At 43.3% G+C, this 144179-nt stretch overlaps 3 protein-coding genes across 7 annotated transcripts in view; all 3 read left to right on the forward strand.

Annotated features, from left to right (window-relative positions):
• Nucleotides 1-46630: 46630 nt before the first annotated feature.
• Nucleotides 46631-78682, forward strand: PRPS2 (phosphoribosyl pyrophosphate synthetase 2). 4 transcript variants are annotated; one of them, XM_082375857.1, is made up of 8 exons: nt 46631-46878; nt 52145-52328; nt 60120-60218; nt 61228-61352; nt 67332-67505; nt 68430-68589; nt 70213-70319; nt 78516-78682. In XM_082375857.1, exons 1-7 carry the CDS (start codon nt 46757-46759, stop codon nt 70303-70305), a joined length of 957 nt encoding a protein of 318 aa, XP_082231983.1. In that variant the 5' UTR covers nt 46631-46756; the 3' UTR covers nt 70306-70319; nt 78516-78682. The 4 variants fall into 4 exon arrangements, with proteins under 4 accessions (XP_082231983.1, XP_082231982.1, XP_082231981.1 ...); XM_082375856.1 differs by lacking the exon at nt 78516-78682 and adding an exon at nt 72341-72816; XM_082375858.1 differs by lacking the exons at nt 46631-46878; nt 78516-78682 and adding exons at nt 47850-48013; nt 48577-48661 and having other exon boundaries at nt 70213-72816.
• Nucleotides 78683-87310: 8628 nt separating this feature from the next.
• Nucleotides 87311-111073, forward strand: TLR7 (toll like receptor 7). The gene is given in 3 exon segments (XM_082376826.1): nt 87311-89942; nt 89945-90010; nt 106870-111073. Coding segments are annotated over 3 exon segments (3246 nt in total). The 5' UTR covers nt 87311-89912; the 3' UTR covers nt 110020-111073.
• Nucleotides 111074-130076: 19003 nt separating this feature from the next.
• Nucleotides 130077-144179, forward strand: part of TLR8 (toll like receptor 8) — a 24197-nt gene continuing 10094 nt past the window's right edge. The window contains exons 1-2 of one of the 2 annotated variants that reach the window (XM_082377666.1): nt 130077-131403; nt 137202-137265. The gene's annotated coding sequence lies outside the window, so the exon portion shown is untranslated. The remainder of the gene's footprint in view (nt 131404-137201; nt 137266-144179) is intronic. The other variant, XM_082377667.1, reaches the window with a different exon arrangement.

Consider the following 144179-nt stretch of genomic DNA (forward strand, 5'->3'; position numbering starts at 1 on the left):
CCCTCCTGAAAACACACTCTGATGCCACACCAGCCCTCAGTCCAGAGCTGGAACTTTCCTCTGCTTTTCCCCATCTTTCCACCAGTTCTTGGGCCCAACTTCCTTCTTGGTTGGGTTCCAAGCCTCATCCCAAGGCCACTCAGATGTGGCCCAATCCATTCTGAGGTCTAAAATATATACAGAGTAGAAAGGAATAAAGGAAGATGTGAGCTCAGAGTTTGATGAAAGCCAATTTAAATTTAATCTCCACTATCTATTATTTCCTGCCTTTGTCCTCTTTGCCCTCTTTGTCTCCCCTGACACTCCCACTCCACCCTTCTGTATTAGTTTTCTATTGCTGTGTAACAAATTAACACAAACTTAGCAGCTTACAATAACACATATTTATTATCTCACAGTTTCTGGAGGTCAGGAGTCCGGGCACAGCTTAACTGGCCCTCTGCCCAGGCCCTCAAAAGGTTGCAAACAAGGTTGTGGCTGGGCTGCATCCTCATCTGAAGGCTTGGCTAGTGGTGACTCTGTTTCCAAGCTCATTCAGATTGTTAGAATAATTCATTTTCTTGTTTTGCTGGCTGGAGACCAGAGGCTGCCGTGAGGTCAGAGAGCCTGCCCACAGTCCCATGGCACAGGGCCAGCTCCAATATGGCTGCTTGTTTTATCAAGCCTGCAAAGCGAATCTCTGACCTCAGGGTTAAGTAAGGTCCCCCCAGGAGAAACTCCCATTTGATCAACTCAGAATTAATTGATTGGGGACCTTAAGTACATCTCCAAAATTACTTCACCACTGCCATATTCTATTGGTTAGAAGCATGTCCCAGGTCTTGCCCACACTCAACAGGAGAGGGCCGTATGGGGCACGAACAGCAGGGGGCAGGAATCATGGGGACCACCTTGGGGTCTGTCAGCCATGCCATCCAAGGCTTTTCCTTCAGCTACAAACTCAACAGATCACATATTCCTCTGAACAGAAGAAATATTGTAGACACTTGAAATACAAACTTGAAAGGCTTTCAGGACCCGGAGCTCTGACATAAGTCATCAGAGGCCACGTGGACAGCCTTTGGCCTTCTCTGTCCTGGCCCTGGCCCATTCTCTAGATATGGCCCATTCTCTAGTTTCCCTGTTAATATGCCAAATTTCTCTGGGGCTGGAAACTCCAATAATTATGATGTACTGACCTGTGCATCAGTGGTAGGTCCATAGGTGAACTTTCTATGGCAATATGACTTTTTTCATTGCACTCATTTTACAGTCAAATATGACTTTGAGGTCAGGTTACATCGAACAATTAAACTGGCAGATGAACTGTAAAACATGCTGAACTTTAACCGACATAACCATGGCTTTCTCAAGTATTTAGGGGAAGGGGGATGAATGGCCCCAGGTCACTTGCTCCTAAGCTATTCATCTGGAGGAGCCCACACATTGAAGTTCAACTGCCCTCCATGACCACTTGGAACTCGTGGCCAGAGTACCCTGAAAGGGTGCTGTTTCCTCCCTGTGGGCTTCGGCAGAGATGAATATGGAGCAGGGCTCATTTCTTTCTAGATTCTGTGACCCTTTATTCTCTCCCTTTATTTTCCAAAGCTATGTAAAGCTATATTGTTGCATCAGACTATACTGAAGTACTCCGTCATACTCCCTGGATTTCTGAGAAAGCTGTGACAAGGCAAACACACACACACACACACACACACCTGTGCACGTGCCTGTGATGTAAATAAATGTAGTGTCACATAACGCAGAAATACATGCATGGACCAGATTTGTCTTTTCTGCTTCCATTCTGCCTCTGTCCCTCACTACTGAAAATTTGGTTCCAGTCTCTTACCGGTACGATTATAATGACATTGATAATAACAACACCTAATATTTAATCAGGCAAATGTGCCAGGTACTATGCCAGATGACTTTCATGCATAATTATTGCATCTATTTCCTAGAACAACCTCTGAGAAATTACTATTATCATCCCTTTTTTATTTTTCTTTTTTTTTGCTACATTCCCCATGTGGTACAATATATCTTGTAGCTTATTTTACACCTAATGGTTTGTACCTCTCGAGGTGTCATCCTTTTTTTAAGAAAGAAAACTGAGGCTAGAGATTCCAAATATAGCTTGCCCCAAATCATGGATGTTAGTCAGAATCAAGATTTGAACTCAGGAATTGCAATTTTGTTCATCAGTTTTTGGCCAAGTAGATAGCTTGATTGTTTTTAATCAAATAAATACAGCATTATTTTTTAAAAGCTTAAATTCCACCAAAGAACTTAGGGAGAAAAAGCAAGCATCTCCTATCCCAAACTCTGCATCCTTGGTCCCAGTTCCAAGAGACAACCCATTTCACCAGTTTCTATTTTTAGTTCTTCTAGTGGTTTTCTCCTTAATTCTAAATAATATAATTTGTTGACTTACCAACTTTTTTTTTTTTTTGCCACGCCATGTGGATGACTTACCGACTTTGGACAATTTCTACCAATCACCTCTTGAAAGATAAGGAATTCACTTATTTATGTTACCCCTCACCTTTCCTTCTTCTCCCCTAACCAATGTCTAATAGGGATATTATTATTGTGTCTATTCTTCATTATCTATTTAACTTTAAATATTATAGTTACATCTCTGCTTCTTGTTCAATCATCTTTAGACAGTCTCTGTTGATTCCTTATCGACGTGGAATGGACCTAATTATTCCCGCAGTCGATCTTTCTTTCCACCTCCCCACTTCTGCACTCCTTCCTCCTATCTTAGGCCATCAGTACCATCACATTGACATCATTCACACTGTTATGAGAAGCAATGTTTGCCGCAGTGTTTAGGGATCAATATTTTGTCAACCACTGCAGCCTGGAAAAACAGCATGGTCAACTGCTTTTGCAAAAACCATGACGTTATCCAGAGCTCTTCTAGAAGGTGAAACAGAGAACCCTATACGTGGAAGGAAAGAAGAACTGTGAATTCATTACACCTTAAATCGGTGGTTCTCAAAGTGCGGCCCCTGAACCAGAGGCAGCAAGCAGTATCACCCACTGGAAACTTAGAGATGCAGATTCCTGCGCTCCACCCAGACCTGCTGACTCCCGCTCTGGGGGCAGCCCACCAATCTGATTGAACAAGCCGCCAGATAATTCTAATGCGTGTTCAAGTTTGAAAATCCCTGTATTAAATGATTACCAACAGATAGAATTTAAGAAGCACGACTCTTTTCTGCACTAAACCTTGTCCTGTGACTGAACCTGAAATGACTTAAAATGTGTTTAAATATTGAAATACAGAGAGGCTCTGATTAATATTTCCAAAAGAGATGACTACAGACTGCATACATATTTAAGAGAGCTCTCACGAGATTGGATTTTCAACATCAGGAGACGTCAAGGGAAGAAGTTTCATAAGACGAGAAAGTAGACAGAACACAATTTGAATTGCACTCAACCTGGAGAAGTTCTGTAGCAGCCAGAATATTCATAGATATGCCTAACAGAAGTTCAGTGTGATTCCTTCATGGAGTCCCTTTAACTAAAGCTGATCCCTCCTTCTTAGAAGGGCAAGTGTGTCTTACTGTTTCCTCCCAGTCAAGGTTGGTAACATTTTCATTTCTGTCATTAAAATGAAGTCATTCACGCTTTGACTTCGGTTGGATCTGCAATTTGCAAGCCAGTAACCAGCGTTTGTATTGTGATGATTATTGTGCTAAGAGGATTCCTTTTATCCACACTCAATATCGTGGCTCCCAAGTCATTTGAAAGAATGTTCAAAGCATCAAAATAAGATAGACTGTCCTTCCTTAAATAGCATTGATTTTTCAAAATCATGTCATATTTAGGTTCCTCTGTATTTACTTTCTAGGTTTTTAAAATACTTACCCTGAAGTTTCTATAGGTTTTCCTTTTTTCTTACTGATAAAATTAAAATGTGCTGTTCTGAATATCTAGCACTGCGTTAAAAAAACACCCCAAAATGTAGGAGCTTAAAGAACTATTAGCATCTCTCCTGGGTCTGGGGATAGGCTCAGCTGGGTGATTCTCACTTGCAATCTCTCATGCAGTTGCATTCAGGTGGTGACTGAGGCCAGAGTCACCTGAGGCTTGACAGGGCTTCAGGATGACTTCTTATGTGGCTAGCATCTGGCTGGGAGCTCACTGGAGGCTGTCAAACAGGGTCTTCATGGGGCCGCTCCATGAGGCTGGGGCTCCTCACAGCACAGCAATCTCGAGATAGCAGCACCTCTTACACGGTGGTTGGCTTCTAGGATGGAGCATCTCAAGAGCAAGGGTCCCAAGAGAACCGGGCAGAAGCTTCAATTCTTATGACCTAGTCTGGAATGTCACTCAGTAACTTACTATTGGTCAACTGAGTCACCAGACCAGACCAGAATCAAGAAGAGAATTAGACTGCACCTCTCAGATGGAGGAGTGACAAAGAGTCTGCCGCCATGTTTAATCTGTCCCGTGTGCTTCCACCAAAGCTTTAACACGGTCCGGCATCTCAATCGTGTTATCTGTTCCATGGAATAAGCTCTTCCTGGAGGCATCCCCCCTGCCAGAGCCATTTGACTTCCTTTTCTAGTATAAACCTGTTTTTATCTGAATAAATACCATCCTAGGACTTCCCTTCCCAGCTTTCTTAGAAGGGACTCCACAGTTTCCTGTATCCAGTATTGCCTAGAGGAATTTTCCCGTAAAGATTACATGGAATGTAACCTTTCCGAATCTTGCATGTCTGAAAATACCTTTACTTTGCCCTTTTGCTTAACTGATCATTTGGCTGCATACGGGATTCCAGGTTCAAAGTGACATCCCTTGGATTGATGTCATTGTCCCACTGTCTTTTAAAGTCAGTTTGCTAAATGTTCTCCTCGTTCCTTTAGCGAATCCCCCATCGCCTTGCAGATCCATTTCTTCTGTTTACTTGCAGTGCGAATTTCACAAGGTTGTGTCTAGGTCTGGAATTTTCTTTCATTCATTCTGTTTGGAATTTAGTGCCTCTTTTCCTGCTGAGAGTTCACGCCTTTCTTCAATTCTAGATTGTTTCCCTTCTATTATTTCTGTTTTTCCTCTCAGTTTTCTCTCTAGCCATTATCTAGTGTTCAGTGAACAGAGCAAACCATTCACAGATATTTGTTCAGAGATATCAGCTACATTGTTTTCATGAACTTCTTTATAATGCACTACAGAGCGCTGGTTTGACATTTTTCTGATTTGGTTACAATGTGGGCAATGGACTATGTGGAGGTCATGGGTGAATAGTTCATGACCTGGCCGTGATCTACGTGTGCACGACTACATGTGTGGGTAGCTTCATTTCTCTACTTTAGCGAACATCGATTTGTATTGTGATTTTTGTATGACACACCTGAAGCATACATTATTATCTAGAATGTTCTGCAGTCAATTCCTATGTACCTGCCACCCAGATTTGTCAGATCCTAGCAACTTACCATATGGCTTTGGATCTTTGTTGTAAAGAAATAAACATCAGAGACAGTTGGAATACTCTGAGTAACCTTCCCCAGTCTCATGTGTCTCTCTCCCTCCTCAGATATCATCAAGCCTGATTTTGCTTTTGTATCCGTCCGTCCCATGCAGTTCTTCATATATTTACCACATGATTACATGTCCTTAAAAATGTGTAATATTGTTTGACATGCTTTTAAACTTTATGTAAACGGTATCATACTGTACATACCCTTCCACACTTTGATTTTGTTATTCAACATCAGTTTCTAAAAGATCTATGCCTTTTAGAGAGAGAGCTTTCATTCATTTACCCTCATTGCTTTACAGTCATCTATTGCATATTAGAATTTAGATACTGCTGTTAATGGACATTTAGGTTGTTGACGATTTTTTGCTATTAAAAACACTGCTGCAATGAACATTCTTGTACCTGTCTCTTTGTGCATACGTGTTGTGATTTTTCTCAGGAGGTATGCTCAAGTGTGGAATTTGAGAAATGGATAGGTATTCTTCAACTTTGCCAGATATTGATTCCCTCCTAGGCAGGCCCAACGATCCATGGCGATTGCAAGAGCAAGATAAGCAATCGAGCGTCAGTCTGTGTAAGATGCTCCGCATCTGCTTTCTCCAGTTCTGCTCGGTTCCTGAGTGTCTGAGGTTTCCTTCTAAGCAGGCTACCAAAGCAGGCTGGCTGGTTTCTTAGGGAGAGAGAGATAAGCAGAGAGATACAGAGATAGAGATGAGAGAGATAGAAATGCGAGAGATAGAGATCAAAGAGAGAAAGAGAGATTGATTGCTCTCTCTGCAATAAATTATATATTCCCCAACACTAACCAAACCAAAGGACCCAGAAGTACTCTTGAGTAACTAGGCTCATGTTAAACCTTCTATAAGTTGTTCTGTTCCTCTTCATGACAGCATGACTACAGTGTAGAAAAATGTTGGTCGTGGGTGTTTACTGACAGTTACACACACAACCTGGATAAATCAAACAGACCAAGAGGTGGGAGGGGGAAGGGGAAGGAAGGGAATGGAAGAAATTAAATGATCAATTCAGGAGGCCCATCGTCTGAATAACACGTCTTCTGGTAAGTTCAAAGAAAAATGTAGTGTTGTTTTGTTTGCATGTATCATGACTTAATAAAAATGGTACTGTACTATAGATCTCATTCTAATTATCTTGATCTTTATTTTAATATTATTATTATTATTATTATTATTGAAAGATCTCTCCCATGTTGCTATGTGTACTCTTTGGTCAGATCCTGGTTTCTTTCTTTTCTTTTCTTTATTTATTTTTGGCTGCACTGGGTCTTCTTTGCTGCGCACGGGCTTTCTCTAGTTGAGGAGAGCAGGGGCTACTCTTCGTTGCGGTGTGCAGGCTTCTCATTGCAGTGGCTTCTCTTGTTGCGGAGCACAGGCTCTAAGCGTGCGGGCTTCAGTAGTTGCAGCACACAGGCTCAGTAGTTGTGGCTCTTGGGCTCTAGAGCGCAGGCTCAGTAGTTGTGGCGCACGGGCTTAGTTGCTCTGCAGCATGGGGGATCTTCCCGGACCAGGGCTCGAACCCATGTCCCCTGCATTGGCAGGTGGATTCTTAACCACTGTGCCACCAGGGAGGCCCCCCTGGTTTCTTATTGCTGTAAAATATTCCACAGCGTACATCCACCTTTACTTGTCCATTTCGCCAGGGGTGGACACCTAATGACCTTTGGCTCTCTCCTACAAACAAAGCTGAGACGAATATCATCATACATCCTCCTGTGTAACAACAACAGCAGCACACACCCACACAGAGAGACACAGAAATGCTGGATTATAAGGTATGTGTATACTTAATGTGACCAAGATGGTGGCACCTGTCTACACACCCACAAGACGTTGATTCATGTACCCCATCAACAATGTGTATTGTCCAGCTTTCTGACTTTGCCTTTTTTGTGGATTTATCTTTCTTTATTGTTTTAATTTGCATTCTCTGATTTCTAGAGTTTGAGTCTCTCTTAATAGCGTTGTTGACCATTTGGGTTCTTTTTCCTTTAATTTCCTTTTCATGTTTTTTGCCCAATTTTCAATCGAGTATTTTGGGGTTTTTTTTAATGCTGATTTGCAGATGTTTCTTATGCATTTAGATGTAAAGCCCTCATTGGTTTGGGACATTGCCAATATCTTCTCCCAATCCATCATTTGTAATCTTCGTCCATAGTTTCCTTTAAAAACAGAAAAGCTTAGTATGGAAATAACCAAGCCCACCAATCTTTAATCTTATGGTGTACGCCTTGAGGGTTTTGTTTAAAAGTCCTTCCTCAATTCTTCATGAGAAATGTATCCTCCCACATTCTCTTCTATTTGCTTTGTAGTTTCACCATTCATATTTAGTGTTTTTTTTTTACATTTGCTAACATATACTTTTATTTATTTATTTTTTAAATTGAAGTATAGTTGATTTACAATGTTGTGTTAGTTTCAGGGTACAGCAAAGTGATTCAGTGATATATATCTATATTTTATATTTATATATATATAAATATTATATATATTCTTTTTCAGATTCTTTCCCATTGTAGGTTATTGCAAGATATTGAATGTAGTTCCCTGTGCCATACAGTAGGTCCTTGTTGTTTATCTATTTTATATACAGTAGCATGTATCTGTTAATCCCAAACTCCTAATTTATCTCTCCCCTCCATATTTAGTTTTTAATCCACCTGAAATCTACTTTTTTTTTAATATGAAGTGAAGTAGGAAATCCGCTTTTATTTTTCTCCATGGGTGTAGACAATTTCCTCAGCATCAAATCTCTGATCAGACCCTGTGGAACAAGCAGCATATTTTGAGGCATAGAATGACAAAGGGTGGACAGACTGGGGATGGTGATTTGTATCACATCAAAGTTATATACATTCTGCCCCTGGTTCACTTGGGACTCCTCAGGGGGAACACCCTTGGCCATGACACAGATTCTATTGTGGTGATGTGGCATGGGGAAAGGCTGAGGTGCTCTCCACCAGCTCATAGGGAGCAGATCACAACAAGGCCAAACTGAGGCAGAAGAACGTGGCAGGTGTCACACATTCTGGGCAGACCTGTTGGTGAACTTCTATGAGGTACCATCAAGAACTCCCAGGAAAAACTGGATGAGACATTAACAGGAAAGAAAAATCTTACATTACTAGGTGGGCATAAGAGCAGCCAAGCCATGGTTAATTTCCATTAAGTTGATCCCTTTTATAACCACCCAGCTGATGGGGTCAGGGGAAATTGAGCAATATATGTAAATTGCATTCTCTAGTGTGTGATGGGGTGAAAGTACCATTTTATTTTCAGGTTCATTAAATAAGAATTACATTCCTGGGAGTAAATTGCAGTTTGAATGGAAAAAAATTTTATTTTTGAAACCTAGCCTGTATATGTCACCCATTCATGTTATAAGTAAAGGATTACTCTATATTTTAGAATTATTTTTCTATTATACAATATTCATACTGTTAAAGGCAAATGGATGTGAGATAAGACATTATAATTATAACACTTAATCATGTAAAAATATCACTAAATCACACTTGAACGTATCTTAAATGAAAAAGCATAATGGAAAGAATAACTAAATCCAGGAAGACATTTTTATCTGTCTTTGAGAATATAGAGCAGAAGACAGAGCAGTGGTCATAAGTGCCTGAGGCAACCCAGGAATAGGTACAGATTAAAAGTATAACAATGATTGATTTTTGAGAAATACTTCTTGAATTTGTAATTACAGTTTTAAGTGACCTTTTCCAAGGAAAATAGCTCTCCATCTTGAAGTCTTTCCTCTGCTTTGTCCGACTAATGAAGTCCTACTTGTTTTTCCAGTCACACCTCAGAGGTCACCTCCCCAGGCAGCCCTCCGTGATTGCACCTCCAACCCTACTCAAGAGCAACCCTTTCTTTTCTGAGCTCCCTGTGTCTTGTTAATGCTTCTCTTACTGCCTTACGCACACGGTATTAGTTTTTTGGTTTTGTTTTTCAATCTGTTCTGCTTAGTGAAGTACCTGCATCTTTTTCACATTTGTATTCCTGGTGCTTAGAAGAATACGTGACACACAGCAAGCACCAAATAAATGTCTTTTTAAAAAATGAACTGAAATGCCAAGGGCTTTTTTTTTTTTTTTTTTTTTTTTGTATTACCACAGTGATGAAACAGTTCCAGGGGGCAGGGGGAAAGTTGTATTTTTTTTTTTAAACTTTTAATACAATCTGATTTGTGACCACATTAAAACTCACAGAATTATACAACCTGAACTTTGGAAATGGATGTTATCTAGCCCAGCAGCTCTCCAACTTCAACGTGCATACGAATCACCTGGGCATTTTTTAAATACAGATCCTGATTTAGGAGGTCTGGGGCAGGCTGAGATGCTGCAGTTCTAACAAGCTCCCAGCTAGTGTGATGTTTTTCACCCACCAGCCATGCAAGCAGCAAGACCCTAGTCCCCGCTACTAACCAAATGCATGAAATATAGCTACAACATTTGGACAACTGATCAACAGGCAAACAAATGTGAAAGTAAGTGTTCCTAAACTTCTCTAAGATGGTGGTTCTCTAACTTTAGCTCCATCAGTATCACCTGTAGGACCCACCCCCCCAGTGTTCTCTATTCAGCCGGTCTGGGGTGGGGTTAGGGAATTTGCATTTCTACCAAGTTCCCAAATGGGGCTGACACCGCTAGTCCGGGGTCCACACTTTGGGAACCATTGCTCTAAGAGTCACCTTGAAACAATCATAATCAATGACCAATTCCCTCATGATTGCCAGAGTCCAAACGTTCCCCCAGGTGATATGAGAGGATCAAACCGGAGCACCTTGGAACCATCTGCCACATGAGAGTGAGTTGGTAGCCCATTATATTTGAGATTTGTCCTCACGTTGGTAAGGAGGAAGGAGCATTGGATCAGGCGTACGAAGACCTGGCTTCCAATTCTGCGTCTTGAAGCTGTGATTTACATCCCCTTGGGTCATTTCTGAACCTCTTCAAGCCTCAATTTCTCTGCCTGAACTTCGCAACTCAGATGAAGTAGGCCCAGCTCTCTGACCTTCCGGATCCCCCCCCCCAGGCAAGTCTGACCTCCCATCTCACTGGACCTTTGTCTTTTACTCATGCGCTGCAATGGTATGTCTTTATTGCATTAAGACTCTGAGTTCCTTGAGGCCAGAGATGAGTTATAGTTTCTCAAGCAACCAGAGATACCCCTGGCAAAGAGCAGATACTCATTAAATGTTTATTATTGAATGAATAAAAGTAATAAACCCTGGGCTCCAAATAGCCCTTTAGGCCCTGGCTTTCTGCTAATTCTCTAATTTTAGCTGCTTTGAAGTATCATTAGAATAGAATACCCTTCCAGGTAGCGCTGAGAACAGAGACGCATAATTCAATGCTTAATATGACTCTCCAGGGACAAATCCCTGGCTAGGCTGCTGAGCTATAAATGATTTTTTTTTTAATTTTCAGATTTAATGTTACGTAGAATTATTCTTGCAGGTAAGTGTTTTTACTGCTGCTCTTTATCACAAGCTTTATTAAGGAAAGTTTTCCTGTAGGGCCTTGCTTTTATAGATAAACCGGGTCTTTTATCACTGTAAAAGTTTTCATTAATAAAAGAAATCTTTTTGTACTTAGGTGTTTATTTTGTAGATTTTAGAAGTTATTTTTGAGTTAGAAACACTTTTCCAGTTAATAGAATAAAAAATCTGTATTTCCCTTTTTCCTAGCTCTGTCGCATCCCAGCCTTGACTTCAGGTGAGTCGCCTAATGTTTATGCGCCTCAGTTTTCTTATCTGTAAGATGGGGATAAAACAGCTGCTATCATATAGTTTTCATAAGAAATACATGAGTTCATAGATGTCTTTAGGAGACTGTCTGACCTATAATAAGCCCTAATAAACGTTAGCCGTTACTGGTTTTTTTTTTTTGCAGTTTTATTGAGATATAATTGACATACAGCGCTGTATAAGTTTAAGGCATAAAGCATAATGATTGACTTAAGTGCATCATGAAATGATGACCACAATAAGTTAAGTGAATATCTATCATCTCTTATAGATACAAAAATTAAAAAAAGGAAAAGTTTTTTTCTGTGTGGTGAAACTTTTAGGGTTTACTCTCTTAACAAATGTCATATACAACATAAAGCAATGTTAATTATATTAATCATGTTATATATTACATCCTTAGTACTTATTTATTTTATAACTGAAAGTTTGCACCCTTTGACCACCTTCCACTAATTCTCCTTCCCCCTGGCCCATGCCTCTGGTAACCACAAATCTAATCACTTTTTTTAAGAGTTTGTTTGTTTGTTTGTCTTTGAAGTATAATTGACCTATAACACTATATTAATTCCTGGTGCACAATATACTGACTTAGTACTTCTATACATTACAAAATGATCACCACTATACTCTAGTTACCATCTGTCACCATACAAAAATATTAGATTGTTATTGACTATATTTTCCATGCTGTACATTTTATGCCTGTGACTAATTTATTTTGTTTTTTGGGGTTTTTTTTTTTTACTGTTTATTTATTTATTTTTCCTTATTAGTCATCCATTTTATACACATCAGTGTATCCATGTCAATCCCAATCTCCCAATTCATCCCACCACCACCACCACCACCCCCCGCCGCTTTCCCCCCTTGCTGTCCATATGTTTGTTCTCTACACCTGTGTCTCTATTTCTGCTCTGAAAACCGGTTCATCTGTACCATTTTCTAGGTTCCACATATATGCGTTAATATACGATATTTGTTTTTCTCTTTCTGACTTACTTGACTCTGTATGACAGTCTCTAGATGCATCCACGTTGCTACAAATGACCCAGTTTCATTCCTTTTTATGGCTGAGTAATATTCCATTGTATATATGTACCACATCTTCTTTATCCATTCATCTGTCGATGGGCATTTGGGTTGCTTCCATGACCTGGCTATTGTAAATAGTGCTGCAATGAACATTGGGGTGCATGTGTATTTTTGAATTATGGTTTTCTCTGGGTATATGCCCAGTAGTGGGATTGCTGGGTCATATGGTAATTCTATTTTTAGTTCTTTAAGGAACCTCCATACTGTTCTCCATAGTGGCTGTATCCATTTACATTCCCACCAACAGTGCAAGAGGGTTCCCTTTTCTCCACACCCTCTCCAGCATTTGTTGTTTGTAGATTTTCTGGTGATGCCCATTCTAACTGGTGTGAGGTGATACCTCATTGTAGTTTTGATTTGCATTTCTCTAATAATTAGTGATGCTGAGCAGCTTTTCATGTGCTTCTTGGCCATCTGTATGTCTTCTTTGGAGGAATGTCTATTTAGGTCTTCTGCCCATTTTTGGATTGGGTTGTTTGTTTTTTTAATATTGAGCTGCATGAGCTGTTTATATATTTTGGAGATTAATCCTTTGTCCAATGATTCATTTGCAAATATTTTCTCCCATTCTGAGGGCTGTCTTTTCATCTTGTTTATGGTTTCCTTTGCTGTGCAAAAGCTTTTAAGTTTCATTAGGTCCCATTTGTTTATTTTTGTTTTTATTTCCATTACTCTAGGAGGTGGATCAAAAAATATCTTGCTGTGATTTATGTCAAAGAGTGTTCTTCCTATGTTTTCCTCTAAGAGTTTTATAGTGTCTGGTCTTACATTTAGGTCTCTAATCCATTTTGAGTTTATTTTTGTGTACGGTGTTAGGGAGTGTTCTAATTTCATTCTTTTACATGTAGCTGTCCAGTTTTCCCAGCACCACTTATTGAAGAGACTGTCTTTTCTCCATTGTATATCCTTGCCTCATTTGTCATAGATTAGTTGACCATAGGTGTGTGGGTTTATCTCTGGGCTTTCTATCTTGTTCCATTGATCTATGTTTCTGTTTTTGTGCCAGTACCATATTGTCTTGATTACTGTAGCTTTGTAGTTTAGTCTGAAGTCAGGGAGTCTGATTCCTCCAGCTCCATTTTTTTCCTTCAAGACTGATTTGGCTTTTCGGGGTCTTTTGTGTCTCCATACAAATTTTAAGATGATTTGTTCTGGTTCTGTAAAAAATGCCATTGGTAATTTGATAGGGATTGCATTGAATCTGTAGATTGCTTTCGGTAGTATAGTCATTTTCACAATGTTGATTCTTCCAGTCCAAGAACATGGTATGTCTCTCCATCTGTTGGTATCATCTTTAATTTCTTTCATCAGTGTCTTATAGTTTTCTGCATACAGGTCTTTTGTCTCCCTAGGTAGGTTTATTCCTAGGTATTTTATTCTTTTTGTTGCAGTGGTAAATGGGAGCGTTTCATTAATTTCTCTTTCAGATTTTTGATCATTAGGGTGTAAGAATGCAAGAGATTTCTGTGCATTAATTTTGTATCCTGCAACTTTACCAAATTCATTGATTAGCTCTAGTAGTTTTCTGGTGGCATCTTTAGGATTCTCTATGTATAGTATCATGTCATCTGCAAACAGTGACAGTTTTACTTCTTCTTTTCCAATTAGTATTCCTTTTATTTCTTTTTCTTCTCTGATTGCCATGGCTAGGACTTCCAAAACTATGTTGAATAATAGTGGTGAGAGTGGACCTCCTTGTCTTGTTCCTGATCTTAAAGGAAATGCTTTCAGTTTTTCACCATTGAGAATGATGTTTGCTGTGGGTTTGTCATATATGGCCTTTATTATGTTGAAGTAGGTTCCCGCTATGCCCACCCTCTGGAGAGTTTTTATCATAAATGGTGTTGAATTTTGTCAAAAGCTTTTTTCTGCATCTATTGAGATGATCATATGGTTTTTATTCTTCAATTTGTTAATATGGTGTATCACATTGATTGATTTGCATATATTGAAGAATCCTTGCATCTCTGGGATAAATCCCACTTGATCATGGTGTATGATCCTTTTAATGTGCTGTTGGATTCTGTTTGCTAGTATTTTGTTGAGGATTTTTGCATCTATATTCATCAGTGATATTGGCCAGTAATTTTCTTTTTTTGTAGTATCTTTGTCTGGTTTTGGTATCAGGGTGATGGTGGCCTCATAGAATGAGTTTGGGAGTGTTCCTTCCTCTGCAATTTTTTGGAAGAATTTGAGAAGGATGGGTGTTAGCTCTTCTCTAAATGTTTGATAGAATTCACCTGTGAAGCCATCTGGTCCTGGACTTTTGTTTGTTGGAAGATTTTTAATCACAGTTTCAATTTCATTACTTGTGATTGGTCTGTTCATATTTTCTATTTCTTCCTGGTTCAGTCTTGGAAGGTTATACCTTTCTAAGAATTTATCCATTTCTTCCAGGTTGTCCATTTTATTGGCATAGAGTTGCTTGTAGTAGTCTCTTAGGATGATTTGTATTTCTGTGGTGTCTTTTGTAACTTCTCCTTTCTCATTTCTAATTTTATTGATTTGAGTCCTCTCCCTCTTTTTCTTGATGAGTCTTGCTAATGGTTTATCAATTTTGTTTATCTTCTCAAAGAACCAGCTTTTAGTTTTATTGATCTTTGCTATTGTTTTCTTTGTTTCTATTTCATTTATTTCTGCTCTGATCTTTATGATTTCTTTCCTTCTGCTAACTTTGGGTTTTGTTTGTTATTCTTTCTCTAGTTCCTTTAGTTGTAAGGTTAGATTGTTTATTTGAGATTTTTCTTGTTTCTTGAGGTAGGCTTGTATAGCTATAAACTTCCCTCTTAGAACCGCTTTTGCTGCATCCCATAGATTTTGGGTCATCGTATTTTCATTGTCATTTTTCTCTAGGTATTTTTTGATTTCCTCTTTGATTTCTTCAGTGGTCTCTTGGTTATTTAGTAGCATATTGTTTAGCCTCCATGTGTTTGTGTTTTTTACATTTTTTTCCCTGTAATTGATTTCTAATCTCATAGCATTGTGGTCAGAAAAATGCTTGACATGATATCAATTTTCTTAAATTTACTGAGGCTTGATTTGTGACCCAGGATGTGATCTGTCCTGGAGAATGTTCCGTGCGCACTTGAGAAGAAAGTGTAATCTGCTGTTTTTGGATGGAATGTCCTATAAATATCAATTAAATCTATCTGGTCTATTGTGTCATTTAAAGCTTGTGTTTCCTTATTAATTTTCTGTTTGGATTATGTGTCCATTGGTGTAAGTGAGGTGTTAAAGTCCCCCGCTATTACTGTGTTACTGTCGATTTCCTCTTTTAGAGCTGTTAGCAGTTGCCTTATGTATTGAGGTGCTCCTATGTTGGGTGCATATATATTTATAATTGTTATATCTTCTTGGATTGATCCCTTAATCATTACGTAGTGTCCTTCCTTGTCTCTTGTAACATTCTTTATTTGAAAGTCTATTTTATCTGATATCTGAGTATTGCTACTCCAGCTTTCTTTTGATTTCCATTTGCATGGAATATCTTTCTCCATCCCCTCATTTTCAGTCTGTATGTGTCCCTAGGTCTGAAGTGGGTCTCCTGTAGACAGCATATATATGGTTCTTTTTTTTGTATCCATTCAGCAAGCCTGTATCTTTTGGTTGGAGCATTTAATCCCTTCACATTTAAGGTAATTATTGATATATATGTTCCTATGACTATCTTCTTAATTGTTTTGGGTTTGTTTTTGTAGGTCCTTTTCTTCTCCTGTGTTTCCCACTTAGAGAAGTTCCTTTAGCATTTGTTGTAGAGCTGGTTTGGTGGTGCTGAATTCTCTTAGCTTTTGCTTGTCTGTAAAGCTTTTGATTTCTTCCTTGAATGTGAATGAGATCCTTGCCAGGTAGAGTAATCTTGGTTGTAGGTTCTTCCCTTTCATCACTTTAAGTATATCATGCCACTCCCTTCTGGCTTGTAGAGTTTCTGCTGAGAAATCAGCTGTTAACCTTATGGGAGTTCCCTTGTATGTTATTTGTCATTTTTCCCTTGCTGCTTTCAATGATTTTTCTTTGTCTTTAATTTTTGCCAGTTTGATTACTATGTGTCTCGGCATGTTTCTCCTTGGGTTTATCCTGTATGGGATTCTCTGTGCTTCCTGGACTTGGGTGTCTATTTCCTTTCCCATGTTAGGGAAGTTTTCAACTATAATCTCTTCAAATATTTTCTCAGGTCCTTTCTGTCTGTCTCTTCTCCTTCTGGGACCCCTATAATGCGAATGTTGTTGCGTTTAATGTTGTCCCAGAGGTCTCTTAGGCTGTCTTCATTTCTTTTCATTCTTTTTTCTTTATTCTATTCCACAGCAGCGAATTCCACCATTCTGTCTTCCAGATCACTTATCCGTTCTTCTGCCTCAGTTATTCTGCTATTGGTTCCTTCTAGTGTAGTTTTCATTTCAGTTATTGTATTGTTCATCTCTGTTTGTTCTTTAGTTCTTCTAGATGTTTGTTAAACATTTCTTGCATCTTCTCAATCTTTGCCTCCATTCTTTTTCCGAGGTCCTGGATCATCTTCACTATCATTATTCTGAATTCTTTTTCTGGAAGGTTGCCTATCTCCATTGCACTTAGTTGTTTTTCTGGGGTTTTATCTTGTTCCTTCATCTTGTACATAGTCCTCTGCCTTTTCATCATGTCTATCTTTCTGTGAATGTGGTTTTTGTTCCACAGGCTGCAGGATTGTAGTTCTTCTTGCTTCTGCTGTCTGCCCTCTGGTGGATGAGGCTATCTAAGAGGCTTGTCCAAGTTTTCTGATGGGAGGGACTGGTGGTGGGTAGAGCTGGCTGTTGCTCTAGTTGGCAGAGCTCAGTAAAACTTTAATCGGCTTGTCTGCTGATCGGTGGGGCTGGGTTCCCTCCCTGTTGGTTGTTTGGCCTGAGGTGACCCAACACTGGAGCCTACCCGGGCTCTTTGGTGGGGCTAATGGCGGACACTGGGAGGGCTCACACCAAGGAGTACTCCCCAGACCTTCTGCTGCCAGTGTCCTTGTCCCTTGGTGAGCCACAGCCACCCCCCACCTCTGCAGGAGACCCTCCAACACTAGCAGGTAGGTCTGGTTCAGTCTCCTATGGGGTCACTGCTCCTTCCCCTGGGTCCTGATGCGCACACTACTTTGTGTATGCCCTCGAAGAGTGGAGTCTCTGTTTCCTCCTGTCCTGTCGAAGTCCTGCAATCAAATCCCGCTAACCTTCAAAGTCTGATTCTGTAGGAATTCCTCCTCCCATTGCCAGGCCCCCAGGTTGGGAAACCTGACGTGGGGCTCAGAACCTTCACTCCAGTGGGTGGACTTCTGTGGTGTAAGCGTTCTCCAGTTTGTGAGTCACCCACCCAGCAGTTATGGGATTTGATTTTATTGTGATCGCGCCCCTCCTACCGTCTCATTGCAGCTTCTCCTTTGTCTTTGCATGTGGGGTATCTTTTTTGGTGAGTTCCAGAGTCCTCCTGTCGATGATTGTTCAGCAGTTAGTTGTGATTCTGGTGTTCTCGAAAGAGGGAGTCCATTATTGTTTTAAGATGAAGTAAAATGAATACATTCGCAAGAATATGTGGGCTTTTTTTTTTTTTTAACTGAAGTATGGTTGATTTACAATGTTGTGTTAATTTCTACTGCACAGCAAAGTGATTCAGTTATACATATATATACATTCTTTGTTATATTCTTTTCCATTATAGTTTATCACAGGGTATTGAATATAGTTCCTTGTACAGAAACCTTGTTGTTTATCCATTCCATATATAATAGTTTGCATCTGCTAATCCCAAACTCCCAATCCTCCTCTCCCCCCGGCTCCACCTTGGCAACCACAAGTCTGTTCTCTATGTCTGTGAGTCTGTTTCTGTTTCATAGGTATGTTCATTTGTGTCGTATTTTAGATTCCACATATAAGTGATATCATATGATATTTGTCTTTCTCTGTCTGACTCACTTCCGTTAGTATGATAATCTCTAGGTCCATCCCTGTTGCTGCAAATGGCATTATTTCATTCTTTTTTACGGCTGAGTAATATTCCATTGTATACATGTACCACATCTTGTTTATCCATTCATCTGTCCATGGACACTTAGGTTGATTCCATGTCCTGGCTATTGTGAATAGTGCTGCAGTGAACATTGGGGTGCATGTATCTTTTTGAATTAGAGTTTTCTGCAGATATATGCCCAGGAGTGGGATGGCAGGATCATATGGTAAGTCTATGTTTAGTTTTTTTAAGGAATCTCCAGACTGTTCTCCATAGTGGATGTGCAACTTACATTCCCACCCACAGTGTTGGAGGGCTCCCTTTTCTCCACACCCTCTCCTCCAGGCACGTTTTAAAACCACCACCTGTCAATCATTTTTGTTGTAAATTACTGCTTGGTTGTCCCAACAGGACAAGGATACAATTGCTGGAAAGATCCCAGTAATTCCTTCAGTGTAGCTGCAGGATATAAAGGATCCATGAGTGTTCTGGCCACAGAAGGAGCCCAGGTGCACCCCTAATGGGAGGGACAGGCCTCACTGAGCTCCCCAGTCCCCCAAGCTGTCCAGCTGATCAAAGAGAGTAGCTCATCTCGGCCTTCCAGAAGTTCATGTTTGCTGTTCCCACAGCTCCAGCTGGCACCCCCATGACACCAAATGCTCTGGAGCCCTGCCCAAGCTGACCTGCTGTCAGGTGCAAGCTGATAACGGCCCCCACATATTGCTTTTTCCTCGTGTTCATGGCGAGCCAGAGTGATCAAAGGTCACTTTTCCAGCCTCGCTTCTGTGCGTTGACCCTGGCCTCGGGGCTGCCTGTGGCCCTTCACGGACCTTATCTCTAATCTATACCTGGCCTGTTTCCCAAGATTCTGAGGCTGCTCACATGATCAAGCCAAAGGCATAGTGGGGTCAGTCGAAAATAAAGGGCCCCATGGGAGGGGGACAAAGGGAGTCTGAATTCACGTGCAGCTCTAAGCTTCTGGATGGTGGAGCCAGAAAGGCAAATCTCAGCTTATGTTAGGTTTTTGGGTTTATTTAATTGAAGTATAGTTGATTTACAATGTTGTGTTAGTATCAGGTGTACAGCAAAGTGCTTCAGTTATATATATATATATATAACTGAATATATATATATGTTCAGATTCTTTTGATCCTTTAGAAGTATTAAGCCTGTACTATGCCCTGTTAGGCTGTCTCCTCCAATATTGTATGTCTTAAGTGAGTCTTAGGTTCCTTCTCTGAAAAATGTATTGAGTATCTATCTTCAGTATGTCAAACACTGTGCCAGGTGCTAAAGTAGCTGTCAGTTTATCCTGCAGTCCTCTAAGACAGGACTTTTCCAACTGGAGTGTGCAACACGATCCCTGAGGAGTTGTTAGGATGCTGGGTCCCAGCCCCAAGGTTTCTGATTCACTAGGCCTGGGGGTGGGGCGTGGTGAAGAATTTGCATCTCTAACAAGTTCCCAGGTGATACTGATACTGCTGGTCCAGGGCCCACGCTTTAAGGACCAGAAAAGGTAAGTATTCTAAAATATGGTTTTCTGTTTGTTACAGGCTTTAGATGTGAGATTTGAGAGAGAAAGAGGGGTTTATAGCATGCACATCCATCTGAGAAAGATTAAGAGTCAGGCTTTATTTCCAGCTACATGGAATAGCAATTCACTTTATGAAAGTGTGGGAAATAGGGGGCCCAATTTAAGGAGGAGCAGTAATTTTTCTCAACCAAGAACTTGGGATCTTTTTGAAAGATATATAAGGCCTTAAAGTTGCTGCCAAACAGCATGGAAGGGATGCTATTTGGGCTGGAGATCATTTGAAACATCTGTTGCCTTCTATGGCTTGGTCCACATAAGAACCTCCGTGTCGCCTCTATGGATATTCTAGCTTTATGAAGCACGTCACCTTGATGAACTTGTGAGAATAAATTAAGTGCAAAATGCGCTCGCGTGGGCTAAATGAACTGGTCATTTAGATGGAGCATCACAGTGCTTTTTTGCCGTATGTTCTGCAGATCGTGACCATGAATCCGTCATTTGCTATGTAGACTTCACAGAAACGCCTTCAACCACAATGAGACATCATCTCACACCTGTTGGAATGGCCATTATTAAAAAGACAATAGGGCTTCCCTGGTGGCGCAGTGGTTGAGAATCTGCCTGCCAATGCAGGGGACACGGGTTCGAGCCCTGGTCTGGGAAGATCCCACATGCCGCGGAGCAACTAGGCCCGTGAGCCACAACTACTGAGCCTGCGCGTCTGGAGCCTGTGCTCCGCAACAAGAGAGGCCGCGATAGAGGCCTGCGCACCACGATGGAGAGTGGCCCCCGCTTGCCGCAACTAGAGAAAGCCCTTGCACAGAAATGAAGACCCAACACAGCCAAAAATAAATAAATAAGTAAATAAAATTAAAAAAAAAAAAAGACAATAAATAACCAAGTGTTGACCAGGAGGTGGAGAAAAGGGAACTCTCGTGCACTTTTGGTGGAAATGTAAATTGGTGCAGCCACTATGGAAAACAGTATGGAGATTCCTCCAAAAATTAAAAATACAACCAATATGATCCAGAAAATCCACTCCTGGGGATTTATCCAAAGAAAATGAAAACACTAATTCGAAAAGATATATGCACCCCTATTGCAGCATTATTTATAATAGCCAAGATATGGAAGCAACCCCAGTGCCCATCAAAAGATGAATGGATAAAGGAATTGTGATCTATCTATCCACCTATATCTATATGCATATATAATGGAATATTACTCAGCCATAAAAAAGAATATAATCTTGCCATTTGTGACAACACAGATGGACCTAGAGGTTATGCTAAGTGAAATAAATCAGACAGAAAAAGACAAATACTGTATGATTTCACTTATATGTGAAATCTAAAAAACAAATGAACAAATATAACAAAACAGAAAGAGTTATAGATACAGAGAATGAACACGTCATCACCTGAGGGAATGGGGGGGAGGATGAAGGAAAGAAATAGGTGAGGTAGATTAAGAAATATAAACTTTTGGTTGCAAAATAAATGAGTCAGGGGTATGAAAGGTACAGTGTGGGGAATATAGTCAATAACTACATAATATCTTTGTATGGTGACATATCATAAGTATGCTTATTATGGTGATCATTTTGAAATGCATAGAGATATCAAATCACTATGTTGTGCACCAAGAAATAACACTGTAGGTCAATTATACTCTGACGACAAACAAACAAACATACTCATAGACAAAGAAGTCAGATTTTTGGTTACCACAGACAGGGGTTAGGGGGAGGGGAAACTGGATGAAGGTGGTGAAAAGATACAAACTTTCAGTTATAAGATACATAATAAGGAATAAGTAATATACTGTACAACATGATAAATATAATTAACCCTGCTGATTGATATATTTGAAAGTTGTTAAGAGAGGAAATCCTAAGAGTTCTCATCACAAGGAAAAATAATATTTCTATTTCTATAATTTTGTACATATATGAGATGACGAATGGTCACTAAACTTACTGTGATAATCACTTCATGATGTACGTAAGTCAAGTCACTATGCTGTACACCTTACATTTATACAGTGCTGCATGTCAATTATATCTCGGTATAATTATATCACTTATGTCTCAATAAAACTAGAAGGAAAAAAAGAGACACAAGGAGTTTGGGGAAAGGGGAGCCTCGCAGTTCTGGGACGCTGTTCCTTGGAGTCATATTGAATTCTATTATTTTGTGCAAATAGAGCCTCTGGGTATTGTGCAGCTTGATGGCTCTGGGCTCCTGCATCAGAAAGACTTGGTCTAGAGCTTCCCTGGTGGCGCAGTGGTTAAGAATCCGCCTGCCAAGGCAGGGGACACGGGTTCGAGCCCTGGTCCGGGAAGATCCCACATGCCGCGGTGCAACTAAGCCCATGCACCACAACTACTGAGCCTGAGCTCTAGAGCCTGTGCTCCACAACAAGAGAAGCCACCGCAATGAGAAGCCCACGCACCGCGACGAAGAGTAGCCCCCACTTGCCGCAACTAGAGAAAGCCCACGTGCAGCAACGAAGACCCAACACAGCCAAAAATAATAGATAAATAAAAATAAATTTATTTTTAAAAAAATTAAAAAAAAAGAAGGACTTGGTCTAAAATGTTAACTCTGGCAGTCCAGTGGTTAGGACTCGGTGCTCTCACTGCCGGGGCCCGGGTTCAATCCCTGGTCGGGGAGCTAAGATCCCACAGGCTGCACAGTGCAGCCAAAAAAAAAATAAATGCTAACTCGGCCAAAAAAAAAAAAAAAAAAGAAGAAGAAAGGTATTCAAATACAGACTTGTTACTAACTTTAAAAGTTCTAATATATTTTTTAGAATGCTTAAAATGGAATACTATAGCTAATTTGACTTATTTTCAAAGGACGCTGTGTATGTTTTGAAAAATCAGATTTTCACATTATTAATTTCTTTTGGTCTCTGCTGAAACACACAAAAATCAATTCAATGACTGGGATTTCCAGTTAAACATGGTCTATTAAAATGAAGCACTGTTCCATTCCAAACCCCCCTTAAGCAAAGAATAGGTATGGTTTTTTTTCATTCTTACTGAGATATAAGTGACATCTATAACACTATATTGATATTAGTTTAAGGTGTACGACATAATGATTCATGTTGCCTGCATTCCTTGGCTCATGGACCTGCAACACCCCAACCTCTGCTTCCATTGTCACATCTCCCCTGACTCTGGCTTTCCTGGTTGCCTCCTTCACCTGTAAGGACCCTTGTGAATACATCAGGCCCACCTGGGTAATCCAGGAGAATATCTCCATCTCAAAATCCTTAACTTAATTGCATGTGCAAAGTCCCCCTTTGCTATGTAAAGTAATATATTCTCGGGTTCCGGTTCCGGAGATTAGGGCAGGGGTACCTGTGGAGGCCATTATTCTGCTCACCACAGGGGGCCCCATCACTCTCAATGACACCCATGGTTGACAAGCCCCACTCACTGCACAGAGCTTCTTTTCTTCTCTTTAGTGCCTTGTCTCAAATATTAGCAGACAGTTTAGATAGCTGAACCTGTTTCCTCATCTCCAACAGCTTGGGACGGTTGTTAAGACTGAGTTAATATTCTTAAAGCAACTTAAAAGAGTTTTTGCACTTACTATAGTAAGTGCTCTAAAGATGTTTGATTTTATTATTTGATATTATTATCAGTGAAGGAAAACTTCTAATGTGAAAATTAGAGAACAAAACAATTAGACAGAAAAAAAGTAACTGGGGAGAAAGACTACACAGGAAGATAAAAACACACCAACAGATCTACCATTCGTAGAGCCTCAGAGAGATCAGAGGAGATATTACATCCATGAAATGAGAAGTGGACACTGTCAAAATGAAGGGAAGCAATCAGAAAACAAGAGCATGTTTTGGAAATTTAAAATATCGGTCTGCAGCACATGAAATTGCCATTTTTAAAGATTGAAAGTCATCAAAAATTTGGCAATTTCATATAGTTCAACCTAATATAAACACAGAAATGAAAAAACTCAGTAGAGGAAAACATTGAAGAAAGCTCTCAGATAGTAGAGCAAAAAGATAAAGAAATGGAAAATAAAAAGATATAAAAAGTATCTCTCCAGGAGGTCCAACAACCAAATGAGAGAAGTTCCAGAAAGAGAAAGCAGAAAAAATGGAGGGAAGGAAATCATTATAGAAGTAATTTAAGAAACTGCTCCAGGGCTTCCCTGGTGGCGCAGTGGTTAAGAATCCGCCTGCCAATGCAGGGGACACGGGTTCGAGCCCTGGTCCGGGAAGATCCCACATGCCGTGGAGCAACTAAGCCCATGCGCCACAACTACTGAGCCTGCGCTCTAGAGCCTGCGAGCCACAACTACTGAGCCCACGTGCCACAACTACTGAAGCCCGCGTGCCTAGAGCCCGTGCTCCGCAACAAGAGAAGCCACTGCAATGAGAAGCCCACGCACCGCAGCAAAGAGTAGCCCCCGCTTGCTGCAACTAGAGAAAGCCTGCGTGCAGCAACGAAGACCCAACGCAGCAATAAATTAATGAATGAATGAATGAATGAGTGAATGAATTCTAAAAAAGAAACTGCTCCAGAATTGAAGGCCATAAATGAAAGGATCCACTGAGGGACTGGTACAATGGTGGAAAAAGAACCATGCTACGACCCATGCTAGGATCAAAGAGAAACTCACAGAAGCTTCCAGAGAGGGAAAGTGAAGAAAGAAAGAACCTCATACAAAAACTTCTCGACGGAAACAATGGAAGCTAGGAGTATATCAAACAGAGCCTTTAAAATGAGATAAAACAATTTCCAGTCAAGAATTCTACATCCAGCCAAGTTTGAATTTAAGTCTGAATGTACGCTCAAGACATTTTCAGACTTGCAGAACCGCAAAAATATATTTCCCAGGCCCCATTTCTTGGGAAGCTAGTGGAAGAAAGTCTCTCCCTAAATGAGGGAGCAAGTCCAAAAGAAAGAGAATGTGGTTCCAGGAAAATTCTAGAACTAGTGATAAAAGTGGGGCTGGTGACAGGAAGACTGGGCTTAAGAGAAAAGCAAATGTATTTTTAAACAATATTTTACATATACTGGAAATAACCAAGCAAATCCTCTGGAGCGGGGAGTCTCAAGCTTTAAGTAAATCACCTGGACGGCTTATTGAACCAGCACAAGCTTCCTGGGCAGAGCTTGCTCTGTATCCGTATTACTGAGAGATACAGAAGTTAATTAGGGAGAAAAAAGGAAGGGTTGAAAGTGGCTGTATCTGGGGAAGAAACACTGGAGCTGCAGGAGGGGGGGATTGGGGAGCACAGGGGTGTGCAGGGTAGGAAACTGCACAGATAAGCACTGTGGGCCCTGGCAGGAAAGTATTTGGCCCTTTAAACCAGGGGTCAGCAATTATGGCCGGCGAGCCAGCTGCCTATTCTTACAAACAAAGTTTTATTGGCACCTATTTTCTCTGGCCGCTTCCCCACCACAGGGGCAGAGTTAAGTAGCTGGGTTAGTCCCTGTGGCCCGCAGAGCCTTAAATATGCCCTATCTTGCCCTTTGCAGAACAATTTGCCAACCCCTGTTTTAAACCATCAGTGTTTAACTGATAAAAAGTAAAACTCAATTGAAAAAAAAAGCAAAACCAAAAGATGAATGACTGGAGAATCATAACACGTTCGTGCTGGAAGAGATTACAGTACTTGCAGCTGCCTTGGTTTCCAAGTGAGAAGACTTAGCTTCTGGGAGGCGAAACAGTTCATCCAGGGTCCGGGGTAGTGGGAAATCTAGGAGAATTCTCCAGGTCACTGATTCTCCTCTCAATCCATACCCACCGCCAAGCTGCTATCTCCCTCTAATCTATGGCTGTATTCAAGTGGCTCTCCATCTAAGTAAGTCATAAAAAGTTACTAAAGTAAGGTATTCATGAATTAAAATTAGCATGTGACTACGGTTCACCAAGAGTTCTAATTTAGCATTCTACAATGAAAGCTGTGAACCGTACAGCTTGCATAGAGCTGAAATTCCCAAACTTTTCAGGAAGAACATTGATCTGAGCACACAATCAATGTTGCCCTGAATGTGATTTTCTTTGCTTTCCGTTGTAAAGTATTACTCTAGCTTGTCAGTTACTTCGTCCACCCAAGTATATATATGCTGATGAGAGACCTATCATTTTCCCAGAGCGAGGTTTAAGGTGCCTAAGCTTGAGAGTCCAAATAGGAATCATCCACTTGCTTTTTCCCCCCAACTCTTGTGAATTTGTTTTTAATTGAGATATAGTCATCCACATGCTTTGTTGTAAGCTAAATCGCTGTAACAAGTAGATCCAAAATGTAATGTAATGACTCACACTCAGAGAAGTTTCTGATTCACAGAACACTTGAAGGGATAGGAGTTGAGGGGGGTGCAGTGTACAGGGTTAGTGGGGAGAAGGAAGAGAGGGGCTCTGCTCCACAGAGTCATTCAGGGACCCAGGCTGACGGCAGCTCCCCCGTCTTCAACACTTGGCTTCCCAGCATGCTCTGTCATCATCATTCCAGCCAGCAGGACGCGAGGAAGGCCGTGGAGGAGTACTTGAGGTTCACTGTCGCTTCGGCTCAAGTTCCACTGGCTAGAACTCAGCCACGTGCCCGCACCTCACAGCAAAGGCCACTGGGAGATTTACAGGTATCTGAAAAAAATCAGGAAACCTCTGATGAACTTATTTTTTTTTTTTTTTAAGATGGAAGTCAACATTTTTTTTTTAAAGATTTAATTCTTTTTATTTATTTACTTATGGCTGTGTTGGGTCTTCGTTTCTGTGCAAGGGCTTTCTCCAGTTGCGGCAAGCGGGGGCCACTCTTCATCGCGGTGCGCGGGCCTCTCACTATCGCGGCCTCTCTTGTTGCGGAGCACAGGCTCCAGACGCGCAGGCTCAGCAATTGTGGCTCACGGGCCCAGTTGCTCCGTGGCATGTGGGATCTTCCCAGACCAGGGCTCGAACCCGTGTCCCCTGCATTGGCAGGCAGATTCTCAACCACTGCGCCACCAGGGAAGCCCGAGCTTATTTTAAAACAATATTTTATATGCATTTTCAAATAACATGCTCAAACTGTTTTTGTTCCAACTTCCAAACACCTTTTCATATGTGTGGTATGGCCAGGGCCCCGGGAAGGATTAGGCAGATTTTGGTGGTCTTCACCGTTCCTATTACTAAAGAAGAGGTTTATAGCCAAAAATGCTTATAAAGCAACATTCTCTTGTTACCACTTATGTCTTTTCTCCATTGAAAGTGGGAACGAGTCAGATGGGTGTCCTACAGGCATCTTTTGTCCCACCGAACTGTATCAAAACCACTGAGTCATTGCTAGAGAAGAGCGGTTCCAATTTATAACTTGGGGGCTGAAAATTAGGGGGCGGGGATTTTAGTTGAGGCATAAAAAGGACATAGTCTCCACAAGGGGTCAAGCTTAGGGAGAGGGCCTAGCTGACCTGAGGCTACAGAAACGGAAGCAGAAAAAGCCATATTCACCTGCGAGAACTGACAAGGAAATGTCTAGGATGATGGATTGAAATCCCTTTATCTTACATACCTATCAGAGTTCAAACCCGGAGACAATCCTCATCCCAGCTGAAGCGGCACCTCGGCCCCAGCCAGCGCACCTGGTTGCCTCGGCTCGTACAGGCCTGTGGCTCCCTCCACTGGGGTCAGCAGCATACCCACGTTTCCGTCCTCGTTCCACCAGTCGCATCGTTGCCTGGAAGAAACTATGGATTGGGAAAAGGTAAAAACTCCCTTTTCTTGGGCTTGCATACATTGGCCTGGGATTGGCGTAATCCACGTGGTCCACCGTTTAGTTTGCGCACCCCGCCATTCTGATCACCAGGAGAGATGGAGCTCCCAGCAGGAGGAGAGGACGGGGAGGCACGCACCCAGGTGGGGTCCGGCTGTACCTGATGGGAGCAGAGCCCCCCAAACGTATGGGGGAAAGGGAAGTCTAGAGGCCTGAAAGGTAAACTGCATTTCCCTTAAAACACCACCTAAGCCTGTCCCATCCTCACCTAGGGGCCATTGATTTGTTTTTGTAGTAAGAATGCTCTGATTTACTGTGGGCTTTGGGCTTAAGATTCCTGCCATCTAGTGGCCAAAGTAATAGCACATCTTCTCCCTTGAGCATGCCATTATTTGTGATGTGATTCTTGAAATGCGAGGTGTAAGTGCCTTATGCAGAGCAGATGGTCAAAAATATTTGATAGAAAAATGAAATGTAGTTCAGCCAAAAGTTTCAAGATGGTACATGGAACATGCAAGGAAAGGAAAGAAAAGAGACATCAGAAAAATTGATGGCTAAGCTCTCTGTCAAGTGTGTTGTAATCCAGCAAGGGTATCCCCTAAGAAGTCCTCAGGCAGGGAAGTACCCTGAGTTATACTGTGCGCCTTCATCATTGTTGTCATAGTTACCCATGCAAAAGGGACCAATGACAGGTTTGCCTGGAGAAAGGGGGAGAAATGGACTGTGGCAGTGGGTTCTGACATTTGTCAAGCCAGATGGTGGGAGCTCGGGTGTGGCTGGAAGCTAAGTTTGCAGAGCAAACCTGTTCCTCTTCCCTACTTGTCTGCACATTAACATCACCTGGGGGTCTTTAAAAAATTCCAAAGCCCAGGCTACATCCCAGACCAGGGAAATCTCCATCTCTGGGAGGGACCCAGGCATCAGAAGTTTTGAAGTTCCCCCAGGGGTTCCCATGTGCAGGCACCCATAGGGACCACTAGCCTGTGGGTACTTAGCCTGTAGTTCCATGCAATGGTGTCTTATGTGAGCATGACACTTCACTGTTGGCAAGAGCATTCGGCATAGATTATCTCATCTAATCTGTGTGTAGTAAGCACAGCCATCTCCTTGGCTGCTCTAAGTTTCCGTATAGGAGCCTCTTGTTTCCTTGACGCAGCACAAGCTACTAGCAGAGGTAGCACTGTGACGACTGAGAGTGTGAGGGTCTGAGTGGGATCTTGGATGTGTGAGTGGAAAGGGCAAAGGGCTCCACTCACAGAGCCGGAGCCACGCATTTCAATGGTCTTCATTTTAAGCAAATTGAATGTTGAAAAATATGTATTTTTCTTTTTTTAGAAATAAATTTATTTATTTTTGGCTGCATTGGGTCTTCGTTGCTGCACACGGGCTCTCTCTAGCTGTGGTGAGCGGGGGGCCACCCCTCGCTGCTGCGCCCGGGCCCCTCACTGTGGTGGCCTCTCCCGCTGCGGAGCACGGGCTCCAGGCGCAGGGGCTTCAGTAGTTGTGGCATGTGGGCTCAGTAGCTGTGGCTCGCGGGCTCTAGAGCGCAGGCTCAGTAGTTGTGGCGCACGGGCCCAGCTGCTCCGCGGCATGTGGGATCTTCCCGGACCAGGGCTCGAACCCGTGTCCCCTGCATTGGCAGGTGGACTCTCAACCACTGCGCCACCAGAGAAGCCCCTGTATTTTTCTAATTACATGAGATGATTATTTACTGCGTGAAAGGCTTCCTCTTTATAGAAAAAATTGCCACAGAATTTCTTAAGATAACAAAGCCCTTTTCTGTATTTTCAGTTATTTAGTTTAAAAACCCAATTCTACAGTCACCTTTTCAGCATCATTTCTAATTTAAAGCTAAGCCCTCTGAAATATTGTCCAAGTCATTGGCTCTTTATTTGTATACTTGTCCATCCAGCAGACAGTAAAAAAGAAAGAGAAACTTTGCAAAGCCCCTTGGGGGTTCCCCTTTCTCAGGGTTGCCATGTATGGGTGCACAGGTTGTGCACTGCACAACTCCAGAAGCCATGTGGGCAGTGATGTGAATCACAGCCCCTCCTTGTTTCTGTAACAGGGTGGGGCTGCTCTGATATTAGATCTTGCAGAAGAAATAGAAATGCCTGCCTTGACTTGTGTTTCTGGCATGAGAGCCGGTAACCCACCAGCTCAGTCTTCGAGTCCTCACAGCCAAACCTAATGGTTGTCACTTCTAAGCCAGTGCCACTTCTCCTGGGATGGCTTCATACTGGTTCTAGGTCATTTCTCCAGACATATGAAGAACATCTGTTTTTTTCTTTCTTTCTTTTTAAAAATACTTTCTCTGAGAACATTTTTTTTTTTAAAAAAAAGGCTTGTTTCAGCTCATCCATATTCAAAAGAACTTCGTGCCTGTACTCTTAACATGAACAGCTCTGCTAATGGAAAGATCTTGTTTATTCCCCTGAGCATCCACACTGACCCTTTCTCAACCTTCAGCATCATTCTTGCCTTTATTTTTCTGTGCAAAGACTGATTCTCCTTATTTTCAAATACATGTTTGATCTCTTCGCAAATATATTATCAGTTTTGTGTTTCAAATGACCTTTGAAGTATGTTTATGTGTGAGCATAAGCCTCCTTCAGTTGGGGATCACCCAGCATTTCCTGGGAGGGAAGGGAATGAACCTTTCTTGCTGCCTTGGATTGTCTGTCCTCGTGTATAACAGCTCGTAAAATTGATGGATTAAGAACAGAGCAGCTGAGCTTTTCCAGCTTCTAGCCAGGTGGTCCTTTCACTTCTTCCTACAACCAGATCTTTAGTAAATGTCAAAACGCTTCTTTCAGAATCCTGAGTCTGGGGATCGGCCCTCATCCCTCCAGCGTTCCTCGGGGGAGTCACATACACTACTTTGCCTTCTTGGCTTCCTTTGCCCACCCGGAAGTTCTGAGCTGTTTTGGGTTTCAAATGTTCTCTTTGATATTGGCTTTCTAACGTAATTCTTCCAAATCCACTTGCTGTTTTTAATCTTGTATTAGTATGTTCAGTTTTCATCTTTCTGTGCTGCCCCAGATCCCTTTAGGAAGGGGGATAGACTAAACAAGCATATGAATTGGAAATATGCATTTACTGTATTTCCAGCTCTGAGCCGTTGAGATCTGGTCAGGAGGCAGGCGCCAGGGAAACCAGAGGCCAGGGGACCCCTGAACCCAGCTTCCTGCTCATGGAAATGGCAGGGGTGACTGGGGCTGGGGACACAAAAATGCTTTTGTGCTCCTTTTTCTTAACAGGTAGGAAGCACGGAACATAAAGCCATAGCAGTGGGCAGGGATGGTGTGTGCAGTAGTTCACTGGACAGGCTCGGGAGAACGGATACATGTGAGTTCAAATCCCAGCTCTGTCGCTTGCCAGCTGTCCATCACATGACCTCCTCTCTCTGCCCTGCAGTTTATGCATCTGTAAAATAGGGATAGTAACTCACATTTCTTCTGCTCTTGTGAGGATTAGTTGAGATAATGAATGCAAACACTTAGCACAGTGCTTGGAGAATGCGTAATATGGGCTTAATATACATGAAAGCCAAATATGATAAGTATAGTTTTATAATTTTGTTTCCAGAAGATAGCTGGATAACAGTTTGTGACTGGCGATTTTATTCTTCATCATTCAAATTAACAGGCACAATTCAAACTGTTCTCCTTTATGAAAAAGTATGGGAGCCGTGGAAAGGAAAACTTCTAGGGAAAACCTTGTTTCTCTCCTCAGAAGTCTCCCCAGTATTTTTCTGAGTTTTTCTATCTTTGTAACTGTAGTCAAACACTCGTTTATTAAGACAGTTAAAGGTCTGATTTGCATACAGTAATCTTTAATTCAAGACAGTAAGAAGCTATTCCTTTGGAGTTTTTTCCCCCAAATTTAAAAATTAACGATATATGATCTTAGTAGACATATCACTAAAATAACCAAGAAGTGAAATATTTGTGAACTTCCTTTACTGTTAGAAAGACAAGTTCACTGGAAGTCATGCTAAAATAGTAAGTTCTAGTTCCTTCCCTTCAACATGCTTCTCCATGAGACCAATATACTTTCCATATTTTAGGTTTTCCAAATTATACAGAAAATGCACAATAAAAATGGAAAATTATTACCAAAACAATGATGATACAATAAGAAGGCCTTTCTCTGGAAGAAATTGAAAATATAAACATATTTCTAAAATAAGGATTATTTGGGGAATTAAACTAAAATTGCAAACCTCAAGCTACATATGCATACAGTTCAAATGGAAAAAAGAATTGCCAACCAACAGTATCTGAAACAAAAATCTAAAATTCGGCAATGCCACTGCTACCTCTTTTCTTAGGGCTGCATTATTCATTTTAAAATTGGGATGTTATTTAATTCTCTAAAAGTACCGGGCAGGGCGCAGGTCTTTTGCCATAAGGAGTGCAGTCTGGGTCTCCGTTCCCCCATCTCAGGCCTGACTGCCAGGCTCTGCTGAGGCTGGTGCAGAATCCCCTGCTTAAGAACAGCCTCCAACTTAAGGCAATGTTGGTGCAGACCTATTCGATATGCTCTTTGGGGTTTTTTTTCTTCAACAGTGAAAGCACTTTCACTGTCTACGAGGATAATTAAATTTCTCCAAATGCAGGCTCGTCCTGAGCTGCAGGCCCAAGATTATTGGAGCCAGACAGCTATTTGCCCTCTAATTTACATGGGTCCTAAGGCTTAGAGGTAGACAAGCTAAATCAGCCGCCTGCAAGAGCCAAGACAGCAAAGGAAATGTGTGACTAGGGCTGGGCGGAATGACAAACAGAGGCACAAAGAGACGAAAAGTGACAGCCGACATTTGGCCTCCGTGGGGATAAAACAGAGCCTGCTGGGACGTGGCAGAGAGGAGATTGCTGCCCCCCAAAAGGGAACAGCCTCGACCTGGGGACAAACAACTGTGGCTCAACACAAAAGCAGGGCCATTGCTGCCAGATCTCCTGATTTTTCAAGTGAAGTCAAAGATCTGGCTTTTAGGGCTTCCCTGGTGGCGCAGTGGTTAAGAATCCACCTGCTAATGCAGGGGACATGGGTTCGAGCCCTGGTCTGGGAAGATCCCACATGCCGCAGAGCAACTAAGCCCGTGAGCCACAATTACTGAGCCTGCGCTCCGCAACAAGAGAGGCCGTGATAGTGAGAGGCCCGCGCACCGCGATGAAGAGTGGCCCCCGCTCGCCGCAAGTAGAGAAAGCCCTCACACAGAAACGAAGATCCAACACAGTCATAAATAAATAAATAAATAAATTAATTAATTAATTAAAAAAAAGAAAAACTTTAAAAAATAAAAAAAATCTGGCTTTTAGATGAAATCTCCTCTATTTTAAAAGTAAGCAACTTGTTCAAGTGAAAGGCAACAATGCAGAGACATTGCTACGATGACCAAAGAAAACAGAACCGCAGGACACTGGTTTCCTAACTGTGGCCTAGAGTATGAAGTTTTCTTCCAGGTTGCATTTTGCCTTGAAATAGAAATTGAGGCAATCGCTATTCTTTCAAAAACTCTTCTCTATAAGAAATATTAAAGAAAAAAAAAACTACCTACTGTATAGCACAGGGAACTATACTCAATATTTTGTAATAACCTATAATGGAAAAGAATCTGAGAAAGAACATATATATATATATATATATATATATATCTCTAACCGAATCACTTTGCTGTACACCTGAAACTAACAGAACATTGTAAATCAACTATACTTCAATTGAAAAGAAAAGAAAAGGAAAAAAAACACGCTAAATGCAATGTGATGTCCTGGATCAGATCCTGGAACAGAAGAAAATAACCAAAAACATAATGGTAAAGTAGTGAAATCAAATCAGATATGGAGTTTAGTTAGTAGCATTGAAGCGCTGTTAATTTCTTAGTTTTAACAAGTGGGCCCTGGTTTGTGAGATTTGAACATGAGTGGAGACTCAATGAAGGGTTTGTAGGAACTCTATATGCTAGCTCAGCAACTTTTCTGTATATCTAAAATGATTCCACAACACAGAGTTTATTTAAAAATAAACTACAGTTGACCCTTGAACAACACACGGGGGTTAGTGGCCAGACCTTTCTCGCAGTGGTAAATCTGCGTATAACTTATAGCTGGCCATTTAGCCCTCCAGATCTGAGATTCATTTCTATCCACGATTCAATCAACCCCTTACTCTGGTACTTACTATTGAAAAAAAATCTGCTTATAAGTGGACCCGTACAGTTCAAACCCATACTGGTTGAAGAGTCAACTGTATATAAAAGAACATGTGTAAAATAGGTCCAATCAACTACTTCATAAAATGCACATTGAACAAGCAAGTTGTCCATGAACATTACTGTAGTAAGTGGCGCAAGTGAGAAATAAGGTCTAATATACAACTGAGTTCAGGTGTGGGGAGGATGAAAGCAAAAATTCCAGAAAGAACAAGATATCTTTAGACAATTGGGTAAACCAATGTCGGTAGATCAGAGAGTCTGTTAGGGCAGCTTGTAGGTGACAAGTTTGGAAGAAAATGAGAGCATACTGGTATAGACCTGAATTCCGTGTTGGCACAACAGACAGTGGCATCACTCATTTAATTTCTCTTAAGATATTGTTTTATAATCACAGGAAGTCTTCTGTATTCATCTCTGGTCTACCAGTTTCCTAGCTTCTGATTTTCAATGGGTTTTTCTTCACCAAGTTAATGAAACAGAAGGTGTGTACTAGTAACGATTAAGCACAAATAAAGGGCCAGAAGAAAAGGAAAGAGCTATAGCTGTAAGACGCAGCTACACACACATACATGGCCATCTAGTCTATAAATCCTCCTCGAGCAGGATTTCTCAGCCTCGGCGATCTCGGCATTTTGGTCTGGATACTTCTTTGTGGCGGGCTGTCTTGTGCATTGTAAGGTGTTTAGCTGTGTCCCTGGTCTCTGCTCACAAGATGCCAGCATTAGCCCCCAAGATGAGACAAACAGAAATGTCTCCAGACATTGTCACATGTCCCCTAGTGGGCAAATGTGTCCCTGATTGAGAACCACTGGCCAAGAGAAAAGCGTATTTATCAGAGAGTGTATTCTAGAGTACTGGCATTCAAGTTGTTAGAACTGCCAGGTGGAATCACATGAAATAGCTGTTTTTGTAGGTCATAAATGGTTCAGTATCGGTCATTTCATGTTTCAACCTGAAATTGTTGTATTTCTCTACTAACTGGTAAACAGCAAGATAGCAGCTGCTATGACTAGTAAGAATAATTAATAACGTGCATTCTAATATAAACTTAGTGCCAGGTTTTGCCATGTCATCGAATGTCATGATAACCAATCATTGGGGAGGCTGCATGACTTGGTAAATTAATAGAGAGATTAAATATGTTACTATCCCAGCTAGAAAAAGTAGCTGGAAAATGTTATTAATTTGCTATTGGTTCATCAAAAGTTGAAAGTGAATTAAGCACTGAGAATAATATGGTTGCTATTAACATACATTCTCTGCTGATTAGATACGAAATCACCAGACAGTACGGCTCTCTGGCAGATTTGAAGGCAGGTGGGGGGGGGGCAGTGCCAGTGTACGGTGCCCAGCAGGCTGGAGCAGGGGGCGTTGGTGGCCCCATGTCTGAAGAACCATAGTTCTCACGTTTCATAGTTCTCTCATAGTTTCCACGCCATGTAGAAAGCTCTGGTACCCACAGGCTGAGCCAGCTGAGGTCTGGAGTACCTAGCCTGGTGGCCCCTGGGCTGCAACAAATCCAACAGCTGCCATTGGGGCCCTAGTGACATCCATATAAGGGGGGCATCATTGGATGAGTTAGATGTGGTTCCTTGTGTCAAATCACAGCTCAGACAGGGGCGTCGTTTAGCTGGTCATAGCTGCATCAAACAAAAGATCATGTGGACAATTTCTAAAAATCAGGAATGATTTGGAAAGTATTAGAAAATTAAGGAGCAATATGGTACCCCTTAGATTACTTGGTAAGCAGTCTTGGATGATACAGCTTAGTTTATTTAGAGACTAAAAGGGAACATACTTATAATTTTATTTACGTATGATTTTTATATTAATTTTATTCCCGTTGCAGTCGTAAAATACATTCATTTCACCAGTGGCCTGGCATCAGATATTTAGCATCCCACTGGTTCCCAAAGGACATCTCACCCTATCTAATATCGAAGAGTGAGCAATTATCTTCTGTGTTTCAATGTTTAAAAAAAAAAAGTCAAACTTATACACAGAAAACAGGGAGTTCAAATCCTTGCCCACCACTAACCTTGGCTGCCTTACTTTTTCTATATTAAACTGATAGGATTTATACTTGATGCTTTGTGTTTCACACAAGATGGGTGTTTATTAAATGTATTTTATTGACTTAATTTAAAGCACCTGCAATTTAAGGGTCTAAATATTCCAGAGGTGTGTGCTGGAACTAAAATTCCTGATCGTGGCTTGCTGCAGCCTGTCTCTTGCCATGATAGTGTAACCTTGAAGGAGTGCCAATGGAGTTTAATAATTGACTAAGAGTGGCTTTTTCCCCAAAGACACTTGAGCTGAAGCTTTTTCAAGCCTGAATAAGGTCACATTATTCCTCTTTTAAAAGATCAAGAAAATCATATCACGCTTCTGAGAAGTGATAGGTAGGTAGTTGTTATCATACGTTGGCATTCAGGGAAATGAACATTTTTTTTTTTGTTAAAAAGCTGTGCTTGTAAATCAGATTCTTATATATGATAAACCTTCAGAAAGTACATGCTGAACTCGTTGACATACTTTAGAATTTTATTTTGGAGAAAAAGAAAAAGGTTTCCAAAAGTATTCATTTTATCTGTTTTAAAAAATAAACACTATTTTCAAAAATAAACACTTTTAAAGTAAATACAAAGAAAACACTGTTTTCAACATTTCCCCAGTACCTTTGCTAAATTCATTAGGTGGCGTAAACAGTTTGTATCTTTTTAAATGACTCCTCTGAGAAATGGTGTTACATCACAGCCCTAATGGCGTGAATGATGGCAGGAAAAGAGGATGGCGGTCTACAGAACGAGGCCAAGAACAAAACGACCGCAACTAAGAGCAGATGCACCATTAAACTGGGTGCTATTTTTGCGTTCACTACCAATTCCTCCAAGGAAAAGTGTCTCAATATTCTGGGGAAAGAGGAGAAAAGGATGGGGCAATTCAGAATCCAGAGGGACAAAAAGTCAATGATAGAACTGGAAAGATGAAGGGTGTGTTTGTGTGTGTGTGTGTCCAGAAAAACATGTTTTGTTGAGTTATTCCTCATGGCTCTAAGAAGTTTCTAGGGGTCACTTGATACTAATTCCTATTTTATCGCTGGAGTGTTTATGAGAGTGGCTCTGTCTGCACAGCATAAAGAGAAGTGGATCTTTAGGAAGATGCCAAATGATGAAGGGACTTTTGGTTGCTGTCTATGTTGATCATGTCAATTGCAAAATAATCACATTTTCATTTAACCATGTGTTTGCTCTCTCCACACGCAAATTTAAGGAGTATTGGTTGGAGAATATTTCTGATTTTTAAGTTCTTCCCTGCTTGTCTTCTTTATTCCCCCAAAAAAGAAAAACAAAAATGATGAGAATCTGCCAAGCAATGTGCTAGATGAAGGATTGTCAAACTCCTTATAGCCTGGGGGCCAAATCTAACCTGCCCCCCGTTTCTTCACAGCCTTTGAGCTAAGAATGGTTTTTACATGTTTAAATATGGAGGGGAAAAAATAATATTTCATGACACACAAAAGTTAAATTGCAGTGTCTATAAATGAAGTTTTATTGAAACACAGCCACGTGCATTTATTTACATGTGTGGCTGCTTTTGTGCTACAACTGCAGACTTGAGTAGTTGTAACAGAGACCCTATGGTCATAAAGCTGAGAATATTTACCATCTGGCCAACCCCTGTGCTAGACTCTGAGGATAAATCTGTGACCAAGACTGACCCAATCCCTGACTGTGTTACTTACAGTCTAGTCAATAGGTAATATGCAGCTAAAAGCAGCAAGATGATAATTACAGATTAAGGTAAATGCTATGAAGGCAGTCAACACAGGGAGCAAGGAGGTAAAGAAAAAGTGGAGCGGGAGTGAGGGGAGGAAAGAGAATTGTGGTCTGTGGGGAGATTAAAGAAGTGACATTTATAAACTGAGGCCAGGACATCAAAGGAGCCAAGCCTGTGATGGAGGAGTCAGTGGAAAGAGCTTCCTGAGAGAGGAAGGCACATATGCAAAGGTCCTGTGGCCAGGAGGGCTGTTTGTGTTGTAGGAAGGAGACAAGAGAAGCTGAAGTTCAGTGAGGGCACATGAAGTTGGAGGGTTAAGCAGGGCCAAATTCCAAGCACAGTGAGAAGCCATTGACAGGTTGTAAGCAGGAGAGTGACGTGATATAATTAGCTTTGATTTAAAAAAAAAATCATTCTGATTGTTGCGTGGAAAGGGACTGGAGAGGCAAAGATCTCGGGACCAAATATCACGCAGGAGGCCAAGGCCGGGGCTGACTGGTGGCCATGGAGACGGACAGAAGTGAACGGACTTGAGGTTGAGACTTTGCAAACAGAACTAACAGCCTCGGCACATGAAAAGTAATGGGAAGATCAGAACCAAGGGCTGGGGGGTGGGGGAAAGGGGAAGATATTGGCCACAGGAACATGCTTTCAGCTGTAAGATTCATAAGCTCTGGGCATCTAATGTGCAGCATGGTGATTACAGCTAATAATACTGTATTATAGTTTTGAAAATTGCTAAGAAAGTGGATCTTAGTTCACCACAAGAAGGAAATCGTAATTATGTGCTGAAGGTGTTAGCCGACACTATGGTGGTGATCATTTTGTAATATATAAGTGTATCAAATCAACACATCGTACACTCTAAGCTTACACAAGGTATATGCCAATTATACCTCAATAAAGCTGGGCAGGCTGGAGCGGGGGGAGAAGAAGACTTCTCATTGAAGAGGCCCAGCTTTTTCTGTAAAGGACCAAAGAGTAAATATTTAGGCCTTAAAGCCACATGATCTCTGCCACAACTCCTCAACTCTGTCCTTGTGGCACAGAGCAGCCATAGACAACATGTCAGTGAAAATTTTCATCTGCATGTGAGTGTGTAAAGCTTTCTTAATGAAACAGGCTGTGAACAGAATTTGGCCTTGGTTTGCCCACCCATTATAGAGTTGGATGTTCAAGCCTAGCCCTCAGGAGAGAGGTCTGAGCTGGAGATATGAGCATGTAAATCATCAGGATTTACCAGGTCATGGGCCTGGATGTTGGCAAAGAGAGCTTGTAGAAAGATCAAAGAAGACAAGAGAGGCCGAGGCATTCCAACAACATCCCAAGAAACGTTGGGTGGGCGGGATAATCTTTATCACGATTGTGTTACTGTGATACTTTAGAAGCGAGAAATATTATCATAAGGAAGAAGTACCCTTTTTATACATCACATGGATCTAAAATGGAAAGCCTTCTTCAGTTGCTCCCACTTACATGGTGGAATGATGTAAGAGGCGGTGGGTGCAGTAGTAAAAGCTGCTTGGCTCCACTACATAGCTGTGTGACTTTCAGCAAGTTACCTAACTGCTCTGTTTCCCAGTTTCTTTACCTGTGAAACGGCGATGAGAGTCATAAGACCAAGCTCATAGGGTTGATGTGAAGGCCTGCAGGGTAGTAAGTGTTACATGCACATGTGACGTTATTATTCCTTCTCTCTGTGGCTACCTTATTCTAGAAAGGGTTTGCAGCAAGTTGCTTTTTTGGTCCTTACTTTAGAGCCTTCACTTCTCTGTTTGGCTCACACTAAAATGAAGCTCAATTCAACTTAACTGACTTTGTGTTGCTCCTCTCGTCAGAATGCTCCCCCACCTTCTCACAATCCCGAAAACCCTCTATCCCCTTGAAGAACCTTCTGGCGCCACCATTATAAAACTTCCTCACGCTTCCATCTTTGCCCTGGTTGGGAATTCCTGTGCCACTTAACTTGCTGGACTCCTCTGCTTGAATTATGTATGCCGTATCCAGCTCTCTTAGATTCACCGAGGGCACCAGAGTCTTTATCTTTGATCTAATTTCCAACCCATGTGACTGATCCAACCCACATGAAAAGGAAATTCCCCTGGGCAGCCTCAGATTATATGTAATTACCCGAGAAATCGGCTAATTCCACCTTCACCTTGCCTCTCAAGAAAGCGAACTCTTTTAATGACCAATTTTCATGGAAAGGAATTAGTTTAATATTCATCTTCATTGGGTCCACGTGAGGTTGACTTCTGGTTTTCATTTTATTGCCTATTGTTATGAACTTGTTGTTTTTTAGATATTTTGTACATTTCAGGCCATTATCAGTCCATGAATTTTGCTGTTCACGCTATCCCACTTTTGATGAGAAGTAACCACTTCAAGCCGGCTCCCTGATCCTGCAGACATAGTCTTCCCCGTCTTGGAAAGCGCTGACGCAGGGTGTCTTGGGTCATGTTGTCCATCCCCTGCCCCAGACCTTGGACCTGCCAGATCTCCAAGGACCCTGGTTCCTTTCAGTGGGAGATAGCATTTATACCAAACTCCGTACTCTGAAAACTGGTCATTAAAAGGAAGAAAATGAAATTTTGTCTTGATTTTCTAGTACAAACTATATTTTAGGGTAACCACGTATGGCTGTAGAAGATGAAGGGATGCTCTTCTTTACTGGAGAATTCCAGTGAATATTTGTAGACAGGAAGGGATGATAGAATTAGAAAATCAGCATTTGCGAGGGTAGAAAAGAGCCTTACAATGAAGGAATCAGACCATCACCACCTTAAATCAGTATCATCCTCAATATCCCCAATAGCAGGACAACCTGACATAATATATTAGATGTGATCATGGTATTGGAGTCATAAAGAAATGTCCTTATCTTTAAAAATATCTCTTATTGAGATGTAATTCACATACTATTCAATTTATTCATGTAAGGTATAAAATTCCATGGCTTTTAGTATATTCACAGAGTTGTGCATCCATCTCCATAATCAATTTTAGAACATTTTCATTACCCCCAAAGAAACCCCACACGCCTTAGCCATCACCCCCTAGACCCTCCATCCTCCCATCCCCCAGCCCTAGGTAACCCTTAATTTACTTGTCTATGGATTTGCCTATTCTGGACATGGAATCGTGCAATATGTGGTCCTTTGTGTCTGGCTTCTTTCACTTAGCATACTGTTTTCGAGGTTCATCCATGTCACAGCACGTATCAGAACTTCATTCCTTTTTATGGCTGAATAATATCCCACTGTATGGACCGATCACGTTTTGTTTATCCACTCATCAGTTGATAGACATCTGGGTTGTTTTCGTCTTTTGGGTATTGGGAACAGTGCTGCTATAAACACTCATGTAAACTATTTCTCTGAGTACTTGTTTTCAATTCTTTTGGCTATATACTTAGGAGTAGAATCGCTGGGTCAGGTGGTAATTCTGTGTTTAACTGAGGAACTGCCAGATTGTTTTCCAAAGAAGCTGCACCATTTTACATTCCTACCAGCAGTATGCGAGGGTTCCAATTTCTCCACATTCTCACCAACACTTGTCATTATCTGTCTTCTTGACTATAGCCAACCTAATGGGTGTGAAGTGGTATCATTATGGTTTTCATTTGCCTTTCCCTGATGGCTGATCATCTTTTCATGTATTTATTAGCCATTTGTATATTTTCTTTGGAAAAATATCTATTCAGATCCTTGGCCTACTTTTTTTTCCCATTCTTTTAATGGACTTGACTTTTTTAGAGCAGTTTTGGGTTCACAGTAAAATCAAGTGGAAAGTACAGAGAGTTCCTGCATACCTCCACATACGCATAGCCTCTTCCAACTATCAACGTTCTGTACCAGAGTACTACATTTGTTACAACTGATGATAGCTTCTTCCAACTATCAACATTCTGCACCAGAGTGCTACATTTGTTACAATTGATGAACCAACAGTGACGCATCATCATCAACCAAAGTCAATAATTTACATTAGGGTTCACTCTGTGGGTTTGGTCAAACGTATAGACATGTATCTACCATTATAGTATCATACAGAATAGTTTCACTGCCCCAAAAATCCTCTGTGCTCTACTTATTCATCCCTCCCTCCCCCTAACCCCTGGCAACCACTGATCATTTTACTGTCTCCGTAGTTTTGCCTTTTCCAGAATATCATACAGATGGAATCATACACTAGGTAGCCTTTTCCGTCTCTTTTAATTAGTAATGCACATTTGAGGTTCCTTTGTGTCTTTTCATGGCTTGAGAGCTCACTTCTTTGTATCACTGAATACTATTCCACTGTCTGTATCACTGGAATAATATTCCACTGTCTGGATGCAGCACAGTTTATGTGTCCATTCACCTACTGAAGGACATCTTGGTTGCTTCCAAGTTTTGGCAGCTATGAATAAAGCTGCTGTAAACGTCCATGTGCAGGTTCCTTTGCCCGTTTTTGAATTATTTGTCTTTTTATTGAGTTGTGGTCATGTTTATACATTCTAGATACAAGTCCTTCATCAGATATATGAATTGCAGACATTTTCTCCCATGCTTTGGGTTGCCTTTTCATTTTCTTGATGGTATCCTTCGAAGCACAAAAGTTTTTAATTTTGATGGCCAGCTTATCTATTTTTGTTGTTGCTGTTGCTTGTGCTTTTTGTGTCATAATAAAGAAATCATTGCCTAATCCAAGGCCATGAAGATTTATACCTATGTTTTCTTGTGAGAATTTTATAGTTTTAGCTCTTATATTTAGGGCTTTGATCCATTTTGAGTTAATTTTTATACATTATGTGATATCCATATCTTTTTATAGATGCAGACTAAATAATTTTCAGGTGAATATACGATGACTGTAATTTAGAACACTTCAGAAAAAATCAGATGAAGCAAATATAGCAAAATTGTGACAGCTGCCAAATCTAGGTGATCGGTTTATGGGTGTTCATTTTACTCTCCTCTCTGTTTAAAAATTATTTTTCTTTAAATAATAGAAAGTAAAAGATATAGAAATAAAAATCGGAAAAATACTTGATTATGAGTGAAAATGCCACTAACTGAAGAATAAACTTGCATCCATTTTAACTTATAATTTAAATTATTTATAAACATTAGCATTTTATAATTAGTTGTAAAGTGTCAGACTCCTAATAAAAACACCTGATAGAATGCATGCATCAGGGTGTCTTGGCATTGCTCTTAGGAACCAGTGTTCTAGAGCTTCTCACTCCAATATGGCAACTACCAGTCACGTGCGGATGTTGAACACTTGAACTATGGTAAGTCTAAATTGAGATGCGCTGTAGGTGTAAAGTATACATCGTACTTCAAACACTTGGTATGAAAAAGCTGGAAAATATCTAATGAATAATCTTAATATTGATTACAAGTAGGAGTAATAATATTTTGGGATATATTGGGTTAAAATGTATTATTAAGATAACTTCACTGGTTTCTTTTTACTCTTTTTAAATATGGCTACTAAACATGTAAATTACATACATGGCTTGTATTATATTTCTTTTGGACAGCACTGTTCCAGAGAACAAAGGGCTGAGCTAGAAGGTCTGCATTCTAATCCCCTTATTGCCTTTTACTAGCCATGTGACTTTGGGCCATTTCTTCCATTTCTCAGCCCTAGGATAGTTGAAAATAAATTCATTCAGAAAATATTTAGAGCTCTCACTATACAGAAAGAACCTGGCTAAATGATGCGGGGAATACAAGATGTGAAACTGTTCACAAACTCAAATGAGTGCTTTCCCATTTCAGCCCTATCCATGAGTCAATGAAGACAGAAGTCAACAATGGAAATATCTTATCATTTTAATTTTCTCCACTAACATTTTATCTTAAAATAATGAATACTTTACAATATGTTCGTGGTCTAAGATTTTATGTACACATAGTAGATGTTCTTTTCATCCTCTGGGTCTTGAGTCTTTCAACGTGTGTTCCATTTTGTTGGGGACTTCCTCAACTCCACATTCTGTCCAAGAAGTCAGTGCACTGGGGTAGACAGCTGGTGGACTGGTGGACCTAATATTCATGCCCTTATGTTGTCCCATACCACTTTGACGCTGGTCTTGGCCACGTGACTTGCTTTGGCCAATGGGACATTAGCAAACAGGATAAAAGCAGAGGCTGGATAAGCTCTTGCTCATTGAGGCTTATCTTCTTGGAAGCCTGCAGCCATGCTGTGAGGAAGCCCAAGCAGCTCTAAGGAAAGGCTCACATGGAGGAAGAAAGGGTCAGTGGTTTGTTCAGACAAGTGGTTCTTAACCTGGGGTGATTTTACTCCTTAGGGGACATTTAGCAATGTCTGGAGACACTTTTGGTTGTCACAACTGGTGGGGAGGTGCTACTGGTAGAGGCCAGGAATGCTGCTAAACATCCTACAAGCAACAGGACAGGGCCCACAACAAAGAATTACCCAGCCCAAATCTCAGTAGTGCCAAGGCTGAGAGACCCGCTCTAGACCAAGGTCCCCACAACCTGGGTGCTATGGATCAAGGATAAAGGCGCTTGGGAGAGAGAGTGTTCACACTTAAATAAAGATCAGCTTTCTGGACAGTCTGCTACTCATGGTGATTTTAGATGACTCTCATCCATCCCAGTGGGATATTTCCCCTTGTTTACCCTCAGCATTTAAGCATAGTAACTCATCAAAGTGTTGTACCGACAACCATTTTATTAGTTGCCCCAACCCAGATATTGCTTCTCCCTGGTAGTATTGAAGTCATGGTTTGTGACAATTCAATCATAGCTTCCAAGTGCCCGACCATAAACAGACTTGGAGGACCGGGGCTTTAACTTCTACTGTTTTATAGAGTCCATCCGTTTTGTTATCAAAGAACTGCAGCCCCACCATGCCAACAAGAAGCCACTTTCCCTCTGAGAAGAATGTGTATATATTTTGTCTATGAGAGAAATTTTAAGGACATAAAAATTATAGTAATACTGTTGGTAGTAAATTTTATTAGGAGAGTTTAAAATAATTACATTGGCAGACTCATTCAATAAAAATTTTAAACATATGTTTGAGTATGAGTATAAATCTCATTGCTATGGTAATTATCCATAGAATACATAGATAAGGCATTGCAAGAAGGGTTTTTTCCCCCAAAATTAATAGAGCACATATACATCTCCAGGCGGAATGAAAAAGGGGCAGAGGTGCTGCCATAATTAACGCTTTGGACAATTTTTTGGTAAGCAGGCAGATGCAGGAGTTTAAAAGAAACACGTGATGTGCTAGGCAGTCTAATTTGCAAAGTACATGGACCCAGATGAAAAATTCCAATGATATGAATAATCCCAACAATCCCCCAAATCCCAAAAATATGAAGTCAGATTAGAGCAGGCTACAACCCACCTGCGAGTGGCCTTCTCTTGATGGAGAGCCAATTCTTGGCAACATTAGGTAAAACCCAGCCATTTATCCAACCTGTTTAATCTGTTTTCATCGAGGAACGTTAAACTGTGACCAGCATCATCAACACGCGAGTCCTCCACCCCCATGTAACACATTCCCTTCCCCGACATTTGGTTTGTGCCCAGAGGTTGGTTTGGGAGTGTATTTGCTTCTTGAGAAAGACTTTTTGCTCCTGTCTGCAGGGAGGGAAGGGAAGGCGGGGCCTCCAGGGATGTGGAGGGCTTCAGCTGGGGGCCACCTGGGCGGACTGCGTTCCTGGGGTCAGGCCTTTGAGAGAGCGACAGGCAGGAGGTTGCGAAACTGGCACAAGGACCACCACATCTACCTAAAAATGAGGAATCTGGAGGGGCCTTTGTTCGATCGCACATCACGTCGAGAGCAACCTTGCCCCCTCCACCTGGGGTCAGGGCTCAGATGGTCACTGGCGCTGTGAATTTTTCAAGAACCCTGGACAGTTCTTTTCTTTGACTAAGCACTGGATGGTAAATAATTTAGGCTTTGAGGGCCAAGAGGCAAAATGGAGAGGATATTATGTAGGTACTTATATGACAAGAGAGAAAAAAATTCACAATGTTTTTATTGATGAAATCCAAACTGTAATAATAGAGTACAATTTTTTGCAGTACACACCCACTAATGAGAGGAAAGGAGTTCCTTTCTGAAGGGGATAATATGTCTCTTAATTGGGGTTCAATGGTATTGTAGCTATTATCACATACATACACAAATGTTCAAGTGTAAAATAATGCTTAGCTCTCTGGTGCAAACAGGCAGCATGTGGATCTGGCCTGCAGGCCAGTTTGCAGACCCTTGTGATCTGCACCAGTGATCTGCAGTGGGTTTGGGGGTATTCCAGGTTGGGGGGTCGCTCCTGGTTGCGAGGCACCTTCATCGCCCTTCCCTCACCCTCCCTCTGTGCCCAGCTAATCTGGTTCATTGACTCTCCCCCGCGAAGCAGGCCAGAAAGGTCAAGATTAGGGCCTGGAGCTCTCCCACGGAGCCAGGCCCCCCAGGGTCTCTCATCCCACCGCCCTCGGTGTGTAGCAGCCCCCGCCTCGCAGCCCCCGCCTCGCAGCCCCCGCCTCGCAGCACCCTCGGGCTCTTCCTCCAATCCTCCTGCCCCTCCCTCTCTCGCTCCTCCAGCTACTCCTCCCGCCCCCATCCTCTCCAACATCCCTTCCCCTCCCGCCCCCGCTTCCTCCCTTTCCCTTCCAGCTCCTCCTCCCCCGCGCCGCTCCCTCAGTTCCTCCTCCTCCAGCTCCTCCTCCGGGTCCTGTTGCGGCACTTTCCCACTCCACCTCCGCCTCCAGCTCCTCCTGCCTCAGATCCGCCTCCTCCAGCTCCTCCTACCCGGCTCGCGGCTGCGTCTTCCCGCTCTTCCCACCCCGCAGCTCCTCCTCCCTCAGCTCCGCCCCTCCAGCTCCGCCTCCGGGATCCGCGGCTGCGCTTTGCCGCGCCTCCGCCCCCTCCAGCTCCTCCTCCGGGAGCCGCGGCTGCGCTTTCCCACTCTTCCCACCCCGCAGCTCCTCCTCCCTCAGCTCCACCGCCTCCAGCTCCTCCTCCTCCAGTCCCGTCCCTCCCGCTCCGCCTCTCCCAGCTCCGCCCCTCCAGCTCCGCCCCCTCCAGCTCCTCTTAGCTCCGCTCCTGCCGGTGTCCGCCAGTCGCGCTTTCCAGCTCTCGCCGCCGGCTGCCGTGTTACCGCCGCCTCCGCCGCCCCGCGCCGCTTGGAGCCCCGCGCCTGACCATGCCCAACATCGTGCTCTTCAGCGGCAGCTCGCACCAGGACCTGTCCCAGCGCGTGGCCGACCGGCTGGGCCTGGAGCTGGGCAAGGTGGTCACCAAGAAGTTCAGCAACCAGGAGACCAGGTGGGGGCCGGGCCGGGGAGGGCGCTGGGCGCGCGGCTGCGGTGCCGGGCCGGCGCCGGCGCTTACCTGGGACCCCCTCCGCGGCTGCACGCTCCCCCTTCCGGGGCGGGACGGCCACTACGCGGCCTCCGCGCCACCGCCGCGGCGTCCGGGAGAAGCCGAAGAGGGCGGCCCCAGCCCGGAAGAGCGACCTCCGGGCGGTCACAGGGCACGGGAGGAGGTGGGCGCAGCTGGCGGGAACCGCGGGGCACGCGGGGCACGCGGGGAGGGACGGGCCTGGGCGTGCTCGCCCCGAGGTCCGCGTTCCTGCCTGGCCGATCCCAAACCACGGGCGCGCGAGGGAACGTCCCGCCCACGTCCCCAGCCCCGGCTGCGCGCTGGATTCGCCTGGGGCCGTTGAAAGTGCCTCTTACCCGCCCTGCCCCAGAGATTCCGGTCCGAGGGCTGCGGGGTCGGCTTTTTAAAAGCTCCCAGGTGACAGTGCTGAGCTGCCAGAGTGCAGACTTCTGAGTTCTCCAGAGGCTGTGGTCCTGCAAAGGGTTTAAAGAACCTGAGAACTCCAGGGCTCACGTGCTGGGATCCCCTGTGCTAACTTTTCTGCTTCAGAGATGATGGACCTTTTCTTTTCAGCTTCTTCGTCGTCCTGGGACTCTGCTGTGTCCCGCAGCAAGGCCATGGCTTGAATGTAACTGCTGCCCATGTCTCAGGTCCACAGGAAGCGGTCGCCTCTGTTCAGTGAAGTCAGGCTGGTGGCCCCCTCTGAAGCTGGACCAGCGTCTCCTTTTTTTCCACTTGCCTGAGTCCACGCAGCTCTTGACTAATTTCAAGTTGGTCCCATTTCTCCCCCCCTCCTTAAATATCTTCCACTGTACTCACTTACTGATCTTTTTTTTTTTTTTTTTTTTTTGAGTTACCGATCATTTTGATATCTTTGGCAAAGATTCAGTTCAGCCAACATTTCCAACAAGCGGTGCTGGAACAATTGTTGGCAGCTGCAAAAAAACCCAAAAAAAGTCCATCCATACTTCCCACCATTTCAAAAATGAACTTGAAATGGATCGCAGGCCTAAATGTAAAACCTAGAACTAGAAATTTCTAGGAGAAAACATCGGAGAAGAAGCTTGATGCCCTTGAGGTGGGCAAAGATTGCTTAGATACCGAGGGGTTATTATTATTACATAGAGAGAAGGTGGAGGTTGTTGTTTTCAGCTTGTTAGGCTACGGGAAACCCTTCTTCCAGGTGGGAAATCACCACTGCACAACCCTGATGATAATATAAGTGAAGAAGCATTTGTGAATGAGTATCAGGTGGTGTTAATGCACGAGTCCTTCAGCTAAAGAATTCCACTTGGCAGAGTTTTATCCAGAGGTCTCAGAGGAAGTCCAGGGCTCTGGAGAAGGATAGTGTATTCAGGTTTGAATGCCACAATATCTGGCAGTCCTGATTAAGTTGCAGTAGCTTTCAGAAGAATGGGATGATAGTTTGTCTCCCGGAGGCGGTGTCATATAAGTCAAGGAAAAATTTTTATTTGGTTTTGAGTATTTTATAACTACCACTCAATAATTAGAAATCATGAGGTGTCAGAAACCACTCAGCATGAAGTCTGGGAATTGCTATATAGTTACATTTTACGTTTTTAATATCTAGACTATAAAAGGTTAACTTCCTGACTTTTCTCTTTCCCATGAACTGTCTAGGCCCAGAGGTTGATTTTTTTATAAAGAGGACTCCCTGTACCAGATACTGCACTAGAGATCCGGTTTTTACCGTGTGGTCCTAGAGGTGAGAAGCAGAAGGGCAAAAGGAAGAGAGAATTGATACAATTCATGTTCAGGGGCCCCTTCCTGACTCCCTCCCTGAACCAAGACCAGAAATCTGGTTTGGCGCCTGGTCCTGAACTCCTCCCGTTACCCATTTTAAAAACACTATCTAATTGGACACAGAGCCTCATGATTTTACCTTCTCATCTCTAAATTATTTAAGCTCTGCAGGAAGACATTGGCTTCAGCTTTACAATTGATCACTGAAGTGCCACAGTGATGTCCTAGGACAGCGCTGATGATGGTGTCTGAAAGTCTATTGTAACCCGTTATGTTGGTCAGTTGACATGCCCAGAGCAGCCAGCTGGATTCTGAGACCCAAAGTTCTGGTTATCTGTTGTGTAACAAGTCACCCCAGAGCTTAATGGCTTGAAACTAATTGTTTATTTGACTCTCAGACCTGCATTTGGGCAGGGCTCAGCAAGGAAGGCTTGTTTCTGCCGTGTGTGGTGGCATCTGGGGCTGGAGGGTCCACTTCTAAGCTGGCTCACTCACATGGCTGGTAAGTTGGCACTAGCTTTGGCCTGGGAGCTTGGTTAGGAAGCTCAGCACCTCTCCCCACAGGGCTGCTGGAGCTTCCTTATTAGAGCATGGAAACTGGGGTCCAAGCACAAGGATTCCAAAACACAGGAAGTGGCAGCTCTCAGTCTGTTAAGGCCTGGGCCCCAAAGTCAGTGCATCGTCACTTCTGCCACACTGTGTTGTCAAGCACGGAGTCCTCCCAGATCCGGGGGAAGAGGCCATAGACTGCACTTCTTGATGGGAAAAGTGTTAGTCTGTGGCCGTCTTTTAATTACCACACCCATTCGTTGTTGGCTCAGATAAACTCATCAACCTTCTTATTTCAGGGTCAGTAAAGAACAGTGGACGCTGCCGCCTGGCCACAGTTTTTAAAAGGCCTAGAGTAAAGATCAGTCGTGACCATCTTTACGAGTAGAAGCAGGAATAGCTTTGGGGAGAAGTTGCCATGGTGATTGTATATATTTTCTGTCTTCCCCTGGACCGCTAGTCATATGGGGATTGAGGTTCCTTAGGAAAAAATAGGCTAAAGAAGCTGAAATTCGGGGATTAAACAGTCATAACACCAGGAGTTGTTGGCAAACCTTTTCTGTAAGAGGCCAGACAACATTTTAGGCTTCGTGGACCCATGGTGGCTCCAGCTGCTGTTGCATCTTACAGTTGTGTAGGTTAGAAGTCCATCACGGGTCAGTGTTCCTTTCTGGAGGCTCTTGGGGAGAATCCATTCCTTGCTTTCCCAGCTCTCAGGGGCTGCCTACTTTCCTTGGCTCTTGGCCCGTTCTTCCATCTTCAGGGCCAGCCACATAGCACGTCTCTGACCCTACGTCAGTCCTCACATCTCTTTCTCTGACCTCTTTTCTCTCCCTCTTGCATTTTTAAGGACCCTTGTAATCACATTGGGCCAACTAGAATAATCGAGGGTAATCTCCCTGTTTTAGGGTCACCTGACTAGTAGCCTTAATTCCATCTGCCACCTTGCTTCCCCTTTGCCCTATAAAGAACATATGTATTCAAAGGTTCTGGGGATTAGGACATAGACGTCTTTGGGAGGCCATTATTCTGCCCACCCCATTCTCAGCTCACGGGCTATAGATTATTGACCCCTGAGCTCTGTGATACTGTGATTTCCAGGTTGACTTCGCCTCACAGTTGATGTGATGTTCACGAAGGCATTACACTTAGCTCCCTAGTACTCGAGTTTGGAGGGAGCATGCAGAATTCGGTCTGTCACATGCTCTTCCCGAGGTCGGCATTGTAATCTTTCCATCCATGGCAGAGCACGTGCGGGGTTAAGTCCCACTGTTATCAAAACTCATTTTCAGATCCTGTCAACTTGAAAAATGGCATTTTTGTCTTCTAATTATTTAAAGTTGGGTAGAAGCTTCTGTTGATTCAGATAGACCGCTTGCTATATGGTATTCAAAATGCCATTTGTATTTACATTTTCTTTAGAAATAATTAGCTCTTTTAATAAAACAATACCATTGGGTATAATGGGTTTCTGATTGCAAGAGACGGGATACAGGTAATTGTGTATGTATGCCAGTGTTGTGCTGACTCGTTCTCTTGTTGAACCCCCAGAATCCTATACCTGAAATACAGAAACTTTCTGGGAGGCAATTTTCAAAGACTTTAGCTCCTATTTGCTCTTTCTCAAGAAGCTACTGGAGGATGCCCATCAGTAAAACAAGGAAGTGCACCCAGAAAGGGCACAGAAAGTGGGAAATCGAGGGCAGGAGAGGGGTGGAGGGAATCCCAGGAGACAGCTGTGCACAGGTGGAAAGAGAGCCAGCTCAGGGAGAGACTCGGGCAGGCCGAGGAATGGAGATCGCGCTCGAGGCCTTTGACATTGACATTGTGGGATTTAGTTTGTTAGCCAAGTGTTGAGGCTGCCATTTGTATTCAGTACTTGGAAAACTTAGTAGATGAAGAGGTTGGATAATTTCCTCCAGGGTAAACAGACCCCCAAAAGTTGTGCATAGAAGGGAAATACAAACTTGGTTTTCAGTTTACTGTATGACTCAGCTCTGAATGGCACTGACACAGTTAAAATGTAGCTCTCACATTTAGTTGGAAGATGCTGATCTATGTCAGGAGGATGGCAAGATGAGATGGCAAGGCTGCACACGGGTGCGGGTGATGGGATGGGGAGGAGATAGAGGTAAATCCTCCTCCTCCGTAGTGAGAAGTCAACACGTGATGCCTAAGATGAAAAATCCAGATGAAGCAATACAAACGTAAGGGAGGGACTTTGAAGGTAAATATCTAAAGACCATATCAAGAGTTGAAATTGGCTGCCTCTGGGCTGTTTATTTGTTTTAAGCCTTACAGAACGATTGGAGTTTTTTAAGCAATGTGTATGTGTAACGTTAACGAAAGTGAAAAACTAAAATACAGTATTGAGCCAAAAAGAGTTAATGTAACAGGCCTGAGACAATTTCTAAAGAGCATATGGGATCCCCTCATATATGAAAAAGGTCCCTTTGCAAGGTGGCCCTTTGCTGGCTTCTGGGAGCTTAGCTTTCGTGAGGTTTCCCGCCATTCCCTGTGGGAATAGCTCACTGTTGAACAGCGTAAACCACGTGGTTAACACCGAGTCCCTGGCCCCCAGTAAAACCCCAGGCGCTGAGTCTCTGATGAGCTTCCCCAGGAGTCAGTGCTTCACGTGTGTTGTCACAGCTCACTGCCGGGGGAATTCACACGTCCTCTGTGACTCCACGAGAGTAAGGACTCTTGGAAGCTTGTGCCTGGTCTCCCCAGACCTCGCCCGTGTGACTTGTCCCTTCGCTGATTTTGCTCTGTCTCCTCTCAGTGGAAGAAGTCATACCCTCGAGGACCACCGCCTGCCAAGTCCTAGGGAATCACAACCCTGGGGGTGGTCACAGGGATGCTTTCCTATTAACGGGTGGCATCTTCCTTCCCCTAGCGTCGAGATTGGCGAAAGTGTGAGGGGAGAAGATGTGTACATCATCCAGAGTGGGTGCGGAGAAATCAACGACAACCTGATGGAACTCCTCATCATGATCAACGCCTGCAAGATCGCGTCGTCCTCCAGGGTGACCGCCGTGATCCCGTGCTTCCCCTACGCCCGCCAAGACAAAAAGGACAAGGTATGGGGGCGGGGCTCCTGTTGGAGGAACCTGCTCTGCCTTAACGGCTACATTTATTTTCTCACTGTGTACCTCTGAATCCCCAGGAAATGTCTGCTCTCTACTGTCAGGATGGAGTAAATATGCCTTCTCTGGTTGGCTTTACCAAAGGTTTGTCTTTGGACCAGCCATCACGTTAATATTTGTACATATAGAAACAGATAAAGTGTATTTTTGCAGGTATGAAAATACCATTACTATAATATGAAATTATTATACTTTACATATAATGAAAGTGGATGAAATTGTTGTGTACCTTTGTGGTGGGGGATAGAGCTAAACACAAACACGCACACACATTACTATAGTCCTTGTGATGAAATTATTCTGTATCTTTGTGGTGGTGGATAGAACTACACACACACACACACACACACACACACACACACACACGTGACTATAAAACACTGGGGGAAGTCCTGAGCAGACCACTGGATTGTATCCATGTCAGGATCCCAGTTGTGATATCCTACCTTAGTTTTGCAAAATGGTACCGTGAGAAACTGAGGCAAGGTTGCACCATCTCAGCATTGTTTCTTACAGCTGCATATGAGTCTACAGTTATCTCAAGATACCAAGTTTAATTTATACCATTATCTCTTTTTAACCTTGCAAGAAGAATGAAGTTAATATTGTTGAATTATTCTTTTTGTAACACTAGCACTGTAGGAGGCTTTGTGAGTTTCTAGAAAAACTGAAGAAGATACGGCCTCTGCCTTCAAGAAGAATCAGAGAAGTTGGAGTTGGAGGGGAACTTGAAAGGGGATTGTATTACTTTGCTGGGCCTGCGAAAACAAATGAGCACAAACTGGGAGGCTTACTTAGAATGACAGAAATGTGCTCTCTCACAGTCCTGGAGGCCAGACGTCAGAGGTCAAGGTGCCAGCAGGCTGCACGCCCTCTGAAGACTCTGGGGCAGCCTTCTTTGCCTCTTCCTGTTTCTTTTGGCTCCTGGCATTCCTTGGCTTCTGGTAGCATCATTTCCATCTCTGCCTGTCTTCACATGGCTGCCTTCCTGTGTCTCTGTGTGTCCTTTCGTCTTTTATAAAAGGACAGTTATTGGATTTAGGGCCCGCCCTAATCCAGAATGACCTCATCTTGATCTTCACCTTAGTTACATCTGCAAAGACCCGATTTCCAAATGAAGTCACAGTCTGAGGTTCTGGGTGGACGTGAGTTTTGGGGATACCATTCAACTCTCTATGGGGAGCAACTCTTAAGCTGTTGTCCGCCTTGTATTTTATGAATAGATGGTCGGTTCCGCGGCAATCCTTTCAGTTCCATATAACATAAATCCATAAAACATATATTTATGGACATTGAAATGTGAATTTCAGATAATTGCCACATGCCATGAAATGTTGGGGTGTGTGTTGGCAGGGGCTGTGTGTGTGTCTGTCACTTTGTGACTTGGCTTTAGCTTGTGAGCTGCCCAAACCTGAGGTCCCACCTGTTCCTGTGAAGCATATGACCTCCCACTTGTCATTTATGGAGCTGCTTTTATTCTAAACTTGATTTGCAAGTTTTATGTGTGTGTTTAGCTGCTAAATTTCAATTTACTTCTTTCGTCCCATCAGTGTAGTCTGTTGTCTTAGCTCTTCCTCCCATTTGTGTGTTTCCATGGGCTTGTTCAGCATCTTCATTCTTGTCTGTGTCATAGGGAAGCTCATATTCTGCTACCTTTTCTCTTCCATGTAACAGGAGGTTTAGTAAATTCTGTATTCTGTCATTTGTCATCAGATTTTCCTTTTATTTCTAGTAGCTTTTGCACTTGGCACTAAGATATTTGATACATTGCTGCTTCTTTGGTAAATTACTCCTTTTATTATTACTTGGCCCTTTCCCACTGTGTAACGATTTGGAACCCTAACTTGTTTTTTGGGTTTTTTTTTGGGGTTTTGTTTTTTTCTTTTTTTTTTTTTAACCCTAACTTTCTTTTTAACTGATAGAAATATTGAGACACCTGCATTTTTTGTTTGCAAGTATCTGATTGGCAGTTACCTCTTGTTCCAAGATTGTATTTTCAAACTTTGTTTCTTATGTTTAATCATAATGAAGTCTTTGTCGCATAGAGAAACTAGCATGGTCTGCATGCCTGGTGTCCTTCCCCCACACAGGGGATGTGACGGCACTCCTGGCCTCTGGCCTCTACTTGCCAGCATTGCCCTCTGTCACCACGCTGACGGAGAGCCCTCCAGAGCTCTTGAAGCCCCAGTGGGCTTAACTGTTGTCTGGAACTGTGTTGTTCAACTGTCTCTTGATCCATGTTCCTATTGTTGGACATTGAGATGGGTTTTCTTTTGGGGGCCATTTTGAGTACCAGTTTCTTTCCTTCCTTTCACTGTTCCTTAGTCACTTTGCTGTAAGTGTGTTTCTTGGAAACGACATGGTAGCTGCTTTTCGTTTTTACCCCGATCAGACAGTTCCACGACTTTCTGAACTTAACCGCTGACGGAAGAGATAAGCTGGTCACCGTCAGCAACACAGAAGCAAGGCCATGATAGCAGTTGAGAGACGGCGCCAGTAGCAGCAGAGGGAATCTGGAGTTCAGAAATGGTGCGCCTTATTGTTGGAGAAAGCTGATAGCAGAAAAGGAATCACAGAGGCCTCTGTTAGTTTCCGATTGCTGCTGTAGTAAACTACTATAAACTGGGTGGCTTCAAACAACAGAAATGGATTCTCTCATAGTTGTGGAGGCCAGAAGTTGAAAATCAAGGTGCGGCAGGGCCATGCTTCGTCTGGAGGCTCTAAGGAAGGATCCTTCCTGGCCTCTTCCAGCTGCTGGCAGCTGCCACGTTGCTTGGCTTGAGGCCGTATCCCTCTGACCTCCGCTTCCATCTTCACGTGGGCTTCTCTTGCCTCTGTCGGATCTCCCTCTTTAAGGATACATACAGTAGCATCCAGGGCCCTCTGGGATAATCTCCCCATCTCAGAATCCTTAGTAAAACCACATCTGCAAGGGCCTCTTTCCAAATAAAGTAACAGTCACACAGGCTCCAGGGGTTAGGACCTGAGATCTTTGGGGCCACCATTCAGCCCACTCCAGGGGGCCTTGACAGGTCACTGATGTGTGAATAAGTGGGTATTTAGGGACAGTTCAAGCTCTGAGATAGTGTCATTATTACATCATTTATCATCTAAGTCAGGCTACTTGAGAGATGAAAGGGGATTCTGTGAATAATGATGCCAGGAAACAAGTGTTCACCCAACCGTCCCAGGTGAGTCTGACTCTTGACCACCCTTTGTATAGCCTGGCTCTTTGGGACTGACCTTGGAGACAGCCAGGACATGTCGATTGTTCTGGCACTATCATTTCTGACCTATCTCTAGTCAAGCTGACTCTTGTTGCAGTAAGGAGAGAGACTGTTTCTCTCACCATGCTGGTCGAAAGGGAAATCTTTAATTTTGTCTGTTATTTGAGGTGTGCTTTTGGACTTTTTAAATTGCTGCTAATAACTTTTCTAACTATTCATTTCTTTACTTAGACCAACTGGGCTGGCTTTGTATCAGGAAACTTTTGAAGTGAGGGTAACAAAGGATTTAGTAAGCACTTAAGAGAAATGGCCTGAGCCTATATGTAATTCATATACCAGCCAGGGTGAGTGATGAGGAGACCCAGGGTGATGGGGGAAAACACTTCTCCCCGCTTTTGGCTTCACTTAGGTAGGCTAAAGGCCACGTAGTGTTTGCATGTGATGGGAAGTCGTCGGCCACACTTGTTCTACGGACTCAGAAAGAAATTCTCCTCCTGAGCCACTGGAGGAGCCCTGGGGAGCCCCACAGACTTGTCCTTTCCTTCCCATAGGACTGTACTGTCTATGGCGTCTAAGACACAATGGAATTCTGTGCAGTCGATCTATTTAGAGTTACCTGCAAAGAAGCGCAGAAAAAGCTAGAGCCTTTTAACCAGATTCAAAGCTCGTTTCATTATTTTTAACCTCACTGCTTGTTTTTAAGCAAGTGCTGCACATCTGTCACATTTTATTTTTGCTCTTATTTGTATGTGCAAGAAACCAGGGGCAAGTTCTGACAGTGAAGGAAAGGTTTCATGATGACACATCAGCACAATGTAATACTAACATGGAAGAAAGATAACAATATAGTATTCATTGTAAAAAGTGTGGTGCAGGGTGGTCTGAGTTCTGGGGTAAGACTTTGGAGTCAGGTGGACTTGGGTTTGACCTTTAGTGCCATTATTTACTCTTGTTCTGTTGTGTCTTTAGTTTCCTCCTCTGGAAGTTAAGGATGGTATTTGGTACTATTTATAAAGTGCTTGGCACACAAGTGGGCAGACTTTCCCAAAAGAACCAGATGTCAGATTGTTGAGGCTTTGTGTACCACTGGGACTCTGTTGAAATTGCTCCACTTCACCATTTGGTGTGAAAACAGCCATATTTAATATGTAAGCGAAGGGGTATGGCTGTGTTCCAATAAAACTTTATTTATGGACATTGAAATATGAATTTCACATACTTTTCAAATGTCACAAAATATTGCTTTTGATTGGTTTTCAACCACTTTGAAACCTAAAAACCATTCTTAGCTCACAGGTTGTGAAGAAACAGAGCATGGGCTGTCTTGGCCCATGGGCACCAGTCCCCTGACCTCTGCTATAGTGGGTGCTCAATAATGGCTAGTTTCCTTCCCTGCTAAAAATCGTATGATGTGGGCACAGCTGGAAATAATTACTTTTGAGGGGGTAGAAGACTTGGAGCTTTTTTTTTTTTTTCCCCAAATTTTCAAGGTTATGTTCTATTTTCAATGATCAAATAGTTTCTTTTGATTTCTTAACTGGAAAATTTGAGGACAGTTGTGCTGACACAAATTTCTACAGTCTTGTCAATTTTTAAAGCCTGCGAAGTTTACGCTTTTTAGCAGGGCAGCAGCCGATACGTTAAATAAAATCTGGGCTCTCTGGAGAGACTTTGTCCAGGTTGGTCTGGCTCACAAAATATTTGACCTTTATCCATTTTTCATTAGAGGAGTCGAACGTTTTATCTTCGGTTGCTGTACCTTGACTACCTTTGTTGAAATGTCATACAAATTTTTCTCTGTCTCGGCTCTAAAGTCAGTTGAAACTTGTGAATCATTTTTCCTGCAAGATGCAGTTGGGGGTTGAGGCAAATTGCGAAAGACGGTCCAAAATCCAAATTTGAAAACAGAGTTTGAAGAAGAAGATCAGAAAGTATGAATTTAAAAATTACCCCTGGGACTTCCCTGGTGGCACAGTGGTTAAGAACCCGCCTGCCAATGCAGGGGACACGGGTTCGAGCCCTGGTCCAGGAAGATCCCACATGCCACAGAGCAACTAAGCCCGTGCGCCACAACTACTGAAGCCCGTGCGCCACAACTACTGAAGCCCACGCGCCTAGAGCCCGTGCTCCGCAACAAGAGAAGCCACTGCAATGAGAAGCCCGTGCACCACAATGAAGAGTAGCCCCCGCTCGCCGCAACTAGAGAAAACCTGCGTGCAGCAACGAAGACCCAACACAGCCAAAACTAACTAACTAAATAAATTTATTTAAAAAAAAAAATTACCGCTGTGCTTTGGCTCTCAGAAGTAAGAAATGCTCGACGCCATGGAGAGAACGCCATGGAGAGCGGAGGACTCTTTTTGTAGGTTATCAACTTAGAGGAAGAGCCCCAAATTGATGAGCATTGTGAGTCAGATTCCCAGCTATCGATTTGTTCTTTCAATTATCTTGGAATTTTGTTAGGCTAAATAATTCTCACAGTTAGTGAGGTGAGTGACTAAGCCTCGGAAACTTGGTGTTACAGAGATCCTGTTATTAAATATTTATCGAAGAACTGTCGTATGCAAGGTACAGAGCTGGGACTGCAGGTGATGTGGAAATCTCCAAAACCAATTCTTTGCCCTTGAGGGACGCATAGTCTAGTTGTGAATTATGCATCCTATGTAAAATATCTTCTGATGTCAGTCTTTAAGCAGGCGGCATAAGGTGGTCCCATATGGTGGGGACCAAATGCTGTGTCCCTTTAGAAGGGATAGATCATTTCTCTCGAGATTTCTCGGAGTACCTTAAAGTTTGGAGATTGGAACCAGATCTGGAGGATCAGACACATCAGGTCTGCAGAGATGCGGGTGGAATAAGGGTAAGGTGGGTGTGCAGGTGTAGATGGCAAGGCTTAGAGTGTTGTCCGGAAGAGGGAGAGAGCGGGCCCAGTCCCCACTGCGGGGAGGACCCGTCCTGGAGGCACAGGGATGGGGGTGGGGCAGACCAGGTCTCAGTAGCTAGAGCCGCACAGGCGGGAGGGCTTTTTATCCCAAAGGCAGTGTGGACCAGAGCAGGGGAGCTAACACGATGAAAACGTGACGTAGTTGAGCAGGTTGAACAATTTTTAAAAAATTAGAAAACTGTTTCCCCATAATCTCACTTTCTAGAAACATCTACTGGTAACATTTGGGCTGTTTCCTCTCATTGTGTGTGAAAAAAATGTGTGTGTGTGTGTGTGTGTGTGTGTGTATTATCATCAAGTAATAGGTTTCTTTTTTATAAAAGTATGGTGTTATTAGAGAAAATAAAAATCTGTTCACATTGTGATATAATTCCTGTGTGTTTTTACATGAATATACTGTGTGTGTGTGTGTGTGTGTGTGTGTGTGTGTGTCTGTCTGTGTATTTAACAGAGATCATTTGTTACTATTTTGAATGAAATCTTTTTTGTTTTCAGCTTTGAGATATAATTGACATGTGCCATTGTGAGTTTGAATGAAATCTTCTGTTAAGCTTACATTTCCTTTTCTGTGCTGTATAGGAATAACACTGTTCACAGCAGAATGCTGAACTCTCTCCCTAGGTCTCCTCACGCCTGTATAGTCCCTTGGGTTGTTTTGACGTGGACAGAGTTACTGTCTGTCATTTATGGTGTGGACCCTAAAGCTATGGAGAAGTTGGGTACCTTCAGAGAGGATACAGCATCACGCTGCGTCCGTTTCTCTGAATATCAAATTATCCATCGCCTTAAGGTGTTCTTTCTTGGATCTGGTTTTTGTCGAATTTGTAACAGCCTTCGCTCCCAGCTGTAGTGCAGAAACTCATCTTTAAGGGCTGGCCTTGGCCTTCAGGGCTCTGCAGGATGCGCCCCTGCCTCTCTCCCGGCATCCCCTCACACTCTGTCCTGGACCACTGCCTGTAGCGACGCTAGGATTCGTTCCGTCCCTGGATGTGATCTCTCGGCCTCCATGCCGTCACATGGGCTGCTCTTGCTGCAACACTGGTTTCTGCTTCTGCTGGCCTCGCCTTAAAAAGCACTTTCCTCAGAGGGGCCTCTGACAACCAGTGTCTTTTAACTTGGTGTCCTTCATGCTCTTGTCTGTCTGTCTGTCTCTCTCCCGGGACCTGTTATTCTGCACAGTTGTCACAATTGGAATTATATAAATTGTGATATTACACGTATTTATGATTAATTATTTGCTTCTTTGATATTTGTTTTCTATACCCAGTGTCAGGCACACTGTCTCACAGTAGTAGATGTAAATAATTAATATTTGGTGAATAAAACGGGATGAGTATCTTTTGCTATTATAACCTATAACTTTCTTTATTAATAATGAAATCATTTAAATTACTAAGTTTAAATTATTGAAGTATTAATTTTGAATTATTAAGTTAATTTTCTTCATGTGTAATAAAGCATCTGTGATTCCTCTTTCTTCTATAAATCTTAGTGGGAGAAATCTGGAGGTCTCCATCTCTCCCCTGTTATAAAATCCGTGCCTTTATATTTTAGAGTCGTGCTCCGATTTCGGCGAAACTTGTGGCCAATATGCTCTCGGTCGCTGGGGCGGATCACATCATCACCATGGACCTGCATGCCTCTCAGATCCAGGTTCCAGCATTTTCTTTGTTGTCCTTGGTTATGGTGGGGGCTTAGTGCAAGTGGTTAAATCCTAACACCCTGTTAGTTAAATAATTTTTGAAGGAGGTAACACGACGTGTGTTTTTAAGTTTGTATATGGCAACTCTTGGATTTTCATCTTTTTTACTGAACTTAGAAATATATTTAATGTTGATATCGCCTGTCTCCAGCACCACCTTCCCTCTACTCACTTTTGGAGGAGCAGGAATGGCTTCTTGGTAGTAAACTATAATTCCATCTCAACTTCTGGAAAATAATTAGAATGGGAGAGTCGTAATGTAGGTTTTTTAAAACTCTTCATAACTTAGTTCCGTAATCTGGTAAACAGGCCAAATTACACTATGCATACTCTGTGATATAGTGAATGTTGACTTATTTGGCTTATGATAAGGTGTTTAAGAAACAGCAAACCTCTCACCCACTGATCTACAAAACCATTCTCCTATTCCTTAGGATAGAGCTGATCATAAGATAACGGACCATGTCCCCGTATTGAACTGAAATCTGCTTCTGGAACTTATCTGTCTTTTGATTTAATTCTGTTTGAATTAAGAAAAGGGAGTCTGCACAGACATAGAAAAACGGTTACCAAAGGGGAAAGGTGGGGGGGGGATAAATTAGGAGCTTGGGATGAACAGATACACACTACTGTATATAAAATAGGTAAACAACAAGGGCCTACTGTATAGCACAGGGAACTATATTCAGTATCTCGTATAATGGAAAAGAATCTGAAAAAGAATACATATATATATATATATATATAAATAACTGAATCACTTTGCTGGACACCTGAAAGTAACACAACCTTGTCAGTCAACTATACTTCAATTTAAAAAAAAGAAATTAAAAAAAAAAAGAAAAAAAGGGGAGTCAGTTGAAAAGGCTTCTTTTGAATAAAAAATTCAAGTTTTATTTCATGAAAGAGAAGATCTTTTTAAAAACCCCGTGATAACGTGACACCCGCTTCTCCCCTTAGGGGTTCTTTGATATCCCTGTGGATAACTTGTACGCGGAGCCCGCGGTCCTGCAGTGGATTCGGGAGAACATCACCGAGTGGAGAAACTGCATCATTGTTTCACCTGACGCCGGGGGCGCCAAAAGGTACTGCACAGGCCCAGGCGGCACAAGGCGGATTTCGATTTGTGTGTTTGCCGACTGCTTTTTCCTTTCCGTATGTGTTAGATGAGGAAGCATGTCTTAAAGTACTGAACAGTTTATTTTGCAAATGAGCAAGTAAGTAGCCAACAGGCTTCACCTCCAGAGCAGAGAGCTGTCATCTTTAACATTTCAACACTCATGAAAGAAAAAAAAAATACACACAGACATTTGGTTTTAGCAAAGAATGTTTTGAGTTTTTTAAGTTTTCATTTCTGATTATAAAAGCAGTGAGCCTAATTGGAAAATAAGGCTTTTACTTAACAACACGATTGACCAAGCTAGTTCTTCTTACTACAAACACTTAGAAATGGAAGCCAAAATAGAAAAATTTTTAAATCCGTGTCCACAGAGCAGCCAGAAAGAAAGGGAGATGTCTGTGGCCAAGAAATAAAGAAGGCTGACAGCCACGCTCGGGGTGGCCTGGGGTATGGGTGTCAGATCCAGGAAGAGGCGGGTGGCTTGGGAGAGGCTCATGCCCTCATGGGGGCCTCCAGAGAGAAGGGAGATGGCAGGGAGACCCCTCCTTGCAACCTGGGGAGGAAAGCCAGTCTTTCCCGATGCTGGGAAAATTGACCCCAGGCCACAGAGGCACGGCCGAGGGAGAATTCCACAAGCCCAGCTGTTCAGTAAGCACTCCCCGCTGAAGACCACCTCATTGTGCCTGACGATCCCAGTTAGGAAGCCGAGGGGGCTCAGCCCACAGAGAGCCACAGCGCCTGCAGATAACAGGGCGGCGGGCAGCCAGCCCCGTGGGCTCACAGGATAGTTGCTAGGCTGTAAAAGGAGGATGTTGGACGGAAATTGACATGGCACTAAAAGTATCAGAGCGCAGGTGCAGTGAATGGCATAACTAACGGTACTGAGCAGCAAATCCAGGGGGCTTTGCAGAGACTCAGGGAATTAAAGAGCAATCAGTACAGACATTGAGGATCGGGGTGAAGATGATGGAACGCCGATGCAGAGCGCTTTACTGTGCGCCGCGCCTCAGTGAGTCAGAGTCACCTTGTAGAACTGCGCAGCTGCTCTCTGTGGGGGGGGAAAGAGCGGAATGGATGCTCTCTGTGGGGGGGGAAAGAGCGGAATGGAGTTTTAATTCCCCGGGCAGGGGCCTCTGTCAGGGAGGGAGAGGTGAAAGAGAGCTCCGTCCACCAGTCCTGAGAGAAAGCAAGGAAGCTCGTAAGTCTGTGCACGCTAAAAACCTGCCACAAGAGAGCGGTGACCATCAAGCTTGGGGACATCTTTAAAATGCAAATGCCCATCCCTCATCCCCTCCATGGCCAAGCTAAGGACCTAGAATCGAACTTAAAAGCTCCCCTTCGGGTGCAAGCAGCCCCGAGTGTTGTCTGCTTAAGACGACAGGGGAATGTGAGCAACATTTTGGAGTAATTTCTCTTGGAAATGCTTGCAGTTACTTAGAAACTTACTGAAGTCACACAGTGAAATCTGCAGGCGAATGCACTGGCCTGCTCGAAGGTTAGAGGGGAACACGTGGGTTGAGAGCATGAGATGTAACTTGTTTTTAGTAACAGCTTTATTGAGATGTAAGTCACATACCTCCAATTCATCCGTTTAAGGTGCGCAGGTCAGTGGTTTTTGTGTATTCAGAGTTAGGCACCTGTCACCACTGTCTAATTCCAGGACATTTGCAGTCACTCCCCACTCCCTCTCCCTCCAGCCCGTGGCCACCACTCATCTCCACTGTGTCTAGGGAATTGTCTCCCTGGGCGGTTCATATGGATGGATCATAAAATAAGTGGCTTTCGTGTCAGGCATATTTCTTTTTTTGACCAGAACAACTTAGTTTGATTGCTAACAGGCCAAAAGAATAATAGATTCCACAAACTTGTGTGGCCTTGTCTTTTCCCATCCCAACCCTATTTTTTATATATAGGGTGATGTCTCCCATTTTCTTCTTGAGGGGCCTCTATTCTTCCCAAAGTCAGAATTATGCTTTTCAAACATATACCCCCCTTTTTATTTCACACAGATGACAATATGCTGCACATACTTCTTTGCTGTGTTTTTTTAAAAGCGTGTTCCGCCTTAGCAACAGTTCCGCAGCTGTGCAGTAGGTCTGCTTTCTTGGTTTTCGCAGCTGGGTGATAGTCCCTTGGGTGCGGATGTAGTGATTCCTTTAACCAGTCTCTCGTTCCTCTTTAGTAGGTGCTGTTGTTTATGTTCTTAGGCACATTCCTGCAGCACGACACTCACTTTCACATTTCATATACTTGTACAAGTAGGATGCGTTCTTAGAACTGCTGTTGCCAAGTCCAGGGGCATGAGCCATTTAGGTTTTGATGCACAGGGTCAAAATTTGGTCTTTGAAAGAAGATAGACCATTGGGATTAGCAGATAAAACTACTATATATAAAATAGATAAACAACAAGGATCTACTGTATAGCAGAGGAAACTATATTCAGTATCTTGTAACAAACCATAATGGAAAAGAATCGGAAAAAGAGTATATAAATATATATATATGTATAACTGAATCACTTTGCTGTACACCAGAAGCTAACACAGCATTGTAAATCAACTATACTTCAACTAAAAAAAAAGAAGATAGACCAGTTGACATTCCCAAGTATGGATGCCAGTGACTTTGTACACAGGCTTGCTTACACAGCAGATGATCGGACTTCTTTTACTTTACAGATCGGCTGGGTGATACGTGGCATCTCCTCCTGTAAATTCCAGTTGCGTGCATAAGGTTGAGCGCTCCTTCTAGCACGTTTATATTTTGTTCATACCTTTTGCATGTTCTGTCAGCTGGAGGCCTCTTCCTCTGGCTTGTTAGGAGTTCTGTGCAGGCAGGAAGTGACATCTTTGCTTCTCGTGTGTAGCAAATAAGTCCCCAAGTTTTTCACTTCTTCCCTTTTTGTATTTTTCTTCTCTGCAAGACTTTTAAAACATTCTTATGTACTCCCATTTATCTCTGTTTCACATTATGGCTTCTGGGTTTATGAAGGATCACCCTTAACATTTTTCTTCTCCCATGATTTCCTATGTTTTAAGGGTTGCTTTTTTCCTTTTTAATGTTTTGATTTTTCTTCCATCTGAAATCTGTTTTGGAATAAAGAGTGAATTAAGAATCCAACTCCACCTGTCCCCAGCTATCTGAATTGTCCCCAAAACTATTCAATAATCAATTTTTCTCACACTGATTTGAAATACCATCTTTTATTACACACCAGGTTCCCCCATCTACTTGCCAACTCCTGCTGAAAAAATGCAGTCAGCTAGCCAGAGGAAATGGCCAGCAGCAAGATGCTGTTTTTGTTCAGATCTCCTTCAGAGTAGTTCCGCTGCGATCGCCCCTGCCCCCTCTCTGCCGGGAAAGGCAAGCTTTTTAGGGGCGTGCGTTTCAGATTTGTTGTCACCTCCATTCCTCCCCAGTTTTTGCTACACATCCTTGTCATCCTCATATCCTGGAGTAAGCTGTTCCCCAAACGACAAAATAGCCTCGCAGGTAACGCATGATACATACAGTTGACGTTATCTGTGGCTTCTTTGTTTGATGCAAGAAGTCGTATTTCACCAAGAAAAATAGATATCTATCTGACAAATTGGAACTTGCTGTCGTAGAAAAAACTTGGAGGCTTGATTTGTTCCAGGTACAACTTAGTATCTCCACAAAACTTAATATCGCCACAAGAGGTCACTTGTGGGTAGAAAAAAAATAAACCTTAGGAAACACACCACTGTTGAGATAGTCAATATTAACGTAAAACTGGTCTGGGAAGTTGGTGAAACGCAATAATTCAGATTTGACTTTTTTCGCTTTTCTTTTAAAGAGAATATAATAGTGTATCCAGAAGAAATGGAAATCAAACTATGTATTATTTTTGTCCTAGCTTTTTCCACCCAAGATTTCTGTATGATGCACTGTCTCAACATCGTATGTTAGGAATAGGTATTAAGTCTAAGTTATACACCAGGAAAAGAAGAGTTGGAACCTGCGGAGAAATAGGAATGTTCTCGCAACCCAGGGGGCTTTTTGCAGGGATATTTTCCTTTATTCTCTGCTTCTGATGTTACCATTGGGTACCTGAAGTGGCTGGAGCTCCCCCACTCATGTTCCACGCCTGTCCCCACCCCCCAAAACCGCATAGCTCAGCTTCTTTCCCACGCAGGCCTCTGCGCCCCCTGCTGGTGTGTTTGTGCACAGGCTTAGGAGAGCGGATCACATGGCAGAACGCAGGTTATGCTTGGACTTGAGTTGCTTCAGAACTTCAGCCCCAAATGGTGGCGCTTCCCCACCGTACCGAGATCTTCCTGGTCCTTACAAATAAACAAAATTTTAATATATACGCACATACATAAGGTGTTCAAGAGTCTTTTCTTGGGAAAACCTGTGTTGTGTTCTGAGAAACTAGCTTTCCTTAATGGGAGTTTAAATGGCTTATCTTTTATGAATTGGCATATAGATAGTATATGTTTTAGGGTGATTATGGGGCAAAATTTTGGTCAGCATTCAAATTCTATTTATATATATATATATATATATATATATATGCCACAATTTAAAAAAATACTGGTTGTTGAATGTTCTCAGAAACAAGCAGGGGTAACCTGTGGTACACAGTCCCCTTCATGCTGCCCTCTTGGCCCCAGAAAGTGGGTTCCTCGCAGCGACTTGGCCACACTCGGCTTGATCAGAGCACCCATGGGACGCCACTCTTGGTTGCCAGCTCAGGAGGACGCAGTGAATGGGACCAGGACTTAAAAAGCGTCCAGAGGTTGTATCCTCCAGGCACTGCATACTAAATTAGGGTGTGTAAGTGTATATGTTTTGGTTCCTCAATAAAAAGTTTTTCAGCTGAATTGCATCATGAGTGACCGTCATTTCAAAAAGTGAAACAGGAAAATCTTCATGTCACCTTATGTCTATGGAGTTATTTTGCGCTAAGTTTCATCATTGAAATCTATTCTTCACAGGAAAAATCTAGAATGTTCCGGGCTCACCAGCAAGCCTGGCCTGCCACTTTCTCCTCCTTTTGCCAGTTCAGGCCTTTCAGAGCTGATGACTTTTGAGCATTTGCCCTAGTTGCACAGAGGCCTGGTCTGTGATTACCATCTCTGGAGGCCTCGAGTCCAGTGAAGCCCCTTGTCCTAAGCGTACAGATTACATGGCTACGCTCACCAGGACTTTGTCCCCGCTGGCCGCTCCCTACACCGAGCGGTTAGTAGTTTCTAAATAACTTGCTTTTAGTTGTGCCCCTGACTTTAAAAGGTACCCACGAACACTAACCTGTTGAGTGTCAGCTTCTTAGCCAGGAGTTTTAGCCCATGGTCAAGGCGCCCTGGCTTTCTTCCCCAGCTGCCACAAACGCAAGGCCACATCCTAGCATGTTTCTCCCCTTGGGTTGCTTAATACATATCCCAGACCAGGCCTGGCTTTGCAAGGGAGGCCTGATTCTTGCATTATCTTGAGTATGGCTGGTCACGACAGTCCTAAAATACAGCTATGAAGAACACAATTTTTTTTGTATTGGCAGTGTTTGATGTATCTGTCTGTGTCTTTTTTTTTTTTTTTAATCTAGAGTTTTTTAATATTCTGGGAATACGTTTTCAGAATTAGTCTAATTTTTTTCCCTATATATTTTTTTTAACTTTTTATTTTATATTGGAGTATAGTTGGTTAACAATGTTGTGTTAGTTTCAGGTGTACAGCAAAGTGATTCAGTTATACATATACATGTGTATCTATTCTTTTTCAAATTCTTCTCCCATCTAGGTTGTTACATAATATTGAACAGAGTTCCCTGTGCTATACAGTAGGTCCTTGTTGGTTATCTATTTTAAATATAGCAGTGTGGACATGTCAATCCCCAACTCCCAATCTATCCTCCCCGCCGCCTTCCCCCCTGGTAACCATAAGCTTGTTCTCTGAGTCTGTGACTGTCTGTGTCTTTGAGCAGGGTCACGTCAATCGCAGACAGGTTGAATGTGGAATTTGCCTTGATTCACAAGGAGAGGAAGAAGGCCAATGAAGTGGACCGGATGGTGCTGGTGGGCGACGTGAAGGACCGCGTGGCCATCCTTGTGGATGACATGGCCGACACATGTGGCACCATCTGCCACGCTGCGGACAAGTATGCGCGTGCTTTGGGACCACTGAGGAGAGGGGTGGGGCATCTCATTAAGAAAGGAAGAATGTCAGCTGTTAAAAACTAGGCTCACTTTTCCTAATTATTACTGATAGCTTAGTAGTAGTTTTTCAGACCAAAGTCAATTCTAGGCCTTTTTTTTTTTTTCTCGGTAGGGAAAAAACTGTGGCCCTTTATGGCCTGGTTTTCATTTTCAAGGTTGAACTTTCAGTGTGTTTTTAAAAAAGTTCAGAGAAGGTGCTTCTCCTGAAACTGAGCACAGGAGGAAAAAGACAGTCTTTCGGCCTCTTCAGGCCCTCGCTTCCTTGGCTCGCCTTCGCTCCAGCCTTCTCAGCCGTTGGCTTCCAGGGACTTGGAGCTGCGCTGTCCCGCGTGGGAGCCGCCCCCCAGCCGTGCACGGCTGCAGAACGCGTGGACTGTGGCCCGTCTGACTTGAGATGCGCCGGGAGGGTAGAATGCACAGCAGGTTTCAGAGACAGAACGGAACAAAGAGGGTATAATACCTCAGTTTTGTGTACTGATTGTATGGCAACATGGTGACATTTTGGCTTTACTCTTTTAAACCTGGGCAGTTTTGTTCCCTGGGTGACATTTGACAATATCTGGAGACAGTTTTGGTTGTGACAACTGAGGGGAGGGGCGTTGCTGTTGGGTAGAGGCCAGGGATGTGCTGCACAGCAAAGAATTATCCGGGCCCGACGTCAAGGCTGATAATCCCCGATTTAAGGGAATGTAAAGTGTTTGGCCAGCACAGACCTTAAAAGATCCTGTTTTAGACTGATAAATGTGAGTGAAATTGGTTTCCTGTTTTCCTTTATGGAACACACTGTTGCTTTTAAATTCACACTAAGGGGAGAATAGTTCAAGAATATTTGTGTGCACTTAATTTTTTTCTCTTTTATTTTATAGGCTACTCTCGGCCGGAGCCACCAAAGTTTATGCTATCCTTACCCATGGGATCTTCTCTGGGCCAGCTATTTCCAGAATAAATAATGCCGCCTTTGAGGCTGTTGTTGTGACAAACACTATTCCCCAAGAGGACAAAATGAAGCACTGCTCCAAGATTCAGGTACTGGCTACACTGCTAGCATCTTGCGTGTGTGACCACTTGCTAAGCAGATGTCAGTAGAGGTTGTAGCTTCCCGTAATGGGAAGGTATGATAACATGTTAGATGTCTGGGAAAGGCTGGGGCCAGCAGAGGTCAAAGTTATAAATAGTAAGTGAATAAAGCCAAAGTAAAGAACATTAAGAAACAGGCTGTGCTAAAGCTAAACAGAGTTACCACATGACCCCCCTGGTCCATCTCTAGGGTTATTCCTCCAAATCTGAAAACGGCTGTTCAAACAAAAGCTTATGCGCGAGTATTCACAGCAGGCCTTATTCACGGTAGCCAAAAGGTGGAAATGACCAAATGTCCACTGACAGTTGAATGGTTAACCGAAGTGTGGCCTCTTCATACGATGAAATATTCCTCAGCCTTAAAAAGGAAGGAGACTTTGATACGTGCAACAACATCGATGAACCTTGAAAGCGGTATGCTAAGAGAAAGAAACCAGTCACAGAAGGACAAATATTGTGTGATGTGTGAACTAGATTCCACTTTCCTGAGGGCCCTAGAGTAGTCAGGTTCATAGAAAGGGGAAGTAGAGTGGTGGTGACCAGGAGCGGGGGATAGGGAGTTAGTGTTTAATGGTGCAGGGTTTCCGTTTGGGACGATGAAAAAGTTTGGGAAATGGTTACATACCACTGGGAATGTAATTAATGCCACTGAGTTCTATACTTAAAAATGGTTAAAATGGCAAGTTTTGTGGTACATGTATTTTGCCACAGGTTTTTAAAATGGGGGAGGAAAACAAAGAAGCAGCTTGGCTGTGCCAGGGGTCTCCGAGCTTTACTCCTTCTCTCCCTCCTGACTCGGGAGGCCCCCAGAGAGTTGGCAGTGATCACTTCACACCAACTGGCCTGAAATAAGTTGAAGGGCTTTGAGTCCTCGTTTTGCCTCTATGTCTTGGTGAACCTTGGCAGGTCCTTTCAGAGTGATCCGCTTCGTGATTTCTCATCCATCGGAGAGCAACGCAGTTCATTCGGCACCAGGAGATTCATTAGAAAATGGTCAAAATAGCTATGCCTTAGATTTTCATGTCTGATTCTCAGTAGCTGAGAGTCAGCAAATTAAGGCCCCCGGGCCCAATCCAGCCCACCATCTGTTTTTGTAAATAAAGTTTTACTGAAACACAGCCATGCCCATTCATTTATGTATTGTCTGTGGCTGTTCTCAGGCTGACCCCGGAGTTAGATGATTACAGCTGTGCTGTCAGACGTTACAGTTTCTGTGTTTTCAGAAACCAAGAGAGAGAAAAACCTTCCACATAATGATTGAGTAAATTTAATTTTAAAACAACAAGCACCCAAAGTAAAGGATGTGTCTGGTTAACAGCGGCCCTGAAAAGCCTTTGAAGTATCTGCACTGAAAAATCTCACTTCCAGGATCCCGTACAGGATAGTAATTTGAAGACAGACCCAAAACTCTCTGTCCTCTCAGAAGAAATGGCTGCGGGGAGGTTCGATTGTGGCACATCTTACGTGCTGGAGAGAGCGTTTCTAGGCTTTCTGGCTTCTAAGTTTCTAATTAAACATGACTGAGATGTCCCACTTTCCTCTCCTCTTTTCTGTCTTTTCATTGGTGTTTAGGTTATTGACATTTCGATGATCTTGGCCGAGGCGATTCGAAGGACCCACAACGGTGAATCTGTGTCTTACCTGTTCAGCCACGTCCCACTGTAAATCCAGGATGTGAGGTGTGGAAGCAAGCCTGCTCTGGCTTCTGACTTGCGTGCATTTGTCTGATTTATTAGCTTTAGGACTAAGCAGTTATATTAATGCAAAAGCATCAGATCTTTGTATACTCCGAGGTCCACTGGTTTTCCCCCTCTTAAAGCTCTCAACCATTTATTTCCAGTTTGGTGGGGAGGGCAGTGGTTATTTGATCTTTAAGTGAGCAGTCTTAAATGAGAAATGTTTTTGTTATCTTGATTTGTTCTGATAGGTGACCTTTTTTTCCTTTGTTCTGTCACTGCTTTGAGGCCACAACTTTCAAGTTTATAATTCCATTGTGGAAGTTCATAGTTTATGTATTTCAGGGTTACCAAAGGTCACCTCAGATTAAAGCCTCTGTGTAAATATAGAATGATAATGCCTATGGACATTTGGGTGAAACCCTGTAGAGAATTAGCCTTTTGCTTCTAAGTGAACCTTAGAGAATTTATAATACCCTGAATTTTGAGTATTTGTTTTAGTGAGCAGGTTTCCAATAAGCCATTTTGGTTATTATGCTTAATTTGGACCAAATTTTATGTAGCTGAAGATGGCCACTGACACGTTTATTTCTGGTAAACATTAGACATATCAGAGGCAATGTAGTTCAGTATTTTTTTATTGCCACTTCTAAAAATCATAACTGTCACTTCTCTGAAATACCTTGTTCTAAAATTCCAAAATTATGTTCAGCAATAGAGCTGACTGAGAAACTGTTTTGAGGTAGTCTGCAAGTTCAGTGTCACATCCATGCTGTGTCCATCCCAGATACACCTCATGTCCTGCCATCTTTTTTTTAATGTCCTGTTTTTAGCTCTAGCTTTTACTTTGCCTTTTTTCCAAGAGTTTCATGTTGTGGATTTCCATCACAACAAAGACTTCTTCCCTAAGTCCCCTCACATTTACTAGTCTGATCTCTGTTTTGCTTTTGACATGAGAAAAAGGTGAATTGTTTGTGGGTGCCTCCAAATACATATTTAAATATTATTTCCTTAGTGTTGATCTCATGGTCTTTTGCCTTTTGTAATCACAAGTAGCAAGCCTCCTAGGCAACAGATTATTTTAACTAAAGCTGTTACATGAAAAATGTGGGTGAGAAAGGCCTACAAAAAAAGGACAAATAAGGAAACATTAGTTGCTCCATGAAGTTAATGTTCAAATGGTGGCCCAGGAGTGATGGTGGAGGGAAGATAGCTTTATCCACAGGTGGCTTTTGATGACTCCTGAGTGAGGCGCCCCCATCCCCGGTGGCAGGCGGCAAGCATCAACTCTGAATTTTCCTAAGTGCGCGTTGGTGGACAACCAACTGAGTGCTTCCGCCCCCAAAGAAGAAAATGTGCCTGCACAGACAAAGCCCAGGAATAATAAATAACAATCTCCTCCTTCTGCTGAATCTCAAAACTTGAAGAGAAGAAAGTCTCTGATCTAAATTCTGTGGGTGGAAAAATGAAATCTGTTTAAGTTGTTAACAAATCTGAATAGCAATCTTTAAGGTTTCAAACTTCACTACAGCAGAGGGTGAATCAAAGTTTAAAAGTATCGTTTTAGTCATTGCAGAGACTAGCATTTTGCTGTACCTTAAGAGGGCTTTTGAGAAAAAATCATAGCGTAGCCTGGTTAGGGTCAGCTATGCAATACGATGGACTCTATCTAGACGAGAGTTGATTTGAGATATGTAAAGAGCCTGTTTAGATGTATGTAATTTTTATTTTTGACAAATGAGTGATATCTGTATTTCTTGAAATTTCTATGCATAGAGAAATGAAAATGTAGTTGTGAACGCACGCAGGTAGACAGCTTGGCATCCCAGTGTAGACATGTTGACAATGACTAAAACCAGTTGATTTAAAGGTAGTCATTTCGTCCAAGATTTAAGAGTCTAACACACAGAGCTAGTTTTAAAATAATGATCTTCAGATAAAGATATAAAAATCGGTATTGTCATTCTCTGAATTAAGAATTGATCGTTTCTATGGTTATTTATCTCCACTTTTGTATTTTAAAGTACTTCTGGTACATCTATCAACTAAATAGACTAGACGTAGCCCTGCGCAGCAGCAATGTAGACCTTAACTATTTTGATGGTCCAGTTCAAAAAAGATGATGAAGACGGCCTTGAGAGCAGCTTAATCCCAGAACTTGTGCGTCCCTTGCTGCTTATGTGGAAACATTTCAGTGAAACCACCAAATACATTGGTCCTGTCTGACTCTGCTGCATGGCGGTTGACTTGGAGTACATCTAGCCAAAAAGGGGAGCCAGAGAAATATGAATATACCAAAGTTGCTCAGTTTCCAACTTAAATTACATTAACCAGCTTAAAGAGATTCGTATTATAACTTTCCTTTGGTAGATACGATGTCAAATAGATTCCGGAACTACATCATTTGCAGTGCTTGTATTGGTTTAGAATATAGGATTCGAAGATCTTCCAACACTGTACTAAAAACATTTCAATAAAATCATGCTCCTTCTTTCTTTCATGCTTTGTATCATCATTGTGGAGTAATATGTTTTGATGGAGTGATGTGTTTTGATGGGTACCTTGAAGTGTTTGCTACATCATGGCTGTAGCCCAGCATATAAAGTTACAGAAAAGCCAGAAGTTCATTGAAGTCAGCTCTTCTCCATTCTGAAGGTGTTGCCGAAGAACTGATGAGCAGTCTCCTTGCCCCAAAGCATAATATCTGGGCCACGTAAGAATTCTAGACGTTGCCTATAAAATTGAAGATTGCACTGTGTGTTTATACATCAGAGTAGTCGTGTTCAATATCCGTAGGTTGGAATGGACCAAACTTAAATGTAAGCCCCATAGAAGTTTTTCACATGCTTTGAATTCAGAAGCACCAGGAAGAGTTTGAGTTTCCCGCTCCCATAAAACAACTGTCACCTATTCTGTGATACTTTTACTCTCGTGGGGATGAAGTAAAAAAATTGTTTTTGGCCACACCGTGCGTGCAGCATGTGGGATCTTAGTTCCCCGACCAGGGATCACACCCGCGCCCCCTGCAGTGGAAGTGCAGGGTCTTAACCACTGGACCACCAGGGAAGTCCTGGACAAAGTAAACTTCTAATTACGGTTCTCCCAGGAAAGCTCAGCTTTAAAGTGTGGGTAATGCTGAGAGTGGCAACAGTTTGTCTTAAAAAGTCCCAGTGAAATATAAAGAACTAAAACCAAGTCAGCTGGAGAAGATCACAGTTTTAAGACAAAACAGGATAAAATGTAATAGAAGGGAGGAAGAAAATGGAGAGATGGAAACACCAAAATCACTTCACCAACTTTACAGTTTCACCTCATTAATGCTGTCACACATGCCTCCTTGGAAGTGTTTGATTTCATATGGCAGGTCCTCCCCAACCCACCAGCTGGCCTACTGGCTGGACGGGCTAAGCATCCAAGGGGAAGATGTGATACTAAGAGGTTCAGAGGGTCGAATGAGGCTGGGGAGGTGAGACAGGGCTTTGTGAAGGGACTGCTGTTACCGATGGTACTTCACAGCAGAATTTTCCAGAACCACTGGCTGTACTCCAGCATGGACTGAAGCAGGACAGCACAGGGTGTCTGGTACTTATTATGTTAGAGTGAGGATAGCCAGTGAAGATGGAAGTTGGGCTGAAACGTACTGCCTTATCCTTTGTGTACATTGCGTGCAGAAGTTGACAGAGTGGATCCTTTTCGCTGCAGATCTTCACCTAATTGGTTTATCTCCTGCACCCCGGGAACACAGCCCTCCACCTTTTCCCTTGCTTTCCAAGTCCACGTTCTGGATTGGTTTGATGTACTGTCACCTCTGAGCTCTTGTTTTCTCTCCTGAAAGAGCGTGGTGCTCAGAAACAGACTCCACCACTTAACTAGAGTTAAGACAACGACAACAACAAACCCTCTTTGGGCTAGTTGCTTACCCCCTCTGTGCCTCAGTTTCCTTGTATGTGAAATGGGATAATAGTACCTCTCTCAGAAGATGTGATGAGGAGTAAACGAGATGATATCTGTAAAGAGCTTAGAACCGATGGTTTTGTACATTAACCTCAGTTTTTAGAACAGGCATCTTATTTCTTCCCTTTGAGAGAATCGAAGTATGAAGAAGCAAGATTTTCATGCACTCTCTAGATGCTAATCCATGTGCCTGTGAGCTAGTCACAAACACGATCCACTCACCCAGGGGTACATTGTCCTGGCACGTGACCGTCTCCACCAAGGGTAGCATTTGGTGATGACAAATGGTTGCATGTTGAAGACACTTTGCTGGGCTGTAGAAATGACAGGAGTGGATGACATGTGGTAATGGAGATGGTGACCAATTGAGGCTGTTTACAGCAACCTGATTCCATTCACTATCACAACATTAAAAAAAAGCAGTGCCCAATATAAACAGCAGTTTTCACTGTTCTAACGGCCAAGTCCTGTGGTCAGAAGAAAACCCAGCTGAACTCATTCCACAAGAGCAATAGAAAGAGACTGGCAGAGCAAAAAATGTAATGCAGTGGAAAGTGCCCTAAATTGGGGCTGTGGCGATCTAGGGTCTGGTTCCTGACATGCTACCAGCAAGCTGTGTGACCTGGGGAAAATGTCTGTACCACTCTGAGTCTGAGTATCTTTGTGAAAAAGAAGGGGTAGATGATTGCTAAAGTCCCCAGCAGTTTGAACAGGCCCTGACCTCTATGCTAGATTTAGTTGGACTACTTCTAACTGAAGGCTGTGGTCCTAATGTGGCAAAGATGGTTCCTTCTCCATCAGGTGAACAACTTGTTTGGGCTTGCAGGGGACTTTCTCAGTGCTACCTCTGGAAGTCTTGCATCCCAGGAAAGCCTGCAGTCCTGGGCACGCCAGGGTGCTCGGTCACTCTCATTCTCTTTCTTCTAACGTGGATAGTTCTGGATCCCCAGCACCACCTTGGCTAAGGAATCTCACAAGCGTGGCTCTGATCTTGTGCCAGTTGCAACACAGAGGAGGCTATATGACAAGCCCAACAATGTGCCAACGACCTGTGGCGTCACAGTTTTTAAAAAATCCATTGTCAATTAACTGTAGAAGCTGAAGGCTGTAGTCACAAATAAAAGAGGGAAAAGGGGGGACACCTTTAGGAAACGCATTCAAGACCTGGCTTGACTGCCAGTCCTTTGGCAGAGCTGCCTTTAAAGCCATAAGTGGTCTTTAGAGACCCCGGGGAACAGTCCAGGCAGAAGGCAGAGTGCCCTAAATATTTGCTGATGGACGTCGCCCTTCTGTGCTTTGAGGGATTCTTAGGTCTGTGAGCACTTGACCTTCAGTGTCTGAGGATGCATGATTCTCTGATTTTCCCTATGCAGAGAGTGTTAAATCTACTATCTTCTTGCCTCGAAGCTAAGACTGACCATGAGTTACAGAAAAATTGTGAGGACTTAGACCGAACTTGTGTCACTTTGTCAAATCATCAGAGGGATGCTTTGGGGGCACATTTTAGTGTATGTTTGCTATAGAATGAACTCAGGAAGTGCCGCTGACAGTATACTTGTCTGAAGAACCAAGGAAGGACCCGAAACTTCCTGAAGCCTCAGAATATCCTGTTTTTAGGACCAGGGCTGTAGAGCAGCCTCCTGAAATATTGAAAGGGACAGACCCCTCTCGGCAGTAACTGTGCATTCATTTCCCCACTGACGGCTTTCATAGCCTTACAAAGAGCAACACTTCAATGAAGACACAATTCATGAACAGTGTCCTATGAATAAAAGGGCTCCCCTGTTGGCGCAGTGGTTAAGAATCCACCTGCCAGTGCAGGGGACACGGGTTCGAGCCCTGGTCCGGGAAGATCCCACATGCCGCGGAGCCACTAAGCCCGTGCGCCACAACTACTGAGCCTGCAATCTAGAGCCCATGAGCCACAGCTACTGAGCCCATGTGCCACAACTACTGAAGCCCACATGCCTAGAGCCCGTGCTCCACAACAAGAGAAGCCACCGCAATGAGAAGCCCGTGCACCGTAGCGGAGTGGCCCCCGCTCGACGCAACCAAAGAAAGCCTGCGTGCAGCAATGAAGACCCAATGCAGCCAAAAATAAATAAATAATTTTTTAAAAGATTAAAAAAAATAAAAGAGCACATGGAGGAAAACCATGGCACAAGAAGGCTGGTTTTTGGTGAGTCAGTAATTTCTTACTGACTTGCATTGGTGCGGCCGTAAATGCGGTCTCGACCCTTGTCATTTGGAGGTGTTTTGTTTTATGTGTGCAAGTTATAGGAACTATAATTCATCTGAGAAATACCTCTTGCTCCTCTGTCTTTTGACTCTTATGAACATTTTGGCTCAGACAGATGTCAAATGGAAGATTTGTATCTGTAGTCTTCTGGGCTACCTTGATGATTTCTTCCACGGGCAAAGTGAAGGAGGGGGTCTCACACTCACTCACCCATTCGTTCTTGATGGAGCAGTTACTAGGAGGCCGTTGTGTTAGGATGGGGCTCTGAGGTAAATACCAGATAAATGAAATACGTGACCAAGGCTTACATGTATTAAGCCATTAGCGTTTACGTGGATTGTTTTATACACAAGCATGTGATGTAGGCAACGTGGGAGGATGATCGCCCTGCCCTTGCAGACAGGATCATTCATTCGGAGCAAGGGCAACAGTGCGAGGTTTTTGTTGTTTGTTTTTTTGTTTTGGGGTTTTTTTTTTAGTATTTTTGTTGGTGTATTTCTCTTTCAGTATTGTAAAAAAGAAAATCTACAGTCAGAATCATTTATGTCAAGTCTACCAAGACAGTCACACTCAGCATTAAAATGTAAATAGAACAAAGGAGCGCTTGTTTAAAAGGTGCATGACTACATCTCTTCCAGCTTAAAAACCTGTTTAAGATACTCTATTGATTTCATAGCCATTTCTGGTGCGCTTCTGCTGTTAATCATTTTTTTCCTATGATTATTAGCTTCTTAAGTTTATTACATATTGTCCTCAGAGCCAATTTTATCTTCAATAAACGTTTCAAGGTCCCTGACGGAGGTGTTTCAGGATGGGGTTGGGGGAGGGAAGCTGGATGAAGGAGGGCGCAGCAGGCTTTCTCTGGGGCCAGACACCTCCCCTCGGGGAAAGAGCCCTTCCGCTCCTGCCCCCCTTTGCCCCTCTGGCCATTTTCTTTTGCCTCCCAGGATAATTTCTTTCTTTTTTTGGGGGGGGGGAATTGCACATATTTATTATTTATTAAAAATTTTTATTGGATTATAGTTGATTTACAATGTTGTGTTAGTTTCAGGTGTACAGCAAAGTGACTCAGTTATACAAATACACAGATCCACTCTTTATTTATTTATTTATTTATTTATTTATTTATTTATGGCTGTGTTGGGTCTTCGTTTCTGCGCGAGGGCTTTCTCTAGTTGTGGCAAGTGGGGGCCACTCTTCATCGTGGTGCATGGGCCTCTCACTATCGTGGCCTCTCTTGTTGCGGAGCACAGGCTCCAGACGCGCAGGCTCAGTAGTTGTGGCACACGGGCTTAGTCGCTCCGTGGCATGTGGGATCTTCCCAGACCAGGGCTCGAACCCGTGTCCCCTGCATTGGCAGGCAGATTCTCAACCACTGCGCCACCAGGGAAGCCCCAGATCCACTCTTTTTGATTCTTTTCCCATATAGGCCATTACAGAGTACTGAGAAGAGTTCCCTGTGCTATACATTAGGTCCTTATTAATTATCTATTTTATATGTAATAGTGTGTATATCAGGATAATTTATTTCAGGGTTTCTCAAGCTCAGCACCATTGGCATTTTGCACTAGATAATTCCTTGTCGTGGGGCCGTCCTGTGCATCGTGGGGTGTTCAGCAGCATCCTGGGCTTCTACTCTGTAGATGTCAGTAGTAGCCCGCCGCCTCTTCCCTGGGGGCCAAGACACACACACTTGTGACAACCCAAAAAATGTCTCCAGATACTGCCAAATATTCCCTGGGGGCAAAAATCGCCCCTGGTTGAGAACCATTGATTTATCTTAACCAGGACCTTCTTTCTTAATCCTCTTCCTGACGTTCAGGTCAGAATTCCAGAGGAGATCCATCCTGGCCCCTGGCCCCTGGTCCACTCTCAAGTAGAAAAGCATTTTAGAACGAAGTGGATAAGACAGTGGCAATCATAAGTCACTTTAAAAACGTAAACACCAGTGTTTGCTACGACATGAAATTTTACACCAAAATAATTGCATTATCCTTTTGATGCAGGGCTTCAAACACCGATCCCTACGTCTGCCGTGAATTGGGGTGAGATCCCTACTGCACAGCTGCGGAACTGTTGCTAAGGCGGAACCCGCTTTTAAAAAAACACAGCAAAGAAGTATGTGCAGCATATTATCATGTGTGAAATAAAAAGGGGGATATATGTTTGAAAAGCATAATTCTGACTTTGGGAAGAATAGGGGCCCCTCAAGAAGGAAATGGGAGACATCACCCTATATATAAAAAATAGGGTTGGGATGGGAAAAGACAAGGCCACACAAGTTTGTGGAATCTATCATTCTTTTGGCTTGTTAGCTATCAAACTGAGTTGTTCTGGTCAAAAACAGAAATATGCCTGACACGAAAGCCACTTATTTTATGATCCATCCATATGCCTGACACGTTTTTTGTTTGAATCAAGAAACTGATTAAGGTAATCTTTAAAGAGGTGACTGAATTTTAGTCTGACTTCAGCGGTGACATCCAGAGAGCAGAGATTCCCGTGCGCCTTGCAGGTGGTGGGTATCCGGGCCCTTCCGTGATTGAACTCTCATGAGATGGCCAGAGTCTAACATGGTCAAACCGTAGAGCAACTCACCTCTCTTGTCAAATGTCGTGGAATTGATAAGATTTCGGAGTTAGATGGAACATTTGAGACTCATTTTACAGATGAAACTAAGGCCCAAAGAGACAAAGTGACCGGCTCAGTTAAGGTCACACTGTTCCTTAGAAGAAACGCTGTGGGTGGTAAATGGGCCTCTTGCTTCTGCCACTGGAGGTGTTTCCTCTAGCCCAGGTGTTTCCTCCAACATTCTGATCACTATCTCAGGAGGGTGAAGGAGTTTATCATTAAGCCTCAGGGCAGTGAGAGAAGGCACAAAATATGGTGCGGTAACTTCCATCAACCTGGAATGCTTGCTTCTGCAGATTTGGTTGTTCGCTTTCCTTCTTCCAAAAAAAGGTCTTTCGTCGCACTCACGGCATTTGCCTGGTCCTTCTTCATAGTCATGCTAACGTGGGGAGATTTAAAATAACAACCCTGGGTCATGGGTGTTTTTAAGGTGACAGTAATTTTGTAGGGCAGTGGTTCTCAAAGTGTGGTCCTGGGCTAGCGGCATTGCCAGGGAACTTAGGAGAAATGCAGATTCTCGGGCCCCGCCCCAGGCCTATTGGATCAGAAACTCTGGGTGTAGGGGTGTGGCAGGCACGGGGTTTGATACACTGAAGTTTGAGAACTACACTGTAAGGCTAAGTCCTCTAGTTTAGTAGTTGGCAAACTTGGTTGCCTATGGGGCCACCTAAGGAGCTTTTTAAAATATTGCTGAAAATGAGATTAATTTAAAAAAATGTATAACTGTGTGGTGATGGATGTTGACTAGACTTATAGTGGTGATCATTTGGCAACATATACAGGTATTGAATCATTATGTTGTACACCTGAAACTAATAAGTTCTATATGTCAATTACACCTCCGTTAAAGAAAATGAAATTGATGCCTGGGCCTTGCCCCCCAGAGATTCTGACTTAATTGGCCTGTGGAGCAACCACTGTGCAGCCAAGCTTGAACCATCCCTGATGGCTGAGTCCGTGCTGCGCGCCGAGCGCACGCGCCACCCCACCCCCACGCATCGCACAGGGGACGATCCTTTCCTTCTTGAAGAAGATGGTTCTGACTCTAGCAAGTTACAATCAATTTAATTACACTTAATTGTAATTCTTGTATTCAGCTGAAAAGTTATGCCTACTCTGCGGACATTTGGAGAGAAGAGCAGCTTTCAGTTTATCTGAAGATTCAAATGTACCTAGATCAGAGATTTCTGATATTTGTTTTCACTTACCCAAAAACTATAATTGCCAGGCACTTAGTAACTTGGAACATTTGAGTTGTTTCTAATGCTTTGGTTTTATGGACAGAAAAAGACAATGTTTATTTTCTAGAAACACAAAGTATAAGATTCCATTGGTGAAAATAGAGTTATTACCAAAAAAATGTTAAAATTAACAATACTTAATCATTTGTAATAATGGGTTCAACACACACTCCTTAATGTCTAAGGAATTTCCAGTGATTTTATTAATATGGGAATCTCCTTTTAAAAAGTGTTTTTAGGAGGGAAGCTGGAACCAAGAGAAAAATAATAGAAGCAGTTTTATTTAACACCGTATTTTTCAACACCGTCGATCAGTTAAACAACCGCAACAAAAAGTCAATTAAATCAAGGAGTCTTTTTTTTTTTATTGAAGTGTAGTTGATTTACAATGTTGTGTTAGTTTCTGGTGTACAGCAAAATGGATCAGTTTTATAGATGTGTGTGTATATGTATATATTCTTTTTCAGATTCTTTTCTATTATAGTTTATTACAAGATATTTATTACAGTTCCCTCTGCTATACAGTAGGACCTTGTTTATCTAGTTTATATAAAGTAGCGTGTATCTGTTAAACCCAAACTCCTAATCTGTCCCTCCCCCCCTTCCCCTTTGGTAACCATAAGTTTGTTTTCTATGTCTGTGACTCCATTTCTGTTTTGTAAGTTCATTTGTATCATTTTTTTCGATTCCACATATAGTTGATGTCATGTGATATTTGTCTTTGTCTGACTTCACTCAGTATGATAATCTCTAGGTCCATCCTTGTTGCTGCAAATGGCATTATTTCATTCTTCTGTTTATGGCTGGGTAGTATTCCACTGTATATATGTACCACATCTTCCTTATCCACTCATCTGTTGATGGGCATTTAGGTTGCTTCCATGTCTTGGCTATTGTGAATAGTGCTGCTGTGAACAACATTGGGGTGCATGTATCTTTTCAAAGTATGGTTTTCTTCAGATACATGCCCAGGAGTGTGGTTGCTAGATCATGTGGTAGTTCTATTTTTAGTTTTTTAAGGAACCTCCATGCTGTCTTCCATAGTGGCTGCACCAATTTACATTCCCACCAACAGTATAGGAGGATTCCCTTTTCTCCACACCCAAGGACTCTTATTAAAAAAGGATCTATACGTGACTTAAATATTGTATTTTAACTTGAATTATACAAATGGACTTATTTGGGGAGACAGTTCTCCACGGGTCTCTTGCAGTTCTGTACATCTCATGAGCAGAGTCATTGAGAGCCTTGGTTCTGGATAATCTTTTCAAGGATGTTTATATAGCAAGCAGAAGATAGTGGATAGTTTTGGAAGACAGAGGTAGCGTCCCTGTCTGGGGCAGGTGGCAGGTTTGATTGCTGTCCGGTCTAATAATGACAGTGCCTCCCTCTGGGCAAAATTCAGTGAGGTTTGCTTGCAGCCCATTACAAATGTTTGGGTTCTCTAAACTCGGGGTTCCTCAGCTGTGATGCAAACCCACTTCATGCATAGCATCCACCCAGAGCCGCTCCGTGGCACTGGGGGGACAAAGGGAACCGGTACCTGCTGTGCCACGAGTGCTAAAGTCCTTTGTCCCTGACCCAGGAGTCTCTTGTATTCTATCAGCATCCAGGAACCTGTGGCAGATGAACTTGTTAGCTGGCAAGGATGGTACTATCTCAAACCTTTCACAGTGCCTGACAATTATATTCACCAATTATTTTTAGGTAGGGCCAAGACCCCTTGAGTATGGGTCCAGGATTACCTGTCTTCCACAGACCGTACCTGGAATACATTAGCTATTATTTATCTTTATTTTTTTAAAATTTTAACTGGAGTGAGAACTTAAAAACATATGCACAACAATCTGAGTACAGACTCTCCAGATATTTTCCCCTTTTTATTTATCTCACCCACATCTAACTTGATAGCTTATTTTTATTTATTTATTTATTTATTTATTTATTTATTTTTGGCTGTGTTGGGTCTTGTTTTTGTATCCATTCAGCAAGCTTATGTCTTTTGGTTGGAGCATTTAATCCATTCACGTTTGAAGTAATTATCCATATGTACGTTCCTGTTACCATTTTCTTAATTGTTTGGGGTTTGTTTTTGTAGGTCCTTTTCTTCTCTTGTGTTTCCCACTTAGAGAAGTTCCTTTAGCATTTGTTGTAGAGCTGGTTTGGTGGTGCTGAATTCTCTTAGCTTTTGCTTGTCTGTAAAGCTTTTGATTTCTCCATCGAATCTGAATGAGAGCCTTGCCGGGTAGAGTAATCTTGGTTGTAGGTTTTTCCCTTTCATCACTTTAAATATGTCATGCCACTCCCTTCTGGCATGTAGAGTTTCTGCTGAGAAATCAGCTGTTAACCTTATGGGAGTTCCCTTGTATGTTATTTCTCGTTTTTCCCTTGCCGTTTTCAATAATTTTTCTTTGTCTTTAATTTTTGCCACTTTGATTACTATGTGTCTCGGCGTGTTTCTCCTTGGGTTTTTCCTGTATGGAACTCTCTGCGCTTCCTGGACTTGGGTGGCTATTTCCTTTCCCATGTTAGGGAAGTTTTCGACTATGATCTCTTCAAATATTTTCTCTGGTCCTTTCTGTCTGTCTCTTCTCCTTCTGGGACCCCTATAATGAGAATGTTGTGTTTAATGTTGTCCCAAAGGTCTCTTAGGCTGTCTGCATTTCTTTTCATTCTTTTTTCTTTATTCTGTTCTGCAGCAGTGAATTCCACCATTCTGTCTTCCAGGTCACTTATCCATTCTTCTGCCTCAGTTATTCTGCTATTGATTCCTTCTAGTGTAGTTTTCATTTCAGTTATTGTATTGTTCATCTCTGTTTGTTTGTTCTTTAATTCTTCTAGGTCTTTGTTAAACACTTCTTGCATCTTCTCGATCTTTGCCTCCATTCTTTTTCCGAGGTCCTGGATCATCTTCACTATCATTATTCTGAATTCTTTTTCTGGAAGGTTGCCTATCTCCACTTCATTTAGTTGTTTTTCTGGGGTTTTATCTTGTTCCTTCATCTGGTACATAGCCCTCTGCCTTTTCATCTTGTCTGTCTTTCTGTGAATGTGGTTTTTGTTCCACAGGCTGCAGGATTGTAGTTCTTCTTGCTTCTGCTGTCTGCCCTTTCTCATTCAGTATTCTAATACATGACTTTTAGAGGCTGCATAGTATTCTAAAGTAAAATGTTTTGAATCCAGTATCCTTCAAAGAATCTGAAACAACAGATTTTGCCTTAAATACATATCTCTTTACCTTTCTCTTGTATATATCACAAGTGGTAGACCATCACTTTGGTGGTTCTGAATGAACCATGCTTCCCAATATTCACGTTCTTGCGGAGTGCCTTTCCTTATTGACTCTGGGCTTGGCCAATAAGTAGGACATTAGCAAGGCTGATGCAAACAAGGCTTAGTAGTGCTTGCACACTGGGGCTTATCTGTATTGAAATGCTCACTCTTAGGATCTAATCACCATGAAAAGAAGCCCACTCTAGCCACATGGAAAGAAAAAGAGCAAGAAGTCACAGCCTCCCAACCATCCCCACCACGGCACCAGACAGGTGAACAAAGCCGTCTGACTGCAACCTCATGGAAGACCCCAATTGAGACAAACAGAACAGCCCAGCAGAGCCCCAGCCAAATGACAGAATGGTGAACAAACATAACGGTTGCTGTTTTAAGCCGATACATTTTGGAGTGGTTTGTTACACAGCAATAAATCATTGAAACATGATAACTTTTAATATGAACAGTTACATCAAATATGGAAAATAAGCTCAAAAAGGACTTTTTGTTATTATCTGGTTGAATTGCTGAGGTCCTGGCTGATTAGATGACTTTCAGAAAGAACATGGGCAGTGGAGTCAAAAAAAACATGAATTGCAACCCGGTTTTGCATATTAGATATATGACTTCTTAGAGTATCAGCTTCCTCGGGGGCAAACCCGGTTTTAACAGTAGCTACCTCGGGACTTCCCTGGTGGCGCAGTGGTTAACAATCCGCCTGCCAATGCAGGGGACACGGGTTCGAGCCCTGGTCCGGGAAGATCCCACATGCCGCGGAGTAACTAAGCCTGTGCGCCACAGCTACTGAGCCTGCGCTCTAGAGCCTGTGCGCCACAACTACTGAGCCCGCGTGCCACAACTACTGAAGCCCGCGCACCGAGAGTCTGTGCTCCGCAACAAGAGAAGCCACTTCAATGAGAAGCCCATGCACCACAACGAAGAGTAGCCCCTGCTCACCGCAAGTGGAGAAAGCCCGCGTGCAGCAGTGAAGACCCAATGCAGAAATAAATAAATAGGTAGATAGATAAATAAATAACTAAAAACAATAGACACCTCACAGGTGTTTTATTCTTAGGCTTTGCGAGTGATGGAGCTTCTAACTCAATGGCGTGATAAACATGAAGGAATGTACGGGTGTGAGGTCACATTTTTATTACAAAGCCATGTCTCTCGTATCCCAAGCAATTGTTCTTGCCACTATACCTCAGTCCTAATGAATCCACTTATGAGTCTACGAAAACCAAGTGGCAAGAGGGATTATCTCTGATGCCCACCTGGCAAAACTGCTTCTGATTTTCCAAGGCAGCAGGCAGAGCTGCTTAGCGACCATTACCTCCATAAATAACCTTTTCTCTTTTTAACTAAGTCATCCACTCCATTATTTGCATCAGGGCCTTTTTTCAAAGCATCTGACCCTTTGGACTCATCTGGTAAACTCTAATGTTTATGTGGGACCAGCCCTCAACACGAAAGAAGGTTTTTTTTTATATGAATTTGCATATCCTGTCAAGGACTTTTTCAGAACACTTTCATTTCAAGGTAAAATGAAACTTACAGGACTAAGCAGAGAAGTGCTTCACATTTCAGTTTAAAGGGGGGGGGGTAATAAAGATGTTTAAAAAAATAAAATAGAAATTTTAAAAAATTTAAAAAAGAGGGGGGAATGGAACAAAAGACAAGGTTAATTATGACACTGGGGCTTTACAATGCTAAAAATATACAATATGCGAAGGAGCTATGGAGGCTGTGTTCTATTTCCACGTGTCCTTTACAAAGAGCAGGCTCATGGTATCTGCAAATTTCTTTTTTTTATTAGTTTTTATTGGGGTTTTATTAGTTTTATCGTTGCTTTACAATGTTGTGTTAGTTTGAAAATTTCTAGTAAAGAGTTTTATTTGAAAAACGTTCATGGTTGTATCTAACTGAAAGGGTTAACATTTCAGCCTTGTTATAAAAATACTATGATGCTTGTCATTAAAGTTCTCTCTCCTTTTCCTCAAGCCAACCCTGGCTTTCAGCATGCAAGAGTGGAAACAGCCAACAGAAATTGGGGAAGCAGTGGGGTCCTGTTTGTATTCACATGCTCGCCCAAATAGAGAAACGTTAAGACGTTATACTTCCCCATGCTGGGAACACAGCATTAGCTGGACTAGAACAATTTATTTAAGGGATTGATTTAGGTTCCCAGCAGCTTTAGGAGAGTATGTATGATGCTAAGTTTCCACTCAACCTCTTTGATGTCTATGTCAGAGTCAGAGGGCAGCACTGGGGCTCAAACCTGGGGTTTCCGTACCCAGCTGTATACTTGTTCACCCACCACTCTGGATGCCACTTAAGCCTGGACTTCCTTTTAATTTCAGAAACTTAATCTTAGGAGTCCTTCAATGTTTAATTCCCTAGATTAAAATATGACACTAAACTAGGACTGCCAGATAAAATACAGGATACCCAATTAAATTTGAACTTCAGACAAACAGCAAATAATCTTTTAATATTGGCATGTCCCAACTTCCTAAATTTACCAACCCTCTACTAAACCTTAACTCCCCACCAAGGGCCCTTTCCATCTTCTTTGTTTCTATCTAAAAGGAAAAAAGAAATGCGGTGAGACTTAGAAAACCAAGTATGAGGTATCCCAGCCAATGAGAGGCCTGTCCTCCCAAGATGAATAGAAGCACTCTATCCTCTTCATCAAGTCATTTCTCTTGAGCTAACTAACCTGGGGGGGCCTGGGCCCACGACGTCACCCAGATGCGGGTAGCTCACGGGGGCCACGACTAGCTCTTCTCAAAACTGACCTAAGTGATCAAATTATTCTTATTTTCATGATCACTTTCATTTTTATCATCATGAAAAATGATTTTTAAATACCAACTCTGGACGAGATGCTGGGGACAATGCATCCTTAACTCAAGGGGTCTGCAATATCATTGGGGACCTAGCAGATAGAATCAAAGATAAATAACAATACAAGAGAGCATAATCGTATCATAATCCCTCGGGAGCTTACCATATAAAACCTGGGTGTGCCTTTACTGATCACACAGCCTCATCCCTCACTTTATAGATGAGTAAGCAGATTTATTTTTATGTAGTCAAATTTTTTGATGTTTTCTTTCAGACTCGGGGGTCGTTGCTGTTGGTGTTCGTTTGTTGTTGTCATACTTAGAATGACTTTCCCACTTCAGGATTATAAAAATATTTATCTGTGGTTTCTTCCAGTACTTTTAATGTTCAATGTCTTACATTTAAATTTTTGAGCCATTTGAAATTAATTTTGATGTAAGAAACAAGGTAAGACTACAGCTTAATTTTTTTCTAAACTTTAAGCCAGTTGCCCAACTTTATCTTAATAATTCCTTTTGCCATTGATGTGACTTTAATGTCCCATATGTGCTTTTTTTAAAAATTAATTAATTAATTTTTATTTTTGGCTGCCTTGGGTCTTTGTTGCTGCGCGCGGGCCATCTGTCTAGTTGCGGCGAGCAGGGGCTACTCTTGGTTGCGGTGCGCGGGCTTCTCATTGCGGTGGCTTCTCTTGTTGCAGAGCACGCGCTCTAGGCGTGCGGGCTTCAGTAGTTGTGGCATGTGGGCTCAGTAGTTGGGGCGCACGGGCTCTAGGCGCTCAGGCTCCAGTAGTTGTGGCTCCCGGGCTCTAGAGCGCAGGCTCAGTAGTTGTGGTGCACGGGCTTAGTTGCTCCGCAGCATGTGGGATCTTCTCGGACCGCGGCTCGAACCCATGTCCCCTGCATTGGCAGGCAGATTCTTAACCACTGCGCCACCAGGGAAGTCCCTCCCATGTGTGCTTTTACTTAACTTTGCTATCTCCTCCTTTTCACTGATGTACTGGTACTATGCCATTGTAGGCAATGCAGCGTTTATGATGCATTTATAGATCGAGAAGAGAAATCCTCCCCTTGTTACTTTTTCATTCAGAAGTTACCTGACTATTCTCACCTGGGGTCTTAACCCAGTCAGATCCAATGCCTCATTTTTATGAGAGATATCTGGTCACGTACCCTTTACTATCCAGAGGAGATGACATTTATGGATAACATAACCCTAATCTTTGTGATAAATGAAAAATGCCCAGCTGTGACCTCTAGCCCTAATAACCATCTCTTTCTCTTCATCTATTTACATCTTCTTTGCATCTTCCAGGGTCCTGACAGAAAACAAGTGGCACACTCAGAGTCAGAAATTGATGAGTTTAGCAAAGTGACTATTCATGACAGTGTGGACAGGATTTAGGGAAATCCCCAACCGTGGTGCAGCGTTTCAAGGGTTGAGTCTTCACAACCCCAGGCTTAAAGTGGCAAGGCGGAGGAACAGTTAGTGGAATTCAGGAAGAGTGGCCATGAGGGGAGCGTCCCCTGACAAGAGCATTGTTGCAGGGTGGCACCCAGCCCACAGCATTGGAGAGGGAGGGAGCCCAGGGGTAAATACTCTGACCTTTCTCCCCATTGGCCAGACCCAACCGGAAGTCTGCCAGCTAGTGATGAAGTTTGTACAGCTCAGCCTCTTGGGACACAGAGCCGGGTGGGAAGGCATGGAGAGTGGATTTGAGGGGCAAATGCATAGCCAGCAGCCTACTAGGTAAGGCATCGTTGTACCCTGCCCGTCTACCACCTGCTTCGTTCCCAAGCGTTTCACGTCAATTTTCTTCCCAAGTATTTCATATTTTTGTTGCTGTTTTGCATGGAATCTCTCCTATTGTCCATCTGGATTAGTTATTGTTTATATGTGAGAAAGCTATTGATTTTTACATATTGTTTGCGTGACAAAGTGGTTTGCTAAGAGGGCATTTGATTTTTGCTTGTGTGACTATCACTTACATGGTATGTGACCTGAGGAAAGTCCAGTATCTTTTCTGCATTAATTCCATTATTTGTTTAAAAAAGAAAGGATAATAAGATATTTACTTCATTTTTTTAGTATTTGATGAGATCATACATATTAGGCAGTTAAAACAGTGTCTGGTTCATAATAAACTCTCAGTAAAGATCACTTATTATTGTATCTAATAGTTTTTCAGCTGATCTGGGGCACTATTGACTTTTCAATTCAGTAGATTAACCCTGATGGCTGATGGCTGTCAGCTGTGTTTCTTGTGGCACACTTGGCAATTTTCAAATTCTCTCCGGGGCGACTAGGCGGACTAAAGACCTTTAAACGTAACTACTGATATTTTGACTCTACCTCCAAAAGGCGCCAATAATCAGTTCAGAAGGGAGCGATTCTCCCGGGAACCCCACTTTGAGAAGCAGGTTTTACATGACCCTGGACTGCGAGCGCAGCTGCCCTTGTTTCATTGAAGCGAGGGAACCAACTGGAAGCTCTGCCCCTGCTTAGAAACCAGAGTCCCTTTCAGCTGGGCCTAAGACAGAATGAGGGGAATTTAGACGTGTCTCTAAGATACTTGTGGAACAGTGGTTCTCAATCTGGGGCACTTCTGCCCCCCAGGGGATATTTTGCAATGTCTGGAGATATCTGTGATTGTCAAGGGGCAGTGCTACTGGCGTCTAGTGGGTTCAAGTCAGGGGTGCTGCTAAACATCTTACGATGCCACAAAGAATTATCTCACCAAAAATGGCAGTAGTGCTGAGGTGGAGAAACTCCTAGAAAAAAGGAGATCGATCAACCAGGTTGCTTGGACTTAGACATGACATTGCCCCGATTGTGGTGGTAGAAATAAGAGGAACCTGCTGCTTCTGCAGACCTCATGCCTGCGATGGCTTAAATAGTCACGCTCCTCCCCTCAACCCCCTAACCTTGTCTTTGCACTTGGAAACTCCACGGCTGGCAGCCTGGAGTCTCTGTGACTCTAGGTTTCCTGCAGCCTATCTCTTCACTTCAGAAGACTCCAGACCTCGAATCACTCCATGCAGCCAAGAAAGGTATTTTCAACACTGGGACAAACTCAGATCATTTAAATAACTAGATCTATGAGCCATTCTTAGAGAGAGGGGAGGGGAGGAGAGGGAACCCAAATCATATGCAAAAGAAAAATTTCTTTTAGAATCTAATGAGTTTTGGTAGTCTCAAGTGTCATTTCTTCGAAGATTAAGTCAGACTTTTGAATAATGTTAGAAATGGTTTTCTGGAGTGTGTCTCTAGTCTAGATAACTTTCAGGAAGTAAATACTATTAATAGGTGTTTTCAGCAGCATGTATTAGAGCCATGCTCCCAGCACGCTTTGAAGCTTCAGTACTTTGCTATCTCTGAAATGTAAAGTTTGGTGTTTTCTCTTTACCTTAGTTGATGCTATTGGGTCCATCTCAGGCTGATCTTGACACCTCTCATGCTCTGCTCTCTTCAGCCAGACCTCTCTGTTTCATTTTGGAAGAAGACTAAAAATGGTAAGGACAGCTAAGAGATCCCTAAAAAGTGTTATCTGTCATCTTTTGTGGGAAGAACTGAAACCGGCTGGCAAGAGAGATGTTGAAGTATCTGTACTTCGGTTATTTGCTGAGGAAAACTTCTTCCATGATCTTTCACAATCAAGATTACTCATGGGGGTCTTTTGTAATTTCAGATTAATCAATACTTGCTCTGTGCAACTTCCGACGGGAGTTACTGCGTCCCGCCCTGAGGAGGAGCGGTCGTTTGAATTGGGGAAATAGCTTCTATGGGTCTAACTTTCTTCACCTCACCTTTTTGGCTTTAACGCCGTAGAAATCACTGAAGTTCCTTTCTGCCTTTTCTAGCATTTGGTGGCGTCTGAACGAGTATGTGTGTGTAGCAGCGGGGGAGGCGGGCAGGACGGGGAATACAGGAGCCTGGGCTCGCGTATGGTCAAAGAAACCAGAAGCGGACAGTAGGTAAAGCAGGTGGGGCAACGAGACCTTAGTATAGGACTGGGCTCAGTTCCAAATACAGCAGAGACACATGGGGATTTATAGGCCAGGAGCAGAGTGGGGGTCAGTGGTTGGAAAATTACTAAGAGGAAACATCAGGGTTAGGGGGCGTTCTGGCTGGACCGACCTGACAGGGCTCTTGCTGAAAGCGGGCCGGGGAGATGGGGTATCACCTGGGGGATGGTACGGATGAGAGGCTTGATCAGATAGCAAGGATGATCAGATATCGTGGTGAGGGATTCTTGCTAAACTGACCTAACAGGATTCTTGCTAAAACTGGCCACACGGACACAGAAGCCCCCAAATCAAGGCCTAGTGACTTAGAGGAGCCTGACTAAAGTTTAGTCGAGGAGAGGGTCTGTCAGTGCTGGCTCTCCCAGTCACTAGCTGGGGGACCTTGGGCGTATCACCTAAGCCCTCTGAAGCTCAACTTTTTTTGGCTATAAAATGATCATCACTGCACCTCTCCAGTTGCCTTGCAGGGCCATTGCAGGGGCTCAGATAACAAAATATATGTTCAAATCCTTTGCAAGTGCTGTGCGTTATTAGGTATGCCCAAAGTTCTTCACAAAAAGACATCAGTGACCTTTTCTTGAAATGATTTTGTCACCCCAATTAGACACAATGGAGTGCCTGCACCAGGAACCCACTCTAACTTCTGGATCTGAATGTTGGCGCCTGGGCTCATTTCGTGTCTAAGGTCTAATGAAGGGTTAACCACAGGGCACTATGTTGCAAAGGAAGCAACCGCTTTAAGTTTCATTTCCTAGAAACTCAGATGTCTATTTTGAGGCAAACCCATGCCCGCATCTGCCTTTGCCCCTTGAGGGATGGCATGATATGATTGATCGTAATAAAGGCAGGTCACATTTATTGACCACTTACTACAAACTGAGCATTCATGCTAAGGGCTGGATGTCTCTGTGTCGATTTCACCCTCCAAGCAGCCTTGTGAGGCACAGATGAGGGAGCTGGGGCTTCAAGAGGGTAAGAGCTTGTGGTCTTGGCTGGGCAGCTCGACTCTGGTAGCGAGACCCCTCTGCTCTACCTCGACCAAGCCGGCCCGGCACACACTTCCACCCGGGACACAGTCAGTCACCGTGGGCTTCAATTATGATAATTTACTCCTGAAAAACAATTGGGACATCTTTTATAAGGAAAGAGATGAAAACAACTTTTAAAAGAAGAAATAGAAAAGGCCAAACAGCATAGGAAAATCTTATGAATCAAATCAATCTTATGAATACTTATAGGTCAGACCCTTTGATATGGAAACTCCACTTCTAGAAACTCTTAAAGAAACAATCAGGGATGTCGCAAACAATTTGTGAAGATAGTCTATGCAGCATGGCAAAGAGAATATCTCATGTCCAGTGTTGGGAAGGGGTTAATTAGTTGTGGTCCACCCATTAAGTGGAATGTTATGTAACCATCAAATCATATTTCTTAAAAGAATAGTGAATGACATAAGAAAATACTCATGATATAATGGTAAATGGAAAAAGCAAGCTAGAAATTAAGTATCGTATATTCCTGATGTTTTTAATGCACATACTAGACACTTACTAAATGTTGGTTAATCTGTGATGACGGTTTGCCTGAGTAAATGGGTTACCTATTTTTCTTAATAGTTTCACAAGAGAGCCCTGCGTTCTAACCATTTGACAGTTGAGAAATCAGAGGCTCAGGAGGGAAAGTGATTCACCGAAGTCAGAGAGCGCTCAGGTGGCAGAATAAGGATTGACAATCAAACCTCTCCACTGACGAAGCCCCCGCTAGTACTGAACTGCTTCTCACTGTGTGAAATAGATGCAGGAAGGGGGAGATGAGTGTTAGAGGGAACATGCCAAAACAACAGTAGTTAACTGTAGCAAAGTTCTTCATCGCCGAAGAGATAGTAAGGAATTCGTATACTAAATTAATCAAAATTGATGGTTTAAAAGTAGGGAAGATGGTGTTGAAATTTAAAACAGTCATTACAGATGAGCCAACCAGTGTCTTTGCACCCCAAGAATAGATCATTTATATCTCTGAAGCCCACCAAAGTTTAGGCCTGGGATGGCAAGTGATGGCCGTGGGTCATATCCAGCCTGCCACCTGTTTTTGTATAGCCCACAGACTAAGAATTTTTTTTAATCTCTTTAAATGATTGAAAAACTCAAAGGAAGATACTATTTTGTGGCCCATAAAAGTTATATTAAAGTCAAATTTTTGTGCCCATGATAGCTTTATTGTTTGTGTATTTGTTTACATATTGTCTATAACGGCTTTTGCCCTGCAGGGACAAATTTGAGTAGTTGTGACAGAGACCATGTGGCCTGCAAAACAAAATATTTACTGACTGGCCCATTACAAAAAAAGTGTGCCAATTGTGATTTATGTAAAAAGGGGGATAGGGTATAATGTCAAGTAAGATTTAATATCTTACGGTCTTTGGTGCCTGTTGAGATGCATAGTAGCTGTTGAGTTCCTAATTTATGTAAGACTACTTTATATCATTTTACTCTTTTATTTTGAAAGCTAGGTCTGTTGGGCTAAAACGGTAGAAGGGAAATGATAAAAAGTCTCTTTATTTAAGTAAGTGGGTTATATCCTTGTACTTAATTTCTTGGTTGTTATATAATGAAACTTTGATGTCCATGGTAATTACACTTTACAGAGGTTAGCCTATAATTAGGAGTATTTCAAAATTTGCGAAAAGGGGATATTTGGTCATAAGTCTTTTAGGGAAATTCCCAGTGGAGGCTGGCCTATAAAACAATAGCACATAACTTCCCTTATTCTCTGCCCTCCGTTAGCCCCTAAGGTGATGTATACAATGCACATCTAGTTCTCAAACAGTTCAGTGTCATGGCAACATGACAAAAGGTTAGTGAATGCAAATTCAAGGGTTTCCCACAATTGCTGCCCACTCCTTGCCTCTTGCAGGTTTCTTTCTCCTGATTCTCCAGTTGGCCGTCACCTCTGGTTCAACGCAGCCCATCCAATTGCGGGATCCCCACCGCGCCATGACATCCTTTTTGCTTCCATAGCTTGGTTTCGGTGACTCCCTCCACCAGAACTGCATATTCCAACACTTCCTTTTCAACTCAGGCAACTTGGCTTTTTTTCTGCTCTGTGATCTTGAAAATAAATGGGAGGAGTAGCTGAGGGCACCTAGCTGTTGTCCCCTGAAGTCTGGCTCATAGCAGCCCGCAGGGGTTGTCTGGTATGTTGGCCTTCAGACTGGCTACTGGGTAGATGAGAGGAGGATGGAGAAGGATTTTGCTGCAAGTTATTAAATCTAACCAGATCACAGCCATGCAGAATTATATAATAAAGACCGGAAGGGGAATACCGATGCAATACAGAAAGGTGAGAGGTTCTACCTGCCACCAGGTAATCACACCCAACTTCCTCTTCCTGGAGGGCTCTGTCCACCTTCCCCTCTCTTCTACCCCCAGCCCCTCGTGCCGGCTGCTCACCCTTAGCTGATAACCCAGCTTCCTGCTTCCCCGAGCGCACCAGACAATTGGAAGAGCAGTTGGAAGGGATGGCCCACCAGCTCCCCTCTGCTTGTGTGCCCGCCTAGAGCTTCTGCATCCACCCGTCCTGCCTGACCTCCGGTCAAGTTACCCAGCATCGCGTGGCAGATCACCCCAAAAGCCACTGGCTTGATACCACCACTGTCCTGGAGTGTTACGTGTGGCGGGCCCACGGGTTGACTGGGTTCACCGAGGCGGCTCTGGCGCTGGGTGTGTCCCCCACTTGCAGTCGGTGTCTGGGGCTGGACTCGCCCCCGCACAGGTCTGGTGCCTGGATGGGGAGACTCCAGAGCTGCGGGCTGCCACTGTCTCCACGTGGTCTCTCCAATATGGCAGCTGTGCTGTCCCCGGGCTTCTTCCGAGGCTGGTGGCTCAGAGCTCCAGTTCAAGTGGAGAGAGAGACGACGAGATCGGGAGAGAAGGAGCGCTTGGTGAGGTGGAAACTCTCCCACCTTTTCTGTCCCAGCCTGGCAAGTCCTGCAACATCGCTTCTTCGGCTGCCCTCCTCCAGATACGGAAAAAAGCCTGCTCACGTTCAAAGGAAGATGCAAATAGGTGAACCAGTTTGCAGACTCTTATACTAAGGGTGGAATTTTCATAATCCTTGCCAAAGCCAGTCTCTCCGCTAGTGCGCTGGGCCACCTCCCTGCTTTCCTCCCCGGGCTCAACGCGCCCGCACCCTCCCCTGTCTCTCCTGCATCTTCATCGGCATTATTATTAATGATGGGGGTTTTGGGAAGTTTTTTCCCACTCTCACCAGCATTACAACACGCTGTTCTGCTTCCCATCCTCAAATATATCCTCTTGACCCTCTTGGCCCCGGGAACTACCACCAGTATCTTTGTTCCCAGAAATGTTTGCCGCCTCCAGCTCCTGCCCTCACATTCTTCCAAGAACTTGGAAGTCATATTTGCTTTGGCTTCACCTTCAGAATCTATCCAGTATCTGGCAAGTTCTTACCACCTCCACCCCTGCCAGCTGGGGCTTTTGCTTGAATTACCATAATAGCCTCTTGACTGGTCTCCACGCTTCCCCTCGTTGTCTCTTTCAACACAGCAACCAGCGTGACCCTTCTCCTTGTTGGGATGGCCGACTAGGCCCTGTAGGCATCCTTGGCGTGGGCCTGGGGCCCCTCCCTCTTTGTTTTTCGTTTTTTAAATTTATTTATTTTTGGCTGTGTTGGGTCTTTGTTGCTGCGTGGGCTTTCTCTAGTTGCGGCGAGCAGGGGCTACTCTTTGTTGCCGTGTGCAGGCTTCTCATTGCGGTGGCTTCTCTTGTTGTGGAGCACGGGCTCTAGGCGCGAGGGCTTCAGTAGTTGTGGCTCTCGGGCTCAGTAGTTGTGCCTCGCAGGCTCTAGAGCGCAGGCTCAGTAGTTGTGGCGCACGGGCTTAGTTGCTCCACGGCATGTGGGATCTTCCCGGCGCAGGGCTCAAACCTGTGTCCCCTGTGTTGGCAAGCAGATTCTTTTTTTGCCTTTTTTTTTTTTTAACATCTTTATTGGAGTATGATTGCTTTACAATGTTGTGTTAGTTTCTGCTGTATAACAAAGTGAATCAGCTATATGCATACGTATATCCCCATATCCCCTCCCTCTTGCGTCTCCCTCCCACACTCCCTATCCCACCCCTCTAGGTGGTCGTAAAGCACCAAGCTGATCTCCCTGTGCTATGCAGCTGTTTTCCACTAGCTATCTATTTTACATTTGGTAGTGTATATATGAAGATATACAGATTGCCAACAAACACATGAAAAGATGCTCAACATCACTAATTATTAGGGAAATGCACATCAAAACTACAGTGAGCTATCACCTGACACCGGTCAGAAAGGCCATCATCAAAAAATCTACAAACAACAAATGCTGGAGAGGGTGTGGAGAATAGGGAACCCTCTTGCACTGTTGGTGGGAATGTAAATTGATACAGCCACTATGGAGAACAGTCTGGAGGTTCCTTAAAAAGAGAACCACCATATGACCCAGCAATCCCACTACTGGGTATATACCCTGAGAAAACCATAATTCAAAAAGAGTCATGTACCACAATGTTCACTGCAGCTCTATTTACAATAGGCAGGTGGATTCTTAACCACTGCGCCACCAGTGAAGCCCTGCTTAGACCGTTTTGAAAGAACAGCAGCCTGAGGTTCTGGGGGGCTAGGAAGGAGCATTGAGGTCAGTTAGCTCAGTCGCCATAGTGTGTAGATGAGAAAGTCAAGGTTTAGGAGAATTCAGTCAGTAGGTGTTCATCAGAGCGGTTGACTTTCTTTAAGTTTAATTTTTATTTATTTTTTATTGAAGTATAGTTGATTTACGATATTGTGTTAGTTTCAGGTGTACAGCGGAGTGATTCGGTTATACATACATACATATGTGTGTGTGTATCTATATTCTTTTTTTCATTCTATTCCATTGTAGGTTATTACAGAATATTGAGTAGAGTTCCCTGTGCTCTACAGTAGGTCCTTGTTGTTTATCTATTTTATATATAGTAGTGTGTATATGTTGATCCGCTGCTCCCCATTTATCCCTCCTCTCTTTCCCAAACAAACCATAAGTTTGTTTCCTATGTCTGTGAGTCTGTTTCTATTTTGTAAATAAGTTCATTTGTATCATTTTTTTTAGATTCTACATATATCATATGATATTTGTCTTACTTCACTTACTGTGATGATCTCTAGGCTGACTCCTGATCTGACTTTGAGTTCACAGGAGCTAAGCCCCAGAATACATAAACATGAGAAGTCAGACTAATCCTGGTCTTCCTCTAACTTGTTGCAAAACTCAAACCACTGAAACTCAGTTCCTCCCTCCTGCCATCTGTCCTTCTGTCTCCTCAGATTGCATCCATGTCAGGAGCTTGCAAAGTCTTGAAGCTAAAAACAGTCAGCAAAGCACAAAGTTAGACTCATCTAAGTCCATGTGTTTTCCTATTAGGAGTCATAGCTCTACAACCGTAGACATTCTAGCAGGAATCTAAAATGGATCTCACATCAGGAGAATACACTTTTGAATACAGTCCTGCCACAAAAATGAGGCATCTAAGGGGACACGTGTCGCCTCTTCAAAGGGTTGTGTATTCAAGCTTCTGTTTGAAGGGTGGGCAGGCAGCATTACCTTTAGGCCTGACTAGCCCCCATCCCACAAACTCTTCTTTCTCCCCTGCCGTGGATTTCCCTGAAAGCAGAGAGTTCTCTGCTTGGGAATATACACGGCTTCTGAGACGCAGCAGTGGAGGAATTTGGTTCCTAATTGGGCAGGAATGGTGTGTAACTCATTATCATTCCCCTACGGCCTCTAACATAGTGCCTTGCATGGAGGAGAGTCCCAGTAATGTTTGTTGAATGACTACATGAGCATATACTTCTTTATTATGAAGCTAAAGCTCAGCCTGCCTTTAAATTTATAAATTCATAAACTATGCTAACATAGCATTACTGGGCACGAATGCACTCATAAGAAATATATGATCCGAAAAGTCTCTTTTTTCCCCTCGAGTTGGTCCCAGTCAAATCATAAATGTCTTTTCTTAATATTTGGACATTTTCTTATGAAAACTCCAAATAGCACAATATCAAAACATTAGACAGCCAAGAACCCTTTAACTGAAAAGGAAATTAACCAAGATGCAGGTATGCATCATACCAAGTGGAACAGTATGGAAGCTAATTGATCAAAATGGAGTTTGAATCTTGGTTTGAAAATGCCTCTCTGATCTCTGTTTTCTGATCAGTGAAATGGGAATATTTATGTCTCTTCAACTTCATTGTCAGGGCTCAGTGATGTGATATAAACAATGTATCTATTTTGGCATCTGACACATGATAAATACCTGATAAATGGCAGTTGTTATTAAAAAAACAAACACAAATGATTGTCTGATGATGGTTCAACGTGAATTCTACATTTTCCATTTTAACAAAAAGAGATGATTTACTGAGAGAACAGAACACCTGTGCATACAGAATCAAATATTCCCATTTTTACCATAATTAGCTCACTAATTGAGCATCCAAATTTACCCAGTGTATTTGCGTGTGTAATTAGCTACGATTCATGACTAAAGCCGGGCCTATTATGGTGTATTATGCTGTTTTACAAATCAAATTCCTGAAAGACTTATGTTTTGGGCAATCACTGCCAAAAAAGCAAAAAAACAAAATAACGTGGATTATTTGTATGAAGTGGAAAAAAAAAGAGACCTGGCGTTATGCTGAACGAACGCTTACATTTAAAAATAGCATTAGTTGAAGCGAAGGTCCTAGCTTCAGTCTGAAGCAGGTAGTTCCCCATGGTTTGAAAGGAGAAATTTCCACGGGAATAAAGGAATATTTCACATTTTGAAGTCATCTTCTCAAGAATATCTTTTCGTTCAGAAGCCTCAAAGGTATTATTTCTCTGTAATAACAAATTTAGAAAGGCTTTGTTCATTGACTCAGTCCCGTCCTGGCTGTGTCTGTTCCCAGGAGAGACAGATGAGCTCTGTGCTCTCACTAGGGTTTCGGGCTCAAGGGGGCAGAACTTCTGAGAAAACAGATTGCCTAGAGTTCTTCTGCGGGTCTGCTTCCCACAGCCTCCCTCTGACTCCATCCCCTTTTCTTCTGTGGCTCTCTTTCCATTTCAACCCTTCTTTTAGAGGCCCCCAACCCTCCTGGTCTCTCCTCGTCCCCTTGTCAAAAATCTGATCTTTGGAAAGACTTTACTGTTTATGATCATTGAGCCTTCCGTGGGATTTTAAGAATGTTCAAAGCCTTGATTTACTCAGCAGACACTTATCTTGCGCTCAGGAGGTGGCAGGCGTCATCATCACCAGTAAAGACAAACAAGGCCGTGAACCTCAGAGAGTTTAGCACCTAGAGGGAGAGATGGGTGAGTTGATACCAAGACTCCTGGAAAGGTAGGCTAGCAGGATGGCTGAGGGCCGGCTCTGTATCTGAGTTGCCCGGACCTCACGGCAGGCAGGTTCTCTAGCCTCTGCATCTCACTGTCCTCATTGTAAATGTACCTATTTCTCGGGGTGAGGGTGAAATAATTGGCTAAATGCTATTGGTTGAAATTAGTGGCACATGAATGGACTTAGAGGGTTACAGGTAATACAACTTCTTCTCATATTTGGCAGACTTGGCCTGAATTTGCTTAGAGCTAATTCCATGTGCAAGTGGAAGGTTTTGTCTAGACCAGGGGCCTGAAAACTATGGGCCGTGGACCAAATCTGTCCCACCACCTGATTTTGTGAGGTAAGAATGGTTCTGACCACCTTAATTCGTTGTGTTCTAAATAGTTATTTAAGTAGCCACATAACAGCCTCAATTTGGTCTGCAATATTGGCTGTCTGGCCCTTTACAGAAAAAGTTTGCCAAGCCCTGGTCCTGACCAACACTGTCTAATAGAACTTTCTACAATGATGGAAAATGTTCCGTATCTGCGTGCTCGAATATGGTAGCCATGAGCCTGATGTGACTTTGAGCCCTTGAAATATGGTTAGTGTGACTGAGGAACTGAATTTGAAAATTGCACTTAATTTTAATTCATTTAAATTTAAACAACCGCATGACTGGTGGCTGTCACATTGGCCAGAGCAGCTTTAGACCCTTTGAGTCTAAAGATTCTGTGTTCTCTCAGTGTTCTTCTCTCTGAATTTAATCAACTTCCCAGAGGCTGTCTGAGTCAAGAGGAAGGCAACACTCTTAATCAGATTTTTTGGGCCCTGGACTGGCGTTCACTGTCTGCTAGAAAATGCTTAATGGAAAGTGCTCGAAAAATGCATGAGAGCATACACTTACTTCCTCTTAAAGCCGTATCCGTGACATCTGCTGTCGTTTAGGGTGAGGCAGTTGGCTTTTTCAACCCCACAAGGCCCCAAATTAAGGAAGTCTTAATCATCTTTAGAGTTCAGGCTGCAGGCAGAGAAAACCTCACTTAGCAAAGCTATATTTCCTTCCATCCCTGCTAGGCTAACTTCAGCCCTAGGTCATTTCTCTCATAAGATTGCCTAGAACAAGAAGAAGTCATCAACACATGCCATCGTTATGAATATTGTCAAACCATTTCCCCTAAGATTAAAGTTGCAGTTGGCATTCTGGGGATGTCATGTACAGCGTGGTGACTATAGTTCATAATATTATACTGCATATTTAAAAGTTGCTAAGACAGTAGATCTTAAAAGTTCTCATCACAAGAAAAAAATTGTAACTATGTGCAGTGATGCACGGTAACTAAACTTACTGTGGTGATCATTTCACGATATATACACATATTAAATCATTATGTTGTACACCTAAAACTAATACAATGCTATATGTCAATTATATTTCAATAAGACCGGAAAAACAAGAGTCACAGTTGACAGGTATTCTGCCTTCCAAGATAGCATAGGTGAGAGTTGTATCAAGTGTTTTTGTGACAGCATAACATGGGTCACTAGTTTTTTAGTTTCCAATAAAAAAGTGAGTCTTTCTTTCTTTCTTTTTAAATTAATTTTATTGAAGTATAGTTGATTTACAATGTTGTGTTAATTTCCGCTGTACAGCACAGTGACTCAGTTATACATATATGTATATGTTCTTTATCATATTCTTTTCCATTATGGTGTATTACAGGATACTGAATACAGTTCCCCATGCTCTACAGTAGGACCTTGTTGTTTATCCATCCTATATATATTAGTTTGCATCTGCTAATCCCAAACTCCCAATCCATCTCTCCCCCACGCCCCCCTTGCCAACCACAAGTCTGTTCTCTGTATCTGTGAGTCTGTTTCTGTTTCATAGATACGTACATAGATATGTACATTTGTGTCATTCTAAATTCTACGCCACTAAAATTAGGTTTGCATTCATGCAATAGAAATTCCAGTTAACACTGGCTCAGCATAACAATCTTGTGATTTCTCATAAACTCCTAGAAGTCAGCAGTTCAGAGCTTTTGTTTCCACTCTGCTCTATGAGGTCATGCAAGGATCTAGATACTCTGGATCATCTACCTTGTTGCTTCACCAACCCTAGCACGTTTTCCTCATTTGCATCATTCCAAGATGGTGGCTACAATATCCATATTACAAGAAGCCAGATGGAAGTAGACAGGAGGAAGGGGAAGAGTCTCACTGTTTAAGGATATGTCCCAGAAATTACACATCTCACTTCCTCTCCCATCACATTGGCTTTAACTTAGTCATATGGTCATAGCTGCAAGGGAGTCTGGGAAATGTAATCTTTTTTCAGAGTGGCATATGCCCAACTCTAAATGGAGATTCAATCACTATGAGATGAAAGAAAGGGGAAAAATATATAGATATAGAACAATCTCTGGAGCCTCTGAGAATAATAAAAGGAATTGGGAGTATCAGAAAATACTCCTGGAATAAGAATAACATACAGTTAATCTACACAAATGCAAGTGGCAGCATCTCATCTGGAAAGAACTAATGGTGTTCCACATTCTATTTTATTTTATTTTTCATTTATTTTTTAATTTTTGGCTGCGTTGGGTCTTTGTTGCTCCGCGTGAGCTTTCTCGAGTTGCAGTGAGCAGGGGCTACTCTTCATTGTGGTGCACGGGCTTCTCATTGCGGTGGCTTCTCTTGTTGCGGAGCATGGGCTCTAGGCGAGTGGGCTCAGTAGTTGTGGCTCACGGGCTCTAGAGCGCAGGCTCAGTAGTTGTGGCGCACGGGCTTAGTTGCTCCACGGCATGTGGGATCTTCCCGGACCAGGGCTCGAACCCGTGTCCCCTGCACTGGCGGGTGGATTCTTAACCACTGTGCCACCAGGGAAGTCCTTCACATTCTATTTTAAATCTGTATATTTTTTCCCTTCTCCACTAGGCTTTGAGCTCTTTAAGGACAGAGATTCTATGTCTGCTGCCCCTAGTAGGTATCCAGTAAATATTTGTCAAATGAAAGAATGAATGAGTCAGTAGAATTCTGATTTTTTTTTAAATAAATTCTTTCTCACCAGATACTTGGTACAGTTTCAGGCTAAAGAACTGTTGGGGAATTTTCCAGTCCAAGTCCATTGTCTTGATCTAGGAAGGTTGTCTGGGTCCTTGGTAGCCCATATTGTTATTTCTGTGTCCATCATCCTCTTGTAGGGGATCTTCTCCTGAGCACAGTGCCCACCTCTGAAGGGTACACAGAGAGTGAACTACGAAGGCAGGGCAGGACCCAGTTGGTCCAACCTCCATCTGGAGTTCTTTTCACAACCTCACGTGTAATCAATGGAGTAGGAGATGAGAGGAGAAAGCAACTGCTTCTGTCTGGGTTGATCCCAGAAAGCTTCTTGAAGAAGATAGGTTTGAACTGGGCATTATAAAAGCAGAGCTTCCTAAACCTTTCCCCCCAAGGAACCCCAGGGCAAATAGAAGAGGCAGAATGTGACCCCTGAGGAGGCTGGGGGTGTAGCCTGAAGGAACCTACTCCAAGGAGAAATTTCTTTTAACTATTTTGCTCTGTTTCACTATTCATTCATGTATGCATTCATTCTTTCATTCGTGTATTTAGCAAGCATAATGCAGCATTAAGTGCCAGACATTGTCTTTTATGAAGACACACAAGACCCTGCTCTCTTGAAGCTTACATTTTCATGCAGAATAGATATAAAACAAATAAACACATAAACCAGAAACACATAAATGATCAACAAGATAATTTCTGATGGTGCTTAAGGCTATGAAAGAAATAAAGCAGAGTAGTCTAGTACAGAGTACATATACCTCTCTGTGCCTCAGTTGACTCATCTGTAAAATGGAGATAATAATAGAGATCTACAGTTCCAAAACCCCCTAACTGAAAGCTTTGTCCTAATTCAGTTGATGGCAAACACGACTTGATCTGAACTCATTTGGAAGTGCATCGTGACCTGAACCGAATGATGTAGTAGTAGTAGTAGTAGTTGTTGTTGTTCTTCTTCTTTTTTTAAAATACCACTTAGAGTGGACAGTCCTGTGCTTCACTGCGCAAATTTTTGTGTGTTTGATTATGAGATGCTACCCCAGACTCCAGTTGGAGTATTACATAATACGAGGTACATGCATCATATTACCTTCTACAATCTGAAAAATTCTGGGTTCCAAAACACATCTAGGTCCAAAGGCTGTGGATAAGGGATTGAAGACCTCATGCAGTTATTATGAGGATTAAATGAGTTAATATATGTAAAGCACTGAAACCGTTGCCCAGCATATGGTAAATGCTACCTAAGTTACTTACTGTTCCTGCCTTTATCACTATTATTACATGGGAGGGTATTTAGAAAAGTTGCTTAGAGACGGCCTCTCTGAGGATGTGTCATTTAAGCAGACACCCAAGGGATGAGAACGACCTGGCTGTGGGAAGAGGAAGAGCAAGATAACTTCAGGAAGAGGGAACAGCAAGTGCCAAGACTGGCTCAAGTGCAGAACAGAAAACAGGCCGGATGTCTGGTATGTGGTCAAAGAAGGGGAAAGTTGGTTCAAGGTCAGAGTGGTAGGCTGGAGTCAGAACATGCACGATATAAACAATGGTAAAGACTTTGGACTTCATTCAAAATGTGATAAGAAATCGTTGTAGTTGATCTGATTCGTGTTTATAAAGACTGCTCTGATGCTCTTGATGGATGAATTGTGGAGGAGGAGGGGAGTTAGGGAGACCAGGTTGGAGGCCAGTGTGTAGTACAGGTGAGACCTCATGGCAAAGTGGAGTAGGGTTGGGGTAGCAGACAAGGAGAAAAGTGGACAGGTGTGAGAAAAAGTTTAGAAATAAGGGAGAAAAAGACTTTCTGATTAATTTTGCATTCGTTGTAATTTATAATATGTCCATGTATAGCGGCTGCGAATGTCACAGCCAGGGTCTCCAGTGTGTTAAGGTCAGTGGTTTGCTGGACCCAGCTCCTACAGGCTTGCCAGAGCAATTCTGCACATCTCTCTCCAACTCTGCGTTCAGGGACATCACACTGGCAGCTTGAAATTGACCATGATGGGGGTATTTACACTACGGGCATTGGCAAACGCTACAAATCAGGACTTAACAAATCAGAAATTGGGGGTGCAGGAGAGAAAGCTGGTTGTTAAACATTTACCAGCACACCACTGTTATTTTTTTCTATAACTAGCTTCCTTTCTCTTAGAGCCTTCATTTCCCCCTAATCAAAAAATATTTGAACTAGGCATTTCCTGGAAAACTCAGCTTGATGAATGCTGTCTCAGTCACTTCATGTTTTTAACTCAATTCAGGGGTCCTTCTGCTGCTTTCCCAGGGTCTCATCTGGGTTCGTGGGAATGGGATCGGAAGAGGGCACCTGGTTCATGATTTGTCTTTGTCCTTTATCCATTTAGTCCCCGCCTGGACCTCCCTGGTCCTTAATATCACTCTTAGCAGCATTACTTATTGCCTTTTGATAGTGGGATTCATGAACCCATCATGTCTTCCGACAGACGCATAGCTGAGGATGGGTTCAGGGTCTGGGATCCTGTTACAGGGACCATACAAATAGCTCACTGTACTTCTCCCCTTTCCCTCTTCTAAAGCCCTTCCCCCCCATCTTGACTTAATCCCTCTTCCCTGAGTGGTGGACACTTTTCCTAAATCTTTGAGTAAGATTGATGCCCAAGGAAGATATACTATTTAGCTAAGGGCTTCCCATACTCCCGGCCTTTGCCATATCTTCCCAGGGATCTGAGTGCTCCAGATTGAGAAGTACAGCCTTAAAAGGTAACCAGAATTCTGGTGGGTGGAAATGGTAGGGAAGAGTACTCCAGGTGGAGGGACTTGCAGGTCAGGGAACTGCAAGTTGGTCTTGGGCTTAGTGATTAGAGAAGCTGGTAGGGGAGTTGTATGAGGTCAACCTAGACAAGGAGATGGAGCCAAATTATGGAAGACTTTGGACACCATGATAAAAAGTTAGGGCTCATTCGGTAAAGAAGAAAGAAGAAAAAGAAAACCATTTAAAGATTTCAGAGCAATATCATCTGATTACTGCTTGGGAAGCTTGATGGATAGGTGGATTGGAGGAGTGAGAGCTTGGGGACAAGGGTGAGGCTTTGGAGCGGACCAAGGATGGGATAATCTCACCTGAGATTGTATCAGCTAAAATGGCAAAGCAAGGAGGACGTCAAGAAGGACAACAAAGGAGGTCAACTGGACTCAGTGAATGGTTTTTTTTTTAAATAAATTTATTTATTTATTTTTGACTGTGTTGGGTCTTCGTTTCTATGCGAGGGCTTTCTCCAGTTGCAGCGAGCGGGGGCCGCTCTTCATCGCAGTGCGCGGGCCTCTCACTATCGTGGCCTCTCTTGTTGCGGAGCACAGGCTCCAGACGCGCAGGCTCAGCAGTTGTGGCTCACGGGCTTAGTTGCTCCGCGGCATGTGGGATCTTCCCGGACCAGGGCTCGAACCCGTGTCCCCTGCATTGGCAGGCAGATTCTCAACCACTGCGCCACCAGGGAAGCCCACAGTGAATGGTTTTAATCATGGGAAGGAGACAGAGTGGTGAAAGAAAAAGAAGAAAAAGACAGTATTGTACCTCTAATTCCAACACACTTTAGGCATGTAAAGATATGTGAAGAAGCTCTTTGAGATCCTTCTTAACCATCTTGCATTAGAGAACAAGAAAGCTGAGGGGAAATTTTGCTTATTTACCCTCTATTGGAGGAATTAAGGGAAGTAGGCACTTGGTTTATTAGATATCAGTATGACTGGTTGATTCAGTCAATTGGGAGGACAGAAGCATTAATGGAGCTGAAAGTCTGCTGTAGAGACACAGGCTGGATCATTCCATGGATAAACACCGGTTAAATGAAAACCAGTGTTCTGGAGGAAAATACTGCTAGAAGTCCTGAAACTGGAGAACAAGTCTGTGGTTAAACCACCCTCTCTGCAGGGCAAGCTCGAGTTAATATGATGGTTAGTAAAGCTCTTCAAGTGTGTCCCATGTTCGCTTTTAAGGGCTTTCTCCCCAGGGTGCAAGTGTCTCTCATGCTAAACCTGGATGCCCAAGAATCGCCGTTAAGAGTAGGTTCCCACATGTCCCAGTTGGCCCGAGGGAGTCTTAGTTTATGCCTGCAGTCTTGGCATAAGTTATTAACAGCCCCTCCCCTTTCATTCCCGTGAGTATCCTGTCTGATCAATCGGGGGTCACCCAGGCAGTGCCCTGACTCTCTACCCTCCCCTTTCCAAATTTGTGTAATGTAAACCCAATGTGTAGGGAAAACGTTCATCCCCAAATCATCTCGGAGATGATTTCCAAAAACAGTCCAAGAGGAAAGCCCGGCTTATAGATAGTAGTGCCAAAATGGCGGGAGTTGTACGACCTTAGACAAGTCAGTTAATACTGCTGAGCTGTGTCTTAATCTGTAAAATGGGGGTAATGGATCACCTTTGTTTCTCTCCTTAGAATATTAAGAGGCTCGAGTCTTGTGAAGGACTCTTCTTATGTGGACCAGAGCAGGCCTAACAAACAAACATTAACTGCACTAAAGTTTTTCTTCCCAGATGTAGCTGCATTTTAACATTCCTTCACCGCCCCACACCCCTCTCAAATTTCAGACTTTGGCAGCTAATTGATGGCTCTTCCATTGCAGCATTCTAAATAACAGTGAATAGGAAAACACTGCTTCTCCCAACTTAAAAGCTATAATACTGAAAAGCTAAGATGCTAAGAGCTAAATATGTAACTAAGTTTTTTATGAACCTCAGTAATTGACAACTACAGTCATGGGGTGGAGGTCGGGGTGCTGTTTAGACCACTGAGAACCATCAACCCGGACTGTTTAGTTTCAAATGTAGCAAAAGAGAGGCAGCAAACGGGAATTTTAAATTCTGATTCTTGGTGTATTTTAGAAGGGCGATTTGTTCTTTCTTATACTTTCAGGTGTTTCCAATGTGGACCTCGAAGAGGCAGTTTCTCATCCTTTTTAACATGATCCTAATTTCCGAACTCCTTGGGGCTAGATGGTTTCCTAAAACTCTGCCCTGTGATGTCACTCTGGATGCTCCAAACGCCCATGTGATCGTGGACTGCACAGACAAGCATTTGACAGAAATTCCTGGAGGTATTCCTACCAATGCCACCAACCTCACCCTCACCATTAACCATATAGCGGGTATCTCTCCAGCGTCCTTCTACCGGCTGGACCATCTGGTAGAGATCGATTTCAGATGCAACTGTGTACCTGTTCGACCGGGGCCAAAAGACAATGTGTGCACCAGAAGGCTGCAGATTAAACCCAGCAGCTTTAGTAAACTCGCTTATTTAAAATCTCTTTACCTGGATGGAAACCAGCTTCTAGAAATACCTCAGGATCTTCCTCCCAGCTTACAGCTGCTGAGCCTTGAGGCCAACAGCATCTTCTCGATCATGAAAGAGAATCTAACAGAACTGGCCAACCTAGAAATACTCTACCTGGGCCAAAACTGTTACTATCGCAATCCTTGTAATGTTTCGTTTTCCATTGAAAAAGATGCTTTCCTAAATATGACAAATTTAAAATTGCTCTCCCTAAAAGATAACAATATCTCAGCTGTCCCCACTATTTTGCCACCTACTTTAACTGAACTCTATCTTTATAACAACATCATTGCAAAGATCCAAGAAGATGATTTTAATAACCTCAATCGACTGCAAGTTCTTGACCTAAGTGGAAATTGCCCTCGTTGTTATAATGCTCCGTTTCCTTGTACACCCTGTGAAAATAATTCTCCCCTACAGATCGACCTAAATGCTTTTGATGCATTGACAGAATTACAAGTTTTACGTCTACACAGTAACTCTCTTCAGTATGTGCCCCAAAGATGGTTTAAAAACGTTAACAAACTTAAAGAACTAGATCTTTCCCAAAACTTCTTGGCCAAAGAAATTGGGGATGCCAAATTTTTGCATCTTCTTCACAACCTTGTCCAATTGGATCTGTCTTTCAATTATGAACTTCAGGTCTATCATGCATTTATGAATCTGTCAGATGCATTTTCTTCACTGAAAAACTTGAAAGTTTTGCGGATCAAAGGCTATGTCTTTAAAGAGCTGAGAAGTTCATACCTCTCCCCATTACATAATCTTTCCAATCTTGAAGTTCTTGATCTTGGCACTAACTTTATAAAAATTGCTGACCTCAGCATGTTTAAACAATTTAAAACATTGAAATTCATAGATCTCTCAGTGAATAAAATATCACCTTCAGGAGATTCAAGTGAAGATGGCTTCTGCTCTAACATGAGAACTTCTGTAGAAGGTCATGGGCCCCAGGTCCTTGAAGCATTACATTATTTCAGGTATGATGAATTTGCAAGGAGTTGCAGGTCCAAAAACAAAGAGCCTCCGTCTCTCTTGCCTCTTAACGAAGATTGTTACAAGTATGGGCCGACCTTGGACCTAAGTGGAAATAATATATTTTTTATCAAGTCTTCTGAGTTTCAGTATCTTTCTTTCCTCAAATGCCTAAACTTATCGGGAAATACCATTAGCCAAACGCTTAATGGTAGTGAATTTCAGCCTTTAGTGGAGTTGAAATATTTGGACTTCTCTAACAATCGACTTGATTTACTCTACTCAACAGCATTTGAGGAGCTACGCAACCTGGAAGTCCTAGATATAAGTAGTAACAGCCATTATTTTCAATCAGAAGGAATAACTCACATGCTAAACTTTACCAAGAACCTAAAGGTTCTGAAGAAACTGATGATGAACAACAATGACATCGCTACCTCCACCAGCAGGACCATGGAGAGCGAATCTCTTAAAATTCTGGAATTCAGAGGAAATCATTTGGATATTTTATGGAGAGATGGTGATAACAGATACTTAAAATTCTTTAAGAATCTGCTGAACTTAGAGGAATTAGACATCTCTGAAAATTCCCTGAGTTTCTTACCTAGTGGAGTTTTTGATGGTATGCCTCCAAATCTAAAGACTCTCTCCTTGGCCAAAAATGGGCTCAAGTCTTTCAGTTGGGGAAGACTCCAGTATCTGAGGAATCTAGAAACGTTGGATCTCAGCTACAACCAACTGAAGACTGTCCCTGAGAGATTATCCAACTGTTCCCACAGCCTCAAGAAATTCATACTTAAGAACAATCAAATCAGGCACCTGACAAAGTATTTTCTACAAGATGCTTTCCAGTTACGATATCTGGACCTGAGCTCAAATAAAATCCAGGTTATCCAAAAGACTAGTTTTCCAGAAAACGTCCTCAACAATCTGGACATTTTGTTTTTGCATCACAATCGGTTTCTGTGCAACTGTGATGCTGTGTGGTTTGTCTGGTGGGTTAACCATACAGAGGTGACGATTCCTTACTTGGCCACAGATGTGACTTGTATGGGACCAGGAGCACACAAGGGCCAGAGTGTAGTCTCTCTGGATCTATATACCTGTGAGTTAGATCTGACTAACTTCATCCTGTTCTCACTTTCCATATCGGCAGTTCTCTTTCTGATGATGATCACAACAGCAAACCATCTCTATTTCTGGGATGTGTGGTATAGTTACCATTTCTGTAAGGCCAAGATAAAGGGGTATCGACGTCTGATATCACCGAATTCTTGCTATGACGCTTTTATTGTGTATGACACTAAAGACCCAGCAGTGACAGAGTGGGTTTTGGATGAGCTGGTGGCCAAATTGGAAGACCCAAAAGAGAAATGTTTTAATTTATGTCTCGAGGAAAGGGACTGGTTACCAGGACAGCCTGTTCTGGAAAATCTTTCCCAGAGCATACAGCTTAGCAAAAAGACAGTGTTTGTCATGACAGACAAGTATGCAAAGACTGAGAATTTTAAGATAGCATTTTACTTGTCCCATCAGAGGCTCATGGATGAAAAAGTGGACGTAATTATCTTGATATTCCTTGAGAAGCCCCTTCAGAAGTCCAAGTTTCTCCAGCTCCGGAAGAGGCTCTGTGGGAGTTCTGTCCTTGAGTGGCCAACAAACCCACAGGCCCATCCGTACTTCTGGCAGTGTCTGAAAAACGCCCTGGCCACAGACAATCACGTGACCTACAGCCAGGTGTTCAAAGAGACAGCCTAGCCCTTCTTTGCAAAATGTGTCTGCCTAACTTACCAAGGAGAGGCTCGGCTGCCTAGATTGGCTCATGCATGTCCCACCGAAAGAGTGTTTTAAACTTTTCCAAGCCCTGAGATTGCCCATATTGGAGAGGAGTCACCGATATATGACAAAGGAACTGGAAAATTGGGATTTATATAAGCATCAAGTCGTCTTTCTTAGCTCTCTGTGTCTCCATTTGCACTTGAGTCTCTGCCTTCTGCTGCTGTATAAAATACTGTTGGGAGAAGGGTGGCAAGTAGAGGACGTGGCACTTTGATTCTCCTGGAATTGTGATTATTACATAAACACACAGTCACTAAATTGAGAAGAACTGCATTTCTACCCTTAAGAAGTACTGGTATGTATGGAAATAGGGTAAAAAAAAATGCTCAGGGTCTACCTATATGACATTAAAATGTACCAGAGTTAATTAGTGGGAATAAACCAAAAACAAAAACAGTTAACTCCTCAACCAAGTGCTTGAGTATAATCTGGCACCCCCTTCTGTGCAGACTGAGTGTTGGCGCCCAACAGGTGGTTGCTGCTGAGGTGCTCCTCGCTCTTTTCCCCCGGGCCTGTTATTGGGTTCTGTGGGGAAACAGAAACACCTTTGCCATTGATGGACATAGCCTACTTACAAATGGGAGAAAAATAAAGTGCTCTGCCTTTATGCAAAATGATGGTCTTTACCTTTGATGATAATTTACCTGCTTAAATATTGCTGTGGACTAAATGTTTGTGCCCACCCCCAAATTCATATGCTGAAATCCTAACCCCCAATATGATGGTATTAGGAGGTGGGGTTTTTGAGAGGTGATTAGATCACGAGAGCGGAGCCCTCATGATGGGATTACTGCCTTAGAAGAAGCAGCCAGAGGCATAACTTGCCGTGTTCCCACCACGTGAGGATACAAAGAGAAGTGGGCAGTCTGCAAGCCACGAGAGAACTCTCACCAGAGCCAGAGCATGTTGGCACTCTCATCTCAGACTTCCGTCCTTCAGACCTGTGAGAAATAAATGTTTGTTCTTTAAGCCACCCAGTTTGTGATGTTTTGTTATAGCGACCAAGCTAAGACAGATATTTTCATCTGCATTGAAAAGTACTGTATCCAAAGAAAAATTGCCTCATCCAATGATCTTTCAAACTGCTTTGTTAACTAATACTGTATATTTATAATCATCTGAAAACTTGATCCATCAACATTAGACGATTTTGGTGGTAAACTCTGAAGAAGGACCCCAAGAGCATGTATTTATTTAGAGTTTTCAGGCAGGGATGACAATTGCATGGATTCCTTTAAATTTGGGGTTGGGGGGAGGAACAGAGGTTTATTGACCTTAACACTGAGAAAGCTTCGGTCTTGAGCTTCGGCTTCACTACTCAAAAAAACAACAGAAAGGACCAAGATGTTCTGAAGACACACCTTCCAAGTGAGTATAAATTTGCATGAGTTCAAAGTTTGAAACGTGACCAATTTGTTTTTATTTCATGAAAGAAGTTATCTACAGAGGTGTCTGTGCCCTTTGGAAGATAGTGTGTAAGGGTTCAAATCCGAGAGTATGAGCTGGGAGATACTGTGTTTTCCTCGTATGTGGAAAAGCCAAAGGTTTTACTTTAAGGATGGCTATCAATACACAGTATATAAATTATTTCCAAAGGACACATAATCAATTAATAAGAGTCACAAATTCCCAGATTAATTTCTGGATTGAATAGAGCCAATGATCTGACAACCTCTGTAAACTTGATTGTACTTCATAGATGCCTTCTTCGGTGAAAACAAAGAGAGCATCATAGAAATTGGCTTTGCATGATAAACTTTCTTCTATTAAAACACATAAATACAGGGACTTCCCGTGGTGGTCCAGTGGTTAAGACTCTGTGCTTCCACTGCAGGGGGCACGGGTTCGATCCCTGGTCGGGGAACTAAGATCCCGCGTGCCACGAGGTGCAGCCAAAAAACACACACACACATAAATACATAAGGTTTAAGCTAGTTTGGTGATTTATAAACCATGAAGCACTTGAAGACAACTTAAACATCTGAAATGGATCAAGAGGAAGGGAAACTGAAAGCAGTGCAACTCAGAAACCACAACGTATTTCAACATGAGATTGTGTACAGTGGTTTGTTGTAAGAAATGACCAAAAGCACTTCAACAGATGGTTTTAATTTTAATTCCTTTGTAATCTCGACAAGTCACTCTTTTAACCTCCTGACGGTCTTCTGTGGAGTCCTGTTCTATTGGAGCCATTCATAGATGGCACAGATCAAAAGCCACCAACTCAGGCCACCAGGAGCGCATGATTGCTAGTTCTCCTGCCAGGCTCCGAGTGTCCTGCTTTCAGCTGACCCGCTTCTGGTTGGCGCTGCTCTAGAAGGGACTCCCGAGTCTCCATAAATCCCACTCTACCATCAGGGGGTTCCCAACCTCTTTCCACCCTGAACCTGGCCAGGGTGTGTCCTTCCTCCTCGGATAGAGGCTGTACCTCAGCAAGACTTGGGCATTTGTAGGATCCAAGCCAAGGGAAGCATTAGGCAGGTAAGTGTACGGCTGAGAAAAAGGCAAAGCAAGTGTTCGCAGCCCATAGAACGGAGAGAAGGTGAGTCTAACCGTAGCTCCGCTGCTGAGTCAGGGTCTCTTGGCCCCATCCTCACATCTACTTCCAGCTCTGTCTGTCTGAATGGTCTTAGGTCCAGCTGGTCTCTTAAATGTAGTCAGGGAATACAGAGTATATGAGAGGGGCAATGGTGACTTAACAACCTGGGCATCTTGTTCCCCAGTCTCCAAGGAAGCTGTAATGGGGACAGCAAGGATGCACTGGGGACAGAAGGATTCCTTCTTTCTCAGGAACCTGTCCCCCTCCACCCCCATAAAACATGCTTTTTATTTACTTCCTCCTCCTCATCCTAACCAGAGAGAACCAGGTTGCATCTCCTGTGAGGTATTTATGGCCCAGTTTTAAAACGGGGGTGGGGATAAGGTTTGCTTTGTCCTCTGCCTCTCCTGCACGCGCTCAAGTGGGCAGAGAACACTGGTTATGGGGCAGATGTACTAGCCTGGCTGTGGAAGGTCATCCCTCCTCGGAGCCTTGGGATACCAGGCCTCAGGAGCAGTTAGTAGTGGGACACGCCACCAGTCACCTCTGCTGGAAACTCGAACCCTTGAGCCTAAGAAGCACTGGGAATTCTTCGTATCTTCTGAAGCACAGGTGTCAGTGTGGGAGGGAAATGACCAAAGAACGTGATAGAGGGCGACTCAAAAGGAGATGTTCTCTGGAGAACACGAGGACTGAAAGTGAATCCATGTCATTGAGTTAATGTGAAGAAGGAGAACACGAGGGGCACCAACCAACCTAGTGAAGGGGAAGGGTTACAAAGAGAGGAAAAAGTCCCAAACTTGTGATGAGATTGTGTGGAAGAAGGCCTGGTGACACAGGGGCCATCCATGCTGGTGACAATGAGATGACAACAGGGCAGTTTCACACTGTTTGGGGTTTTATATGTTTTTCCATCTTTCTTCTTTTGCCTTCCCCTCCCTCTCAGTTTCCTTTTCGGCTTTAGGCACCCACGGCCAGCCTCGTGTCCTACACAAGAATGAACAGAAAGAGCCGTTGTTGCAGGTGGATTCTTCTGTTTGGAAGCGGTGGTTTGGTGTGTACTTTTGGTTTAAAACTGGTCTCTTTCCCACACATACAGAGTAAATCCCCACCTGCTTCAGTGAGCATGAGCTTCTGTAATTGGCATGGTGAAACCTTCCCTGGGTGACACTGGCCGGACTCTCTGTCACATTCAAACTCATATTCTTTCAACTTATCCCAACTTTCAAGCATGTGGGTTAAGAAACTGAGTAAGATCTGGTGCTCTGCCTCAAGATTACCCTACTCTTGGGTTGTAATTAATTTCTAACGTGTTTGCCATGACATTTCAATGATTGTATTTCTTCATGTATATATCCCTTCTCCCTCTTGGTGATTTATATGAATTGTTTTGGAAGAGCCCAGACACACTGACTGAGGAGGTTTGAGTCCCAGTGGCTCACAACAAGCACCCCCCAGAAAGAGTCTGTTAGGTTCTGGAGAATAAGAGGAAGCCCCCGTGGCCTCGTGGCAGTTTTCACACATCCCTAGAGCCCACCAGTAGTCAGGGTGAGGCGGGCAGATGCTTCCACACGCAGAAAATGGTTCTCAATGTCCTTCTGGCTGGTGGCACCCCTGAAGCAAAGGCCAGACAGAGACAGCCAACTAGGGCACCATCTTTGTCTTGTATGATACACATGACTGCCGCACTTCTCACTGACCAAGGAGATGCGGCGGGTCAGAGATTCCAGAGGCTTTCAGAATTGTGAATTGCCTGAGCTTATGTCTTGAGCCATAGAAGTTTGTAGGAACATCTCCATGAACCCATATCTGAGGCCCATTGTCCAGGGGGACCAAGCTGCTAAGAAGAGCAGGGGTGGGGGGGCTGTTTTGGCAGTTAGAACTAGCCTGCTGTCCTGCAGTCACCCTGGGACAGTGGGTAACACTCCTGGGCCAGGTCCAAATGGAGGCCCACCAAGCAGGACCTTGTGACCAGGTGAGATGCATTAAATAAAATGGTTTACAGTGCCCATCTCACTCCCCTAGGTCCTCATTTCCCACCATTTAGTTGCCTTTTGATGGAAGCTGAATTAGAAGAATGAGTTTTAAAATAATCACCAATTTGTCTCCTACTCTTGAGGACAGGCCCCCAAGGGAATGACAGGGTGAGGAGAGAGCGAGGAGGATCTTACGATGAAGGGCGTAAGGTGAAGTCACTGGTACCTGGACAGCGTTACCGAGTGGGGTCTGGAGGAGGAAGAGGAGGGAAGGAATCATATCTATTAAGCAGCAAAGCCAAGTTCAAGGCTTCATTTATTCCGTTAAATCTTCACATCAGCTCTTTGAGGCTGGTATTAAGAGCTCCATCTCAAAGAGGATGGGTTAGCTCAGAGATGAAGGTGGGATCAGACATGTTAAGTCAACTGCCAAGGTCACAGAGCCAGTAAATGGCCCTGCCCCGAACTGACCCAGCTCTGTCCAGCCAGGTCAGCTGGTTCTCCAATTTTACAGGAGATCAGAATCACCGAAGGAGCTTGGAAACCATGTGGTTGCGGGCCTCCACACCAGAGATCCTGATCTCTGGGACCCAGGACCCTGCATTTCTGAAACTAGCCCAAGTGCTTCTGAAGCAGCTGTTCTGCGGAGCCCCGTTTGGGAAGCGCCACATCTTCCTTTGGGATACCAGAGATTGTTAACTCAGGGATCACTTCAGCAAGGAAAGCCTGAACCCCCAGGTATGCTCAATTTCTCTCTCTCCTTCTGTGTATAACCCTCAGCGTTCTTAACCCACTGCTCGGAAATGGAGCTGCACTTCAACCCAAATTGCTTCCCATTAGGCACTTGTTTTCAGGAGGGATATAAGCCACCCGTACAGGATTGGCGGTTCTGTTCAGGGCTAACATGTGAAGACAGTTTGGGCAAGCACACTGAGCAGATTTGGGTAGAGACAGAGGCAGGTGGACAGCTGATTCGCGGTCCCATAAGTCCTGACCAGTAGAGCTGCTGCTTGTGTTCACGGTTTAAAGGATGTCTTGACTGTAATTTTCCTAGTATCTGACTGAATTAGACACTAACTGTGGTTCTACGTATACGGTGCAGAGTGCCACCTAATGGAACCTCATGGGTGTTGCTGGTCTGCTACTGAGACCCTTGGCTAGGTCTCCAAAGTGGGGTGTGGGAAGAAAATATAAGAATAGATATAATCATCTTTTAGAATGTGTGTCTGTGGCTATTTTATCATATACGTAGTGTATTAATACAGAAATATGTAGGGCTGTGTGTTCAATGTTGTTTATTGATGAGAGGGCAATGTAAAAAGTATTGGAGACCATAGACTATCAAATCTTTGTTTTGACCACTCATTTCCATTGCTTTGATTTGGTGTCTCAAGATGGGGCTGGCCGTGCATTGCCCTTTGCACGCGCAGGCATAGATGAAAAACCTGAGTTAACCAGGTGAGCAGCCTTCTTTTCCCTATGACACATTTCCTCTTTTCATACAGCGTGGCCCCCATGTTAAACCGTGGTTTTTGTAGCAATGACGCCGTCTTAGCATCTCTCTAGTGCCCTCTGTCGCTCTCTCGATTCCAATCTCACTCACTGAGCGCTCTCTCCCTCTCTCCTATTTCTGAATAATCTAACTACTAACTGTTCTCCTCCACCACCCCCTCATCCCCACCCCAGCCCATAAATGGCATCTTCAAAGCCTGCTGTAATTTAATAGTTTGAGGATTAGCGGTCTTTTTCATCCTACTTAACTGTGAGTTCATGAAAACTGTCTCTGGGTGGGCATGATGCTTGCGGGTTTCATGCCCACTTCCCACAGGCAACATTAAGCAAGTCAGAGATGATGGAATGCTCACTTGCTATTATACATATATAGAACATTCCTCATACAGTGAATATTTTTAATCTTTTTCTTTGAGCATACAGTATCTGGGAATTTTCTTCTACTAACCATTTCTGCTGTGTATAAAGTTTATGCTCAACATTTCATGTATTATATTCATATATTAAAATTTTTTTAATTTAAAGGGTGATACTTCATTCGTTAGCTCTTCCATGCAGTACGTATTCTCAATCACTATTTGGTCTCCTCTTGTTTTCTTTGAATTTAAGTCCATCAAGCTTTCCAGAAATGTCTCAGATACCCAGAGCTCATTTCTGCAGGCTTTTTTTAAAATATAATTTTTTCATTTTCCATAATTTTTCTACCATGAGAACGTTGACCACTTCCTGCTTAAAACTTATTGGAGGAAAGTCCCTTTTTCTTGATCCAAGTTCCCATATTTCCCTAGTTCTGCTTTTTCCTATGATCCTGCAAGAAGAAGAAGAGGGGCTTCCCCGGTGGCGCAGTGGTTGAGACTCTGCCTGCCAATACAGGGGACACGGGTTCGAGCCCTGGTCTGGGAAGATCCCACATGCCGCGGAGCAACTGGGCCCGTGAGCCACAACTACTGAGCCTGCGCGTCTGGAGCCTGTGCTCCGCAACAAGAGAGGCCGCGATAGTGAGAGGCCCGCGCACCGCGATGAAGAGTGGCCCCCACTTGCCGCAACTAGAGAAAGCCCTCGCACAGAAACGAAGACCCAACACAGCCAAATAAATAAATAAATAAATAAATAAATAAATAAATAAATAAATAAATAAATAAATAAATAAAAAAGAAGAAGAAAATCCAGAAGTATGAAGGAGTGCCATGTTCATTTGCATAGGACCCTGTGATGCTTCTTTACCTCCAAGAATCAGAATTGAGTTCTTCCCGTTCTTACCCCTCCCCACCTTCTCCTGATATTTCCACTGACTCTAGGTATAATTGATTTTCTCGAGTGTCACACGTGAGTTTACATTTTTCCTGATATAGCCTGTTTTCATGAAACTTCTTTTAAAAAGCCCTGTTGAGAGAGACCATACCGAGGTTTATATACAAAAGTATAAAGTGCTTTCTTCCGAGAATGTGATGGGCAGGGTTGATCTCTCCCTAAGCGGCGCTGGACACCAGAGTTGCACCAAGTCCAGCCTTGGTGAAGTTCACTTGGAAATTTAGGATTCCATTTAGAAAGGGAAGTCTTCAGAATTGTTGGGGTCTGTGGGAGCCTGGTTACTTATACCTCTCTCCAGCTGAGCAATACACACCGGCATCAGGTAGGGTTAAGACCCAGCATTTGCTAAATTTGATGCCCATAGCTTGCATTTGTCGTCTTATAACTCTCCAACCCCTCTGGCTCCATTGAGTTGGTCCGCCCAGCTACAGATAGAAAAGAAGAAGGAATACAAGCTTTCAACCCAGAGCGAGGGCGCCCTGCCTCAGGGCGGTAGAAACAAGGATGGGGTGTGCTCTGCTCTGCTCGGGCTGCCCCTAGAGAACAAGAGCCAGGAGACTGGAACAAACAGGCGCAGTGACCGTTTCCCCACTGTTGCCAATCCGACAAGTCGCTCTGTCCCCCGTGAGAAGCATAGGATGGGGTAAAAGGAAAGAAGGTCTAGTCACCATCCTTCCCCATTTCAGGAGTTGATGTCACAATGTAAAGAGAAGAGAAAACTCCTTCCAAAGTGCCATTCTGAATCAATGATAAATGAGTAAAATCTCAATTAAATGAACTATACTAAGAAATTAGTCTGTAAAACGTCAGGCCATGCTTGGAGTCATGAAATGAAGAAGACTCTTCTTTTAAAAGCCTAAGACCAAAACTTACAGGTTTCTCATCCTTACAGGAGATAGAGAGTCCTTACCTTCCGGGGCGCTAGAGGTATCATTTCTAAGACTCTTTATTATTGATTGGGTTCCATAATTTCCTTTCAGCATTTATGGGATAGTGTAGGATGTAGTTATTTAGAATTTGTATTCTGCATTATATTGATGTAGTATTTAGAAGCTGTCAATTGTACTCATTCATTCATTCACTCATTCATTCATTTTATTCAGGCAGTCCATAAATATTATTGTGTGCACACCATGGACCAGGCATGGTGCTAGGGGCTGAGGAGACGCTGGTGAGCAAAAATAGAAATATTCCCTGTTTCCCCAGAGCTTATTCAGAAACTCATCAATCAGATAATCGTGTTGAGGGGGATTCAAGTGCTTTGAAGGAAAGGAAGAATGTTCTAGAAGATTATGTAATTCTCATGTTACACATCAGAGAACTGAGTCAGACTGGGGAGGAGAAGGGGCAGGCTGTCTAAGGAAAGCCACCGAGCTGAGATGTGAAAAATGAGTTAACTGAACAAGACAGCATTGGAAGAGGACCATATTTGGAGGTAGGACATCACAAGTGTGGCTTAGTAATACTGATTTGGGGAGCTTTCCAATACCCAAACTGGAGATGCTGAGTCAGTAGTTGGCCACAGTCTCTGGAGCTAAGAAAGAGAGCTGAGCTAGAGATGTGTAGTTCAAGTCTCCTGCGGCGATGACAGTGATGGACACCTTGGGCAGAAATGATGTAGTCTAGGGACTTGCTATTCAAACAGTGGTCCCTGGACCAACAACGTCAGCACCTCCTGGGAGTTCCTTAGAAAAGCCCCACTTTGTACCTGATAAGTCAGAATCTGAATTTCAACAACAGACCCAAGTGGTTGCCAGGCATTTCACAGTTTGAGAAGCGCTGCCCTTATTAACCTCAGCGCTACTGACAAAGCATTCTTTACTGGGATGAGGTGTGTGTGTGGAGGGGGGAGCTTTTGAGGGTAGGGCATTTAGCATCCCCAGCCTCTGCCCACCAGGCGCCACGAGCATCTCCCCTTCCCTCCCCTCGAGTTGTGAAAACTACAAATACTCTGCCAAACGTCCCTTGGGGGACAAGATACACCTCCCCTCAGTTGAGAACCACTGACCGAAGGGCAAGGTATGGAGTAAATGGAAAGATGATGGGAATTGAGCTTTGAAGAATTCTAATTGTTCACAGCTGGCAGAAGATGAGCCTGGAAAGGACAATGAAAAGGAGGAGACAGAGATAGAAGGAAAACGAGGAGAGCAGTGTCTAAGATATCAAGGAAGCAAGGATGTTGAGGACCGTGTCACATGCCGCTGAGATGAAGGTGAGGACTGCAGAGTGCCCATTTAATTGAGAGAAATGGAAGTGACCCTCTGGGAGCTTGTTAGAAATACAGAATCTCAGGTCCCACCCCAGACCTCCTGAATCAGAATCTACGTTCGTTTGAACAAGAGCCCCAGGCCCCCAGGCGATTCCTACACACACATTAAAGTCTGCTAACAGAGACTTAGGTAAGTCTTTAAGCTAGTTTAGTAGTGAAGGAGAGGAAACAAAACGCTGTGCAATTGTATCTACAACCGGTTTGCTACATGTGACTGCCTTAAATATACTTACTGTCTATAAACAGATTTAAAGGAACCACATATGGTTGAACATGGCACATATTTAAACAGGAAAGTGCAATTTCCAAACTCATAAATCAGAACTCTGGTTGCACTCCTGTTTTCAAGGTACTTGATGGCTTCAACATTTCATGATTTTATTAAAGTCTCAAGTACAGTCATTACTTTATACTTTCATGCAGGCAGTTAGTGCCCATGAATAAATGAACATGTGTTTGCAGCTAATTGGCTTTCATAAAAGAAGAATATTTAGTATAGTTTGGTGTAAGCAGAATCTTAATTAATATTTTTACTAATTGTGTTTCTATCGGTGGACGTGCTGTTGACGTATATTACTCTAGACCGGCGGTTTTCTTTTTCTTTTTTCCCCAATTTTATTGAGACATAATTGGCAAATAAAAATTGTATATATTGAAGGTGTACAACGTGATGGTTTGATATATGTATATATTGTGAAATGATTATCACACATCCATCACCTGAAATAGTTACCAATTTTGGTGGTGTGTGGTGAGAACACTTAACATCTACTCTCTTAGCAAATTTCAAGTGTGAAATACAGTTTTATTAACTGTAATCATCATGCTGTGTATTTGATCCTCAGAGCTTATTCATCTTATAACTGACAGTTTGTACCCTTTGACTAACATCTTCCGATTTGCCTTAGTGCCGCCCTCACCCATTCTACTCCCTGATTCTGAGTTTGACTATTTTAGATTCCACCTATAAAGACACTGTACAGTATTTGTCTTTCTCTGTTCGACTTATTTTACTTAGCATAATGTCCTACACGTTCATCCGTGTTGTTCCAAATGGTAGAATTTGCTTCATTTTTATGGCTGAATTTTTTATATATATATATATCTCACATTTTCTTTATCCATTCATCCATCAGTGGACACTTAGGTTTTTTCCATCTCTTGACTAGAGTGAATAATGCTTCAATGAACATAGGGGTGCAGATATCTTTTCAAATTAGTGTTTTCGTTTTCTTCAGGTAAATACCCAAAACTGGAATTACTGGATCATATGGTAACTCTATTTTTAATTTTTTGAGGAACCTCCGTACTGTTTTCCATAGTGGCTGCACCAATGTACATTCTCACCAACAGTGCACAAGGGTTCCTTTTTCTCTACATCCTCGCCAACACTTGTTATTTCTTGTTTTTTTGATAACGGCCATTCTGGCTGGTATGAGGGGATATCTCATTGTGGTTTTGATTTGTGTTTCCCTGATGACTACTGATGCCCAGCACCTTTTCATGTACCTATTGGCGATTTGTATGTCTTCTTTGGAAGAATGTCTATTCAGATCCTCTGTCCAGTTTTAAGTTGATTGTTTGCTTTTTGCTCTCGAGTTGTATGAGTTCCTTATGTATTTTGGATATTAACCCCTAATCAGATAGATGGTTTGCAAATATTTTCTCCTGTTTTATAGATTGCCTTTTCATTTTGTTGATGTTTTTCTTTGTTATGCAGAACATACTTTTTAGTTTGATGTAGTCCCACTTGCTGATATTTGCTTTTGTTGCTTGTGCTTTTGGTGTCATATCCAAAAAAACACTGACCAGTGTCAAGGAGGTTTTTTGCTATGTTTTCCTCAAGGAGTTTTACGGTTTTAAGTTCTATATTTAAGGCTTTAATCCATGCAAACACACAGGTGTAAGACGACCCTGTCCCATCAATAACAAGGGCTACAACTGCAGAGTCTCAGGCTGGGGACAGTACCATGATATCCCAGAAGGGAGGAGATATTTATTGTGAGACAGTCCTGGTGATTCAGATCTCAGTTTCCCCGCTTGCTACGGTGGTTCTTAACCTTGGCTGTCATTGAAATTACCTGAGGTTCTTCAAAAATCCCCATGCCTGGGCCCCACCAATGAAGCTTCTGATTTAATTGGTCTGGGGGAGAGCCATTTGGACTTGAAATCTTGCAGGTGATTCCAATGTGCAGGCAAAGTCGAGAATCATCACTCTATTGCAAGCGGTTCTCAGACTTGAGCGTGCGTCAGAGTCACCTGAGGGGCTTGTTAAACCTCGGATTGCTGCGTCCCGCATTGGTTTCTGATTCCCCGCATTGGTTTCTGATTCGGTAGGTCTGAAGTTGGAGCCTGAGAATTTGCATCTCTAACAAGCTGGGCCCGGGGCGGGGGGGGGGGGGGGGGGGGGCGCTGCTGATGTTACTGAGTGGTCTTCAGACTTCATTGGCTCTGCCCTGGAGCTCCTGAGTTTCTTGAGTCCTGACATTTGCATTTTAAATAAGAGCCAGGTGATCCCAATGCACGTGATCTAGATACAAAGCCTTGCAAAACCTTGCCCTAGATGGTGAGATCGAACTGGGAGGCACAGTCATCTTTGAGATTGTCGTCCGTTTTCTTTCCTTTTCTTTCATTCCCATTCACGCTGACCTTAAGTTCTGTGCCCATTGCCTCGGGGGACATGTGCGGGGTAAGTGAGTTCCTGGGATTTTGTCTTCTAAAAGCCTAATAGTCTTAGGGGATCATGAGGGGTTTGTGGAGGTAAAGCTACTCAAGGATATCTGGGTCTCCAGGAATGGCAAAAGGCGAGGTTGCTTCTCCACCTTTTTTTGGAGAGAGAAGCCAAGAGGGAAGGGAATGGGAGGGCTGGGGAGGCCTGTTGATTCAGAGAAAAGAGGGGACCTGCCAACTTCATGTGGAAGATGAAGACGCACCCCCGTGTGTCACTACAGCAGAGCCAGAAACTGTGTACAATTCCTGGGAGGCAAGGGTCCTCCGGTCCCCTGAAGGTCTGAGTTAACCTTCGGAAGAGTCAGGTAGGATGAAAGCTCAGGGACAGAAACAAAATCGAATCATAGAAAATGAAGCTGTCTTTGTGTACATCGCAGTTGGTAGACTGACCTTCACCCCGGATATCTGTTCTACTCTTGGAACATTTTCCACCTGGCAGTATTTCTTTTGTGATCTGGTTTTGTTTTGTTTTCTCAAAATCTAACTCAGTAAGTGGATTTAGAATAGATACAGGGAAGTCTGAGCTTTATTTCACATCTTTCATAACTTATGAAATTGACCCTTCTCTAGCTCATTACTTAGTTAAAATTTTCTATCTATTCCCAAATGGGGGAGAAAAAGCTTCATGGTTTTGCTTTTCTTGAATCTTAAACCTTTGAGACCCGTAGGGCAAATTATGAATAAAAATTGTTTTTATTTGGAAGCTTGGGTTGCCCTAACTAACTGAAACGGCCCCCAAACGAAGAATAAGACCTTTATACATGTGTAGATTTTATTAACCTTTGCAGCAGTGTAAAATTTTATACTCAATTTATCCCATGTATATCACACAAAAAGGACCCCTCTGCCTGTTCAGGAAGGGAAATACTGGGCAGGGTGCGCCACCTGGTGGCAGGATGGTTATTAACTCCTTTGCCATGGGCTGGGTCATCCAGAAGTAATTTCTGACCCTGAAGGCGTTTCTGAGGTCCCTTGGAGGTGGCAGATCCAAAAAGGAAGAAACAGAAATGGTTTCCTCCAAATCTAAAAGCCCCACGTTGAGAGAGATGAAGATTGGGAAAAGAGAATTTGAAGGAAAGAAGAAAGAAGACAAGTTGGGGTGCGGAGAGGGAACAAGGGGTCCTGGGGATTGTGAGGAATCCATTTAAGACCTTCTGGAGTCTCCCTCTCCATACCCAGCCCGGGGCCTCAAACCTAAGAGAATGCTCGTGCTTTCAGAGTGCCCTCATCTATGTGAATTAAGTGGCTGTCCCCCAAATCTTTTCGCATGTTCTCAGCCTCTAGTATTGATACCCGCCCCCCCCTACCAGCCGCGCTCTCCGCCAGTACCCAACCTCACCTCCTATATCAATGACAAAGAAATTGGAGACCCACTGACATGCACTTCTTCAAATCCCCTCCCCTCAACATCAAAATATATTGTATGTAACTGTCCTCTGCACCAGCTCACAAAACCAAGATTCTATCCCCAAACAGCCTATCCTGTTTGCAAGGAGTGGTGGCCCTCCCTTAGGTGTCCCTTCCTCTTCCCCTTCCTAAGTTACAACTCCACCCACCCCCCCTCCTGGTTCACGCCCTTTTGCCTACTTGCTTCATCAGATATGCTCCATCTGTGGCATAATCACTCTCTTCCATCCTGCTGGCGCTTCTCCTCACCTGAACGTGGTTCTTCTAAAATTATTTTCCCTCCAGAGATGTTTGTTGTGACATTCAAGAGACAATATTTCATTCTTTTTTATGGCTAAGTAATATTCCAGCGTGTGTGTGTGTATACACACACCACATCTTCTTTTTCTTTTTGCCACACCATGCGCGGGATCTTAGTTCCCTGACCAGGGATCGAATCCATGCCCCCTGCAGTGGAAGCGCGGAGTCTTAACCACTGGACCACCAGGGAAGTCCCTATACCACATCGTCTTAAGCCAGTCATCTGTTGATGGGCACTTGGGTTGCTTTCATGTCTTGGCTATTATGAATAAAACACCTGAAACTAACACAATATTGTAAGTCAACTATACTTCAATAAAAAAAATTTAGGACACCCAAGTGTCAATCAGTAGGAGAGTCATTAAATAAAATGTTATGTCCATACAATGTATATAACATAACTATTAAGGCACAAAACGAAACAAAAATAATAAGACAGATCTCTATATCTAAAATAGTGCTAGGTGAAAAAAAGTGGTAAAGAGCAGTGTATATCATATGATCCCATTTTTGTAAAAGAATTGTTTGTGATGATATGTCAATATACATAGGAAAAATCTTGAAGAACATACACCAAACTGTTAAAAGCCATAATCTTTGAGGAGTGGAATTTGGAGGGCTTTCATCTTATATGTTGTACATTCCTGAATTTGAATGTTTAGAACTATGTAATATTGATAATATTATAATCAGAAAAGATTTACATATAATAAACGTCCCTTAATTCTACTGATATAATCCTCTGTGCTCCCCATTCATTTTCACCAACATTTGTCAACCGATAAGTATACAGGGCCGAGCTGGACAAATAAAACAGCCCCTGGGGGAATTCCGTGGCGGTCCAGTGGTTTGGACTCTGTACTTTCACTGCCACGAGCACGGGTTCAATCCCTGGTTGGGGAACTAAGATCCCACAAGCCTTGAGGCGTGGCCGAAAAAAAACAGCACTTGGGTTCAAAAGGTTTACGGTCTGATAGAGGATGTAAGATGGACCTCTGGCTCTGTGCCCTCTTATCTAGCTCTGTGCAGAATGTGACAAGTTCTACAGAGCTTTCGGTTCATTTGGGCGAATTACTGAACCTTTGCAAGCATGCTTCCTTCTCTAAAAGTGGAGATTTTAATAACCACCAAAACACAATGGGAAATGTACATGGGTAGTGCCTTAGGTGGGCGCCTGGCACAGAGGAGATGAAATGCCACGAGGCAGGGAGGGACCTGGGGACTGAATATGGAGAGCGCACATCTGCTGGGTGGGCCTGGCCAAGTGGGTGCCATTTGAGATGGGCAGGACACCGACAGCTGTGTCCCAGATGCTCATGGCCGAGAGGCACCCACCCATCACAGAATGCAAGCTCCTGTGATTCACAGAGCTGGGGTGAGGTGGGGCAAGGACAGACCTCTCCAGGAGCAGGAAGAGGCTGCAGAGTTGGGAAAGGCATAGGGCCTTCTCAAGGAGTGAAGGGCGGTCACGTCAACTGAAGGGCAGGACTGAGGTCCAAAACTATTGAGAGGGAACGTTGGGAAAGATTGGATTAAGACTGCAGAGAAACCTGCTTCCCGGCTCATGGGTCCATGCTTACGGTGGAGTTGGAGCCGAGATAATGGTAATCAGTGCGCTCCTTCTGGAAAGTTCATCTGGTGTGCTGGGGTTGGTGCTGGGAGGTGATCATGTTTGGTCTCATCCTCCGCTACTGTTCAGCCCCTTAGAACCCAGCTTTTGATTCTACCACACTCAAAACTACCTTCTTGAGTGTCACCAATAATCTTCTCTTTGCCAGATTAGGTGACTTTTTATAAGTCCCTACGATCCTGTGCATCGTTAGAATATTGGATAGTGGTTAAGAGCACAGTTCTGGAGCCAGAGGAACATGACTTCTTTAACCTCTTTGTACTTCAGTTTCTTCTTATGAAAATTGGGAATAAACTGGGAATAATAGTCCCTCCATCACAGGGTTCCTGGGAGAGGTAAAGAAATTAATCAAGGAAAAATCCCTGGCACATAGTAAGCTCTGCTTAAGGGTCAGCAATGGCTATGAAACACATCCTTTCTTCTCCTCCCACTCTCCTCCCTTGTCTCTTCATCCCTCCCTCCCTTTATTCCCAAAACACTGAGCTTAGCTTCTACTATCCCCCAGCCACTGAGGTGGGTGCTCAAGGATAAAAATGATAAAATGCCTGTCCTCAGGGAGCCCCCATCCAGAGTGGGGCACGGGCTAGTCAATTAATAAATGATAAGAGCCTTGGAAGAGGGAAGCAGAGGATGGCTTGGCCCTTTGGGAGCGCAGAGCAGGAGGTCCAACCCAGCCATGAGTGGGGCTGATTCAGACACGCATCTCCGAGTTGGTGAGGTCCTGGAGGACTCGCAGCTGGTAGGCGAGTTGTGGTGGAGGGGTGAGATGGGGCCGTGTGAGCGTGTGCCCAGAGGGGTGCATGAGCAGGACTTGGGAGGGGAAATGCCAGCGTCTCTGAAAGACGAGTGCTGGGTCAGAGGGGGGCTTGGCTCTTGAAGACCTGGGAAGGGAGACAGAGCTCATCAGAAAGGGTCCTGTTGGTGATCCTAAGAAAGTTAAGACTTTACATTGAAGGCAATGGGAAATCCTCTGGAGAGCTTTTGTAAGCAGGTAGGGTGGAGGGCAGTGGCTGAGGTGCTAAGAGCTGCATTCTAGAAGAACCATCCTCTTCTCTCTTTCTTTCCCAGTACTGTTTGGTCCAGGTTTGCCTCTTCCTTGGACTGCTCTTTGTCTGGCTTCTTTGACAGCTCTACTTCCATCACCTTCACTCAACGAGGAATTTTTATTGAGTCCCTACTGTATGCCAGGCCCTGTGCAAGTAACCAGGACTGCTTTTGATCCTCTTTGAAAAAAACTTTGTCTTTCCTCTTCTTGTTTTGAGCAAGAAAGTTCACATTTTATTTTACATATATTTGCATATATAGACACATACGGAGAGAATCTTAACCTTGCTCAGTTTACATATTCACTTATTTTTAATATTTAAATAAACTTTTAAATTTTAGGATAGTTTTAGATTTACAGAAAAGTTGCAAAGATAGTACGCGGAGTTTCTGTGTACCCCACACCTAGTTTCCCCTATTGTTAGCATCTTATATGATTATGGTACATTTGTCACAATTGACAAACCCATATTGATACATTATTATCAATTAAACGCCATACTTGATTCAGTTTTCATTAGGGAGGAGGATGTTTGTGCCTCGAGTAGGGGCTTTTCTGCCTCACTCGTCCCTTCTGATCTAGGGACATCTGTCAAGACCTAAATGTGCTTTGGCAGACCTGGAGCAGCAAGAATTAATGTCGGTGTATACGCAGTCCGTCACTGGAGAGAGAAACTTGATGATAATGATGAGATTTTAATAAAAGAGGCGGGGAGTAAGAACAAAAGGTTGATGTGACCAGAAAACCCACCCTCATCCTCTTCTCAAAACGTTGATGGAGTACTTGATACTGCTGGGCTCTTCACTTAGGGCGTTCACGAAGGGAGAAGTTGAAAGAACACAAAAGCAGAAGTGGAGCAGTGAGAATTCCAAGAGTCCTCTCCAGCACCATTGCACTCTTGACCTTTGGCTTTGGTTCCCTCATCCATGAAATAAGGGGCCATTCCAGCTGTAGAGTGCTCTGAGTTTTTCTGATGTCTTGGCCCATCATCTGGGGGACACTGACTTCAGGAAACACAAGAAGTTGTTTCAACTGAGGGAAGGACTGAGGTTTTCAGATAACTGGTCTGCAACCTGTGACTGACTCAAGAAGGGAATTTGCAGAGGGCTGCAGGGACCTTGCCTTGTCCCTGTTTCTGGGTAGTCAGGGGTGCTGTTGAAAGGAGATGGTCCCATTCATCATGATGAAATGAGTTTCAGTTTGGTTTAGCTGGGCCACCATGTACAGTTGCACAGGTTGTCCACTGCTCAAGGGTAGTTGGCCATATGGCCAAGTGAGCCTGGAATCCAGCCCAACCTCCTCTTATCTAGCTCTGTGCCCTGATTTGGGGCTGCATCAGCCCACAGGAAGAGTGCTTTCAGCAAACTTTTTCATCCAGAAGGCTGCCATTTTCTAATGGGTACTGAGGCATTGTATAGACTAGCACGTTAAGCTTTTGTTTGAAACGAGAAATGATAGCACAGATGGACAAGAACTTCTGCGGTGGGGATGCGCACAGTGGGGTAGGAGTAAGTCAGGGCAGGTGGGTTACGGGGCTCAGGATTTAGCGAACCAGAGCAGGGGGACCAGGAGACCGACGATACCTGCTTCCTGCGGCCCATGTCACCTGTGTCCGCACTGATCAGAAAAGGCAGCTTGCTGTCCCCTCAGGAGCTCTACACCTCAGTTTAAAACCAGGACAGGCTCATATCAGATCTGGCCTTGTGTAGAGGAATCCTCTTGTGTATTTCTTCATCCGAATCCTTTGCTTGAGAAATGTTTCTTTTATAACACCCCTTCCGCTTTAGCCTTTTTTATATTTCATGTTGATTTTTTTTGGACAAACAACTGATGCCCAGCACCTGGTCTTGTCCTAGGTCTTGAGCCGTGTCCAGGGTTGCACGGTATGTCCCCACGGGATTTCACTGCAGCCTTGATGGGTTGAAGCCATCTGCGGCCCTACGAGTGCGCTGGTGCTCATTGACGCCACAGGAGAGGGTCACAGCCAGTGCCTTGAGTGGTCCTCCCGGCCTACTGCGGGCAACAGCCCAGAGGTGAGTGAAGTCCGTGACAATGAGAGCAGTAACGATAATCCTAGCTCTGCTAGTTGAGTGTTCGCTCTGTTAGGGACTGTTCTAAGGGTTCCGCAAGCATGATTTAATCCTTAAAGCCACCATAAGAGAAAGATACTGTTATTCTTCTCCCCATTTGAGAGCTGAGAAAACTGATGCTCAGAGCGGCTCATGCACCCCAGAGGGTGGTTTGTGCATCTGGGATGTGCGTGCTGTCTGGTAGGTTTGCTTGGTGGGAGCACTTGATGACCGATCGTCTCCATTTCGAAATAAAGATTTGAGTCAGCGTGGATGGCAAAGGGAAGAACAAGGGGAGAGCTGCCCGGAGCCCTGTGCCCTCACAGGGCAGGGCCGGGAGAGCAGACCTGGCCCCTGATAGCCAGTTTCTGGGCTTGGGCAGAGGGCCAGATCCTCGGACCGCTTTCCATGTGGGCTAAACTTCTGGTTTGCGGTGACTGTCCTGACCTGGTGTCAATTCCATTTTCATTTTCATCTTTTACGGTTACTGGCTGTGTGGAAAAACCTGTGATGGCTCATTTGGTTTTAATTAAGTAGCTCGTTTTTCTTGTTTGCCTGGCATGGGCACTGGACTGTTGGCAAGTATAACCCAAGTGTGCGCCATGCTTTATGTGATCCCAACTGCCTGGTCTACGATTGGCCAACATTCTGTGGCCTGAAGGCCGGGCCATGTGTGTCTGGCTTTTCTAGAAATGCTGACCACTCTGCACTACTCCAATAATGGTGGTCATTTTGACATGCTTTCTTAAACTTTATTTCTAAGCAAATGTTTCAAGAGAAAGCAAGAGGCTGGCTTGGCGGCCAGATGAGGTCTTTGAGGTGACTATTACCCAGGTTTTTGGTGAGCGCACGAAGCCACGGGCCGTGTTCTCTGACGTCATGGGAATCCCTTCCCACGCCATGTGTCGGGCCTTGAATCACCTGAGGGACCAGTGGTTAGAGGGCAATTTAGGAGTGGCCGCCAAGCCTGTGAGTTCTGAAAGGCATTCCTTTGTAACAAGGTTTCCAAAGCCCATCTATTGTCATCCAGAGGTTATGCAAGAGAGGCAGACCAAGGGCCTGAGGGAAAAATAATAACAATAAAGTGTGTGTGTGTGTGTGTGTGTGTGTGTGTGTGTGTGTGTGTGTGTGCGCGCGCGCGCGCGCGCGAGAGAGAGAGAGAGAGAGAGAGAGAGAGAGAGAGAGAGAGAGAGAGAGAGAGAAAATGTCAGTCCCCACCACCCTGCCCCCAGTGTGGTTTCCTCCAGTTCAAGGAGAGTAAGGCAATAAGAAGCACATTATATCCCATTCTAGACTATTCTTTTGGCCAGGGGTCAGCAAATATTTTCTGTAAAGTAAATATTTTAGGCTTTGCAGGCCAAGAGGCCAACTGAAGGCATTATGTAGGTACTTACAGAATAAGAGAAAAGCGCATTACACAATTATTTAATTGGTAACATTCAAAATATAATCATCAAATGCAGTTTTTTTGTAATGTAGGTCTAATAATGAGAAGAATGGGATTCTTTGGTGGGGGGACGCTAACATTTTTGCCTCACTGGAGTTTACAGTTAGTGTTCTGTCTCATCAGATCAATGGCAAATGTTCATCTGTGAAAATCATTCTCTACTCCCTGGGCAGATTTGGCCCACATGCTGGAGTTTGCTGACTCCTGCTTGTGGCTAAACCTTCTCGGGCCTTCTCTCTGAGAGCTTAAAATCCAATTCACTTATCAGAGCAAATCAGGAAATTAAATTTTCCTGCCTCATGCTTCTGCTCATGCATTCACTCACTCATTCGATGAACATTTATTGAGCTTATAACACGTGCCAGGTACTGGCCGAGGTGCAGGGACACCCAGGAGGGAGATGCCCGCTCTGTAGTCACAGCCTGGTGAGGGACCCATGCCCACCTCACCATGTGCTGTCCTGGAAACGTGTGGAACGAAGACGAAGCGGTGCAAATGTTATTTAACTACATCCATGAATTCTATGAGAAAAAATGAGTTTGTGCAATCCTAAATCAAGTACACATTTGTGGTAAAGTTGAAGCAAAGACACTAAAATTTTTCAAGGAAAAGGAAAAATTTCCCCATTTCTCCCTCATTTCCCCCCAGTCCTGCTCCCCAGAGCTCAGTGCTCCTAACATTTTGCTGAGGATCCTTTTAGCCACCCCTCACCCGCCCTCACGTACACACAGATAAAGCCAAACTAACAAAAATGCACCGGATCGATCTGGCTCGGGTTATATTTAAATCATTTTATAAATGACTTTTTCCTACCCCCACCCCATTTCAGTTTTGAAATTTTACAGCATAGTCAATAAATGATTTGGCAACAGTTAAGAAATCACAAGTTCCCTTCTTCCCACATAAGCTTTTGCAAACCACAGGCGAGGTTCTGCTGATGGTAAAGCGGCCAATTTTAGGAAGTTGGTTAGTTTCTTTGTCCATGTGCGCCCGTAGCACAGCGGGTGCCACTCCGCAGCACTGCAGGTTCTAGAATGAGCGGTTAGAAAGGACGATCCCAGAAGAGTGGTAAGCCACTTCTATTCTTTTAACAAAGCTTTCCAAGAAAATAGAGGATTTCTGACCCCGAAATAGGGTTTGGTGGCAAATGGTGTGACCAAAGAAAGTGATGAATGTGCAAATCAATATAAAAAGGCGAAGTCTTGGGGCAATTCTAAATGTAGACAGAGTGGTCCGGTGTGCAGGAAATTTCAAAAATCAAATGCAGTGGTCTTATCATTTTCAAGAGGAAAAGAAGCAAATTCCAAGTTAGGAATTGAACTGGGGTATGACTTTCTGGTCCTGCCAGAAACGGTATTCTCATCTAGAGTGAAAGGGCTGGGGGTAAAGCAGGTGGGGAGGTGTTTGTCCTTTGCTCTTTCCACAGAAAAGGACAACCTCTCTTGGCTCACTCCGGGTCGCTTGCTAGTGCCTGGGCAAAGCCCACACTTCATCTACTACCAGGAGCTGAATGTGCATTCATAATTGCTGCTTTTCTTGTTCAGAGTTTTTAAGTGAAGATGTTACTATTTCCATAATCATATTCTATAGTGTTTAGACATAGCAGGTGGTCAGCTCTTGTTACTGTCAGGAACTGTCAGATTGAAAACCTTTACGATTTTTAAAAAATGGTATGTTTTCTAGAAAATTGAATGAGATTTAAGAGCCATTGCAAAGACTGATTTCAAGAGACTCTCATCCCACATTTACCGTAGTATCTTTTTTTCCACGCTCATTTAGTGCTTATTAAAGCTCTTGGAGTTATTTTTTTTACCAGTATTTAATGTATATATAAGTTCTTGAAGTTCATTTTTTGTATCCAGTGAATGCGCATTATAGATCTTGAAAGTAAATTAAGTCTACCCTGAAATTGTCTGATGCTTTACAAAATGACTGCAAGGGCTCATAAGGAATTAGGCCAGCAGGGCCAATGACATAGATGGAATTGCATTTGAACGTATCCAATTTTGACTTGATATTTGTAAACTGCTGTGATAGCCAATATAATTGTATTATAAGAAAGTGGAAATAAGATAAAATAAAACTAAACTTGAGAAAATGACCCCCCTCCCTGTCATTGGTGGAGGGTGGAAGGCAAGGACCTAGCTGTCTCCTGGCCTCAGGGAGAGGTTCTTAGCCTTGACTGTATATTAGAATCACAGAGTGAGCTTTAAAAAATCCCGCTGTCCAGGCTGAACCACAGAATAATGGAATCAGCATCTCTGGAGTGGGCTGGGGCATTCGTAGCTTTTCGACTTCCCACGTATCTCAATGGGCAGCTGAAGTTGAGGGCCACTGTCTTAGGGCAGCATCTGAGCAGCTCTTTTGGTCCTTTCCTTAAGGAGCACAGACTTTCTTAGGGGGTGACAAGGCCTCCAGGAAGACCCAAAGCTTATCCATTAGCCCCTTAGCTTGATTCTAGAAAGCAAAATAAAAGTTCCACGTATGCCTTATCTGAAAAGCCGAGGCAGTGGATCACGGCGAGGGCACTTGATGAAGTCCATTCTTCATTCTGCTTCTCATTCTTTCATGTGATAGTCCTACAAACTGCACGGGGGTTGATGAGAGAGAAGGCAGTCCCGTGGAAACCCAGACTGACAGTATCGGGGTATGTCTCGCAGGGGAGGATGTCATGACCCAGGGTCAGTCTTGGAAACTCAGTTGGATATTATTTGTGTGTCTCAGCGTCACCTCTGGGGTCTACTGAGGGGGATGTCATTCCAGTGAAATCTCATTTGAGTTCAACTGAGTTACTAAATGGAGTTGAGGGATTTGTTATTTTTTAAAGTATTATCCCCAATTTAGAACTATTCAGGGCTGTGCAGACACAGTACATTTAAATGCATAACCCATGGTTCTGGATCGGCATTAGCAATACAGGCTGTGTTGACTTTTCAGGTGGTTACGAAGAGCCACCAGCTGGTGAATATGTCTAGAATCAGTGGCTTTCCAGTTGTTCTGTGGAATTACAGAGCATCTGGAAGTGCTCTCTGTTAGACTGATCAGTGGAAAGGCAAGGTGGGTAATACCCCCAGCATTTAAGTCCAGAGGGTTCCAGGTATGGCTTTGGTGTTTCTGCTGAAAATTGAAACCAGATCACTGCCAACCAGCCACTTGGTACCAATTTGTTAACTACGTGGGTACCTCTAGGCTCAGTTTCCAGTCTGCCACCTACCATCTAAGTGACCTTGGGTAAATGAGCCTCTGAGCCTCAGCTTCCATGTCTGTAAAATGGGGGCCTATGATAGCACCCACCTCACTGATTTTTATGAAGCCCAGACAAGAAAATGCATGACTTGTGCTCCCAGTGTTTGCTTCATGATAAAGCACTCAACAAATGCGTGCTACCGTATTTCCTGGAATTCAAATAGCATAATTTTTCATATTTTTATGTGTATGAAATCAGGCTCCATCTCTTCATCGATACGTGCATTTCATGTGGTAGTGGTTTCTTTTGTCTTCCAAAGCTGTTAGTGAATCCATCAAACGTGGAATGGATCAAGTCAAGTATCTATTATTCACTGTAAATTTCATCTAAGGTGACAAATTCTGTCTGCCCAGCCATTTCTTTATTAATTTACTTTCATAATATCAATATATCAGTGGTCAACATAGTCAACTGCAAACACATCAGAACCCATGAAAAATTAGAAATATTTCCAGTTTGGCAAACATTTAGTTCTGGTGGAATCCTGCATCATGCTCAAACAGCTAAGTCATTCAGTTGGGCGGATTCATCACATTTTATAATCAATAGGTGCCCTTGATCCTTTCATGTCAGGGGGTCATCAGCAGGATCTATTCTGAGAAAGGGGTGCAAATGGGGAGATGGTCTGAGGCAAATCACCTCTTAGCAAAGGAAGCTTTCAGAGAGGGAGGAGGGAGGGGGCATCTTTGCAACATCGCTGCTTGCAGCCTCGGAAAGGGGTGTGAAAAGATAAAAAGCTGTCTGTTCCAGGAAGGCAGCTTTAGGTGCCTCACGGACCACCTTCACCCTAGATTGTGTTATGGTAAAACCTGCAGGGTTTATTTTAGCCTTGCCTGGTGGGGTTCGCTGCCTTTGCACCCTGCACTTCCGGTCTCTGCCCTGCCTACAGCTCTCGCCCCATGGGCTGGGTTCTGAGCGTGGCTCCTGGGCTCACTCTGACTCCCAGGGTGCACTCAGCTAAGGCAGGCTTTATTGAGCTGTCCTCCAACTGCACTGGCCTTTCACAGTTATGTTTTTGGTGTCCACTGGGGCCCAAGGTGAAAAGGAAGATTTGGGTGGGGACTGAGATAGGTTGTTTTCGTTGTGCCGTTTGGTTCCCTCAGAGCCCGAAGGAGAGGATTGGCTTATCGTATACCATGGACCCAACCAAAGCCCTGATTTGCCGTGGAAACCAGAAAAACGGTTGTGAAATTACTTCCTCAGTAGCGTGCACTGCTATGCTCGGCAGGGTGCAGGAAGTGAAGCAAATTTCTTTTTTGCGTGTGATTCATATGCTTTCTTTAAAGAAATGGGTCTTGATTTGTTTTTCCTGGGTGTTCCAAGGCAACACCCAGCGACAGATTGAGACCGTGTAGACTCGGCCATCCTCAGCAGCGTGTGCTATGCACTGAGCTCTCTGGCCTGACCAAAGGGCTTTTCCTGGCAGCTTGAACTTGTCTCAGCAGTGGGTTCCACCGGTCAGCTCTTATTCCCCTGCTCTCTGCTTTTCCTATCTGTTCCCTGGGGCTGCTGTTGCAGAGTACCACCAATCTGGTGACTCAAAACAACAGAAATTTATCCTCTCCCAATTCTGGAGACCAGAAGTCTGAAATCCAGGTGTTATCAACAAGGTGGGTTCCTTCTTGGAGGCTGAGAGGGAAAATCTGGGCCATGCCTTTCTCCCAGCTTCTGGGGGTGGCTGGCAAGCCTTGACGTTACTTGGCTTGTAACTGCGTCCTTCCCATCTCCGCCTCTATCTTCCCATGGTCTTCTTTCCGAAGTGTGCCTGTGTCCAAACTTCCCTCTTCTTATAAGGACATCAGTCATTGAATTAGGGCCCATCCTAGTCTGGTATGACCTCATCTTAACTTGATTCCATCTGCAAACACCCTATTTCCAAATAAGATCACGTTCACGTGTAGAGGCTAAAACGTCAACATGTCATTTTGGGGGGACATGATTCAACCTGCAACACTCTCCTTTTCTGGTCCTCTTCCCTTCCACTTCCACTCAACCCTCGGCCTTCTCTTCAGCCTCTCCCAATCTAATATTTACCTTGCTTTTCAGTAAGTATCTCCTACTTATCTTGTCTAGTTTCTGGGGACCTGATCTGAGCCCCAAGATGCCATCATTGACAACCAGGGCCAACCTCACTTTGGGCACAGAAGACACAGGACCTTGGGCCCATGATGCTTCAAGCAAAGATTTTAATTTCTTTTAAAATCAGCAAAAGAATGAATATATTCCAGCCTGGATTATATTTGTCTTTATACCAACGTGGTCATAAAATATAATTTTTACTGTTTTTTTTTTTTATGGAGGCCCATGAGGGCCAAAGTATCTCAGGCCCATGAAAGTCATAACTTGGTCCCATTGACAATCACGTTCTCTTTTCTGATTTAACATATGCCGAGGACAATTCAGGAATCGCTAATGTGCTTCCAGTGAAGGAGATTTAAATATCAATTCACAATCCCTTACCTGAAACCTGTAGGCCAGAATTGTGTCAAAGTTCAGAATTTGTATTTTAGCAAGAGAAGATGGTACGTACAGGATTTATTACAAAACACTTCCGATGGGCCAACGGCAGCCCTGATGATTACGCACAATGGTGACTTCTGCCGTGAAACCACAGGGCTCCTGCTAAGTGGATAAATAAAGATCATACTAGCCTTAGGTCAGTTTGGATCAGGTTTTGCTGCCAAGTAAGTTACGATAACACCCGAAAATCTTCTGGTGCTCAGATTTTTAAGGATTTCAGAATTGCAGAGGGGGGGATTGAGCATCTGTACAAGACAGGATCTGCATTAAGAAAATAAACCATCAACCACTGTCCTGGGTGCCAGAAGACCTGATTCTATCAATTGCTGTGTCTGTGATTTTTCTTTTCTTTTTGCTTGTGTCCATCTTTCTTTGATGCTGGGTGAATTCCAGGTGACTGGCGCTGACGGTTATTTCATACTCAAGAGTGGGACACCAAACAGCTGATGAAAAGCTTCAGCTGCAAGGACTGGCCTTCCCAACGATAGGTCCCAGCCTAGGATGGGAGCCAGCTTCTGGTTAGCGTGTGCCAGTGTGATTGGAGATCTTTGTTGTGGTGCCGGGCCAGGGCTAGGGTGAGGAGAGTGAGGCACTGGCTTTGGTGGAGAATTTCTGGGAGATAGGGTCCCCAAAAGCTCAGCAATCAACATACATAATATTTTAATGTTGTATTTTAAAAAAATCAAATAGGCAAACTCTGGTCCTCAGGCTGGTTGCCTATTTCGGTAAATCAAGTTTTCTTGGAACCAGAGCCGGGATGGGGTGAGGCAGGTGAAACACTGCTTTGCAAGTGCAGGGTCCGATTCTGTCGTTATTTAATACTGATATATAGTCCATCAGGGACTTTACTTTTTTAAAACTATATTCATCTTGATGACTACATTTTTAGGGGTCCACTTAAATTTTACACTCGTGGCCCTGCTGCTGTGCCTATCCATTTTCCCAATGAGATGCTCCAGTCTCCTGCCTGGGGTGCTGGAGTGGGGCGTTTATAAACCAGGTGGATGTCAGAGGCCCCAGAGCCGGAGGAGGGAAGAGGATGGGATTCTGCGCTCCAGATACACACTGTGCTTTAACCCTCCTGTTTGCTTTTTGACAGTTTGCCCCTGCCTTCACTTGTGCCTGAATTCCTGAACCGAAGGCTCTGGATTCAACCTTTCGAGGTAGTAAGTCTCAGGGAGGGAATCAGGAGGGGTCTAACTTCTCATGCAGACTTTCAACCCATCCCCTGTGCAGCCCTGCCTGGCATATCGCTGCCCTGACTGTTGCCCGCCAGCTCCAGAGTCTTTCCGGGCTTGTATGCTGTGAATTGACCTCGCTCTGGTTGGCTTTAGCCTTCTCTGCTCTACCGTGCCACCTACCACTCATCTACCTGCTTTCCATCTTCCTCAACTTCATACACATTCCTTGTCTGCTGTGGTCTCCTCTCATGCCCTTTCTCACCTTGTAGGCTCCTAGCCCTTTGCTCTCACTTTAATGGGCGCCTTCAGCTGTCAGCCTCAAGCAACAGAAATCTCTTTTCTTTCTTCCTCCCTTCCTCCCTTTCTCCCTTCCTCCCTTCCTCCCTCCCTCCATCCCTCCCTCCCTCCCTCCCTCCCTCCCTTCCTCCCTTCCTCCCTTCCTCCCTTCCTCTCTTCCTCTCTCTCTCTCTCTCTCTCTCTGTCTCTCTCTGTCTCTCTCTCTGTCTCTCTCTCTTTTACTTGCATAGTTTTACTTTCTATCTTATTTGCATAATTGCCCCTTTTCCCTCTATTTACGGAGTTGCCATTTCTCTTTTTTCTCTTCCACATAGTTGCCATTTCTCTATTTTATTTGCAGAGTTGCCATTTTTCTTCTGCCAGGCTGGATGGTTTTTATTCATTGGTTACACCTTGATGGGGGTAAATTCTCTCCAGTATCCTTCTTAGTTCTCTGGGACCTGGTTCCCTTTGGGGTCCTTTTGGAGCCAAGACTTTTGGAAGCCAGAGGCATGGGTGTGGCCAAGAGGAGGAACTTGGCTGGGAAGGCGTGGCTCTTGCTTTCCAGGGCTTTGGGCTCTGCTCTCCCACCTCAGAGCCTGTTGAATGTTGAGCTAGGGTTCACTCTGTGGGTGGTGAGCCTTTGCAGTCCGTTTTGCGTCTGTGAGGCCCTGAGGCGGGTGGAGAGGCTTGAACAATCAGGGTTTTCTCTTCAACATCTTGGCCAACTGCCTGCTCCCCGCCTCCCACTCTTCCCATCTATGTACTTCTCTTCAAACTGAACTTATTTGGAACTTGTCAACTCTTGTTCTTACCTCAGGACACATTTCCGGGAGGATGGAGTTAGGAACCTCAAGCTTTTCACTCAGAAATCCTTTCTGCAACGTTCTGCTCATTTCCATGCTCCAAGCTTTATTTTAAGTTGCCTCAGGTTCTCTGGGAGGCCATACTCATCCTGAAGTGTCAGAAGGCTCTTCTTCTGGTCTCCAGCGCCTCCTAGAGGCTTTTCTCCTCTATTGCTCAGTGTTGTGTGAGAGTCGCGTTTGGACTCTGTTTACCACGCTAAGGGAAGAGTCTGCCACCACCTGGCCATCTGTTCCCCAGGGGACTTTTTAAAAATTAATTTTAAAATTTTTTTATTAAGCTATAATTCAAAAGTATAATAGGAAGCTGACAAGCACTACCTCGGCCAGGTGATCAAGGTCCACATCAACAGCGAAAGTCGTGTACGTGCCCTAGGTGAGCTGTGACTCGAGTGGCACTTGACCTCTCAGGTTGTCCTCCCCCAAACCCATTACCCCAGTCTAATCATGACAGAGACGTCAGACACATCCCAACTGAGGGACAGTCTACATGACCATCCCCTTTCCCATCCTTATTTTACTCCCTAGTACTTTCCACCATCTAACATCTTGTAATGTAAGCTCCAAATGGGCAGGTATTTTCATCTGTTTTGTTCATTGCTATATTCCCAGCTTGAAAACAGTCCCCAAAATAAAGTACATGCTTAATAAATATTTTTGAATGAATGAATAAATGAATATAGAGCTACCTTTTCCTTTTTAATTGCTGCATAGTATTCCATTGTATGAATATAACATCCTGGTTTATTTAACCAGACCACTACTCGTAGGCATTTAGATTATTTCCAGTCTTTTGCTATTGCTAACAGCCCTGCATGGAACATCCTTGTATATAGGCATTTGTATATGTGAGGGTCTCTCTTACAATCTGCTTCTAGAATTGAAATTGCTGAGCCTATCTCTCCAATTTTGGCAGATATTACAGATTTCTCTCCATCTTAGAGGTGGCCCTAATTTAGACCCCTACAGGTAAGATATGGGAACACCTGTTCTCCACAGCCTCACCTACACAGTAGAATCAGTGAAAAATTGTATATCAGTGTAATTTTTTGAGTGAAGTTGAGTATATTTTCCTTTTTTTTTTTTTTTTTTAAAGTGGCCAGCCGTGAGAACAGGTGTTCTAGGAAGTCTTCAAGTTGAGATTGAGGAGAAGGGTTTTGCTTTTTTTTTAATTTTTATTTATTTATTTCTGGCTGTGTTGGGTCTTCGTTTCTGTGCGAGGGCTTTCTCTAGCTGCGGCAAGTGGGGGCCACTCTTCATCGCGGTGTGCGGGCCTCTCACTATCGCGGCCTCTCGTTGCGGAGCACAGGCTCCAGACGCACAGGCTCAGCAGTTGTGGCTCACGGGCCAAGCTGCTCCGCGGCATGTGGGATCTTCCCAGACCAGGGCTCGAACCCGTGTCCCCTGCATTGGCAGGCGGACTCTCAACCACTGCGCCACCAGGGAAGCCCTATTTTCCTATGTTCAAGAGCCATTTGTGTTTCCTTTCTGTGAACTGTCTGTTAATATGTTTTTGTTCATTTTTTATTGAATAATTTGTCTTTTCAATTATGCTTAAAAAGTCTTTACATATCAAATATATCACCCCCTTATCTGTGATATGAACTGCAAATACTTTCTCCTCCTTTATTTCACTTTTGGCATTGTTTACTGTGCTTTTTGTGAGGCAGAATTTTCATCTGTGTGTGGTTTAACTGGTCAGTCTTTGCTTTTTTTTTTTTTTTGACCTCTGCTCTATTGTTTTTTCATGATTCTGGAGTAACTAGGCAATGCAGTTAGACAATAAAAATAGATTGCATAAAGGGTGATAAGAAGATCATCATTATTTGTAGACGATTTAATTGCTTAGCCAAGAAAATCACATGGAGAGGCAACTATTCCAAATAATCAGAGGATTTAGTATAGCGATTTGGTATAAAATTAATATATAGAAATCTACAGTCTTAGTGTACACCCGTGAGAACCTGTTAGAAGGTAAGATAGGAGTGATCCACTCACAAAAGAAGAGTGATGAACAGGACTTGCCCTATCAGATGCTAGCATACCTAAAAACTGTAATTATTAAGACATGTGGTACCAGCATGTGAATGATGAAGAGATTGACAAAATTGAATAAGAGTCTAGAAATAGATCAAAATACATAGGAAAGCTAGCATATGATAAAGGGAGCAATCAGATCGGTGAGCAAAAGATTATTCAATAAATGATGGTGGGGCAACCAGGTCTCCATTTAGAAAAAATAATGTGGGTCCCCACCTCACATTTTATGCCAAAACAATTGCAGTGGGATAAGATATTTCAGTAGAAGAAAATGAAATCATAAAAGTACTAGAAAAACAGATGCTAAAATTGTTGTTGTAGAACTGAAATGTGGAAGATCCTTTATGGCTTACACTGCCCTGGATGATCTCATTCACACTCATGGCTGTACTTGTCATGACTCCCAAATTCATCCCTGTACCAGAACTCTCCTCTGAGTCTAAGATGCACATATGTAACTGCCTACTGGATGTCTCCACTGGAAGATCACAAACTCAGCTCAAGGTCAACATGTCAGATTTAATTAATACTATTCACTCCCCGCTTCCCCAGCCCCAAATGATCTTTTTCCCTCAGTGAATGGCACTCTCTCTCATTCATCCAGTTGCACAGACCAGAAACCTGGAAGTCACCACAAATTCTTTCCTCTCCCTCATAATCCAACCTCCCCATTATAATCTATTGCCATGTCTCTCAGTGTTACCTCCTAAGTATCTCTTGAATCCATTTCTCTTTATCTCCATTGCCACCAACTTGGTTCACACTACCATCATCTTGCTCCTGAAGGTCTGTGCCCTCTTGCCAGTGATGACTGTAGAATAATGAGCATGGTACCACCTTCAAAGGCTTGCGTTGCTCCTCAGATCAAGATCAAAATCCACTCTCATCTTTTCTTAACATCCCTGACTTTCTTTCAGTCCCTTACATTCATGTGCTCGTTCAGACGAGGACTGAAAAATGTCTGTTGACCGTAGTGACATGGAGCTACTGAGGACCTCTGCAACATCTCTATTCGTCATCTCTCACGTGCCATTCCAATCCTCTTGGCCTTGCTTCTTATTCTGAGTCCTACTGTTGCAAGCAGTTCTCTGCAGGTTTCAGTCGCCTTTGAGGACTTGAAACCTGGTGTGCTTTGTCTCAGGCCCCCACCATGCCCCTCTTGACTCCTGTACAGGGCTCCTCTGAAGGCACAGCACGGGAAAATCAAAGGAATACACGCAGGGCCTTTGCATATGCTGGGACATTCTTTTGACCTCTTTCTGTTTTATACATGCCAAATCAACCTTAAAATCACAGTTCAAGTTCCATTTCCTCAGGGAAACCTTTCCCAGCCTCCATGAAGAGGTCAAATCCTCCTCTTTTTAGGCTCTTCTAGTGTCACTTACTTCTTTGTGTCACCGTTGAAATCTCGTAATGTTGTGTTTCACTCACATCTGTTTAACCCACTAGACTGTAGAGCTAACTAATAAGCTGTGCGTGTCATCAAATAGACCCCCGCCCCCAAGGCCACCCACTAGCTAGGAGAGGACAAGGAAGAGTCAGGAAGTAACTTCCAAAATGTTCACACTTGGAAATCACATAGGCTTAGATCTGCTTAGGTGCTGAGCAAACATAATATTGCCTGGGTTACTTGCCAAAGTTTCTCGCATCCCCGAGCTTCGTTACCTCCTTGGCACACCTGTGTCTCCCAGTGGAGATGTTGAACTTTGAGACCTGGGGTGGCCTCTGCAAAAGCTGCATATTTTCAAGCTGTGAATCATCTTTTAACACACATTTTCTAGATGTATTAGTTTTCTTTTTTTTTTTTTTAAGTGTTTTTTTAAAATTAATTAATTTATTTTTGGCTGCGTTGGGCCTTCGTTGCTGCGCGCAGGCTTTCTCTAGTTGCAGCGAGCAGGGGCTACTTTTTGTTGTGGTGCGTGGGCTTCTCATTGCGGTGGCTTCTCTTGTTGCAGAGCATGGGTGCTCCGGTGCTCTAGGTGCACAGGCTTCAGTAGTTGCGGCGCACAGGCTCAATTGCTCTGCAGTATGTGGGATCTTCCCGGACCAGGGATTGAAGCCACGTCCCCTGCGTTGGCAGGCGGATTCTTAACCACTGCACCACCAGGGAAGTCCACCTAGATGTATTAGTCTTCTATTGCTGTGTAACAAATAACCCCCAAATTTAAACACTTCAAACAATACACATTTATTAGCTTAAATTTCTGTGGGTTAGAGTCTGGGTGGGCTTGCCTGGGTTCTCTGCTTTAGGTCTCATAAGGCTAAAATCAAGGTGTTGGCCAGCTGGACTCTTATCTCAAGGCTCTGGCTGAGGATCCATTTCCAAACTCATTTGGGCTGTCAGTCAGCTTTAGTTCTTTGTGGTTGTAAGATCAGGGCCCCCATTTCCTTGCTAACTGTCGACAGGGAGCCACTGTCAGCTTCTACACGCTGCCTGCATTCCTTGTCAGGGGCCCACCCCCTCCATCTTCAAGTCTGCAGTGATGTGTCCAATTCTTCTCCTGCTTCCCATCTCTCTGACTCTTCCTTCTGCTACTAGCCAGAGAAAACTCTCTGCTTTTAAAGGCATATATGATTAGATTAGGGCCATCTAGATAATCTCCTTTTTGTCACATAATGTAACATGATTACAGGAGTCATACCAAGGGGCAAAAGTCATAGGGATCATCTTAAAATTCCGCCTAGCACACCAGGTAAAGCAGGGCTTTCTTTTAGTAAAAGTTAAACATTAAGCAGCGGCACCTTGATGGTGCTGTAGTTGGAAATAACTACAAGAGACTGAAAATGCCTGGAAGTTTTGTTCCACTTTAATTTTCATCTCATAAGGAGCTGGCTTTTCCTTAGCTGTTACAAATGGCAATAATTATCGATCCTCAGAATACTCAACATCCATGTAAAAATCTTTTCTAATATAGGAAGGGTATGGCAGTGACTGTTAGTTCACTAACCCTAAATTCCAGGAGAATTTAAAAAGAAAGCACGTACTTGGTTTAACTCACAATAAGGACGTGAGTTGGGCTTCAGTGAAAAATAGTTTAGTAAAGATTGGTCTCCACATCCGGTCAAATAAGATTTTGAGAGTTTTTTTGACTATAACCCTTGATCATACCAATAACATTAATCTGTTCATTGCTTTGTATAATTACCAAAATAATATACTCAGCCCCCCGAAAGAGTTGCAGAAAGTGAGGCACTCTACTAAATGTTACAAAGGATGCATAAAAATATAAAACGTCATGTCTTCCCCACAGAAGTTTACGAAAGCAAAAGAATGGCTATTTGTGCCAGTGTTTGTATGATAAGGGACATATAAATAGTAGCCTCCTTAGAAAACATTTTTTGAGTGCTGTCTACATTTGAGGAACTGTTCTGGCATAAAGATTTCAAAATGAGATTGTGTAGCATGACGGTTAGTGATTAAAAATGCCATGTTGGAATCAGATGGACTCGTCTCCCCTCTACAGTGTGTTATCCTTCTGAAAGTTAGTTAAGGCTCTGAGTTTGTTTCTTCACTTACAAAATATGGATAATAATAGAACCTATCTCGTTTGTTGCTGGGAACATAAACATGGGTGAGAAAATGTTTATGTTTGGCGTAGAACGTGACACTTTGTTTGCTATTACTATCGACAGAAAATGTCCACTTTCATGCTAGGACATAAGAGAATTTGATACATCCCATCATAGAGGTATAGAAAAATTGTGGGAAATACCAAT

Source organism: Balaenoptera borealis, assembly GCF_965194805.1.
Source record: "Balaenoptera borealis genome assembly, chromosome: X".
Lineage (NCBI taxonomy): Eukaryota > Metazoa > Chordata > Mammalia > Artiodactyla > Balaenopteridae > Balaenoptera > Balaenoptera borealis.

Excerpts from the sequence above, each read along its gene's own strand:
- PRPS2 (XM_082375857.1), top strand. The coding sequence starts at position 46,757 with ATGCCCAACATCGTGCTCTTCAGCGGCAGCTCGCACCAGGACCTGTCC. Across the intron at positions 46,879-52,144 it reads TTCAGCAACCAGGAGACCAG|CGTCGAGATTGGCGAAAGTG; the intron begins GTGGGGGCCGGG and ends TCCTTCCCCTAG. Across the intron at positions 61,353-67,331 it reads GACGCCGGGGGCGCCAAAAG|GGTCACGTCAATCGCAGACA; the intron begins GTACTGCACAGG and ends GTCTTTGAGCAG.